General features: G+C 36.1%; 1 protein-coding gene across 2 annotated transcripts; it reads left to right on the forward strand.

The window, feature by feature from the left end:
• The first annotated feature begins 56605 nt into the window (after window positions 1–56605).
• On the forward strand, window positions 56606–118998 carry als2a (alsin Rho guanine nucleotide exchange factor ALS2 a). 2 transcript variants are annotated; one of them, XM_056464733.1, is made up of 34 exons: window positions 56606–56686; window positions 69735–69798; window positions 71573–71715; window positions 74520–75842; window positions 79198–79351; window positions 79449–79545; window positions 83045–83122; window positions 83237–83410; window positions 85070–85241; window positions 85322–85511; window positions 87437–87502; window positions 87962–88124; window positions 88211–88342; window positions 92037–92165; window positions 92265–92288; window positions 94544–94614; window positions 96492–96558; window positions 96637–96836; window positions 100345–100410; window positions 101007–101105; window positions 101199–101366; window positions 101451–101562; window positions 102670–102747; window positions 103619–103746; window positions 106469–106633; window positions 107125–107242; window positions 109442–109599; window positions 109833–109949; window positions 112297–112473; window positions 113963–114008; window positions 114642–114703; window positions 114796–114945; window positions 116497–116593; window positions 116925–118998. In XM_056464733.1, the coding sequence occupies exons 2-34, from the start codon at window positions 69776–69778 to the stop codon at window positions 116961–116963; spliced, it is 4986 nt and encodes a 1661-aa protein (XP_056320708.1). In that variant the 5' UTR covers window positions 56606–56686; window positions 69735–69775; the 3' UTR covers window positions 116964–118998. The 2 variants fall into 2 exon arrangements, with proteins under 2 accessions (XP_056320708.1, XP_056320706.1); XM_056464731.1 differs by lacking the exon at window positions 56606–56686 and adding an exon at window positions 69417–69504.
• Window positions 118999–141998: the final 23000 nt, after the last annotated feature.

The raw sequence follows: 141998 nt of genomic DNA on the forward strand, positions 1-141998 counted from the left end.
CTCAATCACGTTATATTTCTGTGTTACTTGCTGCAACTATACCTCAATGTCGATCAATGTAAAAAAGAAAAAACTATTGGCCCATTGTGGCTATTGCCACAATGTTTCAAAGTGCTAAAAAGTAAATAAATGTCTTAATACATGCACAGTAAAGGAACGATTTTCAGTCGAACAGTGTTTACAGTCATTTCAGTGTTGCTGACCATTCTTTGGAAAACGATTGACGCTAATGTGGACACAAAGTGTTTTTTTTTTCCAGATTAGTTTAGACATAATCAGAGTTCATTATGTATTTCTGAGGAGCTTCATAGATCCAGTAAATAAACAGATAATTTTTGGGAGGATGGTAATAAAGGTAATAGATAATAAATGGTAATAGTTAATAAAGGTATATACATGTTAAAAAGTAATGGCATTTAAAACTAATGATAAAAAACAAGAGTAAACACATGTTATGCACCCTACAAAAACAACCAAGCCTTTGAAAATACCTTATTGACCACCCCTTTAATATTTATTTCATCCACAGAATATTTCTTGAAATGGAATGGGAAAAATGACCGCATTTGCCCTAAATGAGCACACACTGAGTAAGTGTATTTTCATCTTGTTAGAAAGGAAGGAAGATACTAAGGAGTTAAATAGAAAAACAAGACATTCAGGAGGGAAAAACCAAGGGGAAGGAGGACAAAGCTGCATATAAATGTGCTTTAATTGGCGTGAGGAGGGGTTTTACCATTGTCTGATATCAGTTGTACAAGGCTTTTCTGATGTTAACTTGGTCACATGATCATAAACCCGACCACTGATTCCTTCTCTGCAGCACTAATGATCTGTTTAGAAATACTGATAATCCATGTTTTTAGGCTTTCTAGCAGTTCATACTTACACTTTTTGAAGATTTATGTGTGAGGTAAAAAAATCTGCATTTGCTAGCATTGTGAAACACTTGAATCATATTTCACGAGATTCAATTTGTGGCTTTAGCTTTGACTTTATATTTCACTTGGTTAACACACACCCAAATAAATAGTTTATAATCGTATTGATTGCTTAACTGGATTGAAAACAATTCACACCTCAAACTATTCCAGTTAGATGAAATTTAATTTCAGTCAGACTGAAAGGGCCTGAAACAGATATTCTCAAAAGCTTGAATATGACCATTTTCTTAATCTGGTTCAAACATACTTCAATATGAGTATTTTTATTCACAATAGAAACCTTCTTGTTGCCTTTACCTAATTGTTTTTTATTTAGGACTTGTACACTGTAAAACCCAAAATGTTAAGGTAACTCAAACTGTTTGAGGAAACCATTTAAGTTAAAAAATAAACCTAATGAGTACTGTAAACGTAATCCATTAAAGTAAATGAAGCAACTTGAGCACAGTAAAACTCAATAAATGAAGAGAACTCAAACCAACTGACTACTGTAAATCCCAATAAGTTAAGGAAACTCAAACCATTGGAGGAAACCGATTGCAACAAACCATTTGAGTTAAAAAACTAATCTATATGAGTACTGTGAACTTAGTCTATTAGAGTTGACGTAATGAAGTATTTAATTAACTCATTACTTTCAACACTGAGTTCAAAACTCTTTTCAAATGAGTAGAATTAACTTTCAGTAAATTTTGAGTTAACTACACTCATTTCATTTGATTAAGTTGACTGTTGGGTTTTACAGTGTAGTTAAAACATTTTACAAATTGTTTTTGTGTGTCTGTGTAGTTTGTTGCAGTTGCTAAATCCTTTAGTAAGTTAATTCTTTATTAAGTTAATCAGTTATCATTATTTTGTGTATTTGTATGAAACAAGTGTGTTTGAGGAATTTTTGGTTTAAATGTAGACTGTACTTAATTGTTATCAATTCAAGATGTGTATATTTACATTTCATACATTTTAAAGGTGTGTGTCTTTTAATGTTAGACATTTTAATGTCTGTGTATGTGATAAGAATTGCAGTTTGTGCTAACACTTTATTTTGATGGTACGTTTGAGTATTAGAAGACTGTCTGCTTAATATTTGTTGATGACTGAATCAGAATTTCCCTGTCTGCTTGCTTGTTCTTACAATTTTGTGGTCCCGACCTTCAGCCAGGCCACCGATGATTAATGTTGCGGTCATGAAGGGAAAAGGTCCTTTGAAACGTGAATCGCTCATGATGGAATTTACATCCTTGCAAGTTTGTGAAATATGCTTCAGCTGCTTGAGAAACACTGTACAAAGAATGAAGCCACAAAGAACCTCCTAATCAAATAATCAGGCCTACGAGATACGACTAATGTGTGAGCGGTGAAGTCTGTTCCTCGCTTTCTTACATCTTGTCTCCAGAATATAAAATAATTTTTTTTCACAGCTCGCTTATTCACTGTGAATCTGAGCTTTCACCTCTGCTGTTTTTATCTCGTTTCACCTACGCCTTTTCTATCGCGCTCTTTCTTTTTAGCCCGGCTCTCCCAAAGGAGCAGCACTGAACAAGTATTTTCCCATCTTGTTAGAGTGGGGAAAAGATAATAATATGGAGCTAAATAGAATAATAAGGCATTCAGGAATGAAAACCAAAGAGAAAGAGGTCAAAGCTGCTTATAAATGTGCTTTAATTGGCATGTGGAGGGGTTTTAGAGTCGTCTGATTCCTGGTTTCCTTGTATGATTACATGAATCATAAGAATTTTTTGTCCCTTACAATTGCTATATTTGTGAGAATACTGAATCTGAATCTCTTTTTTGACAAAATGGTCTTTGTAATCATAAAGTAAGTTTGTTTGCATCATTATAATTGATCTACATCAGTTATTTTTTGTGTCTTTTTAAGTTTTTAAGTCTCTTTCTGCCAGTGATATTATACTTCACATGACATAATCTTTAATTGAATATTTAACTGATTATATAAAACAGCTTATCACTTTTGTGCATTGTGTAAAAATTGAATGAGTGATCAGTAATGAAGTGCACATCAAATACAGAGAACATGGAAGCCTACATGTGTGTAACATGCTAGAACAGACCTCATTATTTCACAAACCTTACACAGAGACATTTGAGTGTTGCCTTCTCCTTTACTGGCAGTGGACAAACCCCTCTGAAACCACAACCTTCTGTATGTTACCGGCATGGCAGCGGATGTAAAATAATGATCAGGCATAGGAGAGTCGATTGCGACCAGTTACAAAAATGCTTGATCGGTCACAATTCTGATCATATGCTTATTTCATGTGGCCACCATTTTAAAAAACGAAAGCGAGGCTGCTGTGGGAAGAAACCCGAAAGTATAGTATCAGCACTGTAAACATTGCAACAACATGCAGTGGACTACAAACCTCCAGCTGTTGCCACGATTTCAAAGTGCAGATATGGTGTAAACAGGACTTTAATATAATTCAGTTAAGTTTAATTTAAACAATTAAAAGCATATTAGACATCAAACTAAATCCCAATCCTTTTAGGCTTCAGTTCATGGCACCAGGTAAACACTGTGGGGACACTTCCCTGCTTCAGCCTATGTAACCCGGTGAGCGATAAAGCAATGCAGTCCTCTGTAGCACATCCTTGTGTTGTCTGTAATAGTGTTTAAATGTCCAAATGTCCCTGCTAACATGTAAGCGCATTCATTAACACCACTGATTTGAAATTGTGTTCACCAGTTCTCAACAGAAATGACTGTGATTGGCTGTGAAGGTCATCAGTTCACCGTTCTTCACCGAGTGCAAATATAGATACACGGACACTGGAGCATTTTAAAGGCACGAAGATCAGTCGATTCATCAGTGGATCACATGTCTGTGTTTGCACTTAGTAAACATCAGTGAAGTGCAGTGAACTGATGACCTTCTCAGCCAATCACAGTCATTTCTGTTAAGAACGCAGGGCTTAAATGTTAGCAGGAAATGGACGTTTTTTTTATTTCAGCACTAAAATTTAGTATAACGAAAGTCTAATGAAAATAATCAGTTTGTGACTTAAGTTGGATAAATGGCATCTAAAACGTGTGTTTGGGAAAGAAAACCTTACTTACTAGTGCCATTTCCCTTTACTTTCACTTTACTTTAGAAAATGAGGTCTGATATCCCTTTTTATTTTGACTATATATTCAGAACGGTGGTAAAATTATAAATTTGTGTCACTTTCTTTTCGCCGATAAGATATACAGCTAGGTACAAAACAATATGCCATGGCAGATGTCGTTCCTGTGTGACTCCAAGTGATACTTCTGAGTGTTTTCCCCGCTTTCACCTTTAAAATGGCGGCCACGTGAAATCAGCCTAATGAAACTGGCTTAAGACGTCTCTAGCCTACAGAGAATTTAATCCACACAGAATCTCTTATAAAATAAAAACAGACATTTTCTTTTGAGTTATGAACATGTCTTTCATTTACGTGGCTGTCAGGAATGCAATGCATGTACTGTCATGAATAATTAAAATCAGCCGATGTCCGGGTCAAGCGAGAGCACATTTTGTTTAGCTTAGCATAGGTCATTGAATCAGATTAGACCATTAGCATTTCACAAAAAAATGATCAAAGAGTTTTGATAACTTTCCTACTTAAAGCTTGACTTTTCTGTAGTTTCATTTCATTTTATGTCTGTCTTAGTACATTGATATATTAACACTATAAATAAAGGGTAGTTCACTGTAAAAATCTTTCAGGGTTTCTATCACTTGTTTAACAGTAAAAGTCTGGCAACCACAGCTTAAATTTTTTTTTTACTGTAAAGAGTTACAGAGACTCTCTATCCATTTAAAGGTCTATGCTAGCAAGTAATCACAGTACCACCTAAAATTAATTATACTTTTTAATATTACAGACATTCAAAACACATAGGTTAGAGTCTATAATAAACTGATCACTACCAGAATCATTTTAGGTAGGAATTAATGTAAACCTGAATATTAAATACGAGTTATGAATGTAAACAGGTGAGACGAATATTTGTATTTGGTCAGAAGACGATACTTCTAGTGTAAATGCAGCATGGACTGCAGTTGTTTACACACAGAAGTGACCCATGGATAGAGAAACGAAAACAAACGAAGCACAAAATCGTAGTTTGAGCTTTTAATTGGGCAGGCTATGTGTCTCTGCATATTCCTTTGTGAGGCCTGTTATATTTACATTTCTGTCTCCGACTGCCTTTCTTTCCTCAGCAGTCATATCTGTCAGGGTGTGCAGTGTTCCCTTCTCTCCAGGGGGTCGCTTTAATTAAAACTACGGATACAAAAACACGGAGAAAGAGTCCTATTAATCAAACTCAAACAGACCTGTGTTCAAAATCCGGAACTATCCCTCTCCCTCCTCTCAGCCTATTTATTCCTCCATTCTCTTATTCTGTCTTTCTTTCTTTATTTCTTTGCCCTCCATCTCTCTCTGCCTGTAAGCAGTCAGGAGAGCTTTGAAGGCCACACATTATGCTACACACACACACACACACACACACACACACACACACACACACACACACACATAAATATGAACACACATCCATGTACTGTCAAACGCCATGCCATCTGGTTATATTGGGATTTGACTCTGGGCTCCAGCTGTCACTGAACAAACTGAAATGAAAGTGATTTGAATTTCTCTTCCCCAAAGGACAGTCATGATGGAGTTTTGAATGTTAACACAGCATTTCAAACACCAGCAGCATGTTTGTGAGAGTCTCTGCCCTCTGGACATTCAGTTCAGTCAACCAGTCAAGTACTATTGCCGGTACTGAGGTCGTAAGTTTTAAAAGTGCACTATACAGTATATAGAAGATTGTTTTATTCAATGGGAAAATTAAAAATCTAGATCTAATGTTTACACATGGTTCAGTTCCTGAATTCTTAAAAATAAAGGCTCTTTAATTGACAGTTATGGTACTATGAGGACTCTTTAATTGCCATTCAATATTTCCTTAAATGTTTCATTCTTAAAAAGAACATTTCATTTAAATTATGTGTTTTTGAAAATGAACTTCCATGTAGTGTGTAACACAGCTCTAAGTGAAGTGAAATATACAGCAATGGCTTAAATCTAAAAGTGGACAGTGTTTAAAACTATTGATTAATTTATAATTTATTAAACTTATAATTTATAAGTCGACTCATGGTGCTTCAAATAAATCGTCTTGATCACGAGTCTTTAGCCGGTTCGGCGTGACGTCGATACGAAACTTAAGCCCCGCCCAATTGTTGCGCGCATAAACCCGTGAAAATTGAAACCTGCGGCCCCGCCCAATAGCAGAGTAGCAAAAAAACAGGAAGCCAAACAGATTCCAGTTGGATCAAGTCATGAAGACACTGTGCTCAGCTGGATATTATTGGAAGTGTGAGTGAAAGTAAGTGTAATTTTCTCAACCCAAAGATGAAACTGCATGTAAAGAGTCAGTGGTTGAGGTGGTTGGGTGGCTGGAGAGGGGTCTGAAATACGGGAGACTCCCGGGAAAAACAAGAGTGTTGGCAGGTATGCTCACACATACACTATGCACTCTGACTACTTCAATATTGTTGATAAGCCGCGCTGGGCATTTAACCCTGTCTCGCACTGAACGCTGTCGACCAATCGCAACAGGCTGTCATCATAATCATATCAAAATAAATGCATATTATAAGACAATGAAAGTGTTTTTTTTTACCTTGCATGCATATCAGCCTGTTGTTGGAGACACCAAAAATCAAAATATGACCTTTTATAATGCAAAACATGGGCTCTTTAATATAAAGCTTGACCAATGAATAAATAAAATAAGTGTTCCAGAATCTTGATTTTTTTTTTTGTCTTAACTATTCCCTAAAAAATATTCACAGAAAGATGAGCGAGAAATAGCTAGATTTGGTTCAGGTTAAAGACCAACTACATAGATCAGTAAAGTTCCACAGGCTGGTGGTCGGGACAGAGCTCTACTAATGTTTTTTTATAAGACGGCTATTGGATTTATTAGTCTTGGATCAGTGACTGGGTTAACATGAGCTCTGAAAACAAGGTCATTCTTACGAGGTCAAAACCGGACTCTTTTGAAATCCCCATCTGCCAAAAAATACATGCGGTAATTCATAGCTACAGGAGGGGTCAAGATGAAGTAAATGATCGGAAATTTCAAGACCCGAACTTTTTAATAAAGTTTCCATTACCACCCTCTGAGCTCTGGACGTGGGTTCACATCAGACGAGTTTATAAAGTCACAGGCCACTGCTTTCAATGGTATGCGCGAATAGGAGAATTGGGTGAAATTGGGGTGACGTTCGGCTCCCTGCGGAGGCCATGACAGTGAATTTGATGTGGGATTGTAGAGTTGTACTAACTCATTTCCCCTCCGTGTTCCCCGAGCTCGGCTCCTGGAGTCTTAAAGGAGCCCCATTGTGTGAGGTTGGATGTCACTGCACTCAGAGCACGAAATGCCCGGCTGCTTTACAAAGACGCTCCTGTTCGCTCCGACCCCCACTCTTTTCCTCTCTCCCCAGCTTCCCTCACTCTCTCCTTCCCTCTCCATGCGCTCAAAGTCGAAGTCTGCACAAATACAGGCGAAGTGATAGATGTGCTCTGTTACATGATCCACAGCACACTCCATCCCCTCTGATTCCAAAAGTACACCACATTCCCAGAGACAGAGGACTTGGGAAAGCGGAAGTTCATTTACTGTACTTTAACAAGACTATACACACCCAGAGGGAAGTTTTGCTGCAGAGTTTGAGCTTTGGTAATACTTGTGACTGTTCCATTAAAAAAACACTAGAACTGTGTTATATATTTTGCTCACTTATGTTCTTACATTATGCTGAATGTTTAAGAATGTTCAAATCCACATAAATAAACAATTTTAACTAGTCTCATGGTCCGTGTCATTTGTTATCATGCTAGTGACGTCACACAATCTCAGTGTCTAGTTTGGTTTAATAGAAAACAAGGAAACACCAAAGACATTTTAATGTGTTGTGTGTTTTATTAGACACAGAGAGCAGCATTATAAAATAACTTTAAGTGTATTTAATATGATATAGCAGTGCTGCTGATTCTCCATGTGATCATGACTGGAAAAACTGGAGACAGTTGACTGTGGCATAATAAAAGCTCTGCTGTTTTTTTTACCACATCAATCTCATCTCTTATCAGCATTTGCTTCTGTGGTTTTGTTTCGATTTGATGGCTTTCAAAATTACTCTATCATTTACATAAGTATTGAATTGCTCATCCATGTACATGATTTCTGCAGGAGTCCCTTAGGACAGTGGTTCCCCCTGGGGGGTTACGGAACAATGACAGCGGGTCGCGTGATGATTTCTAAAAGTCAAATCAATTTTAGGCCCTGTTTGCACGAATACGATTTAATACACTAAAACAATCCACGTCCACACTGGCGTTTCATCTAACATTTTAAAAAGCTCTCCATCCACACTACACCGCTGAAAACGCACATCACATGATCATACACGCACTGTGGCATGTGCTGAATGCTGCTTCAGTGTATTCTCGAGGCTGAAATCCAGGCAGTCAGTGGGAGCTCTAAGCACATTTGCCCAGCTGAGAGCAGCCGAACGTCGGCCAGTCGTATCTGCCAGTGGATTTCATCTCTCTGTAGTTGTTAAACGTGATTTATATCTCATCTTGTGTAGATCTATAACCAATGAGTCGGTCTTTTAAATCTATTATCCTGCTTGTTCTCAGGTAACATGTTTTGGCTGCGTTATTGCTTTGTACACAGCATTCCACACATTTGACTGATTGCTTGCCTTTATTTTCTATGTTGTATAAACTTACATTATACTTTTATTATTATTAGAATTATAGCTTACTTAAACCAAGAATAGACTTGTGCTAAAAACACTGTGCTCGCCGGACTCGTTAGGTGAGGTTAATATTAAATTAAACAAATGAATAAATGACTATATAAATTATATCCCACGGTTGTTAGACTGTTGCACTTTTTTTATGTTGTCAATATGCTCATGTTTATATAGGCCTATTGTTGTGTGTGAAACATTAGTATATTTATAACCACCTCTGAGGAATGTGGGGGTCGCGAGTCACTGGCATTGTTATTTTGGGGGTCGCAGGCTGAAAAGTTTGGAAACCCCAGCCTTAGGATATAATGAAGATGACAACTTCCATGATTCCACACTCAGTCATTACATCATCAAACTAAGCCTTTGTTTGTTGTGTATATGAGCCCTCTAGTGGCAAAAATTATATTCCATGCACTTAAATATCAATATTTTCTCATATATTTCATTCATTTCCTTTTTGGCTTAGTCCATTTATTAATCTGGCGTCACCACAGCGGAATGAACCGCCAACTTATCCAGCAAATGTTTTACGCAGTGGATGCCCTTCTAGCTGCAACCCATCTCTGGGAAACATCCATACACACTCATTCACTACGGACAATTTAGCCTACCCCACCTGTACCGCATGTATTTGGAGTGTGGGGGAAACCAGAGCACCCAGAGGAAACCCACGCGAACGTGGGGAGAACATGCAAACTCCACACAAACGCCAACTGACCCTGCCAAGGCTCAAACCAGCGACCTTCTTGCTGTGAGGCAACAGCACTACCTACTATGCCACCTGTGTCAACTTCCTAAATATTTCTTCTCATAATAATTAATGTAGAGTTCACCAAAAATTGTAAATTCTGTCATTGTTTACTTTAAATGGGTTATGAAATAGAAAAAGGAAAAAATATATATTTTACACATACTGGATTAGAGGTTATTCTGCAACAAAAACATACTTTTTCATACTTGTTAAAGTTTCACAACTCAAAAGTGACCCTGTTTAGAATATTTTAGAACATACCGGGAACAGAACTATTTTCTGGAGTTTTTTTATTTAATTTTATTGTACTATTACCAATGCTATGATGACTAACTTTTCAAACTGAGCAACAAAATGCTTTAATGTTGTTGTCTTAAGTGCTGTGTCAGCTTGTGCAAACAGTAATCAGTATACAGACATTTGAAAATGCTTTATGTTGGTTTTCCAGATGATTAAATTTGATTACTTTTGTGCAATGTGTTTTTGGGGAAATTCTAACTGTGCTTCCATATTGTAAATCTTTTCAGATTGGATGTAGATGCAGTGTGATAAAATTGCTAATCATGCAGTGGGCATTTTCTTTCATTTCAGCCATTGGACATTCTTGGTGCAAATAAACTTACCATGAGGAGCAAATAAACTAACCATGAGGAACATAATATAAAAAGTTTGAAAATGCATTTCATGACCCCTTTAGGACTCATGCCAAACCTGTGTAAATGCATTTTTATGTTTACTTTTACTTATGCTGTATAAACATATTCCGCTTTGTAACATCATGAGGGTAAGTAAATGATGACACCATTATCATTTTGAAATAATCTGTCATTTTTTTCAATGATTTAATTTTGGTCTTTTTTTGACAGGACAGTATTTAGACAGGAAGCAATGTTGGATGGAGAGAGAGAGGGGAGTATGGTAGGGAAATGTCCTCAAGCCAGGATTCAAACTCAGGACACCCTGACGTGCTACTGCACCATATGTCGATGCACTAACCACTAGGCTATTGTGCCGACAATTTGTCGTTTTAAAGGTAATCTATGTTCATAATGTCAGATCAAATATGGTTTGTTTATTTGACTGAAATATGATTGATTGTTCACACTATCAAAATCAGAATTATGTTTATTGTGCTCCAACATTACATACATTTAAACCAAGACTTAAAACACATCTGTTTAGCTGTGACATTACTGAATGATCACTGTGCTATCCCACAGATCCCACTATTATGTGTTTCTTTTCTTTTTCATCCTTTTATAACATGTTTCAACACATTTTAATTTGTTTTTAATCATTTTTAATTCTCTTAATCATCTTTATTTTCTTGTTTCTTTTATTCTTGTTTATGTAAAGCACTTTGAATTACCATTGTGTATGAAAGGTGCTATATATACGTAAATAAACTTGTCTTGCCTAATTGACAGATACTGTGGGTACTTTATGCATGTACTAGGAATTTAAATTCAATTCTTTCTATTTAAACTGTTGTGTGTCCGTGTTGCTGTGAGTGTCTGCGTTGGTTATCAGAGCAATGGCATTGGTATGTCTAATGGTATTCCCCAAAAAATAACAGCAACAGGTTTGCATGCAGATGTTGTCTTAGGCTCTTTTTCCACCTGGTATTAACATGTGTTTTCAGTGATCCAAGGACAAGTGGTCAGCTGAGACGCATTACTGTTGTCCACCTGGTGTTTGCATGCAATCCTGTTAGTACTTGTGTTTGGATTTCATTGGGACCTACATCATGTGTTTCATCACGCTCTACATCACTTTTGCAGGAGCATGAGAACTATCAACATGTTACAGGGTGCTTGACGGTGCAGGAAAGCAAGTGAATTTAAAGAATGTGAATGACAATTATGATTTCACTTCAGTTTGAATACATTGTTGTGGAGCGCTTCATCATAATATGGACCATAATGTCCACATGTTTGGTCAGTAGGAGAAGAGTAGGTTTTTATTATAACCATTTGAACACTTTCTACCACGAGTGCTCACATGAATCCAATCTGAAAAGGCTAAACATTTTTGACTATTTTGGAAGAGGCCAAAAGAAAATTCCTTTGGGAATTGGTCAATTTTTTTTTACACTTAATCGGTTTGAGATTGACAACGCTGATACTGCTCTTTCAATAGACATTTAACTGACTATAAGAAACTTTGCAAGTACATATGTCAACTTACACTAACCATAACCCTAACCCCAACCCCATTTAAACAGTCTAATTATAATCTAATTAGAATTAGTTGGCATGTAGATGCAATGTAACTTAATTCAATAAACAGACCATCAAAATAATGCATAATATTACACAGTGCAACCCGCACACGCTCCCTGTGCAAGTGATTTTAGCACAGGAAAATTATCAAAATTCTTTGGTCATTGTTGAGTGAGATGCTAATGGTCTAATCCAATTTAATGATCTATGCTAAGCTAAGCTTAAAGTGCTTCCGCTGGACAAAGAGATCAGCTGAATGCATTCAAAAATGACTATTAAAACTAACTGTCACTGTCTAGATGTCTGGTATTATGAGCCTAATTCTACACATTTGAACAACTGTGTAAAGGCAGATCATTTTGAAAACATTTTAATGTAAATGTGATTTTTTTAAATACAACTTTTTATACAAAAGAATAACTTTTCAGGTTTTAGCAACATCATTGTCATGTAAATGTAGCCTAAATCTTGAAAAGTATTGGTAAACAAACTTGATTTTATAATAGGCTGGAAAACTGGGTTGGATATCTTTCATAGATCATAGATCAGATTCTTGGTGTTTTTCTGCAGTCAGATATGAGTTTCAGTAACCATGCCAAGGCAGTAACTAAATCAACATACTCTCAAAAACATTGTGTAACCCAGGTTACTGCAGTCCTCAGTAAGCCCTTTAACCAAATAAATAAATAAATAAAAAACAATTACTGTAGTACATGTAAAATAATTTTATTTGTGTTTTGTAATAGTCACAATGTTATTAAAAAAAAGAAAAAAAAAAGAACATTACATAACCGTAGTATACAGGAAAAAATGATTACATCTGTTAAAATATGAGTGGAAAAATACTAGCTCCGCCACCCGGAATGACGTCATCCGTTGAAACAACCCAATCTCACGGCAATTCGTAACTTTTTGATTTAGTGGCTAATTCGTACAATCTAATTTGTATAATTCAGTACGATTTGCTCATCCCCCAATGACGGTTGGGTTTAGGGGTGGGGTTTGGTGCCACGCCTCCTTTTTAAAATCGTACAATTTCTTTTGACTGAACTCGTATGAATTAGTTCGAATTAGCCACTAAACTGACAAAACATAAAATACTTATGTTTTCTCGTGAGATCAGGCTGGTTGAGAGGAAGGCAGAATCACAACGCGGAAGGAGAATAAAGCGAGAGAAAAGTGAACAGCTGAAGCGAACTTGCGGCCCGTGTCATTTATAACTGTACGATTTGAGAAATTAGAAGTAAGATTAGCAGTTGAAACTTGATTTAGATATTGATTTAGAACTGTCCGTACTCAAACCACCGATCGCGTTTGGATCAAAGACAGCAAACGGCTGAAGCACAGATCTAATTAGGCTGTTTTTTTTTTGTTCATTAGAGATTCCTTTTGACTATAACTACTACTTTTCTTGGTGAGTGAATTTTCTTTTATTGTATTTTACTAAAGCAGGGTTTCCGCGGGGTCTTAAAAAGTCTAAAATTTAAAAATCGAAATTTAAAGCCTTAAAAAGTCTCAAATTCGCTGTTCTAGGTCTTAAAGGGCACCTAGGTTAGCCCTTTTTTCAGATTTAATATGAGTCTTTTGTGTCTCCAGAATGTGTCTGTAAAGTTTCAGCTCAAAACACCCATCAGATTTTTTATTATACCTTTTATTAAATTCTATTTTATAGATTTTTGCACCAGGAGGTGGTTTTGCTGTACTGCTCCTTTAAGGCTAGTCCTCCCCGCCCACCATTTCTACGTGCCTTTCTGCATGCCTTAATCTCCCTCGACAGATTCAAACAACAGACAGACATAAAGGAAGAAGATCTTAAGTAGCGTTTGTGAGAAATACTACAGTAAGAACTTTACCAATTAGCATAATGTTGTAGAGTTGCTACGATGAGTCACACACAATGTCATTACAAAGTTCACGCACACACACAGACACAGTGTGGACACGACACGCACAGACACAGATACACACACACAGACACAGCGCGGACACGGCATGCACACACACAGATACACACACAGACACAGCGCGGACACGAAACGCAGAGACACAGACAGCGCGCGCGTTTAGCTTTAGCTTTGCACTTTTTTTGCACGCAAATGTGAAAGGCTACAGGTTAATCTCCACAGCTGTATGGATATCTGTTAATGTACAAAATAAACCTGATTTAACGTCCACAAAGCGGGATTGAAGCATCTTCCTTTATAATTGTTCTGACACACGGCTGTGCTGATGAAGTAAAGCTGAAGTAAATCGCTGTAATTCATTACACACGTGCTCTGTTTTAAAACATTTTAAACTTGTAAAACTCACTCTTGATCACATTTGATGATGATTAATGATCCTAGCGAACTGAACAGACCTTTTATTCCCGGTTGCTTTGCGCTCGTCCTCTCTTGTAGATATGATTATACACGTGAATACCGGGACATGTTAATATGAGCAGCAGTCAATCAATATTGGTGGGCGGGGGGACCGTACTCCTACGTCAAGTTGTGGCCGGTCTGAAAACCGCTCCAATTGGTCCACTGTTTTTATGTTGTTAAATTGAAAAAAAAGGACTGGGTGTGTTTATATCACCCTAATATGACGGTCTATACACTATACCTATACATATGTCTGTCCAAACAGCTTGAAAAGTAGATTTTTCACCATAAGTTCCCTTTATGTGAGAATTTATTTATGTGAGAAATGATTGTATGCACTGATTTATATAGATTATTGAAAGGTGAATGGAAATTAAGGGTGCCTTTCCACCTTATCTTTTCAAGGTTGGGGCTTTTTTGTGTGTGTGTTTTTTTCTGCTTTTGTTTTTCCATCTTCTCTGTTCGTTGGTCCTGTCACCTGACATTTGGAGTGTGGAGTTCCAAAACGTTCTTGTTTCTGCCATCTTGGAGGACATTCACTGTTGGTGGAAACTGGCGAGCCACCCAGTTTTATGGAACCAAGATTTCTTGTTGCCCAATTCATCTGATTGGTAGGAAATTTGAATGTCAATATTTTCCCTCGTCTATCGGACACAGGAACGACTGAAAGCCAGAGCTATAATTGGTTCTGTTGTTTTTTTTTTGTAACTGAGCTACTAATCAAAGCTACTAAGTCTTAAAGCAAAACACTGCAACAGGTGCATTATAAACATTTGAATTTATTAAACTGAACTGAACTTTAACATTTCACAACTGAACAGGTGAGCCAGTCACATTTTTTTGATGGACTAGTGAATCATTCTACCGAATCACCTTGGTATTTCACAAGAAAAAATTTTGTAGGTTTAATATTTTGACCAAATTTTCTATTCTGAAGTGTTTCAATTATTACTGTTGTATTACTTACCTGAGTAGTGTTGAAGTTGTTATTTTCCTTTTACTTTTTGTTTTTGTGAAGAAAACATTTGATGTAGTGTAAAATCTAATTTTATTTTATTACTTCTTACTTGGGGAAACATACATTTCAAAGTTCAAATTTGAGTATAATTTGTTTGTTATTTTATTTAATATATTTAATTTTTTTTACTAATATTTACAATATAAATCATATTTATTTTGATACAAAAAATCCTGTCTTGTTTGATCACTTCCCATGTCTTGCTGCAAAGTTGGCTCCAGAGCGAACGTGAACTTCTGATAACTTGGTCCAAAGTTGATAGTATATTTTTGTAATCTCCTTGGTTTCTATATCGTGCGGGTTACAGTTGCAAGAGTTAGATGCTTTGTTTCCAGTGAAGACTTTTGCTTTCATCACCCGCAGGGTGGATTACTGTACTCCTCACTGGCCTTCCCAAAAAGACGGTTAGACAGTTGCAGCTCATCCAGAACGCTGCTGCCAGGATTCTGACCAGAAAATCAGAGCACATCACACCTGTCCTCAGGTCTTTAAACTAGTTCCCAGTTCCATTCAGAACAGACTTTAATGTATTACTACTCGTCTATAAATCACTAAATGGCCTAGGACCTCAATACATTACAGATATGCTCACTGAATACAAACCTAACAGATCACTCAGATCTTTAGGATCAAGTAAGCTAGAAATTCCAAGAGTTCAGTCAAAGCAGGATGAATCAGCCTTTAGCTACTACGTCATTACTGAATGAGTACTGTGCGACGTCCGACAGATCATATTATTGTGTCTTTCTTTTCTTTTTTATTCTTTTAAACCCTGTTTAACACATTTTAATCTAAGTTTTTATCTGTCTTTAATCATTTTTATTTGTTTTTATTTTCTTATACTTGTCTCTTTTATTCCTGTTTAAGTGAAGCACTTTGAATTGCCACTGTTTATAAAATGTGCTATACAAATAAACTTGCCTTGTCTTAATTTCATAAAAATGGCTGCAATGGTTAGCATCAATGCTTTGGTTATCAGCATCTTCAGAATTTCTTCTTTTTGTTTAACAGATTAAACTGATAGTCTGAAGAAAGCTCACACGGACACAAATTAGACAATTACTGACATATAGTAACAAAATGTAGTTTTTGATCAATTGAATGTAGTTGAAAAGGCTCAGATCATTTGGTCTCAGAAGAATTTCTTAAGAAAGTTCATGTTGAGATTTCTGATGGTTGATCACAGCATTGGTTCCTTGGAAAAATCAAAGCACAGTTTGAGTTCATTGTTGACATCCCTTCTAAACCTCTAGAGGAGACACTTACCATTTCTTTTGCTACTCGTTGCTTGTATTATTCTCTTTTGTTGGTTTCTTTAAAAAGTCTGCTAACTAAATTAAAGTGGATTTAAAGAGATTTGATTCCTCCTATACATTCAAATCCCAATCCTGAATGAAATGTAATGAAGCCTTTAAATAAAACCACTTTTTTGAGAAGACAGATTCATATTGTTTGGCAGGAATGCCTGTTTAAACCATTTCAGAATATTTTAGAAATAATTAGGCCAGGATAATGGTGAGAATGGCTGAATTGCAGGACGATGACAAACAGCGCAGAGAATATTTGTGCCATTAATCAAGTAAATCCCACCAAACTGTGGTAAACCACAGACACCAAACAAGAGAGAAAAACACCCTCTGTTTGATGCTTCATGGTGAAATTATGCTGCGTATTAGTGAGACAGCAGGAGCTTGGGTTTCTGTAATGTTTCTGTGGTTATCCTCCACTTGAACTTCTGCTTGCTCTTGATTGGCCTGTCTATCGAGGGCTTTGATATTTGTACACAGGCCACTGTTATACTGTACTACACCAATCGATACAATGTCTCAACCTATCAGATGTGCGTGCATTCGGTAGCAGGTCACGTGACGCGATGGCGCCAGTTTTTAAATCCCATACTAACGGCATCATCGAGATCTGTGAAGGTAAGTTAATTTCCACAATATTTGCATGTAAGACTGCTCATTACTTAACATAGGATATTGGTTGTATGTTCATGATGGATCTGTTCAGTACAATTCCCAAATAAGGCATAAATCGTTTGAAACCCTCGTTATGGAGGCCGTTATAAGTGCCGTTAGACCAAAGGAGAGAGTCGCTTTTTTTCCTGTGATCTATTATTATCAATAATAACATAATTATAATGATTATAATAGGCTAAAAATAATATTGAAATGTTTTGTATAATAAAAAGGATTTTAAAAATAGTTGTAAGCCCAGGCCATCTTTCTTTTTATAACTCATTTAATAATAGACAGACATCGCTCGATCACCGTATAATAATAATAATAATAATAATAATAATTCTAAAATATATATAAAATATTATTGTTAGTTTAATAATAATAATAAACAGGAACAATGAACATATTTTACAATAACAAATAATAATTATGATAAATAGGCTAATAATAATAATAATAATAATAATAATAATAATAATAATAAGTCTTGTTATCTCAGGGCCATCAATCATTATAGACCATATATATTAAACCAGCAATAACTGATTATTTCATTACAATAACAAAGATAAGATTAAAAGATAGAAGGACTATTTGCGAGGCCATAGGGCATGACCAAGTACTCAGAGTGGCCAGCAGGGGTGACAAAAAAATCTTCCATTTGTCCCCCTTGCGGATCCAAATTAAATGATAGGCACTGCGAAGATAGAGTTTTCTGAAGATGCGTGCCTCCCTTAACTCCTCCAAAGCCGCAGAAACTAGTGGCAAAGGGTAGACGATCTTCACAGTGGCGGAGATCAGCACTCTATAGTCTAAGCAGGGCCGTAATCCTCCATCTTTCTTGGACACGAAGAAGAAACTTGATACTGCGGGAGATGTGGATGGTCTGATGAACCCCTGATAGAGAGCTTAGTTGATGTACATATTCATCGCCTCGTGCTCAGGACGGGAAAGAGGATAAAATCTTCCATGCTACAACTTGGCGTTGAAATAAACATAATACATTCTATACATATACAAACACATGATACACTCCATACATATGTACTCAAGATGCACTCTATACAAATGCACACATGATACACTCTATACATATGCACACATGATACACTCTATACATATGCACACATGATACACATGCAGACGATACATTCTATACATATACACTCATGATACACTCTATGCATGTGCACACATGATACACTCCATACATATGCACACATGATATATTCTATACATACAGATGATACACTCTATAAATATACACACGATACACACCATACATATGCACACGATAAACTCTACACATATACACTCTATACATATGCACACATGATACAGTCTATACATATGCACACATGATACACATGCAGACGATACATTCTATACATGTACACTCATGATACACTCCATACATATGCACACATGACATATTCTATACATACAGATGATACACTCTATAAATACACACATGATACACTCCATACATATGCACACATGATATATTCTATACATACAGATGATACACTCTATGAATACACTACATTCTATACATATACAAACACATGATACACTCCATACACATGGACACAAGATACACTCTATACATATGCACACATGATACACTCTAAACATATGCACACATGTTACACTCTATTTACAAACGACACGTACACATATGATACACTCCATACATATGCACACATGATACACTCTATGCATATACACGCATGATACACTCAATACATAAGCACACAATACACTCTATACTCTATACGTATGCACACATGATACACTCCAGCCAAATTATACATTCCATACATAAGCATATATTCTAAAAAAAGACATGATACACTCAATACATTTACACACCATACAAATATACATTATACATTCTATACCAACACATGATACACTCCATGCATATACAGACATGATACACTACATACATAAACATGTAACATTCTATAAATATACACACTGATGTCAGGGTGTTGGATAGAACTATACATTAGACAAATACACAAACAATACATTTTATACATATGCACACATTATACACGCTGTACATATACACTCTATACATATGCACACATGATACACTCCATCCAAATTATACATTCTATACAAAGACAAAATACACTCAATACATATACACACATGATACTCTCCTTTCAAAAACATGACACACTCAATACATTCTACACATATGATACACTGACGTCAGGATAGAAACCAGGTCTCCAGTGTGAAAGGTGAGTCACATACCCACTACGCTACTGGGAGTTGTTGAACCAAACAACGCTCTATACATATGCACACATGATACATTCTATACATTCCATACATATGCACCCATGATATACTCTATAGGTATACATGATACATTCTATACATTTGCACACATGATACATTCTAAACATATACACACTACACTCTATACATACATTCTACACATATGATGTGTGTGATATGACAAAACTCTATACATATGCACACCTAATACATTCTATACTTTATATATATGCACACATGATGCACTCTATACATATACACACGATATACTCTATGCATATACACACATGATACATTCTATACAAACACATGATACACTCCATACATATGTTCACAAGATGCTCTATACACATGCACACAATACATTCTATACATATACACACATGATACACATGCACACATGATACATTCTATACATATACACACATTCTATACAAACACATGATACACTCCAAAAATATGCACACAAGATACACTCTATACATATGCACACGATACATTCTACACAATCACATGATACACTCCATACATATGTACACAAGATACACCCTATACATATACACGCATGATACACTCTATACATATGCACACATGATACACATGCACACGATACATTCTTAACATATACACACATGAGACAGTCTATACATATGCACAAAATATGCAACAATATGCACACATGATACATTCTTAACAAATACACACAAGATACACTCTAAACATATACAACAATATGCACACATGATACATTCCATACAAATGCACACATGATATACTCTATACATATACACACACATGATACACTCTATATATATGCACACATGATACACTCTTTACACAAACGACACGTACACACATATGCACACTCTATACATGATACACACTGTACATATACACTCTATACATATGCACACATGATACATTCCATCCAAATTATACATTCTAAACCTATGCACACATTCCCCATTCTATACAAAGACACTCCATTTATGTACACCATCCAATATACCCACTACGCTACTGTATATTCTATACATTCTATACATTAATACTTACATTCTATACATACAGATGGGAGCTGATGAACCCAGACAATACACAATATACACACATGATATACTCTATACATATACACACATGCACACAAGATACATTCTGTACATATACCAAATGCACACAAGATACATTCTATACATATACACGATACACTGTACACACATACATAACATGCATATGCACACATGATACACTCCATACATATACACACACAATACACATACTCTATACATATACACACGATACAGTCTGTACATATACACACATGATACACTCTATACATATACACACTTTATACATATACACACTCTACACACATGATACACACTCCATACATATACACACTATACATTCTATACAAATGCACACAAGATACAATCTATACATATGCACACATGATACACTTCCTACATACACACACACACGATACACTCCATACATATGTACACCAGTCACACTCTATACATATGCACACATGATACACTCTGTACATATAGACACACACACAAGATACGCCCTATACATATGCACTCCATACATATGTACACAAGATACACTCCATACTTTCTATACAAATGCACACATGATACACTCTATATTTATGTACACACACACACACACACACACACACACACATGTCAGTGTCTGAGATAGAACCCAGGTCTCTGACGTGAAAGGTGAGTTACATAACCACTAAGCTACTGGGAGTTGATGAACCCATACATTCTGCTCCCAGAATGGCATCACATGATACATTCTGTACATATGCACACATGATATACGTGCACACATTATATGCTCTATACATATACATACATGATACATTCTACACATGTGCACACATGATACAAATACACTCCATACATATGCACATATGATACACTCTATACATATACACACATGATATAGTCCATACATATACACACATGATACACTCATGTCAGGAATAGAACCAGGGTGTCTGGCGTGAAAGGTGAGTCACGTAACCACTGAGCTACTGGTACATATGTACACATTATACATTCTATACATATACATGATACACTCCATACATATGCACACATGATGCATTCTTTACATATACATGACACAGCATACATATGCACACATGATCCATTCTGTATACACCTTCTGTATCTGTTGACCATGCCTCTGTTTGTTGACTTTTGCGATATAATTTAGCATAATAATTTGTTTAAAGCTGACCAGTTACTATGCTGTTTAAGTTGACAATTCAGTTTAACTGAAGTATAAAAAAGTTAACATTAGCTTTTATTTGCATGAAAATCTACTTAAACTGCTAAAGAACTGTTTTGGAGGGGCGTATGCGCAGAAAGTATGGAGTAGTCGAGTTTTGTTGAGCTGCTCTCTGATAACATGGATTTTCGAATATAACTCCATCTTTCGTGTCTTTATTCTATTTAATAACTATCAGTCATATCTTGCATCTATTCTTAATAGTTGGAAGTAGGATTTCATTTATTTCCATAATTTTTGGGGTGTTTTTGCTGACTTTTCCTGATCCATCGCGTGTTCGATCATGGCATCTAGAAAGCCTTCAAAAACCGTGACTTCTGTCAGGGATGAAGTTGCTACGTGTGACACTCTATCCCAGGCAAATGTGAGTGTTATACTGGCTGCAATAAACTCGCAAGGCAACGATCTGAAGAAATTAATAGACGATGACGGCTTTAAGAGGTCGGCTGGATACACTGGATGCGGCGATGGCTAATTTCAAGTCAGAACAAGCTGGCTTTAATCTAAAATTAGTGGATGGTGAAGATGCACTGAATAAGGTGGAAAAATTGATAAGAAGTACCAGGAGCTGCAAGCCGAGAATAAATCATTATGGACTAAGCTGAATGACCTGGAAGGCCGATCTCGAAGGCTCAACTTAAAATTTGTTGGAATAACTGAAGGGGAGGAACAGGGCCGCACTTCGTGGTTCATCTAGGACGTGATCACTGAGCAATTTTTCCCAAAGCCAGTCAAAATCGATCGGGCACACCATGCCCTACTGCCCAAGCCATCTACAGTCAAAGACCCCACACTATCACTGCAAGAGTTCATGATCAGGACAAAAATTGAATTCTTCGCCTGAGTAGGGAGAATTTCCCACTGAAGTACAAGGGCAGCCAGATATATATTTTTCCTGACTACACTCCCGAGGTCACTTCGTAGCACCAAGTTTTTGGTCTGATCACGCGAGCTTTACGTGCAGCTGGCGTGAAATTGTCACTGCACATTCCAGCAAAATTGATGTTTACTCATAATGGAAACATTATGAACTTGCCAGTCATGCCATTCATCAAATAAGAGCTCAAAATGGTGATTTGGTAACGCATCCTAAAGAAATAAATGACTGCTTTACAGAATTTTATAAGCGTCTTTATTCTTCAACCAGTTCAGTAATGAGCGACATAGCTTTCTCAATAAAGTGAATTTTCCAAAGCTCAGTGATAGTGCTAAAAATCAACTAGAACAACCTTCTGATCTTAGAGAAGTTCTGGGGGCAATTAATTGCTTTCCTAATGGAAAGGCCACAGGTCCAGATGGCTATGGAATTGAATTTTATAAAGCAAATGCATCTGCATTGACTCCTCTCCTGCTTTGTATGTTAAATCATTCAATTGAGCTGAATAAGTTTTCTGATTCTTTATATGAAGCGTATGTGTGTCTTTTGAAAAAAAAAGACAGAGATGATACTGAGCCTGCTAATTATAGACCAATTAGTCTTCCTAACAGTGATCAAAAGGTTATCGCAAAAATTTTGGCTACTCATTCCGACCAAACTGGCTTTATTTTAGGAAGATTATCCATCTGTAACTCACGCTGCCTATTAAACACTTTATACAACAATCAGAAAAAAATCTAAGGCAGCAATCCTCTCCCTGGATGCAGAAAATGCCTTTGACCGAACTGAATGGACTTATATGTTTTCTGTTCTAGAGCGACTCGGCTTTGGAGAAAATTTTATCAGGTTGATTAAAATGCTTTACTTGGCTCCTAAGTCTTCAATTCCCACAAATTCTGATCGATCTGCGTTTTTCCAGCTACAGCAGGGAACACGACAACGGTGTTGTTTAAGTCCACTGCTTTTTGATCTTGCCCTATGTATTTATGTACCCATTCTGAGATTCGAGGTATGCCATGTGGAATGTCCAAGATTAAACTATCTTTGTATGCAGATGATTTCATATTATTTTTAAATGACCCATCCACTGCTTTTCCTCATTTAATGCAAACACTTAATATTTTTTGGTTCCGTTTCCGGTTATTAAGTTAATTGGGGGAAAAGTGTGTTTATGTCTCTGGGAGATGGCTTAGACTCTGGATTATTGAAATCTCTGCCCATTAAAATTGTAGATAATCATTTCACCTATTTGGGATTAATTATCCACAAACATTTTAAGGATTTTTATAAATAACAGTTTTTAGAGGCTATTAGAATATTATAATTATCTACTGAGAAATGGAGGATTCTTCCATTATTATTAATAGGTCGAATTAATGCCATCAAGATGGTTATTTTGCCTTGTTTTCTTTATCTTTTTCAGAATTTACCCATATTTTTTCCAAAATCCTTTTTTAAGTTGTTAGATTCTGTGATTGTTCCTTTCATTTGGGGATATAGGGCATACGGAATTTTAAAACCTCATTTGCAAAAATCTAGGGAATTGGGGGGGCTAGCGCTGCCCACATTCAGTCAATACTATTGGGCAGCTAACATGAGGGCTATGATGTTTTGGCATGAGTGTGATCAGGTTGCTTCCGATCAGTTAGATACATGTCCTAAGTGGCTACATTTTGTGGCTTGTTCAGTTGGTAACAGTTCTTTAGCTGCAATTTTGTGGTCAAAATCTCTATCACTGAAAAAGGTTCAATGCAAAAATATTATTGTTCTTAATTCTATTAAGATTTTTAATCAAGTGAAAATTGCGTTTAGGATTGAATATTCCTCCATTTATTTACCTATCTGCAAAAATCATGATATTGTCCTTGGACAACTTGATAAGAGCTTTACTTTTTGGAGTGACAAAAGATTGTGTTCAGTGAAGGATTTTTATGTAGATGACAAACTGGCCACATTTAAATACACAATCCCATTTTTTTCATTATTTACATGTGCGTCATTTTATCAAACACAGTGTACAGTGTAAGAATTATGCAATGTTTAAAAAATGTTTCTAAAAAATCCAAAATGAGCAAAAAGATTTGCATTAAGTGCTTGGCCCCGTAATCGCTGCTAGCAGCTATATTATTGTTTTTAGAATTATTATTATCATTATACGGTGATCAAGCGTTGTCTGTCTAATATTACATGAGCTATAAAAAAAGATGGGCTGGGCTTACAACAATGTTTTAAATCATTTTATTATACAAAACATTTAATATTATTTTTAGTCTATTATAATCATTATAATTATAATATTATTGATAATAATAGATCACAGGAAAAAAGTGAGTCTTTTCCCCAGTCTGACGGCGCTTATAATGGTCGACACGAGTGCAAACAGATGTATGAAGGCAATCCAGAAAAAGTAACAGGCGATAGGTCAGAAGGCAGGCGGCAGACAGGGATAAACAGATATCAAGGCAGGAATTAAAACACAGAAAAACAAGACAAGGTAAACCCGTTGTAATGTCACTTGAAGTAAACAAGACTCGGGAGCTGGAGTGAGTGTGTGTGCTGCTTAAGTAGTGTGTGTAATCAGTCCTTGACAATCCTCCGGTGGTGTCTGTGCAATCAGTCAATATGAGGAACGTGTGTGAGCGGAGTGCATAAAATGGCTGATTTGTAGTCCGTAAGCTATTGTGTGTGTATTCCAGCGATCTATGGAGTTACGATCGCTGGTGATCATGACAAAAATAAACACTGACATGTCTTTTGCAGAAGCATTCCTAATGCTGTACTGATTGCAGCGGTTGTACTGATTGCAACCAATATCTTATGTTGAGTAATGAATAGTCTTACATGCAAATATTGAGGAAATTAAGGCTTCGTTCACACTGCAGGCAAATGTGGCCTAAATCTGATTTTTGCCCACATGTGATTCAGATCTGTTTTTGTCTTGACAGTGTGAACAGCCCAAACCACATGGAATCTGACCTTTTTAATTCAGATTTGTGCCACTTTGGCCCCGTTTACACTGTTTACACTTAATTGTGACCCATTTCCAATTCATGTGTTTACAGTTGCCAGACAATTTACGATGTCGCGCATGCGTAAAGGTGGGTTCTAGCATCTGCTCCACACTGGCCACGATGGAAGAAATTGTCTTGCTTTTAGCTCTGCGAAATATGCGAAGTTCGCCCAACTTTAAAATAAGTTTGAGGCAGAGGAGGAGGAAAAGGGCTGTCATTGCAGCTTGCACCTATGGTTTATATATGGTGTCCTCCACCATTCAGAGGAATTTGTGGGTACGAGAGAGATCTCAGGTCTGGTGGGAGCAAATTGTAGTGACTGACCACTTTCCTCTGTTGTTGTTGTCAACCGCATCGGCGTATCCACACACACTGTTCACGTCATTAAACCGCAGAGAAGTATCACATTGTCGCAAGTTTGACGTACAAAACGGAATGCCTCAATAAATCCGATCTGCCTGATATGATAGTCGCATTGTCACATATCCGATTTATATCTGATTTATTTCCACATATGAAGGAGACATGAGACCGATCTCTGAATATCTGAATGCATGTGTTTTTTTCCTGTTTACACGGTCATAGAACAGATCCGATCTGTGCCACATATGAGTGAAAATTGGGAATTGGGTCACATTTACTTGCAGTGTAAACGGGGCCTACTATGTGTAGTAAATCAGATACAGATCTGGGGCCTCATGTATCAATGCTGCGTACGCACACCAGATTTCACGTTCACATTTGAATTTACTAACGATGAAATTAACGTCGGAATGTGCGTTGGTCCGCGCCAACTTCATGTCTGGTGTACGTGTATTTCTTGTGTGTGTTTGTTTTATTTCCATTGGCGACTCCTAAAGGCAATTATGTTAAATTGTACACTACAAAGTATCTTTGAGCCGTGTAATGCCAGCTGTATGGGAAGGGATTATCCGCATGTCCAGCAGGTATATGCGGTTTCCCTACCAAAGCCAAACATTAAAACGCAATTTGCAGTGATCACCTGCACGCACATTGCTATAAAGGCACCATCTGAAGACGAATTTGCATACTTGAATCTGAAACATTTCCATTCAATAAATGTGCAAATAATATGTGATGCTCAAATGCGCATATTGTAGCAAGGTGGTCTTGGTCAACCCATGATTAATTCATCCTCACAAACAGCATGGTTGGGATGAGGCTCCAAGGTGGCAGGCACTCGGTCAGTTGTAGAGCAGGCGATTGAGCAGCTGAAATGCCGGTGGAGCTGCCTTGATAAGAGTGGAAGGGTGCTGCTATACCGCCCTAACAAAGTGTTCCTCAAATACATCTGTGTCTCCCACAGACATGGATACTACTCCAGACAGTAAAGTGTCGCCCACAATTGAGGCAACTCTCTCCTCAAAGGGTGTTATTTCAGCATCCCGTTTCCCCGCCTGTTCGGTCCACACTTTGACGGTGCGCCGCTGTTCTCCTCTTAACCTGCACCTTTACATCGGACCATTTCTATTTTTTTATTTGTTCACAGTGCGATGTTCAGACCCCACTGCGTTAACCGCGTCAGCTAAACTCTCCCACTCTATTTTTTCTTCTTTTGTTATTAATTCTGGAGGACAAACTTGCAAATAACACAGTTTTTTCTCCGGTCTACCTCCGAAAGGAGCACCTCCAATTCACATTCTGTGAAGGTTCTCTTTTTGCTTGCTTTTGCCATTGCTGTTTTGCTTGGTTTTGCCAAAGTAGATTCATTACCATATTCATCAGAGGGAGGAGGCAGGGAGGGGTTTTGTGCTCGTGCACGTGCGCTCAGTTTCATGTTAATTCAGATGTACAAAGAGAATTTGCGTGGGATTCAGCGTACGCAGTGTTTCACACATCTGAATTTTTTTACTGTGTACGCACATTTACAGCTTTGTCCGTAAGCAATGTTTTGTGACCGCAGTGTGAACAGTTAGGTAGGATTACAAGTGACTTTTACATAATCTTCTATTAACTTGCGTCATCATTCTCGGCTGCAAACATCATCTGCTTCTCTACAGCATAGTCGAATAGCACACAGGGCTAATACTTTAGAATTTCAAATGCAAAACTGGTGCTTGTTAACCAATCATTAACCATGAACCTTTTAAAAAAATATTGTTCAGTTAGATTTAACAAAAAAAATCCTTAAAAAGTGCGTATATAAGATGAATAAAATACATATACAAAACAGCTATATTTCACTTAAATAATTTATACATCAACAAAATCAATTATGAAAGACTATAATATGAATATGAAAATAAACCAACTCCGCCTTCTCAGTTTAGTCTGCGGCTGCTCATTAACCCTTGATGATTCACCACACCGGTGGTCATCAAGACACACACTGCACTTGTCATAAATTGCAAATGATCTGTGTTTTCAATCACAAGACACTCTTTTTAGGTTTCAAATGCTGAAATACACATTAGTAGTAGCAGAACAACCCTTTACACTTAACGGTTGTCTGTGAAAAGGGCAATAATCATATTAAACCTAATCTGACATCATGCGTACTCACTTCATAGAGTATACATGTTGTATTAGTAATTAGTAATTGTAATTAGACATTTTGTGCTGTCTTTAACTGTACTTTTTGCGCATGTGGGTCAGTTTTGGATCATGATCTGTTCACACTGCGAATCTAATATTGGCCACATTTATAACAACAGTGTGAACGGCTATGCATAAAAATCAGGTCTGAGAAAAAAATCTGATTTGAGCACTAAGCCTTGCAGTGTGAACGTAGCCCAACATACCTTCGCAGATCGCAATGATGCTCAGCTACCGCACACATGCACATCTGATTGGTTGAAACGTTGTATCGTTTGATTGAAACATTATATCATAAGCTCCACCCTAGTTGACCCTGGAACACTTAGAACTCTGTAATATATTAGGACGTGGACACTACACCAGAGAAGTGTTTGTTCTGCATTTTCCCCCCTGTGGATCAGGATATAAAAAAACTGTCTGAGACACATTAGGGATTTGTTTATCGTTTATGGTTAGACATGAAATGGCATTGGCAGGCCATTTTACTTCAGTCATATAATGTATTTCAGTGTGAAATTGGACTAAATGCAGGGTGGGACTTTTGCTGTCATTTTTGTATAAATAGTTGTTGCATTTTAGAGTAATTCTGGTGCCTCAAGGGGGACGGCTATGAAATGCAAGCAAATGAAGACTTCAGCTGAAAGAGCTTTTATATTTGATGTTTGATGGAAGATTATGACTACAGTGTGTGCGTGTGTGTGTGTGTGTGTGTGTGCGTGCGTGCGTGCGTGCGTGTGAATGTTCTCTTGTTTGTTTGTTTGTGATGCAAAAACCTCTAAATGCCGTCCAAAATTTTCCTCTAAATTTAGTATTTTTATATAGCTCCTGTCTGTATGTTCAGTAATATCATTTTTATGGCAAAGAATAAGTCTTTTTCCTGATCTTTAAAGTAAAATTACTCAACATAAACAAAGGAGGCTGAGAAAAATGTCAATTTTCAATAGAAATTTCAGATGGCAGGAGGTTTTTGCATCTGAACTTTTTTGCATGTTGAGTTTTTTTACAGGGTATAAAAAGCACTTTTGCCAGTTTACCCTTGCCCTCAGTTTACCCACACCCTCAAGAGACAACTTAATATGCAGTTATCTAATGCAAATATGTTTTTAAAAAAATATATAGATTTGATGTAAAAAATAAAATGTCTATTTTCATCAATACCAATATCTGTAATTACTAACTTAATTATAACTACTTACAATACACAGCTAATGTGTTTTTATTTTAAGTACAGCTTGCCGTTTGTCTGTAAGTTAAACTCTTAAATTGCTTATGCTATTTCAAGCAGGATGACTTTAGATTGTTTTTGTTTATAGAAACATTGACAAAAACATCACATTTATTTATTTATTTTTCAAAAATACTAATACTAATACTACTGCTACTACTATAATTATCATAATTATTATTATCAATAATAATTATAATAATAATAATAATAATAATAATGGAAAAATGATAATAATAATAATAATAATGGAAAATGATAATAATTATAATAATAATAATGAAAAAAAAAAATAATAATAACAATAATATTGGAAAATAATAAAAATAATAATAATAATGGAAAAATTATGATAATAATATTAATAATAATAATAATAAATAATAATAATGGAAAATTGATAATAATAATAATAAAAACAATAATGGAAAATTGATAATAATAATAATAATTATAATAATAATTGAAAATAATATTATTAACAATATTAATGGAAAATGATAATAGTAATAATAATAATAATAATAATAATAATAATAATAATAATGGAAAAATGATGATAACAATATTAATATTAATTTAAAAATTGAATAAATAATAATAATAAATAAAATCAATGGAAAAATGATAATAACAATAATGAAAAAAATTATAATAGTAATAATAATAATAATAATAATAATTAAAAAAATTATAATAGTAATAATAATAATAATAATAATAATAATAATAATAATAATAAAAAATTATAATAGTAATAATAATAATAATAATAAATATACCAATTATTTTGATCCCCAATACCCCATACTCCTATAAATAAGTTTAAGTGTTGGCATGAACTTGTGTTTTTTGGGTAGCGTAACCCATGTTCCAACAGGTGCTGGAAAAGCATTTCATTTATTATTCAGAAAAGTATTTAGTTTGCTAAATATTTTTCCTGCAGCAACATTTTCCGCCCTCTTCACCACACAAATATTCTCTCATTAATATTCACACACTTGTTCACACATACCATCCAGCCGCATTCACAAACACACATCTAAACACTCGAACAGTCTGTTATTTACACAGTGCCTCAATGTGGGTGAAGTTTTCCACTGAATGTCTAGGCAGTCTTATTTGATGAGAGGTGGTCCGTCTGAACTTAATTCAAATCATATAGGGAATTATATATAGAGAATGACATGGGAGACAGTGAGGGAGAAAGAAAGGCCTTAAAGTGGAAATGACAAGCTGACTTCTTCCAAGTCTACATGAAGCGGATGTTCCTGAGACTTTTATTTCATGATGTTGATGTACTTCCAACTGAAATGGAATATTAAGCATGTGACAAGACTTTCTTTTGCGCATCCTTCCCTCATGGCAAACTTACCGTAAGAGAGAGTATTATTATGCAGTTGCTATGGAAGCCCTCAGGTTGACATCAACAGAATGAGCGCAACTCCAAACACAAAAGACTGGTTTACACAAAAATATAAGTCCATTCTCTGCATTCTTGTCACCAAAGGACAGGGTTTGTCTTAACAAAAAAGCTAATTTGTACAAACCCCTCCCCCAGAGAACTGCATTGCTATAAAGATTGACTATTGTCCTTCGCTGTGGCTGCCATACTGATCATTGCGCTATTTACCTTTCATAGTAATGCGAGTCAACTGTCTTTGTATGTTGATAGTATTTGCTCTTGTGCCCACCCTCCATAACTATAATCAAACTGAGGTCTAATGTTGTTTGTGGATTTTGTGGAAGTTTTGTTGTTCAGATGCACTTATTTGCTTTAACACTGGTTTACAAAAAACATTTGACATATTCTAGACGATTCCTTTAAGTCGTCTCAGACTCAAACATATGTGAACTTGCAGTTGTCTTGGACTCCCTGGTCTCAGTCTTGACTCGACTCAGCCCTTGTGCCCTATTGTCATTTCTCGCATTACTTCAAGTTTTTGTCCTTTCTCATATATGTGCCTCTATCTGGAAATATGCTGTCTTGTCTCGGTCAGCAATCCTATGTTCTTCACCATTGATGGCCATCTCATGAGAAGAGCGTGGTTCCCTAAACATCTCAAAAGCATATGCCAGATCTGCAAAATTTATCCTTAACTACATCTACATGCTTCATTCATTCAGAATTGGTACAGTGACTACCACAGCTCCAATTATACCTGCCACCACCCTAGAAGAATTAGGCCGATGGCCCACCGACATTTGCAACAAAAACTCTCTGAACTCCATTTCAACTCGTACTAATACAACCGAGTCTCATTCTGAAAATGTACCTCTATATAAATTTCTGGAGACCGTGGAATACGTCCTAGGAGCTATGTTTTTTTGCTGTTTTTGTTTTTGTTTTGCGCCACCAGAGGCCACTGTGCCCGCTTTTAGAGATCTCAAATTTATCTTGCGAGTGCCATTCGTGCTTGCTGCACTAATATAAACTGGTCTCAACTACAACACCTGCTATGTTTCCATCCACCTGTTTTTATGCACATTTTGGAATATCGCATAAAAAATGCTTAATATAAATGCCAAGATGAGGATAATCTCTATATATTATGAGACAAAAATGTGCATAAATTATGATGGAAACAAATTTACTAAATAAATTCCAGTATGCACATCAAAAAAGTCATGTGGTTATTGTTACAGCGCAAAAGCCAAAACTGGCTCTATTAATGAAATCAGGATTTGAGCTGAAACATGCAGACGCTTGAATATGAAGTCCCCATCAATATATTTTATCTTATTAAATCAACTTTTCAAAAAGAGACAAAAAATTATTAACAAATAACTGTAGACAGGTAATTCCCTGACTATAGCTGCTCTTCCAGAAGAGATCTTACCTAACTGCCGTGAAAAAAGAATAAAAACAGGTGAGTCTTCCAGGCCATTGCTTTCCTTTCTGAACTAAATTAATAACAAAATGTAACTATGAAAATGATATCCAGCACCTGCTACAAAAATAAACTAAATATCCAAATAAACGAACGAAGCAAAATAGTTAACACATTACGAATGCCAAAGGATCAAAAAGTTAACAAAAACATAACAATAAAAGAGCAATTTGCGGAGCGATCCTGGCATGTGTGGAGCATGGTAAAGTCTAGATCTGATACATGGACGGCTGGAAGTGCAATATAGCAGCATTTTTTATGACACTGCATAACAATAGTTAATATTTTTACAGTACTGTGACGGCTGGGTTTAGGGTTGGGGTGGGGGTAGGCATTAAAAAATACAATTTATTGGGTAATTTAAGAGATAGCATTATTAATACTTGGTACAACTACTGTTTTTACGTTACTGTGATGGTTAGATTTAGGGTTGGGGTGGGGGTAGACGTTAATAAAATACAATAAATGGGAAATTTCATAAATTATGTAAATTATTCTCGTCAACTTCCGGCCACATTCATATCTGATCTAGCAACAACCGTGGAGCACCGCCAGCCAGACAATGTGAGAGCGAGCGAAAGAGAGAGAGAGAGACGCCATTGCAGTCGGACTTATATACAGGGAATTCAAATGACATCACCTGCACCACCATCCAGACAAACCGTTTGCAAGCTCCACCTAAAACTCAGACAAGTGCAGAAACAGCACACAACCATACAAAAAATAAAATAATAATACAGACCCACATTACACGTAAACCATGTGATAGCGAAAATGGATGTGATGGGATGGCATTACTGGACAAAAATCTGAAATGTTGTTTGAGTCGTTCTAAAATCCCTCAGCCAAAGTCTGTCATCCAAGTGCTTCAGTACTTCTTGAGCGGATGCACTCCCAAAGAGCGGTCTCGCACCTCTAAAAGCCACTGCATTGCATTACATCTTTGTCTTCTGAGGCGCAAGAAATTTATAGCTGTATATAAGTAGAAAGGCCCACAGTGGCTTCTCCTGCCACAGCCAGTGTGGTCAACTTAGCAATTTTGTTGCACTTTTTAGCACTTTTTAACATTCATTTGGCTACTTTTAGCATTTTTTAAAAAGTGACTCAAAAGAGCAGTGACTGCAGGCTTGACTCAGTAGAGTAAATTGCTAGCTCAGACGGTTTTTCATAACTGTTAATTTACTGATATTTGTTAACATGTATAATTGTTGGTAATTTAGGTAGCAATAAATTCCAATAGTGCTATAATTGTTGTCACTTTCACAAACGTGTTAACTTCACAAGTTAAAAAGAGTAAGTACACAAATTGTAAATGTTTATTATCAGTGTTATATTTAAAAATGAAAAATTCTTATCAAAAAGTGTTTGTATTACCTCTACAAATAGTCTACTCTATTTTTCCAAAAATTTAAATGGACATATTTCATATAATGTTTTTGCTGAGATGGCCAGTCAATTTGAGGAAACATTAATTATTTTGTATACTACATAAAGATGTAGTTTTGAGTTCTGATTACGCAATGACGTCATCACGCAATATGTAATAAGTTAATAAGAACCTATTTATTGTGCATCTGTATGTAATGTTTTAATATAATATAATACACGGCGCCTCAGAGAGTAAAGACATGATGGGCTTAAGCTTGTCAGATACTACATGATGATGTCACTGATATGCAAATTAACGTGTGACGTCACCTGGCAACATTTAGCTACTTTTTGGGTAGGCTTTAGCTACTTTTTATTGGAAATAGTTGGCAACACTGGCCACAGCATATTCCATTTTTCATCTTGACATCTAGCACCAGTTTATCAGCAGATAACAATTTTCTTTTCTTTTGGTTTATTAGATTGAAACGGTGCTTTATTCACAAATGTTAAATGCTAAATTACAGTTTTGCACATACCTTTAATTCACATCTTTAGATGGAAACACAGCTACTGCCTTTACCCTTGAAAAATCACAGGTTCAGTCTTCTGGATGATGTCCCGAGCGCTCTGTTTGTTTGTCTGAGAGCTGGTTTGTTTGTGTTTGTCAGAGAGGTGTAAGGTTTTCTCCGGCCTCCGCTAAGCTGGACAGGAACCCTGAGGCGTCTGCAGCAGGATTCCACCTGGACATCCCAAACATCCACACACACACGCGTCCCACTTCACCAGTGAAGAAAACATACACTGAGTGTCGAGGATCAAGACCAGACACTGTTTACTACATCTTTATTGTTAAATGTTTGATTACTGAGCCTCTGGACTTAAACCAGACAGTGTGTGTGCATGTGTTTGTGTGTGCAAATGTGTGTGTGTGAGAGCATCAGAGAACGTTTGAACTTTTGTATTCATTGATTTTTCTGATGTAAATCTTCAGGCAACACTTCACACATGTGTGATGAATGGCTTAACCTCTGTAGCTCAAAGAGAGATGGAATGGCTTTCGCAACACAGTTTCAGAGGAATAATTCATCCACAAACAAACCTGAGCTTGTGTTTTGCATACAGCGAAAGTGGATGATGATCTACACCGGCAAGCTCGAAACAGGATCATCGCAAGCAGAGCCAAAGTGTAACACTCAGCAAGCAACAAAGAACAATCAGCAATATTTAATATGCGAAAAAGTTATTCGCTAGTTATTCTTATTTTTTTATTGTAACAATGTCTGAGAATGAAATATTGTTTATCGTAATTATTATTATTAGAGGCCAAGCACCACAGGTGTGAAGGTACCTATTGTTTTTGTTAGCGTTCCTATTCTTCTTCTTCTTCTTTCGTTTCTTCCACCTGATTTGAATAGCAGCCCATAAAACCGTATGCAGGAAAGTTGTGTAATTTGGCACAATGATAGAAGGCAGTCTCAACAAGAACCACAGCAAACCTGAAGTCTCTAACTCTAGCGCCACCACTTGTCCAAACTTATATTTATGTTTATCATTATAACTTTTGAACCGAATTAAAATGCGTAATTTTCCGTTGTGAATTTTTTTTTTTTTTGCTATTTTGAATTTTCGCAAAACCTGTTTCAAGAGTTCACACTTAGATAATGCTCAACTATAATAGCAGGTTTGGCATGCTGTCCTGGGAGAGAACCCTGAGCTCAAGGCTCCCGCCTGGTTAATGAGCATTAGGAGGGACACGAGATCAGGTGTTTCTCGAATGTCCCCCCCGCTTCTGGCTGGTTGGTTAGGCATGTATACGCTGGGTGCTTGTGACTGTATTCTGATTCACTTATATACATGTTTTTGAACTGTGGGAGGAAACCGGAGGACCCGGAGAAAACCTACGCAAACACAGGGAGAACATGTAAACTCCGCGCAGGGAGTGCCAGCTGGTTCAAATGGGCCTTGAACCTGTGGCCCTCTTGCTGCGAGGCAACAGTCCTAATCACTGAGCCACCGTGTTGCCCGATCAAAGAGGAGGAGGGATAATGTAAGGATAGGGGGGGTTGGGAGGGGGGGGTTCCGAAAACAGAGATAGGGAATGAAGTTTTAGCTAGAATATATATAGTAGTTTTGGAGTGCTCCGATAGGCTAGCTAATGATTAGTGATAAGGATCAGCTGAAGTTAATCATATCACGTGTTCCTCTCGAAACTCGTTTATGAAACTTCCCTTAAAGAAAACTTGTCCCAGGCCGTTTATCTGATTTTCACCAAAATTGAATCACATGATTTACAGACTAAAGTCAAAAGTTATAGAATTCAAGTTGATTAGACCAACCGTTTTTATTCAACTTGCTAACCAACTTAAAGTAGAGCTTGCGAAAATGGACTTGAGGTGATATCTCCGTAATGCATTACAGTATTCACACCAAACGTAGTGTGTGTTATGACAACAATGGTCTGAGGGTATCTGCAGCGTTTTGGCACACTGCCCCCTAGTGGTCTGGAGATACAAGAAAATGCTTTTTTGCTTACAACGTTTGAACCCTTCGTCCAAACCTCATAAAACTGGTCTCTTTACATCCGACAGAGCATGAAATCTGAGCATGTGATCAGAGACGGATGATTTCCTATTTTTCCAGATCAGAGTCGAATGATTTCTTATTTTTCCAGGTCAGCCATTTTGGCCATCTGCCATTTAGATTTGTCAAAAATTGTATATTTTGCAAATATTTTCATGTATCATTACAAAACATGGTATACATCTTCCATACCATGCCCTAAAAGTACTCAAAAACATCTGGAGCAGCGCCACTTGTGGTCAAAAGTTATAAGCAATTTTTCTTTAAATGCTAATAACTTTTTCTAAACTTTTCTCATTGACATGACACTTGTCTTGCTATATTCCCTGGATTATGCCGAGACCACTGATACTAAATACGCAAAATGGCTAATAAATGTTGATTGCATAGGTTTCTTGTGGTATAATTGATATCTTCATGCCAAGAACATTGATAACAAATATGCCATATTTGGGCAAACGTCCTGTCTGCCATATTGATTTGGTTAAAAAACCTTCTTTGGCGAACTCCTCCTTGACTGTTAACTCAATTTTCACCAAATTTGACTCTGATCATTTTCAGCCCATGCTGACCAAAATGTATAGAAATCATATCGATCAGCGAAATGGTTTTCATTTGCGGCATCCACAAATGTGCCAGCAGGACATCAAAGTGCATCTGATGCTGTATCTCTGCAATGCTTAAACCTATTGACACTGATCTTTAGGTTTGTCATTGGCAGCTCACAATGACCCAAACACATAAATTTGGTAACATTGCCCCCTAGTGGTCAGCGGTTATAAACCGTTCACTAACCATCAATATTAAATCATAAATTTGCTAATAACCTTAGACTGCATATGTTTATTTGTTGCTTTTGGCCTCTGAACTGCTTTGCTCATTCTGCCTCTGGACTGCTTTGCTCATTCTTCCTTTTAAGTGCTTGGGCCCTTAATTGCTGCTTGCAGCTATATTTATTATTATTATTATTAATATTGTTATTTATTTTTATTACTGATATGTAATCACACAATTCTGAAAACAGCCACAGTAAACCTGGAGCTTTTTAAAACATGTGCATCACGTTTTAAATGTGTCAAATGAGGTTATGTGACAGTTTGCAGTCAAATATTCAGTGAGAAACACTGTAGAGTGTATATTTTAGGACTTTAATCAGCTAAGATTGAATAAAAATAGAAGCAATGATCTTATTACTTGCAATTTTACCTCTCTGTTGCCATCTGTGGTTGACATTTATAACTTTTTTATCATTTGTGATTCAGCACTGCACTTCAGGATGAATGTGAGAGTTTGTGTTGTCTTTATCTGTCTGTGACCACCAGATCAGAGCAGATCTATCATTCAACAGAATGAGACCCATCGCCAGTAAAGAGCTCATGCTGTCTGGGATTATTACAGATGCAAACATGCTATGAATATCACAAACCTGCAATTTTTAGATGAATATTGAATTAATTGATATTTTATTATTATTTTGGTCACACTTTACTATAAGGTTTCATTAGTTAATGTGTTTACTGTACTAACATTAACTAATTATAAACAATACTTGTACCGCATTTATTAATCATAGTTTAACATTTACTAATGTAATATTAACATCCAAATTCATGATTGATAACATTAGTTAATGCACTAAGTTAACATGAACTAACAATAAACAACTGTATTTTATTTAACGAATGTTAACTAACATGAACAAATGCTGTAATAAATATTGTTAATTGTTTGTTCATGTTAGTAAAAGCATTATCTAACATTAAGTAATACAACCTTAAAGTGTTACTATTATTTTATTAGTATTATTTACTCTTGGTGAATATTGAGATTTTGTTTATTTTCTCTCAATGTAGTTTTATTATTATATTTAAATTTAAATACTTTAACAAAAAAAAAAAACAGAAAAATGTAGAAGTACATTTATTTAAAATCATTTTAAAATTATTAAAAATTAAAAGATTACAGTTTTTCTCTGCTTTGGTGCATTTCTCACAACACTATTTACATTTGCACAACAGTTAATGCATTTCTCTAAACAATTAGTATAAACTGCAAAACCTAGTTGATAACCTGCAAAAGTGTGTCACTTGCTCAAAATAGAGAGCTCATTCCTCAAAAGCAAGTATTGATGTCAATGAAAGTGTCAGTGTCATCAAGATGAAAAGTCGTGACCCCATTGTTTATGAACAAGATAGTCAAAAGGCTTTGTCATGTTTTCATCATGTCAGTTTACTCTGTACATTTATTTTCCAATGCAAAAAAGTCAGATTTTGGTGACACTTCCTGAAAATGCTTAAGACAGCACTATTTGCACAGCCATTTCAAGAGTTCCCACTTAGATATGCTTGGCGTATAAAGCAGGTTTGACATGCTGTCCCGGGGGAGAACCCTGAGCTCGGAGATATTTGAGCCCAGGGCTCCCGCCTGGTCGATAAGCATATCAGGAGATCCGAGATCAGGTAGGTCTCGAGAGCTCCCCCTTTTAGAAAAGGGAGGAAAAGGAGGAGAAGGAGTGGAAGGGGGGATTCTTCCAAAGATAAAACATTAGGGAGAAAATGATCCATTTAAAGTAAACTAGGATCACTCTGATTGGATTATTACTGATTACAGATGAGTGGCCAGACGTGCTCAATCATATCACGTGCTCCTCTCGAAATTGGTTTATGAAACTTTACTTAAAAACTACAGTAAAGTTAGACATCACTGCATTTAGTGAGGTATCTGAGTACAAGACCCTGAATATGTATGTTTTACATTTTTAGATGCTCTTTTTTATCACAGCATTGTGCAAAAGAATAAATACACCCTTATTTACAACAAACATAAAGTTCCTCTGAGTAAAGCTGTGCACAACTGTAAACAATATTGCAGTACATATTGGAACTGAACCTACAACACACACAGGTCTGTAAATCATGAAATTGTTCAATTTGGAAGACATTTTCAGGAAAAAAAGATTTAAAAAGTTTTATAAAATTTGCTAGACAGATTTTGACAACTAGTTCAACATTTTTATATGGAATGACTCAAGTAATGAAATTGGACTATTAGTTTTATATGGAATGACTATTCAGCATTCACAAGTTTAGTTAGTTTTGATTGACATGACATGAGCAGATGATTATTTTATAAACAGCAGAGAGTTGTATGAAAGCGATTGATGCATGTCCAAAAGCATTCGCAATTTGTTGGAATGAGAATCTGCTACTATGATGTGCAAAAATGACTAATTGTTTTGTAAAATTCATGAACTGTTGTGCAAATGTAAATAGTGAGGTGAGAAATGCACCAAAGTGACTGAGAAAAACTGTAAAACATAAAATATAATTCAAAATTATTAATTTTAGTTGCATTTTAATGTAGACCTTGTAGTTTTTAGAATAATATGCACTAAATATGATAATATGATAAATCACACACATTATAATATATTTTACATTACATTTCTTTTAAAATCCTGATAAAGATTCTGCAATAACAGTCGCCTGCATGTACTTTATCCCTTACATAGCATGTAATGTACCGATTGACCAATCAGAATCAAATATTCTATAAAGCTATGTAATAATAACATTTACAATGATTTAAAACAAAATACTGTTGTAAATGCTCAATGTAATATACAGTAGTCAACACTTGAACACTTTTCAAAATTGTGCTAAGACAAGAATGAATGTTATTCAAAAGTTTAGGGACAACTTTGATGAAAGGGTTTTGATCCATTTCAAATGTTGACTACTGTATTTAGCATTGCAAAAAGGACCTTTTTAAGTGCAGTTTATTGGCTCTCAGTAACGATGTATTTATATACTGTAAGTCAGAGCACATGTATTTCTGTCCAGCATGCCGTGTGTTTTCTCATCTTGTCATCTCACGATCTTTACATTCCTAGAAACAGCTGGGAGTGAAACAACTTCCTGTCTGTCCTGAACATTTCCTGTCCTCACTGGCTAGACTCAGTGTTCTTTTAATATCACTGAATATTGCTGTTTTCATTAATTGATTTTCTGTTATTTTAATTTTGGTTGTTATTTCTTTTGTTTTTTTCTCTCTCTTTTTTATTTGTTTGTGTGAATGTGTGTGAGTGTGTTTTTATATCCTAGTGGGGACTTAAACCTAAACGCATGTATTGACTCAGGTAAGGACTTGAGTCACCACGTTGTCCTAAATTAGGGTCTTCACAAGAACAAAAACGCATAAATCATTCAGAATGAAGTAATTTGTAAAAAATGTCAAATGCAGGGTTGGGTTTATGGATAGAGTTAAAGTAAGGGGACAGAATATATAATATATAAAGATATAAAGAATAAGGGGATAGAATAAACAATATATAAAGAATCGTTATGTATATGAAAAGTTCCCAGAAGGCTAGCAAACCACAAATGTGTGTATGTTTTCAATATTTTAATATTGTATTTTGTTATTTTAATTGGTAGGTTTGTTTTTATTTTAGTGTTGAAAAATTAAGTTAATTAAATTAATTTGTTAACTATTTTAGTAAATATGAGATTTTTACGATAGATGGATGGATGGATGGATGGATGGATGGATGGATGGATGGATGGATGGATGGAAGGCAACCCTGAGAATCTATATTGATACACATACCATAAAAGTACAAGCACACTCCTCATAACCCCAAACACAAACTGCTAGTTTGTGTTTTTAAAAAACCTTTGAGAAAGTCAAATCACTTTAGTGCATGACTGAACAGATGAGAGGCACATACTCTCACTCATACCTGAGCTATAAAAATAGACTCCTCTGATACTTTCCCCCCAAGACTAGAGAGATTCTTGAGGGAATGACGTTTTGATATCTTAACTAAACAGCGGATGAGCAGAACGCCTAGCATGAAGCTACCTACAGTATAGTGTGTGGCCACATCAGCGTAGCTAAATCAATGTGTTTTTCTTTCCTAAGCTTCTGTGTTTTCAATCAGTTTTAATTTCAGCCCTCCGATTTCCAGTGACGGACTTTGAACGTTTCAGTGTTTGGTTTGTGTTCTGAAGCAGTGTAATTACCAATTGATGAATTTCATTTTCAACAGGATATCATTAAATGTCAAACCCAGTTGCGTTCATCTCTCCTGCACAAAACATCATCTGCTCACTTGGCAATGGTGATGTCACGGTGAAAGAAATGGAAAGCATGTGTAGCGCAGATCAAGCCGGCAATAAGAGAGACAACACTGGGTCAAGATACTGACAGAGAGAGTATATGTGTATGCTGTCAGAGGTTTGCGTGTCAAGGGAGCGCTCTGTGTTTTGTGGTATGTGGAGTCCGTATGCATTTTTACAGGGCAAGCAATTTGAAATGGCGGATGTGTGAACTGGCATGCAGTGAGAATGGAACGCCTGTATAAAATTACACACATGCTTGTGGCCGTGCCAAGATCCTCCGCAGCCATGCCAGGCACCCTAAAGGAGACGGGGCACAGAGAGAGTGTGTGTGTGGGTGTGTGTGTGTGTGTGTGTGTGTGTGTGTGTGTGTGTGTGTGTGTGTGTGTGTGTGTGTGTGTGTGTGCGTGTGTGTGTGTGTGTGTAGGTGTGTGTGCAGATCAAGTTTTAACTTTATTTTGAGGACCAAATGTCCTAGCATGTACACTAAATCTTGAAATTAACTACAAAGCAGCTTCTTGAACACACGGAATTCTGTTACACGGTATACTGTAAAAAGCAATTAGTTTACTTTACTTAAAGGGCCATGTACCCCCCTTCCCCCTTGTATCAACAGGGTGTTTTCACACCTCTAGTATCAGGAAAGTGGATGAGTCCAGCTTTGTTTAGGTGGGAGTGTCGAATAGCGAAAGACGGAGAGTTTGCATTAAAAGGGGGGTTTTAGTTCAAGCACACACTGATTTCCACAGAGGCAAAACAAACACAGACCCAGGGGAGAAAGACAGTGACTACATTTACATGGACATCAGTAATCGAATTATTTGCCAAATTAATAATTTGTCAACTTTAACTGCAGTTTGGCACTAACTGCACGTAGTAACTTAGATGCACTCTGTAAGTAGCGTCAGAAAGCCGTGTGTGTATAGACTATCCCAGGGGTTCTCAACCTTTTGCAAGCTGGGCCCCCCCAAAGCTGGTTCATTGCAGTTGGGGCCCCATATATATAAACTAAATACTACATACGACCTCACATTTTATACGTTTGCAGCCTCTGCAACTCCTCATAAAAATGTATTTGGATTGTTTGATTTTCTGCATTTTTCGTATCCGTAGCATATATTTTGAGGGATATTTTTAACAATTGTGAGCCACCAAATGACGAATATGAAAAAACGTATACGACCGTTTCGGACTCAGTAAGGGTGCAAGGACCTTAAATTTTTGAGCCTTGCGCAGCTTCTCGAAGAGAAATCAAACAAATGAGCGCTGTTTTCTAAAGTCTATGAGCGCAGCACACTCAAATAAACTAAATTGACAGTGCAGTTAAATTTCAAAATGTGGTGTTTTTATATTTATAACATTTGAATACAGTTCAGCAACGTACATCACATGACCTGACGACCAAGAGAGCTTACAATTGACCATCACTTATTTTACCATCACCTCACGATTGAAAATGTGACACTGATTTCATACAGGGTTCATACAGGCACGGCCTAATGAAAATCAAGGTTTTTTAAGCACTTTTTCCAGCACCTATCAACTTCACTCAAAAATGATGTTTGCTGTTAAAAAATTTGCTGAGTCAACACAATTCGACTTAATTGTTTCCGTAAATTAATAAAAACAAATTCCTTCATGTCCCAACACAAATTGATTGTGTGGAACCGAGCATTTCTTTCTAGAAGTGCTAGAAGATAACATGACAATATTTGCTATTATGTGTGTTATCAACACTCTCATAGCACATTTTTATTATTGATATTTTATGCAACTTAGAATTATTCTGAAAACATAGCCCTATATACGTTTCTGGAGACGCGAAATATGAATCCAGAGCTATATATGGCTGCATTTAATATTTAAAATGAACGCTATGGGGCGGTATGATGCCGTTCCTTTTCACGCTTACCAGCTGACCGCTTACCTAAGTATGGATGGCTATCCCGCTGTTAGTTTGTCTGGTAGCTCGCCATGTATGTTGGCAGACTTGAGATGCAGCGAGGAGTTAACCACGACGTTGAGGTTCGGGTCTGGTGAAAAACGATTTCAAAATGCAAGTAAGACAAAAACAGAATTCAAAAAATAAAATAAAGAAGTAAATAAGAGGGTGAGAATGTGGTATAATCTGAAAATGTGGTAAATATAAGGCGAGGGCTTTCCTTTTTCTGGATGGCTTTGGAAAACTGTTGGGAAGTGGGTGGGTTGGTCAATCAATAAAATTGGTTGGGTTTAGGGAGGAGGGTGGGTAAGTCGATTGGTCAGTCAGTTAGTCAGTCATTTAGTAAGTCAAACAGTCAGTTGACAGCAGCCTCTGGTGCATTTAAGTGTGTACAGCAGGCGCAAATGGCACTCGTGAGAGAAATTTGAGATCTCAAAAAGCGTACACAGTGGCCTCTGGTTGATTCGCGAAAACAAAAACTGCAAAAAACAAAACATCTCCTGGAACGTATTTGGCGCTCTCCAGATATGCATATAGAGGTACGTTTTCAGAAGGAGCCTGGATTGATTTTATGCTTCCTCAGAAGTGACAGTTGTATTATTTTGAGCACATCCTTATTCGGAATTGTTTTAAGTGATATTTTATATTAGCACATTGGCTAAATTAACAAATGTTAACTTATTGTATGTCCAGCTTGTTTGTAAGTTACTTAACTTTAAGTGTTACATAAACCCACCCTTGCAGTCTTCTGAAAGACTACACATTCATAAAACATGCTTGTTTTCATCATTTTAACGCCTTATGATTTGAACAACGCAAGATCTATGTCATATTCATGACTTCACATTTGATTCTTGTCATCAAATATTGAGAAAGCTGTGCTCTCGCTGTGTTTTTCTTTTTGTTCTTCTGTAGGTGTTTCATTATATATGGACGTACAGTCGGCTTACACCCATCCTCCTGCGGTTGCAGCAACAGCAAAACACATGACGGAGATCTGGCGAGGGAATACAGTGCAACTAGTCCATATTTTTTCTCTACCATTGAGAAAAACATGGTAAGAGGAGGAATGCAGCAGAAAAAAACTAATCCACCACTTCAGCTTATCAGTGTTGTTGAGGTTTAGTCATCAGCTAGAAATATAAACAGCAGATATGAATACTGTATGATTAATGCGTTTGCTATCAATGAGTGAAAAATCACAGAAAGATAATAAACTAACAGAATCAAACCTAAAACAGTGCTTTGCTATCATCATGCTTTTCTTTCAACAGCGGTTAAATGGACATGCTGATGATCGAGTTGAACTGTAATTTAACCCCTTTTTTGTATTACCTATCATGCAAAAGCTGTGGCCACTGAGTGACTAACAATCCGGGTACACATAAGTAACAGCGCTTGGCCGGGGTTCTTGTGTTAACAGTCTCTGCGGGCACGAAAACAGCAAAGTGAATGCATAACTGGATAGAGCTTAGGGATGTATATGTCTTCTTTCATCAAATATAACTGCTCATGCCGCAGCTGAGTGCTCATAAATAAAAACTGCCAAAAACCTCAGAAGCACGACCTTCAAAAGCAGCCGGGCCAGCTGTGGTGTAATGCGGAACTGTGACTACACACATACACACACAGTGGAAATGAAAATTAGAGAACAACTATTTCCTTAATTATCCGACAAAGCTTATATAACTGGCAGACTGGCTTTCCAATTTTGACTTTGAAGAAGTGCGTGATGTCAATGAAAGATTGAGGTGAAGTGGTGTGGTTTGGGGGATGATTTCTGCAACAGGAAATTGGCCAAAAAGGGATTTTTAAAGCTGAACACATTGAAATGATGATAAGGACAGCTCATTCTCCTGATGTGAGAGACTTTTTGTTTGTGAGATGTCCTGTAAGAAACTAGAGATGAAAATGACAATGACAGATTGTTTATATGGCACAATTAAAAACCAACCAAGTTGACCAATGTGCTTCACACGTAACTAAACACCACTAACAACTATGTCAGTGGGAGACTAGTGGTGTCTGTGAGAGATTAGTGATGCAAGTTATCATTAATTCATTTTCCTTCAGCTTAGTCCCTTATTTATTAGGGGTCTCCACAGCAGAATGAACCGCCAACTATTCCAGCATATATTTTATGCTGTTCCAGCCACAACCTAGATTTGGGAAACACACTCTCACATTCACACACACTCATAGACTACGACCAATTTTGCTTACCCAATTCACTTATAGCGCATGTCTTTGGACTGTGGGGGAGAACATGCAAACTCCACACAGAAATGCTAACTGGCCCCCTGACTCGAACCAGCAACCTTCTTGCTGTGAGGCAACAGTGCTAACCACTGAGCCACCATGTCGCCTGCAAGCCAACTTATATTTCACTGATATACAAACCAAGAGAAAACGGACGATGAAACTTGTCAAAATGTTTTCTTATTGACTTTATTTTGTTCTGTCCTTGTATATTCTGTGGTGTAGTGGTGCAGTGAAGGCTCTGTTTCCAGCAGGGGTCTCAATCACAGCTCCCTCCTCAAACAGACTCCTGCAGCTGCTCAGTTTCTCTAGTGGGCACAAACACTGCCCTCTGCTTGTGATCTACACAACTACTCGCTCAATGTGAATGCTTCACAAACACTTTAGCAGCTACAGTACAATTAATGTTGCATTCAGAGGACAGTATAGAGTGTAAAGAGACACTGGTGCTGCTTCTTCTTCAGACTACCTATTTAAAATGAGCTGAATCAACACAATTCTTCAGTTGTTGTTGTTGTTGTTGTTGTTTTTTGGAGGGGACAACCTGATTGTTTTATGTTAAATCCACCTAAATTTTTAAAAACAATAAAGTTAACTTTCTTGGTTAAAATGCTGGGTTCCACATGCACAATTCCTTCATGTTGTCTCAACACAAATCTAATAAGCTAAATTGATAAGTTATAATAATGTTTTTACAATATTTAAAAAAAACCTACAGCTTGTGTTGTTTCAACTTATTTTAATTAAGTAGTTTGGACAAGCAGCAAAAGTAATTAGTTGAGTGTAATAAAGGATTATGACATGTTCATATTTTGATTTTGAGAGTTCACAAGAACAGGCTGACATGTATGCAAGGTATAATTTTCTTATAATATGAATTTATCTTAACCTTATTTGCTCAAAGGCTCCCAAACGAGTCACTCAACATTTATTTTTTCCTCAACCTCTCCTTGTGTAATGAAAATCTGCTGTGATTTATTCTGATGTATTCTTTAACATGAAATGGCTTGGCCTCCATTTTGAAAACGACTCAATATGCGTTCTTCAGTGGTCTTGCGTCCTCGTGTTCTCGTGTAACATCATCATCAGCTGCCAAAGTTCAGTTCCAAGACTTTCTGTAGCGCGATTTCTGACAGACTGACGTTTATTGTGAGTAGTTGCTGAATGCAAATGTAAACGTTAATAAAAACAAAGGATCAAATTATGTCAGATCCACAAAAAATCTGAAACATCACCTCCAGTAAGTTATAATGACATATTCACAACTCGAAAAAAGTTTTTATCAAATTAGTTTTTTGTAAATCAATCAAATGTATGTGTTGCCAAATGACACATTGTCCAATAGTGGAATGTGCAAAATTGCAATGGGTTAGCTAGCTACCAAGGTCAGCTGTGAACTTTTAAGATGTAACAATTGCAACATGAATGCTTGTAATATAATGTTGATTAGTTGTATGTTAATGGCATTTGCATTATGGATAAAATCTAGTTGAATAGCAGTCCTACTTTTGAATAGATAATACAGGAAACAGTGTATTAGCGAGCACCACCATGTTCTATGGAGAGTAAAAGAAGAAAAGGACAGAACTGGCTCTTCCTGCAGATGAAAGTGAGGATGAGATGGGTTTTAGTGACCATGAGAATGATGCAGACTGGACATTTGATAAGAGCATGAAGAAAATTCAAGTAAGTTCTTGGGCAGATAAGACAGGTGTAATATAGTATATTATGTAAACTTAATTAGCTGGTAGCTACATTATTCTGATGCATCTGGATATACTAGACTTGTTATGTATTTGTTATAATATATACTGGAGGAAATATTTATATTCACTGTATGTTGTATACATGATAATACAATATTGAGTTTGTTTTTAATAATATTCAGCCAAAAAGAATGGAATAAATGAGAGCTGTTTGGATATCAGTTGTTGTAAAGTATGTATAAGGTGTTATTTATAAGTTCTGTGTTAAAGCTTATAATACTGCAACACCAGTTAAATCATTTCAAACAACAAAATTATTTAATATAAGGAAAGTTCTAAATTTGAAATGTCTAAGTTAAATTCACTGTTGGACGTTGTTGCCATATGGCAACATATGATAAAGTACCTTAAAAGAAACTTCAAGTTAAGCCATTTTAAGAAAAGAAAAACAGTCAAAAAAAATTGTATAGATCTACCATAATGCACGTAGTAGAGGGTTAATGCCTGGGAGTTTATACACGGTGTACTTTCATATTTAAAATTTTGCAGGATGTTTTCATTCACTTCAAAAATCCATAATAGTTGCACTTTAAAATCATCTTTTTAACAGCACGCCTGTCTTTTACATGAACAGGTCAAAATATTTGCTTGAGTTGAAAATTACAACCAAAGTAAAATGTAACCACTGAGAATGGAGTGAGTAAACAATGTAACACCTTAAAGTTATAGCCGTAAGCTGTGATGTCCTTTGAAGAACAAGTGTTAAGCTGCAGCTTGTATAGTACTGTGAAACTATACACAGAAAATCAAATAAGTAAAAGCAAGTTTTAAAAGGTTTAGTCAATTGAAAACTTAAGAGTGTGTAAATTTCATAGTTTTTCATTGTTGCTTAGTTGCTGGTGGATGAGACATCCATGTTGAGATTTGTATATCTTACTGTAACCTGTGACTCGATCTCAGTAACTCATTTATTGGTGATCTGTAAGCATTTCATAATAATTTGTAGTTTCATAGTATCGAGTTTTTGTCTTGTTTCGAGTCCAAATATCTCAAAATTCTCAAATGAAGAAGCATTTACTAAACAAGTAAAAACATTGGCTTGTTTTCAGAAGTAATAAGTGAAAATTAATTAAGTTTTTTTCTTAAACCAAGCCAAGTGATCTTGGTTTCGCTTTGAAACGAGATGTTAATGTTGTTATTTAGACTATTTGTTTAGCATATTTGACGTTTATATTTTTGTACAACAAAATAGCAAACTTCAGAAGATTTAAGAAAACGACAGTAAATGACAGTATTTTAATTTGAAACTCATAAAAAAAATATGTCCTGGAAATTTATATAATACAGCAAATATTAACATTTTACTCAAAATAATAGTTAATAAATCCAGAGAAACTGATTTTTTGTTTGTTTTTTATTTCAAAGAGGTAAGAGTAGACATATACATTATTTTTTATTATTATTAATATTATTATTTAATTCATACAGTAGATAATCAGATTCTGTGACATTTTGAGTACCAATAGGTTTGCATTCTAATCATAAGTTTAATTGGTTGCTGCTGTATTGTATTTTGTCTGGTTCAGACATTGTGTAAATAATCGATGTCTGCTTTTTGCAGTATTATTTGACGTCTGCATTGCACTTTTTGCATAATTTTCTCACTGTAATTAAAAATATCTACATATATTCCCAGCAGGCACAGGACATCAACGTGACTTCAGATTGACATTGTACCCCAACGTCATGTGATGTTGCATTTTGCTGGAAAGGCATCCGCTGTGTAAAACATATGCTGGATAAGTTGGAGGTTCATTCCGCTGTGGCGACCCCTGATAAATAAAGGGACTAAGCCAACGGAAAATGAATGTATGAATGACGTTGGTTTAAGATGTTAGCTCGACGATTGATTTTCAACGATGATTTTTCGATGATTTAATTTCCAACACAACCTAAAATCAACAAAATATCAACACTATTTCATGTCTTTATTGGACATCAAAATAACATTGTCCTTAGATACTTTTGACCTAAATCTAACCTAATATTAACATCTTATGATGTTGTGTGTCTGCTGGGTTTGGTTACGTAGTGTATGTTCTGCTACAGAATATATGCAACTTCAGTGCTGCATTGGCAGTGTTCAAACTGCATAAAAAAGTATTATAAGACTATTTGGGCTATCAGCCTCAAGGTAAAAGTTTGTTAAAAAAGAAATTTTTAATGCCAACCCATTGTATCTCAATTGAAGAAAAGCAGTTTTGCTCTGGGCTTTGATCCCGTGCTGGTGTTTTTGAACCATTATGAAAATTAGAAGATAATTCGACGCTGCTGTAAAGCCAACAGTAAAATGCAGTCATTAATGTAGGTTATGAAAGCAATATGCTTTGCTGTTTGGAATATGACTAGAGGTGTTTTCCGATCAGCAAAAGTCTGAATGATTTATGGTGTGTAACTGAGATGCACTTAGTTAACAGTGAAGCTGTCATTAAGCTGGACACTCATAAACACAGTATAGGAGTGCCGGAGGAATGACTTGAATGCATGCCACACATTTGCTTATCTTCATCATTTTTTCTCACGACGCACAGGGATTTTGAAGGGCTCATAAATAGCGGTCGCTGGAGAGGTCATGATACAGCTATCCAAATAAGAGTAATGTGCTTGATGACATTACTGCGATGCTTAGTCCATTAATTTATATGCGTGTGTGAATGTACAGTCTCTGCCAATTTATAGAGGAAAAAGTGTGCCTTTTATCAGCTTCCAGACATGTGTTTTCAATGTACTTGAAAGAAGAGAGTACATGTGTACTTGTGCCAAAAGCAGCCTCTTTATTTGAGCAGCAATGTCTATAACAAAAAATAAAAAAAAACTTTACCTTTAGTTCACGTTTTCTCAGATATGGAAAGGCCACTGCAGGTGAATGGGGTAAAGGAAAAGCAATAAGTATTACCATACTTACCCAATTCATTGATAATATTAAGAACTCATATTCAAATCAAATAAGCAATATTTATGTTTTAATATGCAGATGAGTCATTTTATTAAATATATACATGCATTTCTAGCACAAAAAAAAATCTATTGAATTTAATAATTTCAGGTTCAAAATTCTTGTCTCAGTGTTTTTAATTTTTGGTTTTTACAGAAGGGGTTTTGGGCGTCCTTTTTATCAATCCTTAATGCAGGAAATACTGTGAACAGTCAGAATATTTAGCAAAACAAAGTTGTGTATAGTTAGAATATAATATGTACAAACCTTCAAAATATAGATTAAAATTTAATTCAATTCAATTCACCTTTATTTGTATAGCACTTTTACATTGTAGATTGTGTCAAAGCAGCTTCACATAAAAGGTCATAGTAAATAGGAACAGTGTAGTTCAGTTTGTAGTGTTTAAGTTCAGTTCAGTTTAGCTCAGTTCAGAGTGGTTTAAAAATCACTACTGAGAGTCCAAACACTGAAGAGCAAATCCAACGATGCGCAGCTCTATAGATCCTGAACCATGCAAGCCAGTGGCGACAGCGGAGAGGGAAAAAAAACTTCACTAATTGGCGAAAGTGAAGAAAAAAACCTTGAGAGAAACCAGACTCAGTTGGGCACGACCATTTTAATTTCTCCGCTGGCCAAACGTCTTGTGCAAAGCTGCAGTCTCAGCGTCACAGGAATCAGTCTCATGTTCTCCACTCCTCCATGACCACCACAGTAGCTGCTCAGGATACGGCCCGGTCCAGGATATGGAAACCTTGGGATCATCTCGTCGTCATCTCGTTGGGATCATTTACATTTTGTATTTGTAAGTATTTGCAGTGTCTGTTTGTCTGTCTGTCTGTCTGTCTGTCTGTCTGTCTATACATTTTTATCTTTAAAATGCACCATAGACACACATTGATAAAGTAGAAAATGAATATTTCTTAAATGTTTTCATTTCATTAGACTAAAAAAAAAAACACTTTATGTAAAGCCAAAAAGATGAAAATCTCAAAATTGAAAGGTGCATAAATGTTTTTGTTTTACTCCAGTGTCTTGCCCTATACTAATAAACTGATTGCTTTGATTTTGGTCTTCACTGAATCATTGGGTTTGCTCCCATGCCCCTTTTAAGCCAACTTTGAGTAAGTTATTTCAAGTAATTTGGTATAATCATTATTTTGCTGGGAAACAATGAGAAAATAAGCACTCTTCACTGAAAGATGCAATTTAAAGGCACAATGTGTCAGATTTTTTTTCATTAAAATATCCAAAAACCACTAAGTCTTATCTATTTTGCTGACTTATGTACATAAATTACCCCAATATTGTCTCTCATCAGCAATGCTTCAGTGGCCTCTTTTAGCTTTGATGGCAATTAACTTTACTCTGCTTCATGCTACCATGAATTCATAAGTTTTGAATGCTTACACTCATCCATGATCATGGTTTCTGCAGGAGTCCAGTAAGATCGAATGAAGACGACAACTAATATGATTCCATACTCAGTCACTTCATCAACAAACTGCATCCGCTTCGAATGTTATCACTCGATTGAATGGGTGTTATCAGTGGTTATCAGCTGATAGATATGGGCCAGTAGGGGCCTACTGGTAGGCTCAGAAGGCTGTTATCATCCATCCACATGGTTATCAGCTTTACTAATAGAGAAGACTCCAGATCTGTTTTTACACTACTGTGATGGTTGGGTTTAGGGTTGGGGTAGGGGTAGGGGTTAACTTCCAGCCACAGTTGTATGTGGTCTATAGCTGATTAAGCATGTGGATGGATGATAACACCCTTCCGAGCCTACCAGTAGGCACTGAAAGGCCCCTACTGGTCCATATATACAGGTATTAGCTGATAACCACTGATAACACCCATTCAATCGAGTTTCGAAAACATTCTAATCGGCAGCTTTGTTTGTTGTGAATACATGCCCTCTAATGGTGAAAATTGCATATTGTGCCTTTACGAATCAGAAATAAATGCATTAATGTATTGATTTTTCTATTAGATATTCCTTCATTCACATCTTGGATAAGTTTGTTTGCCTCTGCGTGACTCCTCGCCTGCCCTGTGCTCTGCCTTAGAAAAACCGTTCCATGCTCGATTCAATCACTGTACTGGCATGATCCTGTTCTCACACAGCGCACACACCACCTGACAACCTCGTAAAGGCCCAGAGCTCAGGCAAAAGAGGGTTTGGACTGGAGGTTTACAAGTTTGGATAGAGTTCTTGAGCATTGCGGGTCACTGGAGCATGAGGGAAGTACTGCTCATACCACCTCAGCTTTAATCACGTCTAAATGTCATATCAGCTACAGATGTGCATTCCAAATGTGAAAATAATGAGGTGGACAGAGCAACTCGGTTTTTTTAACTTCTCCAGAGGAAACTGGTTTGCACATGAGCTTTTGTTGCTGAAAATACTTTACTTCTCATTTCAGGAATTTCTTATTACAGTTCAATTACTATATGTAAATTTCACAAAATAAAACATATACAGATCTCATTCTTCACAAAGCAAAGCAAAACATTGCAATATATGACAAATGAAAAGTTTTTTATAATATTCCAAGTCAGTTTCACTATATTTTATAGACCAATTACCATGTTTGTAAACATTCAGGATGCGCGCGCAGGGAGGTGGCAGAAAAAAAATGGGAGCGCTAGCATTTACAGCGAGGGAATGACATCCGATGCGGTACAGAGTTTGTTGTTGTCTTAGAAATAAGATATATCGATTATACATTATATGTATTATTTACATAATGCTTTCATCATTTTATAACAGCTTGTCACCCAGTGATAAGCACCGTGATTCTGCAAAATTAACGTTAAAGTGAACGGCGTTCATCTGACAGGTCCATTTGCGACAGCACCCTCCCATTGGATGTTGGATAAGACAAAATGACCAAGCATCCAGCCTGAAATATACAATCTCATTGAAGCTCCAAGTGATTTTACAAGAGAGAAGTTAAAGCCCTACAAGTCTTTGGATGCAACAGTGTTGTTCTGTGTGGTCATGAGCAAGAAATAATGTTCCATGATTACCAGATTCAACACTATGTAGTGCTAAAAACCGAGGTTCTGCCTAGCCAAAGACAAGGAAAGAAGACTGAACTATACAAGGCCTGGGTAATTAATCATCAACAAACAAAAAGACTGCATTCTGACAGTGAACTGCACCTGTACGGCAGGGTATGTGAACTTACACATAGAGGTATACCACATAGAGGTATCTCTCTGATTTTATGATCCGAATGATGGCAGGTATGACAAACATCAATCCGATATATTTATACCCGATATACATACATACACAGTACCACGGCGGATGCACTCTCTCAGTCACATACACACACAGGATTCACACACTGATCTTACCTTTACAGTACTTGTAAATTATGTCTTCACATGACTTGAATTATTTTGAATGATCGCGTTATCTTCTGATAAAAAAATGTAAAGTCCAATTTTGAGAATTTTTTTTATCTGACATCCACGATTTTTGCCGTCAGTCAGAGCAAAACATAAAATGACAGACTCCTATTAAACTTTACTACGTAGAAGAAGGGCAACCACTGAACAGAAATAACGTGAGCTCACGTGCACCCTCTTTATTGCGGTAGAGCTACTGCCTGCCTCACCTCATGTCTTTTCAGTGCGGCTTTATGTCAGATTCTAACACTAAATAAGTGATAGACATATGTGAAATACATTACCTATTATATGGAAAGTGAGGACATATAATAAAAATGTCTACAATGTATAAAAACATTTGAATTTAAGCATTACATTGGAAGCATGCACTGAGTGAGCAAAAGGCGAGCACTCAAGACAGTTTGCAAGGGATTGTGCAATCTGACATGACGCACAGCTCGGTGCTCCCTCAGCTCACTTCCTACACTAAATGAAACGCTAGTTTGCAGTGATGTGTTTATGTTTCTCTGTGTCGAGTTTCTTCGCTGGTGATTTGTTTTTTCTGAACGATTCCTTAATGTACAAGTGGTTCAAACTCGCTCATTTTAAGGCAGGAATCGGCAGACGTACAACAACATTAACCATAAGGTAAACGCAAAACAAAAATTTTCATCTGGATCTTTTTTACAGGACTAGACACTTGTTAACAGTTGCTCCAACGGACTCACGCGGCCCTCGGTCCCGCCCACACTCATCAGCGCTACCAAGCCGTTGCGACGTGTAGTTCAAGAGTTCACACTTAGCTCACGATTTATACATTGCTTGTTTGGCGTGCTGGCCCGGGAGAGAGCCCTGAGCTCAAGGGATCCTCGAGCCCAGGGCTTCCTCCATTCACAGGGTGAGGGGAGATTGAGCTCAGGTTGATGTGAAACTCCCCCACTGCTGAGGCCAAGGTGAACTTCCTGAGAGTAAGACATTAGAAGAAAGATTTAGGCTTATTTTATCTATAATATAGAGCACATTTAGATGGTGGGTGGAAACCGGGGAACCTGGGGGAAACCCACGTGAACACGGGGAGAACATGCAAACTCCGCACAGAAATACCAGATGTGGACAGAAATACCAGTGAAGACCCAGCGCCATTGGTATTCTTGCTGTGAGGCAACAGTGCTAGTCACTGGGCCACCGTGCCGCCCATTCTGGATGAAGGGGAGGAGGAGGGTTTCTTCCAGACGAAGATAGTTGTAGAGAGGAAATGAAGATATATATAAAGTGACTTGGGATCCTTTGATTGGAGGATCATGATTAGCTAATGTGGACCAGCTGGGTCAATCATGAGCACATGCTCCTCTCGAAATTATTTTCAGATTAAACTTCACTTAAATTTTTTCAAAGGTGCGTGTCAGCGACGCCAACGGCCACGGCAAGGGCTATGTGTCCACGCGTAGGCTGCGCAGTAGCACACACGTGCGCTTGACGCAGAAGTATAAATCTGCCTTATGTGATACAACGGTACTTTGGGATATAAATAGTTATATTAAACTTAGATAAAAGGTCCACAGTTTGTGTGAATTCACATGCACTTTAGAGTATAATATTCCAAATGCATTTTACACTTGTGTAGTACAACTATGTGTTTCATAATTACAGGGTATACCTTTTCATTATATACCTCCAAAAAATGGAAATTAAATGAGGTGCCTTATGGGTGGAGCACACTGTAATGTATGAGGGGCATGTTGTGACATGACTTAAAATGTCATCAAAAATAAGACTAGCTAAAGTAAATAATAATACACAAATGACATTTTTAAGAAGGCAAAACCAGCTAATTTTAGAGTTTGATTGACAGCATACAGCTCAGCACCATTCAAAACAATGTTGCAAACAGATTAAAAAATACATTCAGAAATTCAGGAAGAATAACATAGTTACTAATAATATAATAAAGTTTCCATTTGCACAAAACTGAATTCTGCTAGTTACTGAAGCACTAAAGAACTGTCTAAAGCTTTTAAACAACAGACTCAAGTTTGTCTAAACTAATTGTAAATAAACACAAAATACTAAGATTTTTGATGTTGTTGTTGATATGGCAGCTAGTAAATACCATAAGTTCTGTTAGATAGCATGAGTGAACATGTTTAAACAATTTGTTACAACTAACCCTCTGTTAGTGTGTTATTGTTAGTCTGTGCTTTGCTCACCCCTATAGCCTACAAACATTAGCCATTTTTATTCATTAGAGATAAAATAATGTTACACTGGCATGTGCAAATATTAAAAGTAATTTTATCTTCTCTAAAATTGCTAAAAACATATTAAAAATGTCCGCCTCAGCACGATCAAACTGGCAGTGTTGATATTATCAAATTTCATGTAGTTCTTTTAAAGACCTTTCATAACTCCTACAATCGACAAATGAGATAAGACTTAACATGACTCCAAACTATTCGGTAGGAGACTGGCTTTACAGGAAGTGGTGATTTAGGACGGATCATTTAAACCTAAAGTCCGACTCTGCCTCGAGCAGTCAAAATCATAGCACATATGGCTTGAGTCAAACATATAATATGGCCAACGCAGGTAGAGAAGATAGCAACAGGAGACAGAAAAGTTTTCTCTTGGTAAAAAATCCAATGAAAAAAGACCAATATACAGTATGGGGCAACATTCAATATCCTCAGGTTACATGTCGGCTCAGCAAGAGAGACGTAGTGTGTATGACAGGTGATTTGGCACAGCCGTCTTTCAGAGAGACGTGTGTGTTTGTGAGGGAGTAAGAGTAAAGAGTAAAGGCGAAGCAGGGTCCTCTTTTTTGGGGGGCCCTCTGTAGATTCTCCTCTTTCATCTGTGCACCTGTTTCTCATTTCCTTCTCAGGCATGTGAGGGCTGTACAGTCCGCCGCATTCATCAGGAGACCATCCCTCTGCCTTCCTCCAGCAGCGTCCTCCTTATAATCCTCAAGTGTGTCGGAAAAAAAGAACATCAGCAAATAAGTTTTTCCAAAAGAGTCTTCCATTGTTTGGACAAACAGACAAAAAGGAAACAGGTAATTGCGGCTAACATTAGCTTCCTGTTTATGCCTTGTAACTCTTTAAAATAATGTACCAATGTTTCATATGGCATATTGATCCCAGTGAATGACATAGGGACCAGTTTAGTTCCCATCAACTGGCATTTCTATAACTAAAATAATTCCCAGTTCCCGTAGTGTAAACATGCCAAAAATGTTTTCTATAGTACATTCGCTACACTCAGAAAGGCATACAATAGCAATAAAAACATAACTAGATGACACTGTGAAGAAGAGTCCCAGCTAACAACTCAAAATCATAAAAAGTTCCTGTAATGTTGTTGTTATGTTATAAAAACATTATTTTAAAAATGTTTTTAGAACATTCTAAATTTCCAGTTTTAGGAGATGTAGAGTCTTAACATTATTTTTGATTATGTTATTCAAAACATATTCACAACATTTCAGTGCCATGCTATATTATTTTTCTCAGGATCTCCATTGAAATCCTTATTAGAACATTCTGTTCACATTTTATTCACATTTTAAGAATGTTACTCTAACATTCTCAATAAGTTATAAAAATGTTGTTGTGAAAGACATGCAAAACATACATATTTTAAAGATGTGTTGACATTATTGTTTGGTAATAATAATTTTATTATAATGTTGCCACCGATAGGTTATTGGCCAGTGCGCCAGCATATAGTGTGACAAATTGCACTATGGGTGTCTCGAGGTCGAGTCCTGACTCACAGACCATTCACAATCCCATCCACCCTCTATCTTCAACTTTGCTGCATAGTGTCCTGTCATAATAAAGGCAAAAATACAAAAAATAAATCTAAAAAATTGAAGAATGCTATTTGAAAACAAAATGTAACATTCCAGTCCCATGTTATATTAATGTTCTCAAAAAGTTAATTAAAACTAAACTATGTTCCATGAATTAATTCATATGGCATGCATTCAAATAATCAGCAGTCACTCATGTCACTGTATTGTAGTTCCTATTGTGTGAAGTTAGATCCTCTGAAGTAGCTAATTTAGTTCCCCCAAATGGCATTTATAGAACTAATATCGTCCTTGGTTTGTGTGGTGTGGAGATGCAAAAAAGCTTTCTACTTCTGCTAGTAGCTGTACAAACCAACATAGGCATATTCTGAAAATATAGCCCTATATACATTTCTGGAAATCGCAAATTATGTAGCCAGGCTTATTCTGATTATGTACCCCTATATACAATTATGGAGAGAGCAAAATACATCCCAGGAGCTATGGTTTTTTGCAGTTTTTATTTTCGCGAATCCCCCGGAGGGTGCTGTGTACATTTTTTCAGATCTCAAATTTCTCTTGCGAATACCATTCAACCTACTGTTCTCACGTGAATCCACCAGAGGCTGCTGTCGACTACCTGTCTATTGACTGTATGACTGACTGACTGACCAATCGTCTGACCCACCCTCCCCCTTCCCTTAATCCAGCTAATAGTGTTTTAAAAAGCACAGATTGACCAGCGGCCACCCTCTTCCATCAACGCAACCAACAGTCTTTTAAAAAGCAATCCAGAAAAAGAAAAGCCCTCACCTGATTTTTACCACGTTTTCAGGTTTTACCACATTCTCACCCTGTTATTTATTTGTTTATTTAATTTTTTGGCTTTTGTTTTTGTCTTACCTGCTTTCTGGAATCTTTGTTCACCAGACACAAACCCCATTGCCACGATCAACTCCACTCTGTATCTCACGTCCACCGATGTACATGTCGAGCTACCGGACAACTGGTAACAGTGGAAAAGCCATCCATATGGAGGTAAGCAGTCAGCTGGTAAGTAAGTAAAGAAACATCGTTATACTGCCCTGTAGTGTTCATTTTAAAGATGAAATGCAGCCATACGTTCCTCTGGCTACATAATTCGTGATCTCCAGAATTTTATATAGGGCTACGTTTTCAGAATGAGCCTATGTTGCACAAATTTCTGTGAATTTACACATTGTTTGAAGCATTTGAGATATTCTAAGTACACACATTATCAAAATATATAGAATAATTGAATATAAAAAAATCAGTGCACTATCAACCACCACTGCCCTTCTACTTGACACATGGTAAAGCCATTACTACTGGCCGTCTCCTCACATTTGTCCCCATATTGTTGCACTGAGGCCCCTGCTTTACGCCTATGCTCTCATCTCTCAACCCCCTCTCTGTTCAGGGCCAGACGCGGATCATCATTCACCCCCATCCGCAACATGCAAACCCAGCTCATTTCCCTCTGCCCATCACACCGCTCCACATGTCTGGCTTTGATCAGTGATCCTCCGCTGTGGGACTGTGATGGGTGTAAAGGCCTGAATCTTTCCCCCTGGTTTCCCAAAGAGACCTCTGTGCTCTTCTGAACCCAGCTGCTTCCTCTGCCTGCAGAATGATGGAAACGAGCAGGATCAGAGCATTCAGAGCATCACTCACTTTGCTTAGAGCAGCGTTTGTCGAAATGATGTCTCCCGTGGTTATTGCATCATGCAACTGTTAAATGCGCTGCACACCAGAGATTGTGAACTGGAATCAAGAAAAGTGATAAATACACCATTGTTTCCATTGTTGTGAATAAGCCTTTAATCACTCTTGCATTCAGGTCAAAAATGGCTGCACTGGAAACAAAAGGGAAACATTTTTTTCCTATTTCCTTATTGGATTAGTTCACCCAAAAATGGAAATTCTGTTATACATTTTTTTTTTTCAATTTTATTAACAAAATAATAAATTTTTTATTTACTTTTTTGAAAATAATTTGAAATGAGCAGCACAAAATATTAAACACAAACTAACTATATCAGCTGAATTAATTGAGCAGCTTATTATCTTTCTTTCTTAATGTGTCATAAATGTTACATCAGAATTCTGTTTTAAGGTTAGCAGCCTGATGTGAAATATGTTACCACAATATTAACTTAATTCAATTAAATTCAATTTACTCTTAACTTGTTTTATGTCAATTTGTTCATAATCTATCAATGGTTATTAAAATCGTAGAATTGTTGCATGGGTTGCAACTCAACAAGTTTCCAAGCAGACCACCAAATTGTAAATGTTGCCATGACAACAAGAAATGCACTCAATGTCACATGACTACAATTAAAGACTACGGAATACACTTTGCTACAAAATATGTAACTTAGAGACTTCCTGAGTTGAAAGTGAGGGATAATCATATGCTGCGTCACACCTAGACTTTTGTTTCGGACCCTGGTGCGTTTCCCCAGTTAGCGCGGTTCGTTTGGCTTATGTGAATCCAGCAATTCTGCTCGGATCCACGCCAAAACAATCGGTCCGAGATCGCCTAAATGAGGTGGTCTCAGCTCGATTGAAACTAACTCTGGAGCGGATTGTAGTGAGAAAGCAATACGATCCGAGCCAGGCTATATCACAGTGTATTATGGATATGTAATAGGCATATATGGGTATATGAAGAGGGAATTATGAGTAGGGCGGGATGACATTCCTACCGGTAAATATGCATTTCAGGTCAAATACGAAAGTGAAAGCATGTTAACTATTAACAAGAGCTGTCCGTTAGGAAAATTGACTAAACAGCAGTCTTGGTTTATCTGTTATTTCTCTCTAAAATATATAATGCATTAGCCAACTGCTATGTATGAGAAAGTCTTACCTCTGATTTATATTTGGTGACGATGTCTGTGGGGGTCACCATTAAAATTAAAGTGCAGCTTTCCGCTTATAATGTCTTGTTGTTCATCATCATAAATTAAAATAAGGTCACATGACAGCTGAGCGGGACTCTGCAAAATAAACCCTGAAACTCCTGACCAATGTGAGGAGAGTTTACTCGCACTTGACTTGTTTTAGCTCTTTTGGTCCATTTAGAAACTGCCGTGTGAAAGCGAACCACACCAAGAACAAAGTGCAACAATGTAACAATTTTAATCCCTGTTTCGGAACAAAAGAATCAATCCATATGTGTGAAAGCATCCTTAGAGACTTCCTGAGTTTAATCTGAGGGATAATCATATGCTGCGTCGCAATTCGCATACTGTCCATTCTAAATAGTACTCAAAAATAAAATTAGTACAGTATTTCCCAAACCATAGTAGGTATGTTGAAAAGAGTGTGTCAAAGTTTCCCGAATAGTTTACTATTTCCAGTAAAATTTTCCATCCATACTCTAACCACTGATATTGTCCACAAAACATTGTGCGTTGGATGTGAATTTGATTAGAAAAAGTGTAAATAAACTTTGTAAATAAACATGGTGGACACAAGAGACCAACCGTCAAGTAACATTAGAGAGGCTTCGGTAAAGTTGTTTGAATGGCTATTAATTATTATCTAGCCAACTGGTAAATATTTAAACCGGGTTTTCCATGTTAAATTTCATTTGTAACAATAATGTGAACATTACATCAAGATATGTTTGGACATTAACTTCTGAATGCATAATTATCCAAAGACCTAATGAGATTTCTCTGCATGAAAGACTTGTGAATGGCAGATTATCCTGCTGCTGCTTCTCCAATAATATAGGAAATTAAATATAAAAGAAATGTTAATGATGTGTCAAGATGATTGACAGGGGACATAACTAAGCAACATAATGATCTGTGAAGTAGTACGTCCTAAAGCTTGCGTATTCTTCTCCTACACACTCAAAAGTGTGTACTTTTCCTTCACAAAGGATAAAAGTAGTATAAGTATGTGAATTGGCATGCAGCAGGGGATAATGCATTAATTATAAAGACATTTTCAGACCTGCATCAGTTTCTGTGACACCTGCGTCACAATGGTTACTTATGGGTTAATTACTCATCCTCATTTCATCCAATCTCCTAAGACCTTCATTTGACTTTGTTTGCCAAAGTTTTCTCTTCCTTGACAGAACCAGGGTGCTCATTTACTACAGTAAATACAATGTATTGCCATTAAATTCAGTACTGCAACACACAAGTGTTGTATTTCCTATAGTAAACACAGACTGTAATCTTACGCAGCTGACAAGAGGGCATAGGCAACAAATGTTATGTTTTGTTTTTTTTGGCCGCAAAAGTGGTCTTGAAGCTTTGTACGATCACAGTTAAACTACTGTCACATGGAATATTTTGATGATGGTTTTGGTTCCTTTTCCGGACTTCTCTGACTTATTGCTGTCTATGGCGGATGAGAGAGCTCCAGGATTTCATCTAAAATATCTTAATTTGTTTTCTAGAGATGAATAAGTTGGAACGACATGAGGGTGGGTAATTATAATAACAGAATTTTCATTTTTTTGCTGAACTAACCCTTTAAACTATTAAAACGTGTTATTATAGTGAAGAGTTCTGTATATTGTGTATAATATGAATAAAATTGGCACATACTAAATCCGCCATGTTTTGTCTGTCATGCAACCTAAACATTAGTTGTCCCGCTTCACTCACATAAATCCTCATGGGAAAGTAGGTAATTCGGGTACTGCTTGCCTATATTGTTTTCACGAGATCACACTTACATATAATTAGATAGAACTGCGTGTTTGGCAAGCTGTTGGTTTCTGCGTGTTTGGCAAGTCTGAGGGGAGGCCACCAAGCACAGAATTTTGGCCTGTACCCAAAGCACTAAATGTGATTGTGTTTAGGATAATTATCTGAACGTGCTCCTCCTGAACTTTGTTAACGAAACATCATTTCTGAATACTGTCAATTCAGACATATTCCTTGGCTCACCTACTATATGGTGTGGAATTAGATATATTTGGATACTCAATACTCAGTTTTTTCTAAGAACGAGTTTCTTGGACACTGTTGTCAAGTCCCGGATCGGCTGTCAAAATATAAACCACAGCTGTTTCCTGTTAGAGACAATGTGAAGTTTCTCAAGTGTTGCTCTACTCCTCAGTGGACCATTACATATACTGTAGCTCTCTGAAGCTGGGAATTCAGTGAAAATGAAGTTTCAATAGAGTACCCGTAAATGCACAGAAAACGGTGCAGGTGGGCTTCAGTGCTGGTTAAGTGCTTTATTCTGGCTCAAGCACGGTCATTGGCTCAGGCCTTTGTTAGGTTGGACCACAGTCGGTGCATGAGTTTACTGCAGTTCACAGTCAGCTATTAATGCTGAAGCACATTGAATATATTCTGTTCCCACACAGATGAACCCACAGCTGCAGATAAGCCCTGCTACAGAGGCTGTATTAGAAGCACATGCTGATTAAACGAAGGACAGCAGAGAGTTGTGGGAGAGCATGATGACAGACACTAAGTGACAAAATGATTGATGAACAGAGTCACACCCACTGCATAAGGCATTTAAAGTCAAGGAGGTGTCTACCATTGTCCGCCAGTCTGTAAGATGATGCAACAGTGATTTTAATCAACCCTTTACTTCGTGGAAAACACAGTGATCACAATTAGAGAACAGCAATCATTGTAGCACAAAGAAAAATTATGACCAAAAACTGTAAATGTTAAAGTAGTCAAATAAAATTGTATGTACACTGAAAAAAATTTATTGAATTAATTACATTTTTTAAGGTTGGTTGTAAACAATTTATATGGAATTTAAACAAACAAATTAAATGTAGTAATCTCATCTCTCATTTTCGTGAGCTTATCCGGGGCTGGGTCACGGGGGCATTGCTCTTATGAGAGAACTAAAGAATTCCCTCTCCCCAGACACTTCCTCCAGCTCCTCTGAGGGGATCCCGAGGCGTTCCCTGGCCAGCCAAGAGACATAGTCCCTCCAGCATGTCCTGGGTCTTCCCAGAGGCCTCCTCTCGGTGGGACATGCCTGGAACACCTCCCTAGATAGGCGTCCAGAAGGCATCCGAAAAAGATGCCCGAGCCACCTTAGGTGACTTCTCGCAATGTGGAGGAGCAACGGCTCTACTCCGAGCTCCTCCCGGGTGACAGAACTGCTCATTCTATCTATAAGAGTGCACCCTGCCACCCTGCGAAGGAAACTAATTTCGGCCGACTGTATTCAAGATCTTTCCTTTCGTTCATGACACAAAGCTCATGTCCATAGATGAGAGTAGGAACATGGATTGACCAGTAAATCGAGAGTTTTGCCTTTCGGCTCAGCTCCTTCTTTTGAACATTACTACACTGTAAAAAAATATATGATCAATTTATCCTGACAGCATATGTTTTAAGGTCATTGTAACTTATTAAACTAAGTTAATCATGTTCTAAACTAATTTATAAGTTATGCAAACTGTTTTAAGTCAGTTTAACATCATTTAAGATCAATGGACTCATACAGTAAGGTTAATTTGATTCAGCTTAAAAATGTAAGGCCCCCAGGATTTTTTTACAGTGTACATTTACCACAACAGTAATGCAGTCGATGTACCAGTCCATTGTGGTAAATGTAGTAATGTTTAACTTAATTTGTTTGTATGTAACAACTATATACTTTTTTAAAATCATTTTTAATTTTTTATATTTTTTTGTAACCACTTCCCTTAAAAACATTGAATTAATACCATGGACAATATTCTTATTTAAACATTTTATTTATTTAAACTTTTATTGATATAATTTTATAGTCTTGCTTTTAAAAACTTCAGCACATGACTAGTGTCTCAAAGACATTATTAGTCTCTCACAGCACACTAGTTGACTAATCTTTTTGTTCAATTGTAAAGGTACAATAATCCAGAAATCACATTTGGAATGACCAACTTTTCTTGATACTGTATGACTGACACTGACTGCGGTCTGAGAAGTCACATTACACTCTAAAAAAATTATGTTTGTTATTTATTCAAACTACTTACTTAAAATGAGCAAAACAACACAATTCTTGAGTTTGTTTTGGGACAACTTAGTTGTTTTATATTCAATCCACTTTGTCAATACTAATAAGTGGACATAATTCCTTCATGTTGTCCCAACACAAATCGATTGTGTGGAACCCAACATTTTTCACAGCGTATAACCACTTTCCATCTTGCAAAATAAGGGAAAACTTAAAAGAAAAGTCAAGTTAAAGAGGGTTTGTCAGATAACTTACCACCAGGGACCAGATTCCCAACATTAAGAATAATCTGCAACCGTTATCTAATTTTGATTTAAGTTGTTTATGCTGTGCTTCAGAATATAACTGCCAATAAAAACGGCCATTTTCCTCCTGTTAGGGTAACTTTAAATAGGACTAACCGGTGACCTCAAAATATAGGAATATATTGGCTGATTTTGACCACCTCTACTCACGCGGATTTAGTAATTTGGGGGCAATTCCCTAAGCAATTCCAGCCATGGGGCCCAGCAGTCCTAAAATGCACCCTTTTAATCATTTAAAAAAAAAAAGTTTTTTCTTATTCATTCATTAATTCTTATTCTTGTTGGCTTAAGAGTAAGAATAAAGTCCCTAGAGCATGAGTTTTATGCAGCAGATGCTCTTCCAGCCACAGCCCAGCACTGGGAAACACCCATACACTCTTGCATTCACACACATACACGACGGCCAATTTAGCTTTTTCAAGATTTTTTCTTATATAATCTCCCTTTCTATGTTTTATCTTATTGCAATATCTACATTTTAAATGATTTGTTTTCTTAAAATGAATTCACAACTAAAAATAATAAATAAATAGAATATAATAAAGTTTTTTTTAACTAAATCTTTTCTTGATTTGACTGCTGGACTTCTCCATGATTGATGTGTAAGAAAAAATTGTGTAGATGTAATAATTAAGATACCTTTTTTTTTGTTAGAGCCTCACCATATAAAATATGATAGAAAGCAATATTAACAGTTATAGGTCCAATTTATACTTTTAGGTATTTATCCTGGGGCTCTAAGCGGCTGCTTGCTTATTAATTAAATCCGCCCCTGCCTCTACTGTATATATTCCCTAACCTAATTTAAATTTATTTTGGATAATTCTTTCTGAAAATCTCTACTGGAAAATCATAATAAAACAATTGACTGAAGTATTGAGTCTTTTGTTTATAGTTAAAGAGAAAATCACCCAAAAATGGAAATTCTGTCATTATTTACTAACCCTTTACTTGTTTTATTATATATTTTGAAGAATGCTGGAAACCTGTAACCACTGATATCCATAGTATGGAAGTCAATGGTTACAGGTTTCCAGTTTTCTTCAAAAAACCTTCTTTTGTGTTTAACAAAAGAAAGAAAGCCAAGCTTGTTTTGAACAAGTGGGTGATGAGTAAATAATGGCAGAATTTTCATTTTTGGGAGAACTATCCCTTTAATATTATTAGTATTGCAGCAATGAACTCAGAAAGGTTCTAATTACATTTAAATGAGTTTTATAGAAGACTTGTGTAGTAGAAAGGCTTGGCGGTGGGTGTAAAACATTCCTCAAATTCCCATCCAATGCTTATCTAGTTAAAAGAAAGCTGAATGAACTAATTCTCCACATATCTCTACAGCCTGAGAGAGAACAGATGCAGAGGTCAAACGGGGGCCCGACACATGCTGAGAGTGACAGACGCACTTAACTAATTGCTCCAAACAGACAAGGTGACCATTGCACATGCATGAGTCCACACACGCATTCAGATGTGTTTAAGTTCAACCTCACACACACATACACACCCCTTTCTTCGCCCACCATTTCGTGTTAGTGTTTATGACCACACATACTAAAATGTAGGGCCAAGTTCCACAGGGCAAAGTTGTGCGTTTTATATAGAAAACACTAAAAGTGAAAACAAGCTGAGATCACGAAGGAGTGCTTCGGGGAGGAGATGTGGAGGGTGTGCGTGTGAGAGTCTGGGCTCCTGCGGGTGTCCTGCAGAGATAGCCTATACCTGCCAATCCTTTTTTTTTTACTGCTCGTGGTTTCTCCTCCCCAAACCCAACACCAGCTTTACTGTTTTCTATTTTATGTGTTGTTGACCTTGTTTTTCCCACTCCAGGCCAACTTTTATGCGACATTATGGTTATTCAGAGAGCGGTTGTCTGAGTCTTGTGCTGTGAGAAATCCATTTTTGTTGTTGTTTTGGTTTGAGGTCATTTAGAAGTCATTAAAGTTTTTTTTGAATGATGTGAGAAGTGCTATCTTATCGTTTCTAGTAAGGTTTTATGCCTTGTAACTAACAAAATAGAATTTGTTAGCCATTAGGTCATTATCTTAGAGTCTATGATCAACATTGTGTGAAGGAGATTCCAGGTACAATGAACATTTCCGTAATGTTTTTGTGCCCCCTGTTGGTTAGTGAAGCACAACGCATTTTCCAAATCAAAAATCCCTGCGATTTAAAGGGATAGTTCACCTTAATATGGAAAAATACTCACCATTTACTCTCCCTCAAGAGGTTATATACATTTACCAGTTTTCTTTTGTTGTTGTACACAAAAGAAGATATTTTGAAAAATATTAGAAAACCTGTAACATTGGATTTTCTTAGTAGGGAAAATGGAAGTCGATGGTTACAGGTTTCCAGCATTTTTCAAAATATCCTCTTTTGTGTTCATCAGAAAAATACAGTAAGTACTCCAAATAGGTTTGTGACAATTGAAGGATGAGTAAATGATTACAGAATTTTCAGTTTTTGGTAAACTATTCCATTAAAGGGATCCCGTTATCTGATATAAATTTCTTCGTTCTACTAAACGCAAATGAATATATTTGAAGAAAGTCAGTAGCCAAACAGATCTTGCCACCCATTTGCTACCATAGCTGGGAAAAAATTTATATCCAACAATAGTATTGAAAACAACAATATTCAAGGTATGGACAAATATTATATCCTACAATATGCATTTACTGTATTCAAAAACATAAAAAAGGCCTTGTACCATTGATTAACATCTCTTATCAGGTCATGGTGTACATCCTTCTGCTCTGAAAAATGCGGTTCATTCTGCTGTGGGACCCCTGATTAATTAAGGGACTAAGACAAAAAGAAAATGAATGAATAAATGAATGAATGGAAAAAGCACAAATGTCAGGACATGCCAATACTCTTCAGGTGCTCAAAGACCCTCAGATCCCAGAGGGTTAAAAATGTAATTTATTTACATTACAAGCCATAAGAATTACTCATCTTTTGCTTAAGCCATAAGAATTACTCATCTTTTGTTTATTTTTTGCTTAGTTCATTGAATAATTTTTGAGCTCATATAAAATATTGACACATATGCAAGCATTTTCTCCAGAACTGTCATTAATACTAAGGTTCGACTGTAACAAAAAAGTAAGGATTTTTCTGATTTTCTTCCCACATGGATAGAACTTATATGTGGATATATGTGCATATGTAACCTATATGTAGTATATATGCACATATATGATAGTATTTATGCTGCATATATGCGGATATATGCCATATAAGCAAAATTGAGGTGCATATATGTACATATACAGGCCATATAGGTCTCCTGGATTGCTTATTTATATCTGCGAATAAGCCCAATGTACACACAAGATATGTCTCCTATAGCTCATATCTAACTTTGGCAACTGTCATACATGATGCCTAGCCCATATTTTCTATTATCAAGGCAAAAAGAACTTTAAAAATGCAAAAAAAAAAAAACGTATGCATGTACGAACACTTGAAATTGGCATTCATATAAGGGCTTAGTCCATTTATTAATCCGGAAAGAAACGCCAACTTATCCAACACATGTTTTACACAGCGGATGCTGTATATATACAGTTGAAGTCAGAATTATTAGCCCCCCTTTGATTTATTTCTTTTTTAAATATTTCCCAAATGATGTTTAACAGAGCAAGGAAATTTACACAGTATATCTGATAATATTTTTTCTTCTGGTGAAAGTCTTATGTTTATTAGTATTAGTTTTATAAAAAGCAGTTTTTAATTTTTTGAAAGCCTTTTCAAGGTCAAAATTATTAGCCCCTTTAAGCTAAATGTTTTTCGATTATCTACAGAAAAAAACATCATTGTACAATAACTTGCCTAATAACCCTAACCTGCCTAGTTAACCTAATTAACCTAATTAAACCTTTAAATTTCACTTTAAGCTGAAGGGTCTTGAAAAATATCAAATAAAATATTATTTACTGTCATTATGGCAAAGATAAAATAAATCAGTTATTAGAAATGAGTTATTAAAACTGTTATGTTTAGAAATGTGTTGAAAAAAATCTTCTCGCTGATAAACAGAAATTGGAGGAAAAAATAAGCAGGGGGGCTGGCTAACTTCAACACTATATATATATATATATATATATATATATATATATATATATATATATATATATATATATATATATATATATATATATATATATATATATATATATATATATTCACATATGTCATGTATTCACAAAATATAGGAAAACGGCCAATTTTATATATGCCACATGTATTAAAAACCTATATCATAACCTATATTAAAATATATATGTTTATATCGTTTTTTTCTGTGTGAGTTACATTATTTACAGTCTAATAATACAGAGTTAAATAGGTTAAATAATGAGAATGAATAAGTATTAGGAAGAATAAAAATGTATGAAATGTTGAATGGTTCAATGTATTTATAATTTATGTAGGCTATATATGAAAGGTTTATTATAAAGTAGAAGTACTATCTACATGCAATATAATAAAATTACAGTATAAAAGCTTTATTTTATATGTTTTCCCAAAGTATTAAAAATATTTTTTTTTTTGTAAAGGAACCACCAACGTTAAAGAAATGTTGTTAATACCTTAAAATTATTTTAATCGTAGATTTAACCGGTTTTCAGGAATCTTCCGCGTTACGTAAATATACACATTGTGACTATTTTGGCCCTCTGCGCTCTCCATAGAGCCCAAAACAAACTTCTGAGTGAATCTGATGTCAAGTTGAGTCGCGAGTCTTTACACTTCACAAATATCAAACACAGACAGCGGTTCTTCCCTAAGGTACTGTACTGCAGAATTTCACATTTTACGAAAAAACATCTCGCAAAGTTTCGTAAATAATCTAACAAATAAACTTAATCGAGTCTAACCACTTGATGTCTGTGTGCTCTAATGGGCGGTTTTAATCTTTGACAATCTTGATTTCGCTTGTTTTGTAAATGTGTGTGTCAGGTAACGTACTTTCGCTTCTGAAAGTCGTTTTAACAAGTATTTGATCTCTTTTGCTGTAGTTGCTGGAGTGGCGGTCACACCATCTAAAATGGATTAAATCATGCTGATGGAGGAACAGGGCAGGTGTGACTTACTCTTTTCTGTTTAATGTCACTATTACGTTTGACATTTGCTAAACATGTTTATATACATTAAACAAATGTTATGGTTTAAGCCCAATATACATAAAACTGTCCTTTGCATCGCACAAGCCTTAATTTAAAGGGGGGAAACGATTTTAATCCATGAAATCCTTTAAACTCCAACTCCGTTAAATTTAATCCCACATGGAAAAAATATAGTAGTGTAAAGTAGGCTTAAATACTACTTTTTTACTGCTTTTGAACCATAATGTACTTGATTTGATCTGTTGTGGTAATTCCATAGTTGCAGTGTTAATACCACAACTATAGAAATGTTAGTAGTATAAACAAATTTATCGAGTTTGTTTTATATTCGCACATTCGTTCAGTGACAACTTGTGATATGCTCTCTATATTGTTTACCATGGTACTTTTAATATTCTGTCTGAAATCACAAATAAGTACTTCTTGAAAACAACATAAACACTATTTATTTGACTGAAATTTGCTGTACTTGGATAGCCATTGGCTGCTAATATGATTTTACTATATAGAATTTGCAAACAATACTTATCTGAAATTATATTATTAAGAAGAAAGTGTGAACATGAATATAAAACCAACTTTACCTAAGTAACAAATTACCCAGTACTACACTGTTTTCTGTAACTTATACTATAGGGCTGCTCAATATAATAAAATCGCAATGTGTGAATCTGCAATAGTCGTATCACAGGATCTCAAGAAATTTCAAGTTAATTGAAACAATTTAGACACAAGACATTATAAAGAGTTCTGCTTTAACAATTAGATTACATTAAATTGATTGGGTTAAAATATTTATACAATATAGACACTGTTTACATTTAATTATTTAGGGTCTATACCTCAATACTGTAAAAACCAAACTCCACTGAAAACCATTAAGCGTTAATTTAATTTCTTCTATTTTTTCCTAACAATTATATTGTGAAATTATATTCATATCGCTACATATATTGCAGAAAAACAAGACATCGCAATGTCAGTTTGTTCCAACATCATGCAGTCCTATTATACGACAATACACCACAGTTTACTGTAGTAAAAACTAAAGTAGATTATACAGCATTTTGTGTACAGTTTTTCAGTTCTCTGCTAGTTAATACTATGCTGTAGCATTCATTAATAAAGTGTTGTAAATAATACTATAATATACACTAGTCAACATTTGAACTGGATCAAAACCTTTCATCAAAGTTGTCCTAAAACTATTCAACAACACTCATTGTCATAGAACAATTTTGGAAAAAAAAGTTTGATCCACTTCAAATGTTGTCTAGTGTATACAGTATAATACACTTTACTGTGATATCGTTCACAAGCACAATAGTATTTACTATAAATATGTAATAAATAGTAGTATTTAGTATAGTATTTTTTAAAGACAGTATTTTTTCATGAAAGGGACGTTTTCTCAAGCATTGTAATGTAGTTAAGTTGTTTTATTGATTTACATATTTAAGTTATACACGTATATAAATTAACATTTTAACTTACTTTTGTTAACTGTGCTGTTTTGGGCTCAAACCAGGACATTTTAACTGATATAAAATCGAATGTCTAACAAGAGTGGAACGTGAAACGAACTTTAGGATTTGGCAAAACTGATCTTTCTGTCATTATTGCCCCTTGTGTCATTTCAAAGACATATGCTATTATTTTACAAGTGTAATATAGAATTACGCTTGCCCAGCTTCATGCTAATTTAAAACACACACGTGTATTTGTTGCAGCTCTGAGGATGGCTCTAGAGAGAAAGGTGTGCTCTACAGATGGCAGGGCTATTTCTGCAGTGTGAGCCCAGAGAAGCTGCTCCTGTCCAGGCCAGTGCTCCATGCTGCACTGGGGTCTTTACATGGACTTCTGCTGACAGAAGGTCAGAACTCTATGACAATTCAAGAAAGCTGTAAATGGGGATGAGATGAAATGTAAATGACCTCATAGTTCAGTTAAAGTAATGCTTTGTGATAGTTGTTCACATGTCCCTTGTTTGTCCTCATTAGTTAAACTCCCCACTGTTCTTAGAAAAATCAGTGTTTCCCCCACCATTATATAAGGGAGGCGCACCGCCCCCACCATTGCCCCCCCTCCCAATCTAATTGTATTTTATATGTAGTACCAGATCACAACTTCTTTTAATAAACAAAATAAATATCCGTATGTAATATCTTATTTACACAACGACATGAGATTTCTGTCTCTACATGATCGCGCGATTACATATTTCTGCTCTCTGAATCGCGCACAGTGGAGTTCTAAACTCTCAGCTGTATGGGAATGAGACTGCACACCACATCTGACAGGACCGAAGACACACGTGCACTTCTGTATATTATGCATAGCCTACAGCAGCTAAAACAAAGGTAAATGATGTGCGGGAGCTTAATGCGCTCGGTCACAGCAGCTAAAATATAAACAGATGCGATGGGACCTCTGTTTAGTTTATTGGCGCGACCCGCCAATGTTGCAATGTTTCCAAATTGCATTGTAATTTTTCATAACAATTTTTATATCTGTTTTATTATTTTCTGTGGCAGTTCATTCCGCTGTGGCAACCCTTGATAAATAAGGGACTAAGCCAGAGTAAAATTAATGGATGAATAATTTTTCTGTAAAGATGCTTCTGGCTATAACACGTTTACACCTGGTTATAAGAGACGTGTTTAAGCTATTATATGCAGCATCCTTGATTTATTCTCTTAGGTAAGGCAATATCTTCTCTTAAGATTCATACTTAGAGGAAAAATGTGCTCAATGCATTATAAAACTTGAAGCATTAGAATCGGTGCTCAGAATCAGCCGATCACCATGACAAGGAATCGGTACTCAATATCAGCTGCAAAAATCATAATCGGAACATTTCTAGCTTTGACCCAACTTGGCTGTCAGAGCAGCAATACTCCCTCTGGCTATACAAGACTGATCTTGGTAAGTCAGTAAATGCACCCTTAGAAAAAAGAAGTATTCTTAAGTAAAGGTCAAGTATAATAGTATACTTTATTTAGTAAGTAATTAAGGCCAAGATACACTGCAGTGGCAAAAGCTGCACACTTTGTGGATAAAAAAGATATAAAAATAAATGTTAATTGTTAGCTTGTACGGTTGTGCAGTTCAGATAATTGTTCAGTTTTTTTACTGCTGTCATTAAAAGAAACAAATTAAAACTATGACTCCTTGTGTCAGTGCGCCACGCCATGCCACGCCACATTCTCTAATCTCTGTGTGCTTGGAGGAAGAAAAAAACTGAGACTTGTCATAGTATTCATATACTGCTACTCACTGATGATTTTAAGTTTTTTTTATCCTCACTTGTAAGTCGTGTTGGTTTTAAGGTTCTGTTTAATAAGTAAATGTAAATTATATGTTTTAATATATTTTCATTTAATTTATTGGGTCTTTCATTTATACTGTTGTGGTCAGGTATTTGTTTGAACGTTACAATTTTCCATCATCTCTGTCCCAATTAAAAATAAATACTGTAAATACGAAAATAAAGATGCTTAATGTCTTACGCAACAACTAAACATCAAGATGATAAAACACAATAATGTAATAAATATTAATTAAACAATGTCAAATTTAACAAAGCCTGTGTGTACATACAGTAACTGATTAGAAAAAGACAATGGAAAAACGATTATATGTGAAGTTTAATGCAGAAAAGTCTTGTATTGTCAGACCCATACAGTTAATCGCTATAAATTAGACAGTGATTTTTTCAATGACTATTTTTGAGTATCAAAGCAGTTATAATGAAGGCATTTTCCTCTGTATAAGAGTTTTGGCCTGAGCGCGCCCTCTGGCCTTTGGGTGTAGATTTTCTACTCATCACACAAATGGGCTTCTCCGGACAAGATATGCATGACAATCACAGCTTTTGCTAAAACGGATAGTTCACCCCAAAAAAGTTTAGATTCTGTCAGTAATTACACCTTATGTCTTTCCAAATCTCTGAATTTTTAATTTTTATAGCCTGAATTAAGATATATTGAATGAAATCTTCGATCTCTTTGATCTCCTCGCATTTCAAACACGCATAGCTCATAAATGTGCGCCCTAGTCTTACATTGTGGAGAAGAAGCTGTTAAATAAAGTTTTTTATTCATTCATTCATTTTCTTTTCGGCTTAGTCCCTTTACTAATCTGGGGTCGCCACAGTGGAATGAACCGCCAACCTATCCAGCTCTTGTTCCATGCAGCGGATGCCCTTCCAGCTGCAACCCATCACTGTGAAACATCCATTCACACTCATTCACACACATACACTACGAGTAATTTAGCCTACCCTTGTTTTTATTTAATATGCAAAAAAAAAAAATTCTCAATGCTGTATGATATTCCGATTGAACTATTAAAGCCTTATGGTCTGTTTTGGGGATGTTTTTTTGGGTACTTTTCCGAACTATGAACGCGTTGAGATTGTTGCGGTCTATGGAGGATAAGAGAGCTCTCTGATTTCATCTAAAATGTAAAAGGTCTCAGGGCTTTGGAATAACATGATTGTAATCAACAACACAGTTGTTTTTGGGTTAACTAACCCTAGTGCAGCCCTAGTGGTTTGCCTTGAGTATGTTTCACCTAATTACTGAACAGCTATTTTAAAAGTAAATAAAGAAAACAATTATAATGATATGGCTGATTGGACAGATTATCTAATATTCAAGCTTGTTACTCTCACAGGTGGCCAAGTATATAGTTTCGGTGAGCAGCCGTGGAAGCAAGTCGAACCTCCGCCTGCTGGTCTTGTTTTAGAGAGCACCCTAAGTGGTCAGCATGTGATCTCTGTGTCTGCGGGCAGCTATCACTGCTCTGCTGTAACAGAGGATGGCCTGGTCCTCATGTGGGGCGAGAACTCGTACGGCCAGTGTGGCGTCTCTGGAACAGAGCGGGTCCCCAGTCCCACTCCCGTTACTGTGGTGGATGATGAAACTCGCCCTCCACAACTGGTCCGAGTCCTAAATGTGGCCTGCGGAGCACAGCATACTCTGGCTCTGTCAAACAAGCATGAGGTGTGGGCCTGGGGCAGCGGTTGCCAGCTAGGACTGGTCACCAATGTATTCCCAGTCTGGAAACCCCAAAAGGTGGAGCATCTTTTGGGAAGATATGTAGTTCAGATTGCTTGTGGTGCCTTTCACAGCCTTGCTTTGGTTCAGTTTCTTCCTTCCCCAGATGCCAGCCAGCAAGCTCACGATAAATGTGGGCAGTGTAATCAGATCCGTTACACCATGACTGACAAGGAAGACCATGTTGTTATTTCCGATGAGCATTACTGCCCGCTTGGAGTGGAACTGGCGGAATCTAAAGAAGGTCGAAAGTCAGGACAGAGTTCTCCAGCTCAAACACCACAGAGCAAAAACCCATCACCAATTTACCAAGTATCACCCCTAACCTCGAAGAACATCTTTCCACTTTCTTCTCAGAAAAATACCACAAACCAGGAGACGCAACCAGACCCTGCTCTATCTGAGACTGGATCTGCATGTCTTCAGCGATCCAAAAGCACTCCCTACCCTGATGAGCAGGCTCTGAAAGACTACCTCAAAAAGATTTCAGACCAGACTCTTGCTGAGCAGGCCACATCAGCAGGAGGTTCCCATCCTCCGAGCCGTCAGTCATCACTAACATGTCCTTTCCGATCAGAGCAGAGCGATGAACTTGCACTATGCCCCTCTTCACCAGCACTGAGCAGGACTGACAGCATCACATCTTCTGCCAGAAAACACATGAGTGCATCGGATTCTGTTACAGAGCAGAAAAACTCTGTGCATTTAATACCAACTCTGGACTCCACTTCTGATGATTCTTCACAGCACTCCAGTGTGGATGGAGGCATTTATCTCAGTGACCTCGTGATTAGCAATGGGTGTTTGTTTGAGTCCTGTGAGGAGGGTGGAGATACTGCCGGGATTGACTTCTGTCCAGCTGATCCGCTTCAAAGCAAGAAAAGCATCAGTCTGACGGATGTTACCTTGGAGGACACTGATCGCAATAGCTTCTCTCCAGGTAATGTGAACCTAAAGGCTTACTTTATTACACCATTTTTTTCTGAAATGGGTGTGTTGAATTGAATAACATTCCTCAGTCCTATATTGTGATTATGAGTCAAAATACAAGTTAACCCATTTTATCTGAACCTAGTTAAATGGACAAAATTAGAAAGCATATCAAAGCATTTTCTCATATTTGATGACATTTAGTCGGATTTAAGCATTTATTTGCTTTTTTTATGTGGATGAGAATCCGATTACAGTATTTTAGCTTTACACCAGAGATGCCCAAACTAGGGCTCATGCGCCAAAGTTGGCCCATGGTAACCTTTGATTTGATTTAGCCCGCCATTTTATCTGAGAAGAGAGGGAGAATGATGGGGATAGATTCGAGATTGTCAATTCAAATTTAATGTAACCCTTTGTTTGTTTGTTTTATTGTTAAATGCTAACTGAAATTAAATTTTTCAATTAAATTGTGTAAATGAATCAGATTTTGTTTAAATGCACATACTGTCTCCCAACAATGCATAGGCAGATTCTGCTTGACTAGTATATTCAGCATTGAACTACACTGTTATAAATGTGATTGTTTATGTTTTATTGCAGTAAGTGATCGTTTGAAACATTATACTGCATTAGATAATCCAATTTAGAGTAAGTTTTTGCAAATTATTTTAAAATATTATTAAATAAATGAAGAAATTAGCCATGGTAACTTTAATGTAATATAGTTTGGTATATTTAGCTTCGGCCTACGGCTCTCAATGATATTTAATTTTTGGCCCTTCATACGAAAAAGTTTGGGCACCCCTGCTTTACACAATCCCTCAAAATGTAACTTGGATTGAACCCCGTTGGATAGATTAAGGTGCTTTTTTAAAGAGGCATTTTTTGCTGGATTAAGCTAATACAAATAAACCTGTCGTGATCATGAATTTTGTGCTGATTGCCCAAAAGACAAATTTCTTATGACTCACTTTATTTTTTAGTTAGTCTAAACAAATTGATTAGTATATGTTACTTGGGAAAATAATCAAAATAACTATTTATTATTGCCATAGGGCTAATAACATACATACAACATTATTGGTTGTATGTAAATGTAGCTGTGGCTTTGAATTAATCGGAATTGTTCCATTTTTATTTTCTAATATTTAGTACTTTATATGTTTTACTTACCCAGGCAGGTTTTTTCTCACTAATTATCACAAACAACTAATTAACTTTAATATAAAATCGCATATATTTGTTAGAATTCATTCATTTTTCATTAGATGTTATATTTAAAGTGTTGTTGTTTGTTTATTTTTTCCAATTTTTCATTTGCAAATTAAAAACATAAAACAAAAACTGCTTATATTCTAGCCGAAATAAAACAAGTAAGACTTTCTCCAGAAGAAAAAATATTTTCAGACATACTGTGAAAATTTCTTTGCTCTGTTAAACGTCATTTGGGAAATATTAATTCATTCATTTTCTTTTCGGAAAAGTATTTTTCTTAGTCCCTTTATTAATCCGGGATCGACACAGCTGAATGAACCACCAACTTATCCAGCACATGTTTTCCAGCTGCAACCCATCTCTGGGAAATATGGAAATATTTAAAAAAGAAAAAAAAAAAAAAATCTAAGGGGGGGCTAATAATTCTGACTTCAACTGTGTATATATATATATATATATATATATATATATATATATATATATATATATATATATATATATATATATATATATATATATATATATATATATATATATATATATATATTAGGGGTGGGCGATATGACCTAAAATTAATATCACGGTATTTTTCATCTTTTCAACGGTGACGGTATAATATCATGGTATTACTTTCAATAGCAAAATAATATACATCTCAAGGAAGAACGGACAAAAGAAAGTCTCACTTCTATCGCTCTTTAAAAGTTTTGGTTTGGTTCATTGTAAATGCTCAGTCTCGTTATGAGCTGATCTTCATTTCTCTGTGTTGGTGGAATAAAGCAGGCGAGTCAGCCGCACCAATTTATGAGCAGACAGAGCAGGATTCTCGCGATGACCACCAGCGCAATTCCGCTCTTTGTTATGAGCTGTAGTTTCAGTGTAAACTTAGTAAAGGTGAGTTTCTTTGGCGATGATGTGTACAGTGTTAGATTTTATATTTAGCGGACATTTGAGCTGAACACGCGGTGAATGCAACGCATCAAGATTTGGGCACCTTCTCCAAAAACACTCGATTGATCTCAGCTGGTCGGATCAACATTTACCTCATGTCATGATCGCTGTTATCTGCGACATTAATATTATTATAACTTTAGGTGAGGTTTGCAAACCTGTGCACTTTTCGCTCTTCAGCCGTTTGCATTTCCTGCAGTAACAAAAGCTCCCTATTATCTGACAGCGGGAATAGATTAAATTTCGGGCGCTCATGCGACCAAAATGGTTGCAATTTCAAGCCCTGTAGTATAAGGACATGTATTCATACCACAACTGAACGTTTTAAGAAAATTGAATGCCTTATTATTTAGAAAGAGCTATTATTGATGTAAATGCAGCAGTTCAAGACGCATAATCGATTTATTACGGTATTGACGGTATTAGAAAATCCATGTCGTGGCGCAATGTCACACCGGTGATGACTATGACACCGGTGTACCGCCCACCCCTAATATATATATATATATATATATATATATATATATATATATATATATATATATATATATATATATATATATATATATATATTGCAATAAAATACTTGGATAAAGTAAATGTTCATTTTTTTAAAGACATGGTGTGGAAAAATGTAATTTAATGCTGTGCTTCTTGTACATTCTGAGACCCACTTTATATCGTATATCAATCCGGCAGTGAAGATTGTTGATTTTTGAAGAAAACAGACTTTAAACGCACCGATTTTGTAACTGCATACAGTTCACCAGAAGCATTTGATCCTGGTTACTGAAAATTTAAAAAGTCTCTCTGCATACTTCTGCATTTAACCCAGTAGTTGCTGTCTTAGATTCTATTTGAAACCCAATAATAGTAAAGGATAAACATTCAACTGTTTCTCTTGGTTGACCCATTTTATGTGAAAACACAAAGGGAATATCCACAATAGCACTGGTTACTGAAATATTTATTTTTCATGATGCCCCATATGCATGGATCGAAATATTACAACCACAGACTGGAATATTACAAAATTGTTGTGCTAAAAATTATCATCATTTACTCACCTTCATAATACTCCAAACCTGTTTTCTGCTCAGAACACAAATATATTTTTATCTTGTAGTGTTTTATTTTGCATACGATAAACGAAAATCTCATGAAGGACATTAATAAGCTGTCTTGTTAAATTGCAGTGTCACCTTCTGACCCTCACCGAACCAGCAATTTAAGAGCAGTGCGGGCTTCTACCTCAGAGTCCAGAAATCTCCTTCCTTCCCTCTTCACGGAGGTGTGGAGTTGGGGAAAAGGTCATGAAGGTCAGCTTGGCCATGGAGACTATTTGCCCAGGTACAGCAGAGCCCTCATAAACACCACACTTAAGTATTTGTTGAAATTTAACAGCTGGTGTCCTTGACCACAGAGCATTTGTGTTTTCTGCTAACAGGCTACAGCCTCTCTGCATCAAGAGCTTAAGCAAAAAGGAAGTTGTCAAGATCACAGCTGGAGCAAATCACTCCTTGGCGCTGACAGCTCAATGTCAGGTGGGGAGGGACCCAGTTTTTTAACATTTGATTATAAACTAGTACAAAACATATGATTTATAGCAAAAATATGCATTGAGGACAAATCTTGTGTTGTGTTAATCTATTGTCAGGATTTCCTAAAGGCATTCAGTGAAAGGTTAATGCTGAAAAGGCTTGAGCACAGGGATTATTGCAGCTACCTTATTGCATATGCATTAGTAAAGTTTCTCCTTTAGGTGCAAACTTTTAAGATAGAAGAGTATTTAACACTTTCTCGGCCAAGTTTTTATTGTTGTTATTTTTAGGTTGCCAGCCACCACCAGCATTTTTGATTTTCAAGGAAAGTTCTTCATTTTTACATGCAATATGATCTGCATTTACTCTAATCGTGTTTGTATTTTGTACCTAGAAGATCTAGAAGTCTCATAACTCATTCAGGACATGCACTAGGGCTTCGCTTAGCCAAAATATACTTAAAACAGATTCTTTCCTATCTTTTAATGATGCTAAGAAACTAATTCATGCTTTTATTTTCTCTCAGCTTGATTACTGCAATGCTGTTTATATTGGTTTAACTAAGGGTTCTATAGGGAAGTTGCAACTAATACAAATTGCAGCAGCCAGCGTTTTAATGAAATTGAAGAAACAAGAACATAATACACCAGCATTATAAGAATTACACTGGTTACCAGTGCACCAAAGCATAGATTTTAAGATTCTTTTATTAGTTTATAAGGCACTACATAGCCTGACACCTTCTTACATTTCTGACTGCTTATCGAGATATAGTCCAAACCGTTTGCTACGCTCTTCTAGTACTGGTCTTTTAGAATTTCACTCTGTAAATCAGATGCGATCTGGCGGAAACCTTTTTTAGTCACTGTGCTCCAAAATTTTCGAATCGTCTCCCAAATGAAGTGAAAGAATCCCCCAGCATTCATGTTTTTAAAAAGCATGTTAAGATGCACCTTTTTAAAATTGCATATGAATATAACAGTATGTGAAGTGTATGCATTTTATGTATATATGTACAGTACATCCGGAAATTAGTCAAAGCGCTTCACTTTTCCCAATTTTTTTGTTACAGCCTTATTCTAAATGGATTAAATTCATTTATTTGCTCAAGATTCTTGTGAATGTGAAAAAATATTTTTTTGAAATTGTTGCAAATTTACTAAAAATAAAAAACCTGAAAAATTACATCCTAAGTATTCACAGCCTTTGCGTAATACTTTGTTGATGCAACTTTGGTAGAAATTACAGCCTCAAGTCTTTTTAAATATAATGACACAAGCTTGGCACACCTGTCTTTGGGATTTTTACCAATTTCACTTTGCAGTACCCCTCAAGCTCTATCAGGTTGGATGGAAAGCGGCGGTGTACAGCCATTTTCAGATCTCTCCAGAGATGTTCAATAGGATTTAGGTCTGGGCTCTGGCTGGGCCACTCAAGAACATTCACAGAGTTGTTGTGAAGCCACTCCATTAATATTTTGGCGGTGTGCTTTGGGTAATTGTCCTGCTGGAAGATGGACCTTCACCTAGTCTGAGGTCAAGAGCACTCTGAAGCAAGTTTTCAGTCAGGATGTCTCTGTAGATTGCTGCATCCATCTTTCCCTCTATCCTGACTAGTCTTCCAGTCCCTGCTGCTGAAAAACATCCCCACAGCATGATGCTGCCACCACCATGCTTCACTGTAGGGATGGTATTAGCCTGGTAATGAGCGGTGCCTGGTTTTCTCCAAACAGAACGCCTGGCATTCACTTCAAAGAGTTTAATTTTAGTCTCATTAGACCCGATAATTTTGTTTCTTATGGTCTGAGAGTCCTTCAGATGCCTTGGGGCAAATTCCAGATGGGGAGTGGCTTCTATCTGGCCACTCTACCATACAGGCCTGATTGGTGGATTGCTGCACAGATAATTGTCCTTCTGTAAGGTTCTCTTCTCTCTACAGAAGAACGCTGGAGCTCAGACAGAGTGACCATTGGGTTATTGATCACCTCCCTGACTAAGGCCCTGCTCCCCCCGATCACTCAGCTTAGATGGCCGGCCAGCTGTAGGAAGAGTCCTGGTGGTTTCAAACATCTTCCACTTATGCATGATAGAGGCCACTGTGCTCATTGGAACTTTCAGAGCAGCAGAAATTTTTCTGTAACCTTCTCCAGTCCTGTGCCTCGAGACAATCCTGTCTCAGCGGTCTACAGAAAATTCCTTTGTTTTCATGCTTGGTTTGTGCTTTGACATGCACTGTCAACATTGAGACCTTATATAGACAGGTGTATACCTTTTCAAATCATGTCAAATCAACTGAATTTACCACAGGTAAACTCCAATTAAGCTGCTGAAACATCTCAAGAATGATCAGTGGAAACAGAATGTACCTGACCTCAATTTAGAGCTTCAGAGCAAAGGCTTTGAATACTTATGTAAATGTGATTTTTCAGCTGGAAGGGCATTCCCTATGTAAAACAAATGTTAGATTAGTTAGCAGTTCATTCTGCTGTGGCAACCCCAGATTAATATCATTGTTGTAGTATTTATTAATATTTTAAATCAGCTTTCATAATTATTTTCTGGTATCAGTTAATTTTTTTTTTGTTTTAGTTGTACTGATAGGTGACTTATTTGTACCGATAGGTGACATACTTTTATTTATTTGAAAACACAAGCACAAAATTATTCATGCCCCGAGCAAATTCTGAGTTAAAAGTTTTTGTTCAAATGTAGAAAAAAAAAGTGAAAAATAAATGTTTTTCTACAATGATGCCTCTTGTACACCATCTTTTAGTTTTTTTGGGAGAAGACTGTGTCATTTCTGGTCAAAAAAACAAAAACTTGCTGGTTGAATAAAATAATTTGCCAGTGGTATGAATAATTCCCGGCTTGACTGTATATTTCTGTACACTTTTATAGAATAATGAATAGACCACTTGGAAATGCTCAGTTTCTCTGTATTCATGGGTAAAACATAATTTAGTTTTATCCTGAAATCTACTAATGACATTTCTATTAAGTTTAAAATAAAATGCATTTATGTCTGCATAAATTAACAAAAAAAGGTGGCATGTTTTCTGACATTTAGTTTGTCATGTTTTCAGACTATGTTTATATATTTATTAGGCAACACAATAGCTATACTTCAGAAAAGTTATTGAAACAGTATCTAGTGGAATAATACTGATTTTAATTTACAGCACATGAAAGCTTTAGTTATTCTTGCCAAAGTTCATTTTCAGAAAAACAACTGTGTTATTTGTAAGAAATGTTCAGATCTTTCTATAATAAAGCAAATATAAACATTTTCAAACCCCTATTTGTTTGCTTTTTTCAGTTTTAGTAAAAAATTCTGTTTTAAGTAATTCAGCCTGTAATTTTCCACTAATATTTCCATTGACAAGGTGGCTTTCCAAATCTTTTCATTATATTTTTAAATTAAATTACTAAAACGAATTTTACAACAGTGGTTTAAACAACTAATTAAGTAAAATTTTCTTCTTTCTATTTCTCTCCTCTCTCAGGTTTATTCATGGGGAAGTGATAAATTTGGCCAGCTGGGTCGTATGAATTCTCCCAGCACAGTTCCTAATCTCACCACGGTATCCTCCTATTTTTATGACACGTATTATGACACCTATTCATAAAGTCCCTTTTATAATGGCATGCATTTGCTTGTATAAAAAATTAATGTGCATTTTTTCATGTGCTGATAGGTGTCAGATGGTATTCGTGTGTGGGACGTGGCAGCAGGACAAACGCACACTTTGCTACTGGCTGATGGAGACTGTTATCAGCCCATACTGTACTACAGTGGAGAGCAGGTGCTGGAGGACGTAGACAGCGGGACCTGCACTCAGACACCCACCCTTCTGCCCTTCTGCATGAATGTTCGTAGTGTTTACTCCGATGATACTGATGTTTCTTTTAAAACTTTTAAAAAGATTTATATCAGTTAATTGGAATAAAGCAGAAATAAATTCAAGTTATATATGAAGAGTTCAGATGCAAAACCATCAAAACCTTAAAATAAAAAGCTTATCAGGCGTATAGGTATTATGAAGTAATACAAATAATGTATAGTTTTATACATTATATTTATCTTTTTAAAAAAATAGCTTAAATTAGCTAATAAAACACAAGGTAGGTCTACTGGGCAAACAGAGAATGTCTCTCAGACAATTTTAGAAGCTGTCATTCGTTCATTCTCCCCACACTCAAAGCCTTGATCTGTTTTTTGTCTTTTGTTTATCCTCATAGCTTCCATGTGGGATAAAAGAAAGGCATCTTAACTTCGTCTTTCGTAAAACACAGTTGGTGTTTAATGTATAGTAAATCGGAATCAATCAAAGTAGCGTGGCTGCACAAAAAAAACCCCGTTATGAATGCAATCTACACTTCTAAATGTACAGTGTGTTTTCTTTTTCTTATAATGCAAAGAGTTTTGAGGTAAGGGACGTTTTTATTTGCCATTCACTGACAGTCAGACGGTCTCATCCAGTTCATCAAACCCCGGCCTTTAAAATCGAAAGCGGAATAAAATAGTCTCCTCATGAAAGCCGGCGTATCAGCATGCCGTTACATTGAAAACATATGATTATTAAAAAAGACAGCAATAAATCTCTTAAATTAATTCAGAAATCATGTAAAAAAGGCTAATATTAGCTCTAAATAAAATATTTACAAACTTTTTAACCATATATTTTAAGTTTAGTCGTAAGTCAACAAGAAAAGGAGGAAAAATAAAAGCATAGAAACAAACTTTTTTAGTTTAGTTACATTATATAAGTTGCTTTAAAATAAACTGTGTTTCAGCATGTTTCATATGCTAAATACACTTGACTTACAGTATATTTTGGAAAACACCCTAATTTAATTAAATGCATTTAAAATATATCAATTAAAAACTCTAAAAGTTAAGATTCTTAAAAGTCTTAAATAATACTAAAATAGCATGTTATATGAATTATTTTTGATGCCCTTTAATGTGTACATTATTTTGCACATATGATTGGGTTATATGGAAATATTAAAGTTGGAAAGTTGAAATCAGAATTATTAAACTCCTTTGAATTTTTTTTTCTTTTAAAAATATTTCCCAAATGATGTTTAACAAAGCAAAGAAATTTTCACAGTATGTCTGATAATATTTCTTCTTCTGGAGAAAGTCGTATTTGTTTTATTTCGACTGGAATAAAAGCAGTTTGAAATTTTTATAAAACTATTTAAGGTCAAAATTAACTCGCCTAGTTAACTTAATTAACCTAGTTAAACCTTTAAATGTCACTTTAAGCTGTATAGAAATGTTTTGAAAAATATCTAGTGAAATGTTATTTACTGTCATCATGGCGAAGACAAAATAAATCAATTATTAGAAATGAGTTATTAAACTATTATCTTTAGAAATGTGTTGATAAAATCTTCTCTCCGTTATACAGAAGTTTGGGAAAAAAATAAACAGGGGGCTAATAATTCGGACTTCAACTGTATACTGTATTCTGTAATTTTTTCCAAAGCCACTAATTACTTATTTGTTTATGTCTTTTAAGATTGGCTATGTGAGCCAGGTTTTTGGCGGAGGACTGAATTGTTTGGCCTTGGCCGATCAGAATGCGATGGGTTTTATATCAACAATCCACGAGCTTGCATCAGCAGAGAGGAAATTCTACTGCAGCCTCAGTAAACTGAAGAGCCAGATCCTGAGCCCTCTGTTAGCCCGTGGTAGTTAACACACTTCTTCACTCGTCACACATTTTTGTTTGGATTTGAATATTAATTGAATCTGCTCTGTCATAATGCAGCAAGTCTGGCCTTGTCTCTGGGTGAGTCGTCCATGTTGCTTTTTCAAGAAATGGCTGGTAGTTTCAGCAAGCTTTGCCATCTGACAGGGCAACACTCGGTGTCCCTCACCAACTTCCTGCAGCAGGGCAAAGTGATCGAAACGCTGGTCTTGATCAAACACACAGCCATTTTTATGGACACCTATAAAGAGTAAGGATACCATTCATACTCAAGATTTTTGTTGTCTTTTTGATAAAGGGGCCGAATGGTGGATTTTGAGTGTGTTATGTAGCTGTCTTTATATGATCTGCAAAGTCACAAAGCTTGAAGTTGCCCGCAGAAGCATTTTTTTTTTCTAACTAGAAGAGAAGACCTGCCAAACATGCCTGGCAATGTTTCCCTGTCATATCTGCATCACCATTTGGAAATGTTTGCATAATGCTGCACAAAAATCTAAAAGATACACCTTAAAGTACACTTGAAATAAAAATTGGCTGTTTATTTTGCTAGCAAATATTGTTAGTCTTAAAGCTGCTGTATGTGGGATGAACATCCAGTGGTTGAAATGGGTATTGCAGTCTAAATTCAAAATATTGGATATGGTTGTTTTCACCCAGACCCTCCTCCTCAGACTTGAAGCAAACGCAGGTTGCCACATTGGCAACACTAACATAAACACCATTGTTCCTGACGATCAATACTTGCGTTGTAAGCTGATCAGCTAATGTTTACGTTTGTAATATTTGTATTGTTTGCAAATTTAAAATCACTTAATGTGCATTTTTAGATCTCTGAATCTGCCTCATTTCGGAGGCTGCTACTGTTCTCCGCGCGTCGATTTTTTTACAGCACCCGCATACATTGAGGCAGATTTCAAGATTCAATTGAAATACGCTATGTTTTCCACCAACCCAGGGTGATGAAATATAATTGGGTAAACTGGCAGTGGGCGGAGTTACACAGGCCAAAACAAAGACAGGCATTTTGACAAAGAACACACATTTTCAAAGGTGAATAACTGACTTTAGCCTTGTTTTATATAGATAAACAAAAATGGTAACTTAGCATGTTTCTTAAATATCTGCAAACATATTATGACATTTTTATGTTTAGACAAGTCAGAAATGTATAGCTGTTTTGTTTACCTTAAAGGTGAACAATTAATCCAGTCAAGTTAGTTCACAAAAAAAATAATAAAAATAGTAATAAATAATATTTGGATATTTTTTTTAATATTTAAAGTTTGACCATTTACTTCTGCTCTGAAATGGCAGTCCTTCTCTGATGACATCAGTTTTCTGATGACATCAGCGCCACCCCCACCAAAGAGAATAGAATCACCAAGAGGCGACACTCTAGTGCGATTTGGGAAACAGCCACTTGGCAGCCATTTTGGAATTAAAGTTCCAATAGAACAACAGCATTTTATAAGTCTGTAAAATAAACTATTAAAAGTTCTGATGATTGTGATAGTAAGGGTTGTATTGTCGTCTTTTAGGTTGTATCTCAGCCTTAATGCGCTTTTTAAATAAATAAATAAAAAACAAACAGCTGTTTGCCATTGCAACAACAATAAGATCCAATGGACAGCCAATCACTTTCAATCCAAAATGGCGGAATCCGGGGCTGTTGCTGGGCTCTGCTGTTGCAATGGAACGTTCTAAGAGTGTCGCCTCTTGGTCATTCTAAGCTCTTTGCTCAGTATTCCATTTTGATTAAAAAATATATCATCATACCACAATAAAAGTGCACATCAGCTTCCAGTTTGCGCAAACTTTATGCATAATTTTTTTAATAATTCTGATATTATTAGATAAAAATTTGCTGTGAAAGACAAGCAGATGTTTGTTGTTGTCAGAGTAATTAAGGCATGAGCTTTAAAGTCACCGCCCTCTTCTAGAAAAGGCAAGGGAGCAGCAGCTCATTTGCATTTAAAGACACAAGACAATAACAGCATGCTTTTGCGTCAACCCAAAAAGGGACATTTACAGGATGGTACTATTAATAATTTGTGAAGTAGCTGAAACTTCACAAACACAGTCACACTTGAGAGTTATATTGCATCTTGTTATAAAAGCATAAAATGACTCCTTTAAATTCTTAATAATACCACCAGTGGTTATTTTCTTTCTCAGGTACAGTGGTCCGGTTGGAAACTTTCTTGTTATGGGAGGCTTCCAGTCATTGCTGAAACCCTCACAGTGAGTCTGTGTCCTCAGTATATAACCATAAGATCATTTTCATCAATGGTTTTAACCCTTGTGTGCGGTTAGGTGTATTTTCATCCACTATGGGGTGATTTTTCTGTCTTAATTTGGCCACAACTTTATCGGTTACTCAGCAAATGGAATTATTTTTGGTGGAAAATCTTATTTTATCACATATTTTGGGAAAAGGCTTTGAAAATTTTCAAAACCTCAACAAAACACTCTGGGCGAATTTACTAGGCTTTCATTACATTATGCCTCTTCACAACAGGAAAAGCCACCAACAATCAAGAATACATGATTATATGGTGTCAAGGCTTTGCAATCAAAAAATGTCATTATAATTGAAGTCAGTGGGGTAAAAACAGTCACTAACATAACAAAAGGGTAGTCAATTTAAGCAGTACACAAGGGCTAATACAATCTTTGGTCATGCCTGATTTTCTTCATCAGAGAATGCTTTGGGAAGAAACTGGAGTTGATACAGACTCTACTAGAATCCAAGGAGAAGAACCCATCGCTTTACGATCTGGTAGTGAACTTGTTTTACATGCCCTTGCAGCACTTGAATGGGTATAACAGATTACTTCTGAAGCTAGCCAACTGTTTTGAAGTGGTAAGGAAATTATCCAATTTTCATTATTTGGTTTAATGAAGTGAAAGCACCTAAATAATGCATGGCATAATGTTCTATTTTTTTAGAACACTGAGGAATACCAGCGGATTCAAAATGGCTGCTCCAAATATGAGGTTTTATCTCGCCTTGTCAGCAAGCAGAGAAAAGATGCTGAGGCCACTTTCAATTTCTGGAAGAACTTCAAAGGAAAGAATTTGGTAGGAAACAGATGGCAACTTTTATAGAAGTTACTTTGCTGTGTAGTTACAAAGCAGACAGTTCACTGATTTCTTTCGCACAATAACACCTGTCCAACTTGCCACTCCATTCTTGTGAACGCTTTTAGCATTTTTGCTTTATTTCAGCATTCTTATTTTACATATACGAAGCTCGAAATTAAAACCTTTTTGGTCGCATATGCGCCCGAACGTTTATCTATGCGACCTCAAAATATATTTGGGAGCATTTGTGCGAGTACATAAAATTGCTGCTGTGCGATGGTCACTGCGTGCGCAGATTTAGAAGACATTCTTGCAGAATGCATCTTTGCTCCTAAAACGGTTAACGCAGCTCTCAGGAATAGTTTAAAACAGTCGTCATGTCAATTTACTACAGTAAACAAATCCCGCAATGCTTGCTCCGCCTTCAAGCTCTTCTGATTCAGTAAATATCAGAGCAACAGCTGCGAAAATGTAAGGCGCTGCAGATAAGGGAATGAAAAGCACACTGACAGATTTTGTACACTTTTCGAAGAGTATAAAACTCAGAAAGCCGTTCACTGTAAAGTCTGTATGACGGAGTTTTCAGGTAACAGCATTTGCCACTAAATTGTCACATTTTAAGCATGGGATTCTATTTAATCCTTCATTTAATCGTCAGGATGCTGTCCTGACTATAAGCTATATGTAAAATTTAACACCACGTACACCTTCGCAAAAAGGCTTGCATTCATGTCAAGCAGTGCGTGCAGGGCCGGTGGGTGCATGCCGTTTTTTTTTTTCTGTTAGTGTTGATTTCCAATGCAATAAGTCTGTTAATATAAAACGTATAGTAAAGGTGACCATAATTCTTCATGGGTGCGACTAAATTCTGGTGCGCCTACGTTTTTAAAGTTTAAAGTTAAAGTTTAAAGGTTAATTTCGAGCCCTGATATATGTATTAGTATTGTCTTGATATTGGAGTTCTATACCAATCAGTACTAAAATTTTAAAAACATCCATTTCCCGCTAACATTTGAGCACTGTTGGATGCATTCTTAAAGGGTGGCACCTATGATGAAAATCAAGTTTTGTAAGCTGTTTGGACAGAACTGTGTGTAGGTATAGTGTGTCCACAGTCATACTGTAGTGATATAAACCGCTTTTTTGTAGTGATATACTGTAGTAATATAAGTCGCTTTTTTTTAAATTTCCTGACATTAAAATACAAGCCAAATCCCAGTGATTTTGAGGCCCAACGTAACGTAGGAGTATGGTTTTCCCTGCCCACCGAATTGACTGACAGGTGCCATGTTTCAATAATAACATCTACACATGTCCACAGAACATTTTTTACAAAGATACTGGGATTAAAATGTTTGTTCCAACTCTGTAATTTTTATAAGATTTATGAGTTTAAAACATTTTAAAAATAGAGCATTTTACCGCTATGATCACCACAGCCACATGGTTTCAGTAAACGCTGATATGTGTGTGCGTGTGTGTACTGCAAACAGCATTTGTGTGAGACTCATCATTTCAGAAAGGCTTGAATAAACTCCACAAACACATGAAATAAACTTACTTGGTATTTTTGAATAATGAGCTGTATTTCAGCTTCATCCGAGTCTGTCTCTATCACTGACTGCTGTTTATCTGATGTAACGCATGATGAGAAGCAGACACGCACGTGGGAAAAGTGGGTGGGGAGAAGCAGTTCATTTGCATTTAAAGCCACAGGCTACAAAAACAGCTACACTGTAGTCAGACACCAAAATGGGCAGATTGTGGAGTGTTACGTGTTTAAGATGTTTAAGTGGGATGCTGTAACATTTAGGTGAGACAGGTGTAATGTGTGCAACAGATCAAGGATGAGGCAGGAATCAATTCTCTATTTAAGCTTTTTTTACTCAATAGTTGCAACAATATGTAACAATAATAAATGGAAAAAAGAAATGAGAGTGTAAGCCAAATCAAAGAAATTAGCAAAACAAAACAATCCTTAAATCTAAAGTCTGAACTAGGTGACAAAAAAGAAATGATACAAATAAAAACCGAGATCTTCGGTGTAGACGACACCCGAACTAAACTAATTAAGCTACAAAACTCAAAATACACAGGTAGCAAAACTAACCTAACAAAACGTCAATCTAAACTAAAACAAACCGGATAAGACGGTCAAAGGTTCAGTTTAGAATCACACAACAACCATCACATTATGTTACTTAAAGCAACGAAGTTTAGCAAGCAAACTCGAATTACCACAGTAAACTGAGATAATACATCACTAAACAGCCGAAGCATAGCACAAACAAATTGCGTGGAGCACAAATGGTACACCGAGGCAGAGCGCACGCCACACACTGGTCTGTCAGGGCTTTAAATCCTTGCGGCGTGTCTGGGGATTGGTGGAAGCGACACCGTCATATTGATGATGGACAGATGGTAAACCAATAAGAAACCCAAGGGTTGAGTAAGCGGAGTGGAGGGTGAAAAAAAAATACACAAAGAAAGAAAACATCAAACATAACATGGAGACTATAATAAATTATCTGATGGGTATTTTGAGCTGAAACTTTGCAGACACATTCTGGAGACACCAAATACTTATCTTACATCTTGTAAAAGGGGAAAATAGGTGCCCTTTTAACACAGCTGATTTGCCATTGTGTTCACATGCTTATTAGAAATGAGTGTGATTGACCATGAAGGTCATCAGTTCACAGAACTCACTGCTATTTACTGAGTGTAACTACAGATACAGAGACACTGGAGAGTTTTAAATCCGGGAAACCGATTGGTAAAGAAATTCAGTATTGTAACAACATTAAAATATGTATAATATATATTTTTAAAAATGTACTTCTCAAATAGTATTACACTTTCATCAGATACATGTCAGAGATTGTACATCTGATCATACATTTTTATACAGAAATTAATGTAAACGTATGTGTTATTTTTCTGTGTCTGTGTGTGTGGTTTTTTAAAGATTCAGTTAAGGCTTATGATGGTAATATATTACTTTTAAAAGTAACTCTACCCAACATTCGCTAAAGGTTGTTTATCAATCCCAATCACCTGTGTGAAGTACACTTAGAATTGTGCAGTGTTTTCACAGAAAAAGGTAGTGTTTATAAGTAAGTGTCTGGTGCATATGGAGAGGAAAAGAGTGTGTCTACTACAGGTAATTTGTCAAGACCATGGACCCACTTCAAGTATACTCTGGATTGCACAAAGTTTTCTTGGAAACATGCCAATAAATCAAAGACAAACTGTAAATAAGACGATCTGCTTTAATATATGACCAAATCATTACCACTAAGCAGCATTTCTTGTTAAAGATCAGTCTGGGAATTATTTTCAAAAATGTAAGAATAAAAAAAACTGGTCACACACAGTAATGCCCAATAATCCTCCACAATTGAAATATAGCAGTGTTTGGCTGTTGTTCATTTCTCAGCATTGTACTGCAGTACTGCATATATGACTTCTACTGTATAATGTGGTTACATTGACCTACTTACTTCTTCCTTTAATGAAATTGAATTGCTTGGCATGCTGCTGGGCTAAATGGTGACAGATATGACCACATCAGTTTCAGATATGTTTGGGTTTCATCATGCGCAAACCTGTGGGTGGCTGTGTGGATGCTTGTGCACATGTTATGAGTCTGTCTGGTTGTAATTCTCTTAATTTAACACTCTTTTTTCAGGAAGCCCTACGTAAGCCATCCCGACGTCTGGTTTGTGAGAGCAGTAATAAAGGCCTGACATTACAGAACGCTGGAAGATTTTCAGCCAGCTGGTTCATTCTCTTCAATGACGTGCTGGTTCATGCACAGGTTAATAGTGTTTGACACCAAATTACAGCACATTTTTCATAACAGTCCTTTATTTCATTTCATTCATATGTGTTTTTTTATTTGTCTTCATTAATTCAGGGAAGCATTCCTTCAAAGAAGCTTGTGAGTATTATGTTTAAGAATCAGTTCATATTTTAGTGTTTGGCTTGTACTGTAAATGCATTTTTTGCACTTCATAAAGCCTGAATGAGGAGAAGACAACTTCTTTTTTCTCTTTTGAGTCATCAAATGGCATCTTTAAGTGTTATTACTTCTAACTACAGCACATTATAGTATACATGTTGAGTCATGCTGCTAATGTATGCTATTATCTGAAGTGTTATGACAGCTTGACTTGTTTCAAGTCAATCAGTGTGTTAAGGACATGGCTGGTGAATAGTTTTCTAGCGCCAATGTTTAGCTTGTGCCATTTTCAGAACACTTTCTCACCATCATTGTCATTCCACATTGGTATTTTTAATTAACAGTTATTATTTCTATTAATGGTAAAAGACATATGTAAGAAATAAACTACATTTATTTAACCAAATATAAATAAACCAAAATATAGACTGAAAAGGTAACAAAATGATTTAAGTAATGAAAATTTTTATAAAGAGGCCAAAGTCATGCGCTATAGGTGAATTGAATAAACAAAATTTGGCATAGTGTGTGTGTGTGTCTGTGTGTCTGTGTGTCTGTGTGTCTGTGTGTCTGTGTCTGTGTGTGTGTGTCTGTGTCTGTGTCTGTGTGTTTGTGTCTGTGTCTGTGTCTGTGTGTGTCTGTGCGTGTCTGTGCGTGTGTGTGTTTCCCATTAGTTGATTGTGGCTGGAAGGATATCCACTGTGTAAAACATATGCTGGAATAATTGGTGGTTCATTTCGCTGTGGCGACCTCTGATAAATCAGAGACCAAGCTTTATGGAAAATGAATGATTGATGAAATTTTATTAAGTATAGTAATAGCATATAGTGACTGTGAGTCTAGAGTTATTATTATTTTTTTTATTATTATTGTTTTTTTTTCTTTTTCATCAGACTTTTTTTAAATGTCAGATGTTTGCTTATCAGTTACATATGCTTTGATGACAAGAAAAATAGAATTAGTTCATGTGCAAAATTAAGTGAACCAGCTGCAACATTCATTTTCTTTTCGGCTTAGTCCCTTTATTAATCCGGAGTCGCCACAGCGAAAAGAACCGCCCACAGCTGCAACAAGTGAAGTAAAATGCATTTAAGGTGCTTAATCTGCTGCTCACTTTACCTTGACAATTGGGGGTTCACTTAATTTTAGATTTTAATGTACATTATTCTTTCCTGTAAGAAACACATGCAATTTATAAATGTACCAGGGACATTTATTATATATAAAAAATATCAATGATGGATTTCTTGAGCTAGGGGAACAGAACCCTCTAAAATGCTCAAGGTGTCACAAACATTTAAGCACCACAGTTTTGATCCCATTTTATTTTGGAAACAGTTTAAACCAAACGAACATGTAAGCTTTATTCATTTAACCTTTAAAAAGATATCAGTTATGTTTTGAAATATTTATGTCTGCACTGTAAGAAAGGCTGTGTTCCACACACTCGATTTGTGTTGAGACAGCATAAATGAATTTCAAAGTAACTTATTAGTTTTTACAAATTTAAATGTATTTAACATAAAACAATTAAGTTGCCCCCCCCCCCCCCCCCCAAGAAAACTCAACTTGTTGTTTCTGCTCAGTTTAAATAAGTAGTTTGAACAAACAGCAATTTTCATTTTTTGTGTTTATTTCTAAGTATGCTGGCATATTGCTTCACTTTGGTTTGTGGTCTTAAAAACATGAACTGTGATATACACTGCTGTAACTTTTTCTATTCTTGGTTGGTCTGTATTTCTTCTTGGTTGATGGCGTTTGGAAAATGAAGAACATTCAAACGTTTCAATTCCTTTTTTGTCTGCACAGCCCTTTTGAAACACATTTTACCAATACCAGTACTCCTCTAAATTACATAAACAAAAAGACTGCATACCATCATGTCATAACATGTGTCACTTGCATACATTTTGTTTGCATAAAATGAAATGAGCTTTTGCTTAAGTTATTGTGATATGTGTGGTCGTTGGGTGTGGTTTCCTTGTGCAAGAATATAGTGTGTTATTATTTGAGCTGTGTGGATGTGTGAGAAACAATTACACTTGCATACAACTAATGTGTGTTTTTTGTAGTTCAGGAGAACCTGTTTGATTCACACATTAAATTATTAAATGTTTATTCCTCCAATGCGTCTGTAGCAGCACAGCAAGCCAGAGCTATTATAAAGCACTGTGTACAGTCTGAGGGAGTGGTTTGTTTGTGTATAACTGACTGAACTCTCTTTGTTTTTACAGTTCTCATCTCATTATGTCTATCCACTTGCTACACTCTGGGTGGAGCCCATCTCAGATGAAAGCACGGGACTGTAAGTGTACTTTTTAGCACGTGGCATTTTATTAAATATTGAGTGGCTGAGAATGCGCTTACTAATTGAAGAGTTTACTGTTGTGCCAATACCAACTGAGATAAGATTTCTGCCCCAGTATAGAATCACAGTGAAATGGAAGATTTCTGTGATTTTTCTTTTACTTTCTATTGTATCAAAGAGAATCAGGTTAGCATTCTCATTTGTCACCATTGTACAATACAAACAACAAATTTAATTATTAGACGACAAACATTTACCACACACTAGACGTTTTGAGCAGCACATCATATGGCTGGGCAATGAAAACAAGAAAAACGTCATGTACAATATACAAGTTATACCACCTAGTTAAAAAAAATCTAACAGCAGTTAATAAAATACCTAATAAGTCTCTCTGTAGATTGCAGAAGCATTACTGAATGAACTCTTAAGGGAACACTTTTTTTTCCAAAAACAAAAAGGCTAATTTTATAACTCCCCTAGAGTTAAACATTTGAATTTGACCATTTTCCAATCCATTCAGCCGATCTCTGGGTCTGGCAGGAGGACTGTTAGCTTAGCTTAGCATAGCATAAATCATTGAATTGTATTAGACCATTAGCATCTCGCTCTTAAAAAAAAAAAAAAAAAAGATTCTTATTTAGCTACATCGTGTGCAAAGACCAAAGTCCATACACACAAAACATTCAGTCTGAACATTATGATAGGCTGTGCTATCTGCCTGTCAAAATATTAGGGGTGTCAAAATTGTTTCTTCGGTGCACCGCGATGCAGACATGGACAATTCGGTATCTGCAGTGGGTTTTCTCCTCCGCATCTATCATGGGTCAGCTATGATCGCTGCGTCAGTTTATCAGTGTCACTTATCGGTGAACAGCACTAGAGTGTTAGAGCCAATAGCAACCTTTTCTGTTGAGTGCATGACAAATCATAGGCATTTAACAACTCGCTTGACAGCGATCAGAAAGCAAGCAGGATAATATTTACATCTGTTTATTTGTTATAAATCCTCATGTTGTTGCATGTACTTAAGTTTTGTTTGATGCATTCAAAAAGAGTGTTTTCTTTGAGCAGGTAAAATTAAAGGTAAAATTGATATATCTGACTGCTTGTATTAAAGGACAAGATTGTATTACAAATACACAGAAAATGGATTTAAGAATTATACATTTTAATACAAGAATTCTTGTGCTGTGAAGTAAAATTGTGTATGGAAAGCGTCGTCAGTGTGCCGTGATACACAAAGATATCGAATTGAACCGAATCGATGGCATAATAATCGTAACCGACACAGTATTGTAGGCAACATCAACACCTTACATTTTTGATGTTTTGTTTTTTAAGTTTGGTATTATATTTTCTAACCGTAGTATAAAACTGTAGTATTTCTCTCTGGCCAACGTTATTTAGTTTATAGTAGTGATGTTGTTTAGTGCGTGTTCATGCATTAGGAGGCATGGCTTTGGATATATATTTGCAGGGTGGGACATAGGCTTTTTGTACTATCAGGCTAACATTAGCATTTTCTAGGATCTCCTATTGCACCTTTAGTTTCAGAATCAGAATAAGCTGTATTCGCCAAACACACAAGGAATTTTTAATTGTGGTCAGGGTAAATACCTGTACATGCATATCAACACAAAAGTACAGAACGGACATTTAATTAAGTGGGAAATAAAGTAAACAATAAAATTACATATATATTTCTAGATGATTTATGTCCATTGTTGACTCTTTTAACTGTATAAATAAGAAATAAAAAGTATATATGTACTAAGTGGCTTTTTAGGTTACAGAATCCATAAACACAATAATGGTAATGTATTGTTTATGACTAATAATAAAACGGGTTAACCTATCATTGTCATTGATAGACTTGGCCTTAAGCTGACCACACCTGAAGATAGCTTTGTTGTGCTGGCAACTTCCCCTCTGGAAAAGGTAAATGATTCAGAATTCAGTGTTTTTCACATGTTTTTTTTTCTACTGCGGATTAAGTGCTTTCTGCCTCTCTTTTAGGGCAAGTGGCTGAGAGCCATTAACCAGGCCATTGATGAAGTACTGGTGTCAGGCATGAATGGGAGGACGCGTGTTTCTAGAACCAGCCAGAAAGGTGAACCTCCTGTGTCCCGTACCTCCAACTACAACTTCATCAAAGAGGGCCGACTCAAAGATGCCAAATATGAAGGCCGCTGGCTGTCAGGCAAACCTCACGGCAAGTAAGTGCATGCCCATGTTTGTATTCACACTTACCTTAGAAAAACAATATAGCAAAAAATTAATCACTTAAGGAGAGCTGTCACGTGTTTATTTTGCTGAGAAAACACTAGTATCAGTCCTGGCTTGCTTGCCATTTGTCAATTTTAATTTTATTTATTTATGTTTTTGAGCAATAGCAATATAAGTATATATGTTGTAGCTTGGCAGACCCCCTAGGTTTTCAAGATTTTTTTTTTTTCATTTAAAAATATATGTGTGTGTGTGTGTGTGTGTGTGTGTGTGTGTGCGTGTGTGCGTGTGTGTGTGTGTGTGTATGTATGTATGTACATACCCTATTTGCCATATTAAGTAGCCTACTATGTAAGGTGTGCAATCTGTAACAATGACACAAATGATTCAATTCCTTGGGGATGAGTATCCCCAGGTGGAAATGGATAATAAAGAGAATAATTAGCGCAGCTGCTGTTCGTAGTGTATATAAACAAGATGCAGAAACCTGTGTGGAAACCCGCTAAGTGGTGCACTGAGTGTATGTTTTACTGAACAGATAGGTCTTTAATCTAGTTTTGAATTGGGAGAGTCTGTCTGAGCCTCGGACGTTATCAGGAAGGCTATTCTAGAGTTTAGGAGCTATAAATGAGAAGGCTCGACCTCCTTTACTTGACTTAGCTATTCTGGGTACTACCAGAAGCCCTGAGTTTTGAGATCTTAAAGAGCAAGTTGGATTGTAGCGAGACAGAAGATTGGTTAGATAAACAGGAGCTAGATTATTTAAAGCTTTGTTGGTAAGAAGCAATATTTTAAATTCAATACGAAACTTAAAAGGCAGCCAGTGCGAGGAGGATAAAATTGGGGTGATGTGATCAAATTTTCTAGACCTGGTAAGAACTCTGGCAGCTGCATTTTGTACTAATTGAAGTTTGTTAATAGAGGATGCTGGGCAGCCAGCAAACAGAGCATTACAGTAGTCCAGCCTAGAAGTCATAAAAGCATGGACTAGCTTTTCTGCATCTGAGATGGATAGCATACTTCGTAACTTAGCAATATTTCTCAGATGAAAGAAAGCAGTTTTTGTGACATGGGATATATGATTTTCAAAAGTTAAATTCCTGTCTAATATGACACCCAGATCTTTTATATTAGAGCTAACGCTAACTTTGTATCCCTGTATTTGTAGGTCGAGTTGTGAGATCTGCTGTGTCAGATCAAAATATGATCAAAATAAAACTTCTTTATTTTGGTCTCTTGTCAAGACAAGATCTAAAACAGATCTAAAACTGTAGGGTTTAAGCCAAAAGAAGGTTGTACGACTCTTATTTTTATCCACGATCTTACTTTCTCTTTGTCAGATTTCACTCCCCGGATCATCTTACATCATGTACCTCACTCAGGACATGGGTTAAGGCTTCCCCTACCATAATACACCTAAAACATGAATTGCTGTAAAACTCATCAATGGCAGGGAAGTGTTTTTTCTCGTTAACGACTGGGAAAGAGTTAAGCTAAATCATTTATCGCCGTTAATCTATTCTAAAAGTTGGGTTAGGAGCTTGATATTTTAGGGTGGATGTATACCTGGCCGAATTGCACCGTAGGTGGTAAGAACAAGTCTTCAAACCTGTGTGTATTCCTTCTGTGAAACTACCACATCAAACGTGAGGTGCTAACATAGATGCAGTTCACTAAAGTGAATCTGATAAATGTTAACTCCACATCTAACTATCAGGCACCTGTAGAGTTTATGTGTTTGAATAAAACATACAAATAAAATAGAACGGGTGCTTTTTAAAATGAATGACGGTGAATGAAAGTCAAACCAGTGAGACAAAAAAGTGCCCTTCTGAATACAATCAGCAGGATGCCCTTCTAGATCTTTAACTTACTTTGAAGACACTACTGACTACGTTTACATGGACATCTGTAATCTACTTATTTGTCTTAATAGAGAATAATATAACTAAGGTGTTTACGTGGAGTGCTTTTATGTATTATGTAATGTATTCATTCATGCCCCCGTGACAAACTGGAGTATTAGACGCAAATAAGGAGTAAGGACTGGTGAGAGTGTTATGGAATTTAATAATGCATGCCAAATGGAAAGAAAAAAACGTCTGCATTTCGCGATGTTTGTGTGTGAGTGCGCGTGTGTGCGTGCGCGGTCCTTTACCGACAACCTTGTTTGGATCTTGTCAGAAAATATTCCAAAAAGTCCTACATGACGATAATAGTTTGATTGTGCTGTTTACTTCAATAATGCCTCTAATATATGCATACACCACATGTCTTAATTACATTTGTGCTTAGTTCAGTTATGACTTTAGTCGGATTTAGGTAATAAAAAAAAAATCGCTGTTTCAAGCTGATGTAGGCCTAGAGTTCAAAATTCATGTTCAACTGAATAAACAGTTAGTAAACACAAGTACATCTTATTGAACATCATTTATTTCCATCACCAATTATTATAGTAGAACAGTTTCTCAAGCAGTTTGTGATTCATTTTGGAAACAGGAAATGAGCCACTGGTCTAATGCACCACCTAGCTTGAGAAGCCTGTTCACAAAGACTTACTTTAAGTCATTATTTGGCTAGCACACATATTCTGAATGCCTTCAGCAGAATTCAAATGAGCCATTTTAATCTAGATTAATGTAGATTAATTCCAAGATTACAGTGATATTAATCCAGATTAAAAAATTTATCTATGCCCACCTATAATCTATAGTAATTTTAACAATTTCATAATTAGGCATTGGAATCAGAATGTGAAAACCCATATCCTAAACAAATAAATAATAATTAAATTTAACAAAATAAAGTGCAAGGTAAAGAGTAACATAGGCTGCAATATCTGCTACCAGATCTATTTTCAGTTGTCAGACACCCTCATGAAAACATGCTAAAGTAATTCACAGTAAATACTATAGTGTTTTTTTAACCATACTGACACCTTCAATAGAGATAAAGATGTTTCACAATCCCCTAAAATGTTGCTAGAATTGGTTTTTATGTGTGGGTGATATATATTGCATCACCAAAAAAGATTGTCATGTCTATATGTTGTGCGATAAGTCAATATCCTATATTCTATGTAGTTTGTGGTTTGAATGTAGTTTTACATTTGCCATGTCATTAGTATCTACTATCGTCAGTAAATCACTTTACTACCATTTATAAACCCTGTGCCTTGGCTTAATCAGATTTTTGCATCATACGTGCAGTTCAGAAATGCATATTGCCGTATATAGCAGTCACATTGTTTTGTTTAATTAACTTTCTATCACATGCTTTGTTTCTGAATTAATCTGTTGTGTTAAACAAATCGTTGACTCACTTTATTGAGTGACTCATAAACTAACAAAGGAACCAGCGCAAATGCATTCATGATATTTTTTTGTCAGTGATATCGCATACCCCTTGTTGTAGCTGATTTTACAGAGGCTCATAACTGTAACTGACAATCGTGTGTGAGATGTATCTTCTGTACTTCTTTTTAATTTTTTTTACTAGAGGGAATTTGAAGTGGCCTGATGGGACAATGTACTGTGGCACATTCAAGGGTGGACTGGAAGATGGGTCAGTACACTGTTAAATATGAAAATATTTGTGATCACAGATGTGTTTAGTATGTGGACTACTCTTCAAAAGTTAGGGATCAATAATTTATTTATTAATAGAAATATTTATTAGTGTTAGTTTTAGTATTGGTATTTTAGTATTATTAGTATAATAATAATAAAAATAATTATTATTATTGTTATTGTTGTTGTTGTTATTATTATAGCAAGGATGCATTACAATGATTTTTAATATTATAAAATCTATTTTCAATAAGAAAAATATCTCAATAAAAATATTAAGCAGCACATTATCAACATCGATATTCAGAAATGTTTCTTAATTAGTTAATGATTATATTAGATTGGTTTTTGAAGAATGATGTATAAGAGTTTTGCCATCACAGCAATACATTACAAATTAGAAATTAGAACAGAAATTAGAAATCTCCTGTTTTAAATTGTATCAATATTCCACAATATTAGTGTTTATAACATGCAGTATTGGGAAAAAAAATACACCAAACTTTTTTCAAATTAAGGAAAAAAATTTGCTTACTCTAAACTTTTATACTGTATTGCAAAAATACACTTTAAACTGACTGTTCTGTGTAGATTTGGAGATTTTATGACGCCCAGTACCACCTTCAACAAGTTTGAGCGTTACCAAGGTCACTGGAAGGAAGGAAAAATGCATGGCTTTGGCACCTTCTGGTAATAATAATGAAAATCTGTATGAAAAAACTAATTCTAAAGTCTAAATGATCATTTTTACATATCAATGCTCTAACCATTCTGTGTCTGCAGGTATGCTTCAGGTGAAGTCTATGAGGGCTCTTTCAGAGAGAACATGCGTCATGGTCACGGCATGTTACGCAGTGGGAAAGTGGCCTCTCCCTCGTCCAGTAGTGTGTTTGTGGGCCAGTGGGTTCAAGGGAAGAGAACAGGCTATGGGGTGTGTGATGACTTCAGCAGGTACGTACATGTAGTTGCTGAACTGAAAATCTGAAACAAGCTCCAGTTGTTAACAATTCATAAACTTCTCTCTGTATCTTCTAGAGGAGAGAAGTACATGGGGATATGGCATGATGACCAGCGTCACGGTGATGGGGTTGTTATCACACAATTTGGATTGTACTATGAAGGAATCTTCTGTAATAACAGAATGATGGTCAGTTGAGTTGGAGTCATTCGGATATTATATGCCAACACTAAACAAAAACCAAGTAGTTTGTTGCATTGAATATTTTTTTACACAAATATATATGAAACCATATTTAAAAATCACAAGTAGCAGTGACGGCATAGTTGTGTATATTAAAAAGAAAATCAACACAGAGAGTCTCAAAAATCCTTTAGTATGAGGAACTACTTTCTTCTGCCATTCATTCACATCTGCAGCTGATGTCAGAACAGCAGAAACCATTACTAATTCACCAACGTCACTTTAGAGCTAGTGTTTGAATGATTCTCTAGCGTAATGGCTAAAGTGGTGACAAAACAGTTGATTTTGCTGACATTTTAAGATTATAAGGCTGAACGGCATGAAATTCCATCTCAGTCTAAAGCGATATCTCCCAGTATTTCTCTGTTGCAATCAAGATTAACAATTAATATTTAAGCCCGAAAAAGCCAAAGCAAAGCAAACACTACCAGATCACTATGGTATACAGTAAATAAAGCACTACAAAATACAAAAGAGAGAGATCAATTTAGAGTGTCACTTACCTGTTTTATAATGATTTGATCACCTGTAATTTGAAATTTACGCTGTTTTTCTCCCCTAAGGACTTATTATGCATCTTGTGGCAGAATGTCAATCGTTTTTGTTATGCTCAGTATGACAGCCGAACGTGCTGAATCTCCAAAATTATAATTATTTTAAAAAATTATAATTAAACTGCATATTTTCAATCTAAATAACTACATTTTCGACTAAAAAAGCCTCAAAAGTACATTATGTTGTCCAAGCGCAGCAATAGTTGTCAAACTGTAGTGAGTTTATTGACCTGCTGTTATTCTATGTGGGCGGAGTAATACACAAGGGTGAAGAGGCTGTACGAGGGCTGTTATTACAGGAATATCATTGTTGTGTATATGTATATGTATGTATGTATGTATGTATGTATGTATGTATGTATGTGTGTGTGTGTATGTATGTATATATATATATATATATATATATATATATATATATATATATATATATATATATATATATAATTTATTTTATTATTCATTTCATTTTTATTAACATTTTTTTTTTCATCTGATAAAGGGCAATGGGACTCTTCTTTGTGATGACGACACAGTCTTTGAGGGTGACTTTCAGGATGACTGGACTCTGTGTGGAAAGGTAACACTAGTGTAATGTGACTGTATGCTTTGACAGTGATGGCCAGATTTACCAACAAACAGCTTATGCCAACACAAACCTTCATTTGGCAGATATTCTGAAGACATGTAGTAAAAAATTCCTTTTTTTTTCTACTGAACTTTTTGCATGTGCGTTTGTGTATTGGTGAAGAGAATGTAAATGAGCTAAGAAGGTAATTTATTGAAGTTTGCAGTACACTGTAAAAATGATACGATCAATAAGTCATGATAATGTGTTTTTATGTTAATTATAACTTAAAGCAAGTCAATGATGTTTCCACTTTAAGTTATAGAAGCTGTTTAAGTCAGTTTAATTTAATGTAACCCTTGTGTATTGTTAAAATTTACTATCCTTTCAGTATGTTAGTGGCTATATTTGCCCCATAGACAGTCATTATAATAACATTTTTTAGCCTTGACAATATAATCATGCATTCAAATTAAGACTCAAAATCTGAGTGGATGAAAACATCCTCAACAGCACAAGAGGGTTGAGTTGAAATGATTCATTTCAGGCAACCAAGTAATGTTTTGAAGCATAGTGATTTTTATTACGCATGTGTTAGCCAATATGATGACGTGCGTATAATTTACTGTTTAATTTTTGAATTAATTTGAGCTGCATTATGCATTTCATTGCGCATTAAGAAAATGAACTGCTGCGCTTGTCTTCTTTAATTTGCACAGCATCAGCAGAACATTCCACTTTCGTCTGCTCATTAATGAAATTGCTCTCTAGCAATAATTTGCCCTGTTTATTGAATCTGACCGTAAATCTGTCGAAACCACATTTGCGATTTGTGTATACAGATGCTTCTATTTGAATCTCCTGTTGTTTTATGAATGTGCAGGGAATTCTATTCATGCCGAACGGAGACTCTTTTGATGGTGTCTTTGATGGTCACTGGGGTTCTGGACTGAGAGTCGCTGGAACTTTTACGAAACCCTTTGAAATGGCAAGGAGAGATATCAAGATGCCGTAAGTGTTAATAAATAATGCGTTGGCCTAGTGTATCTTTATGTGTTGTATGATGTTTGTGTGAGGTATGATGTACATCTAAGCAGTTCTTTTACATAATAAAGCCTGTCAGGTTTATAAACTTCACAACATGAAGCAGAAAGCTGTTGTACAAGACTGAAGGGCTTTTTTCTGCCTAGATGTACTTTATCTCACTTATTACATGGCTACTTCCCAAAAAACTGATTTGAAAAACATTGATCTGAGATGTAATAATGTACTAGCTCTTAAATTTAATTTAGTTTTATCAGTTGTTACCTGGGTATAACATACATTGGATTATTGCGATTGACCAATCAGAATCAAGTGTTTCAGAGAGCTGAAAAATAAATGATGAAAATATATGATGTAATGGATCACAGTTGAATGTATACTGTCCATGTCTTACAGTTCAGTAGATTTTAAACAATTCACATGCAAGAAGATATGAAAGACAGCTAAAATGTATACTTAAAGGGCCATGAAACCTCCTATTTCAGTTCAAGTCCACCTCAGAATTTAAAAAAAATGCTCCGAGATGGGCATGGAGCACTGCGAGAAGACAGAGGAGTGGGCATGGCTGGCAGAGCAGGGGAAAAAGAAGGGCTTTAGTCAGTTGGCTCACTAGCTCAAGATTTTAAAAAATCTGATACAAAATGTGAGGAGACCCATGATTTTATAGTTTACAAAGTTAAAATGCAAAGAAATAAACAGTAAGTAATTTAATACTGTGACATCTACGATAGGCTATTTATAATTTCAAATAATATATAACCACAATTTGTTATATCATTATAAAGATAATTATGTTCATATGAACACTATAAATAAGGAGGACTTCTGTTCTCCTGAATCCCTGGGTCTGAATGCAGACACAGTGGATAGTAGTACAGCAAGTCCCCAAAAAATCTAAACTAACCATATGATTTTGTTAGCTCACATTGGCAGTTTTGTGGTGAATAATGCATCTGTGCATGTCATTAAGAGAAAAAAATGTTAATGGGCATAGGTAATGGGCATGGCTAAAGCTGCTCTGTCAGTTTTGACAACAAACAGACATGGTGAGCAGGAGGAGTCTGCTGTAATTACTCCTCTAAAACCCCTTTCCCAATCTTTCTGTATGAAATTCCTACTGTACTACATCCGTTCAGCCGGCAGTAGAAAAAACAAGCCACGCCCACTGTTGTGTCATTTTCCGTTTCTCTGGGAACTGTGTCACATTATGAAAAGAATTAACGATCGCAGCTTCCAGTTCACGGGGACTTTAAACATAGGCAAACACGGCAGCACGGATATAGGCGATGTGTCTGAGTAGTAACAAACTCAACTGATAAAAGACAAACTCCGCAGTTCTCCAATTATCACACATCTCTCCCGACAAAAATGCTTGCTGCACACAAACAGTTTTATTGTATCAGTGGCCTGGACAGCATCGCGGATAAAGCCATGCAACAAACTCTGTGGATCATGGAAACAAACACATACAAGCCTTCATGATTGGCTAAATACCCGGTCTCACGGCTTGGCGGGTCTGTGGTCTGTCATCAGAATGCACCATAGACTGAAAGCACATGCTCTCATGAATAATTAAGAAGCAGTGTCTTTTCATAGGATAAGAAAATTCAGCTCTGAAAAATAATGAGAAACCAATGCATCATCACTCCACTAGCAGTTGCGCGCTACATCACTGATTTTGATCACGCCCCAAAAACGATTTTGAATCCGAAAGATGAAATTAGCTGACAAAAGCTCAAAATTATCCAGATTTCCCCAAAATTAAAGCTAGCAGGTGCTAACATTGTCTTAACTGATGCTCAACACACACAAATCTGTTAAAATCTCAAAAAAAGTCTTGAACATTTAGGAAATGTTTTCTGTGTGTGCACATTATGCTGAGCATGCAATCAAAATACAAATCTTCTGAAGTGTTTTGATGGACAAATGTTATTTTTAAATTGCTTCTTGATAAATCCTGGTGAACATCCTCATAAACATAGTCAGTTATGTCCCTAATGAACCTAAACAGTTGAGAAGGAAAATGCATGTGTATCTTTATATTGGGTCCATGCATCAGCTTTTAGTGACCACAGTTATTAGTCAAACAACAAGACAGTAGATAACTTACTTTTCTGACATAAATGATCTTTTGTAACGTAAATGAAGATTGATCTGAATTAAATGTATGCGGTGTACACTACAGTGTTTTTATTTATATATATATATATATATATATATATATATATATATATATATATATATATATATATATATATATATATATATATAATTTATATATTTTTTTTGATTACTTTATTTGTACCTGTACCCTAGACAAACTTAATTTGTCATTTTTGTGCTATTGCTAATTTGTCTATTTGTTCACATTACTGACTATTAAGTTGTTTTTACTAATGCTAATTTTGTAGTATTATTAAAAAAAAATTAATAGGTAAATAGTTTTTTTCTGTTTTTGTCAATGTTTTCCAATTAATAAATGGTATGCAAAGTTTATTTATTTTATTTAATTATAAAATTTTTTATATTATTATTTTTTTTATTTATGATAGAAAGCAAGCAAGAAAGAAAGAATAAGATCTCTCTTCTCTGACTAATAAACCATAATAGCATCCAAATCATGAGACTTGTGATCTGCTGTACCCCTTGTGCATATGTGCAATGTTTGTAAATATGTGTGTGTATGTAGTGTGGCCGGTCAACATGCAGTTCCTGCAGAAGAAAAGTGGAAAGCTGTGTTTGAGGAGTGCTGGGCTCGACTGGGCTGTGAAACCCCTGCTCAAGGAGCATTAGAGAAAGCCTGGGAGAACATCGCCATCTCCCTCACTGCCAAACGCAGACAACAGAGAGATCGGTATGTGCAGTTTACTCAAATGTCAATGAATGAGTAAAAGTTTACTCTAGGTTATGATGTCTCACTCCAGAGCTTATTTTAATATAAATATGAAGTCCCTGATAATTCAGTAGTTTGGCAAATTTAAACTTTGGTATGCAGAAAACAAATGTTAATGTGCACTTAAATGTAGTTCACCCAAAAATTTCAATTTACTCAACATCCACTTATTCCAGACCTGTTTGAGTTTCTTTTTCTATTGAACACAAAAGACGATACTAAAAAAAATGGAAACCGGTTGCCATTCACTTCCATAGTATTTTTGTCCTGATATGGGTGTCATTGGATACTGGTTTCCAGCGTTCTTTTCAATATTAAGAACTTGTGTTAACCAGAAAAAGAAACTCATAAACCACTTGAGGGTGAGTAAATGTTGAGGAAATTTTGTGAACTATTTCTTGAGTGCATGAAGCAATCATCAGTGACCTGTGTGTGTGTGTGTGTGTGTGTAGTTCAGAAGAGCTGAGCCGATCTCAAACTAAGATGCTGGAGTGTCTTGAGGTGATTCCTCAACATGAGGGCCCTGTTACTGCAAATTCCTACAACAACATCCGACGGTATCTGGTAAAGGTGAGGTGTCCAAAGACATAAACAACAAAGCCTCCATAACTGCGCACAGTCACACTCTTGTCAGTCTTGATTATTAAACAGAGCTAATTGACTAATACTTTTAGATGGCCGCTCCCATGCTTGCTCATTCTAAAGTATTTTTGATTAGTCCCCCTTAGATGTACACCCTTGAGTAAAGACAATATCATTTCTAATCAGAGGTCAAGGCCATTATTATAAATGTAACCAACTACTGTTCTCTATAATAATTTTGGTCTGGCCAAGCCCATGGGTTCCCATGTACACTTAATTTAGAATAATATTACTTTCAAACTAGGGTCGGGTACCCTATCTAGATTAGTCATACAACTCCTTGTTGCCCTAGACGGAATTAACCCCCTTTCCACCTAAGTACACTTGAATCAATATCAAGAGTCAGTCGGATCCCTAAAATACAATTAGTGTGCCCAATGCTCCATCTCAACTGGATTTTAGTGCGTCTACGGACCTGACATCGGAAGTGTGGAAACAAGGACACAATGTAATCTACTAGAATGAATAATTACAGAGTAAGCAAAATCTGTTCAAACATAACAATTTCATAGTCAGGTAAATGTGTATTATGCCAATTATTCAGTCAATTCATAAACAGTCAATACAAGACATCAAATTCTTAACGATAGATCCAAGATCAAAAGATGCATACCTAACTGCAAAATATACATAGTATGGAGCATGAAGCTCCACACTACAGGTTAATCTGGTTACAGTATCGCCCCGAACATTTTGAAGCTGTCCCTTAAGTAGTCAATCCAAGAATCTCCTCGAGGGGGAAACAAAAGGCATTTACATTTAGTGGCATGTTAGATCTAAAGAGTTTCTGCCTATAAGGAAACAAATGGTCTTTGAAAAGAAGCCCCCAGTTAAAGGCACACCCTTAGCAGTGGTTCAAAAGATACCTGAAGTTATGTATCTATTATTTTGATTATGTCTATTTCTGAGGGAATAAGACCATTGTACCAATCGCACTGAGACATTTCAAATGATATCAAACATGATGCAAAAAGTCACTTGCATTGATACAGAACATTCATAGTTTGAGATGACCATTCTGTTAGTTAAGATGACCTTTCTGTGAGTTGGTGAGGGGGAAGAGTAAGGGAAGGAGGTGCGGGAGAGAGCTTTTTATTTTGAATGTAGATATTTGCATTGTCCATGTGGATGCATAAAAATATCTGAGATTTCTCAAATCTTACACAAGCATGTACAACAATAATGACTATTTTTATGTTACTGTGAGGGGTGGATTTAGGGTTGGGGTATGGTTAGGAGATAGCAAAACACAATGAAACTGAATGAGCACAATGAAGCTGAAGACACCAGTGCTCTTCTCAAGATGCAAGCGTTTCTTCAACAATCTGAACATTTAAAGGAATACACACCCCCCCAAAAAAACAAAAAACTTTTTTGCAAATTCTGCATTAATTCATCTGCATTTACTCACCCTTCACTTGTTCCAAACAAGTTAAAACATTTTTTATCTTCTGTTGAACACCAGAGAAAATATTTTGAAGAATGTTGGAAACCTGTAATTGTTAAAGTGATAGTTCACCCAAAAATGCAATTTCTGTTACAATTTACTCAGCCTTAACTCGCTTCAAGTCTTCATGAGTTTCTTTTTTCTGCTAAGCACACACACACACACACAAAAACATTTAGAAAAATGTTGGAAACCTGTAGCCTTTGACTTCCATAGTATTTGTTTTTCCTACTATGAAAGTCAATGGTAAAAGGTTTTCAGCTTTTTTCAAAATATCTTTAGTGTTTAACAGAAGAAAAAAAACGTTTGGTTTTGGTTTGGATCTAACTGAGGGTGAGTAAATACGGAGCATATTTTCATATGTGGGTGGAGCATCCTTTAAACTTCCATAGGTTACAGGTATCCAACATTGTTCAATATGTCTTCTTTTGTGTTCAGTTTATTTGAAACAGCAATATTTGGTGATCATATATATTTTTAATTTTGTGGGTGTCTAATGAGTACTGTAAATAGTGAGTAAATGTTCATTTTTGGGAAGTTTAACTATCCTTTAAACTTCCATAGGTTACAGGTTTCCAACATTGTTTAAAATGGCGTCTTTTTCAATTTATTTGAAATGGCAATATTTTGTATATATTATACTATATTTTTCTTTTTGTGTGTGTAAAATCTGTCTTAAGGCTTGTGATACCCCTCTGCACCCTCTGGGCTGGCTTCTGGAGACCCTTGTCACCGTGTATAGGATGACTTATGTTGGAGTGGGCTCTAGCAGACGCCTCCTGCAGCAAGCAGTGGAGGAGATCCAGTCATACCTAACACGCATTTTCCACATAGTCAGGTAATACACTCAGGCTTTTCACTTATTGCTTCAAGATGAGAAACTCCAGTGCTTTAAATGTTGCAAACTTCATAGGAAAAATTTTGCGTGCTGTGAAGTTTCGGTTCTTCTTTCAGTTTCACTGTTTTACTCCACAGCGAAATTTAACAATGAGGCATAGCATTCATTTCATAATCTCAAAATCCACAGGATTTTAACTTTTGTTTTTCAAGTGTTGCACATGTTTTCCGCAGGTTTCTGTTTCCTGGTCTCCCTGAGGATGGAGGTTTTATTGTGGACTCGTCTTGTTCCTCAGATGAGGGCACAGACTCTCTGAACAGCAGTACTCATTCAGAAGCTCCACAGCAGGGGTGAGACGGCACCATTGTTACTGAGCTACTGTTTTATTAATACTGATTTTTAGTTCAATTAATCATGGTTTCACGGTTATCACATCTAATGTAAATGTATGCTTTATAGTAGGGTAAGTATATTAATGAACAGTTGTTATCATCTGCGTTCATACATACAGAGTCATTTTAATAATTTGTAATAATTTGACTAACGTGTCTTTTGTTTACATTGTACTGAAAGCCACGCACAATTCTCACCACTACGGCTTGAGATGTTTTCTACTCGGTGCGTCTGAAAGGCGCGAGCGCATCGCATCGCTCTGTTTGCGCGTGCATATTGGCATATATTCTTACATTGAAATTAACAAACTCGCACGGAAAAGATGCGATATGTGAATGGCCCGCTGCTATAGTTAATTCAGTGTGCGTGCATTGGTATATAAGCTCGGAACTTTAAACTAGCGCACAGGTGACATAACTTTGTTCAGTTGCTGCAGTTTTGTTCCGTGCAACAGAAACGTGGCATTGAGAAGCCTTTAAGCTTAAAGGCTGATTTCTACTTCTGCATCAAGTGCACACGTATGCTCCGGCACAGCCTGCGCGTGGACGCATAATCCTCGCCGTGGCCGATGCTGACGCACACCTCTCAAAAAATCTGACTACACGTCGCAACAACGCGTAACGCAAGCACTGTGATTGGTAGAGCCGACGAGTGTGGGTGAGACCAGGAGCGAGTGTTTACAAGTGTTTAGTCCCGTTAAGGATGTCCAGATGGAAAGTTTTGTTTTGTGTTTACCTTATGATTAAGATTGTTGCACGTCTCCCAGCTCCCGCCTCAAAATGTGCGAGTTTGGGCTACTTCTACATTAAGGTAGCATTCAGAAAAAACAAAACACCAGTGAAGAAACTCAACACAGAGGACCATAAAAATCTCTCTGCCAGCTAGCGTTTTGGAAGTGTTATTGCAGAGCAACACAAACAGCTTGCAGAAGTATAAATGCACGGCAATGTACAAGGCATGCGCCGTGGGTCACACCGATCACTAGACGCAGAAGTATAAACCAAGTATCCAAATGTTTTCGCCTGCTCGCACCACTCGCACCACTCGCTTAATGTCAGGTGACTCACGCTCTGTGCAGCCTTTAACTGCAGCTCGTGCTGTATTGAACAGACGCACGTCACTTCATAACTATAGCGGCCGTTTTTCGACTGAGCTACATTTATTATTGATGTCTTGGTCACACTATTTGGAGGGCCGGAACAAATTGCCTCACGGAGCAGGTTTTGAAAATGTCTTATAAGATATAGTTAGCGTGCATTTTTTGAGACTGTTTGCTCTATCAGATGCTTTAACATGTGCTGCTAACAAATTGGCAGACTGCTTGATGTATTTGAGATTTGCTGATTTTCACCTGATGTTACTTGCATTTAATGTAAGGTGTTTTTTTTACTTTTGTAAATGTTAGAAATTCATGCAAATATATCTATTTCGCTTGCCAAGGACACGGGCCTTCTGCATGCAGGTTTATGCTAAAATTAAAAAAATACAAGCGATTATTCACCCCAAAATTAAAACTTCCTCACCATTTACTCAAACTAAAGTGATTCTAAATGTTTATGAATAATTTTTTTCTGTTGAATACCAAACAAGAAAAATCTTGGAAAAATGCAGCTATTGACATCCATGTTAGGAACAAAAAATACTATAGAAGTCAGTGGCTGCTTTTTCCCAACGTTCTTAAGCATATCTTCCTTTGTGTTCAACAGAAGAAACTCAAACAGGTTTGGAACAAGTGGAGGATGAGTAAATAATGACAGAATCATTAATGTTTTTATCCCTTTTAATAAATAAGCAACACAATATTCTGACTAAAACACAATATTCAGTTTCTCATTGAAATATGCATGTTTTCTTAGCAATTATTTCTTGTTGCAATTATGCAATTTTTTTTCTTGTTGGACAAAATTTTTTTACTTACAAGTAAGTTTATTTTTATAAAAGCAGCAAGTGTAATGTGAATAATTTAATGGTTTAATCAAAATAGTTTGGTTAATTTAACATCTGCTTTAAAAAACAAACAAACATTATTTTAGCTTTTAGATGTCATTGTTAAAATCTTGGAAAGTGGAGATTTTTTTACCATAACGTGTAGCATAACATTGTTGCTTTCACTATGTTTATGTTCACAGCCTCTGTGTTTCATTGGGCCACATTGGGCAGGAAGAAAAACAATGAACAGATTTTTTCCCATCTAAATATAAAAACATAGGAAATACAAAGATGCTGTATATTATAATTCAGCGAAAAACTACACTATTCTGTCATAAGAGTTAAACGGGCTTGTGTGTGTATTGTGTGCTGCAGTTGGACAGTGAGCAGCTCAAGTCTCCTCCTGCCGGTGCTGCTGCCGAGGCTTTACCCTCCGCTCTTCACCCTCTACACTTTAGAGAAAGAGAGAGAGGAGGATCTGTACTGGAACTGTGTGTTAAGACTCAACAAACAGCCTGATCTCGCCCTTCTAGCATTCCTTGGGGTGCAACAGTAAGTGGCAAAAGCAATGGTACTGTGTTGAATAGCACCGTGTTACAGTGTGTGTGATGCCTTTACGGTGGCCCCAAGAAGTGTTTGCATACTTAAGCCCAATTCAAACTGCACGACAGCCACACAAATATACACCATTTCATTTTGCAGACATTTAACGTCCAGACAAGTGACAATTTAGCATGTTCCATTGGGAAAAAACTAGCTCACACAAACTCCAACAGAAGTAAAACACTGATCTGACAAAAGTGTCATATACCATCGGTTAATGCAGTGCATTTCAATTGGCCCTCATTCACTCCAAAATCAGCTAAGTTTAGCTGTAACGTCACAGTAGAAGAAAATCTGGAATAGCTTATTTTCTGACATCTGTGAATGTATTACATGTAAAATGTCAAATTAACAACAGATTATTTTGACTAAATATAGCAAACGTATTTAGAGTTAGAAGTCATTGCAAAAATGAACTGGAAGAATTATTTCTGTAAAGCCTGTATTTATAATTCATTGTAAACTAGTAAAATATGTTATAAAAGGGTTATAAGACTTTGAACTGAAGTCAAGATTGAAGACCTAACATACATTGTAACTTTGGGAACTATAATGGATCGCTTTCTGAGTTGACATACTACTCGATATAAAGTATTCATTACACTTTTTATTCTATCCATCTGTCAGCTATATTGTCTGATGTAGGTTTGTATATAAAAGCCTAATACTTACTCCCAATGCCGTTTATATCAAAGTTGATATTTAGCCGCAGCATACATTGGTATGTCGTAACATCTAGTTTTTATGAGGTGGGTTGTTCGCCCAACACTCAACCCCCAACCTAGAGGACTAGGACATACACACATACACTACAGACAATTTAGCTTACCCAATTCACCTACCTGTACAGCACATGTCTTTGGACTGTAGGGGAAACCCACGTGAACATGGGGAGAACATGTATACTACACACAGAAATGCCAACTGACCCAGCCAGGGCTCAAACCAGCGACCGTCTTGCTGTAATCTAACTTCGCTACCCACTGCGCCACCGTGTCGCCCGAATAGCCTAATAAATAATATAATAAAGCCTAATTTATAAAAAAAAATATATATATATATATATAAGCTACAAATTATAATTATAATTGATATATAATAATAAATTATATAATATAATAAAATAATAGCCTATATAAAAGTTATCAGCTTCCAAATGTAAAGAGTTATCCATTTATTCTTATCGACCAAAGTTTCTATATCGGTGCATCCCTACAATATGTACAAATATTATATATTAATGCATCATAAATACAGGATTCACAGAAATTGTTATCATTAAATTTAAGAAAACAAACAATCTGAAATATTTTTAATTGGTTTAGTAACACAGTAGGCGTGGCTTATGTATCCAAATAAGTTTTGGGGGTCCTGTGTATAATGACCAGAAAGTAAAGTGGCTATTGTAATTGTTGAATGTTATCATTCTGTTTTCCAGAAAATTTTGGCCGGGTTCTATCTCTGTATTGGGAGAAATAAAGAAGGTGACGTTTTCTGTCAATTCAAAGAAAATTATTTCCAAAAAAAAGTAATATGTATGTTCTGGTAATATGTGTAATATACAGTTGAAGTCAGAATTATTAGCCCTCCTGAATTATTCTGTATAATATTGTCCCTAATTTTTGTTTAGTGGAAAGAAGGTTTTATTTCAGCACATTTCTAAACGGAATAATTTTAATAACTCATTTCTAATAACTGGTTTTATTTTTGCCATGATGACAATGCATAATATTAAACTAGACGTTTTTCAAGACACTTTTATATAGCTTAAAGTTAAATTAAAAGTCTTAACTAGGTTAATTAGGTTAACTAGGCAGGATAGGATAATTAGGCAAGTTATTGTATAATGATGGTTTCTTCTGTAGACTATCGGAAAAAAAAAATTTAGCTTAAAGGGGCTAATAATATTGACCTTTAAAAAAACAGTGTTTATTCTAGCTGAAATAAAACAAATAAGACTTTCTCCAGAAGAAAAAAATATTATAGGAAATACTGTGAAAAATTCCTTGCTCTGTTAAACATCATCTGGGAAATATTTGAAAAAGAAATTCACAGGAGGACAAATAATTTTGACTTCAACTGTATCTCATGTTGCTTCATTTGCATTTAATGGACAGGTTCTGCCTAGTACTAAAGACGCCTGCTTTTCCACTGCTGTTGAAACCCTGCAACAGATCAGGTAAAGACAGCTTGGTGCAACAAAAGTAGAAAAACCACAACAACACTTTATTTTTAACACTACCTTTTGAAATACTCTCCTTGCTTGTACAGCACAGCATTCACTCCTTCAGACAAGTTGCAGGTGATACAGCTGACTTTTGAGGAGGTCACCCTGGACGTGCAGGCTATTCTTGGCCGGGACTTTCTGTGGAGCATGGACGACCTCTTTCCAATCTTCCTCTATGTGGTGCTGCGTGCACGGTACTAACTTTCATTGCATTTTGACCTTAAAGGGATAGTCCACCCAAATATGAACATTTCCTGTTAATTTACTCACCCTCAGGTCATCCAAGACGTATGTGACTTTTTCTTCAGTAGAACATTTAAGAAGATTTTTTAAGCTGTATCATTGGTGATTCTTATAATGACAGTGATTGGCGATAGGTTTTGTGTTTAAAATAAACACATGCAAAGAGTTCTCGTCACATGTGCGAATGTAGTCCAATTGTAGTCTGGACATTTTGATGACAAAAGTGCGAAGGCATGCTTGGACAGGGGGTCAGGTTACGCAGTTTGTTGATGCAGTAGATATAAAGGGACAATTCACCCTAAATTTTTTATTTACTCAAACCCTCAAGTGGTTCTAATATGGAGCCAGATCAGTCTCAAAAATAATACATTTGCAAAAATAAAACTCAAACATGCACAGCACAATTCACATTTACACAATCCAATTTGTAAATTCAAAACACTATTCGTAATTCACAAGTAAAATTCATAAATATTTGCACAAATAAATTGAATGTGTATATTTAAGAATTGTGTTTTGTGTATTTCTGAATTGTATTTTGACTTTACAGATTGTGTTTTGTGGGTTTATGAATGCGTTTTGAATTTACGAATTGTGTTTTGTGTATTTACAAACTGCGTTTTGTATTTTCAAATTCAATTTTGTAAACGTGAACTGTGTATGAATTTTATTTTGTAAATGTATTATTTTTGAGACTGATCTGACTCCATATTCTAAACCTTTATAAGTTTCTTTCTTCTGTGGATGTGCTATATAGGGCTCCACAAGTTACGGAAGGCCACAAAAGCCACGCTTCACTTACCGATCGCATCCATTAACTTAGTGATCACCCCTGCCACCCACCTCCACCTGTTCTTCACTTACTTATCACCTGTCCTAACCCTCAATCCGTTCTACCGAGTGAGACACAGAAAGGGTTTCTAATATGCTTTAAATATTTAGGTCAAACACATCTAGTGTTTGAGGGCAAAAGGAGACATTGTTTGTGCAGGAAGTCAAATTCACACCTTTTTTCTTTTCTGAAACATTATCTTTTTATCCTGCACTTTGATCTCTTTCATATTCTCAAATGGCTACACGCATAATAAGGGGTTATTACAGAATTAGTTAAAGCCAAAGTGAAAATTATGTTATTAATCACTCACTTTCATTCCAATCCCCTGAGACTTTGTTCATCTTTGGAACACTGATTAATGACAAATTCACACTCCATGACTTTCAATGATCAGGGGGGTTGGGGTTGGAACCTATGATTGCATTTTAACCCCTGAAGTCACATGGAATGTTTTTGGTTCCTTTTCTGGATTTTAAACATCTCAGAACCATTGCTAAAATACCTAATCTAAAATACCTTAATTAGTCATTAGTCAAAAAGGGGATTGAAATGACGTGTGAGTGAGTAATTAATAACAAAATGTATGTTTTTTTGGATGAAGAATCTTTTAACGTAGAGTATGTGCAGTTTGTCTGCTCAACTAAAGAACCTGCTTGTGAATGTGCAGGATCAGAAACCTGGGCTCTGAAGTGAGTCTGATAGAGGACCTCACAGACAGCAATCTACAGCTGGGACAACTGGGATTCATGCTGACAACTCTCAAAGTGAGAATTACAGATTTATCCATGCACACTTTTTCACGACTCGAAACTGAGCAGTAAATGTCTGACACGACCCCATTTTTATATATATATATATATATATATATATATATATATATATATATATATATATATATATTATATATATATATATATATATATATATATATATATATATATATACACAGACCAAGGGTTTTATTTAAAAAGCCGAAGTCTTTAAGGATTTGAATGAATTTGAAGGATAATCTCATCATACGCAGTCACTAGTCCCCTTTCATTCTCTTCCATCTTTTACTCTAATCTCTTTCCCTCTGTTTATTTCTGCCCTCAGGCCTGTTACAACCAGATTCAGCTTGAGAAGACTACATAGGAGGGTCGGTTTGTGAGTCCAGCTGCAGCTTTGCCAACTCGCGCACGGTCTTATGGAGCAGGTGCCATTCACAGTAAATAGACACGGATTACAGGTCAAGTCAAGATGTGCTTGTTTATTTCAGGTCTCAACAACCGGCTCACATTCTACTCACCATTACAACATTTGTATACCTTTTCATACTGACCTTTTGACTGAGTGACTACTAATTTACATTTCAACACCCATAACTTGACTTAAAAGACACTTTTATTTCAATAACATCAGTATACAAATAGAATTATTCAAGCACTCAGTATGTGTAAAGTTTTAATATTAACTGACACTTGAGATTATTCACAACCTTTGGGTAAAGTCTGTTACTGGCTCACTGTATGTACTGATGATGGCGCTCTGATTTTAATGTAATCATATTGTAAAAAATCTGCATAAGTGTATCGTAGTAGTAAAAAAATATGAGGGGTCTTCACTATAGGATTTCAGAGTGATTGTAAGCTTGAACAAAAATGCATTTATGTTGTAAACAACTGATAAAACTAAAAAACATTTATTCATATTAAGAAACAAGCAATGAACAGCAGCATTTCAAAAATATTGCTGTAAACAAGCACATTTATAAACGACTGTCAAAAATCTTGGCTTCAGTTAGATTTTCTTTCTGTTTTTGAATTAAGTTCGCTGTGGCCAGCATTTCCACATTAATAATAGTGTGGAATGTTACTGTACTTTGAAGTAAGTGTTTTCTACTTCAATATATTTTACCATGTCATTTATTCTTGTGATGAAAAGATGATTTTTTTAGCATCATTACTCCAGTCTTTAGTCACATGATCAACAGATATTATTCTAACATTATGATGTGCTGCTCAATAAGCATGATTTATTGTTCTCTGTATTTTTGTGGAAACCGTGATACATCTGTTCAAGATTCTTTGATAAACAGTTATAAACAACCGCATTTATTGTAACATTATACATTTATTTAATATATTTAATGCGACTTAAGAAAGGAAGGACAGTGCCATCATATTTGGAAAAAAATATCACTTGTTACTGTAAAATCTTGCTGAAAACAAAGTTTTGCAGATGAAATGCAGATGAGTGATTGGCATTGCTGCATTTAACTTGCTATCAGTCCTCAAAGTTTTTGCGCATTACAGAGGGCTGCAGTGTTTTTTGAATACATTTGAAGTCTGATGATGGACGTATTATAAACTAAAGAGATCTTAATATTTTTGAAGCACCTAAAGTTTGACTTGCAGTGGTGAACAAATAATGTAGTTCGATATTGAAATCAGATTATGTTGTGAGTTATTTTATGTTTATGAGTTTCCATTTCAGCGTGTGACATGATGCTGACATGAAACACTATGAAAATCCATGTAGTTGTTATTAGATCATCTGCTCTCATGAAACTGTATCCAAGTGGATTTTTATTTTAGAGCTAATACACTGGAGACTAAAGTAATCTTTTCTATGCATTTTGCCCATGTCTAGAAACATGGCGTTAAACACTATGCACAAAGGGAATAGGATTTTTAAATGGAAGGGCTCCTTAAGGACCTCAGCGTATTTCCACTGGCAAACCTTAGCAATAAGCTTTACAATTTGATTGTTTCATGAGTGAATTTAGTTGTGCTGTGTGTGTGAGAGAGAGATTTAAATTAATTTAATTTTAAGTTGAACAAACACTGAAAGAGTTTTGCTGATGTCACACAGATTTGTTGTGTTATCTGTAGGGATGGACTGATTTGAGATTTAATGACTGATTTTATAGAGGAAATTTATAGAAAATTAAGAAATTTTTAGAGGATTGTGTGTCAGAAGTATATATAATATTATATAATAAACATTTATTTTATGTACAGTTGAAGTCAGAATTATTAGCCCCCCTTTGAATTTGTTTTTCTTTTTCAAATATTTCCCAAATAATGTTTAAGAGAGCAAGGAAATTTTCACAGTATGTCTGATAATATTTTTTCTTCAGGAGAAAGTCTTATTTGTTTTATTTCGGCTAGAATAAAAGCAGTTTTAATTTTTTCAAAACCATTTTAAAATCAAATGATTAGCCCCTTTAAGCTATATATTTTTTCGATAGTCTACAGAACAAACCATCATTATACAATAACTTACCTAATTACCCTAACCTGCCTAGTTAACCTAATTAACCTAGTTAAGCCTTTAAATGTCACTTTAAGCTGTATAGAAGTGTCTTGAAAATATCTAGTGAAATATTATTTACTGTCATCATGGCAAAGATAAAATAAATCAGTTATTAGAGATGAGTTATTAAAACTGTTATGTTTAGAAATGTGTTGAACAAAATCTTCTCTTCGTTAAACAGAAATTGGGGAAAAAAATAAACAGGGGGGCTAATAATTCAGGTGGGCTAATAATTCTGACTTCAACTGTCTCTATTCAGAATTCTTTAAAAATATTGAAAATCAAAAACTAACCAGTTATTGTCTGGCGTTGTTAATCACAATCTTACTAAATATTGTCTGATTAATCGATTTGCCCAGTATTTTTGTCTGTCACTATCTAGGTTACTGTTATCCACTAGGCTGGATCATATAAAGATGACAGCAGCTTTACTGATCTACAGTACTTAAGGGCTGTTTTGATTTGATCAATTTTATGTATTTTCATTGTTGATCTAATTATTACTATCATATTGAAAATGAATTTGTACAACACATTTGAATTGAGGTCATATATATTTATAAAACCAGCTTTGTTTTAAAACGATGTTCTAGTAGACTACTCACTTTTAATAAACTTGACATAACTGGGAGATGAATCTTTTACTGTGATTTATTGTCACTTTGTTTTATGTCATCAATTCACTGGCCATTTTATTACTCTACTTCATTAACCGCTTGGTAACATAAATCAACCAATCACCCGGCAGTAACTCAATGCATTTGGGCATGTAGACGTGGCCAAAGGGATCAACTGAAGTTCAAACAGAATATCAGAAAGGGGAAGAAAGGTGATTTAAGAAACTTTAAATGTAACAGTTGTTGTTGCCAAACAGGCTGATTTAAAGCCCCCAAATAAAACAATTTCTCCAAATTACTAAATATGTTCATCTAAAGCCATTTCATTGTATATAAACAATAATACGGTCAGTAATATGTTTTATTATTATTATATATGATTATTTACAAAATAGTATACATTAGAAAAAGCTGCAAATAAATTACCAAACAGTTCATCTTATTAAAATCAATAGCTATTATAAAGAAATAGAAGCAAGTTATCAAATCTCATTAACCTTTTCTTCACTGTAAAATTTAAACATTCTGATTAAAGAGTAGCGAATGAATGATTTTTCACTTGATTACATTAAATAACAGAGGTGTCACTTTAAAAATGCACACATCTAATGTTATTATAAAAGCATTTGATTGTTTTCCTAACTTTTTATGCTCATTTAAGACAAAATTAGTTGTGTTTAAAAGAAATCCCACCAATATCGACATCTTTAATAATAACATCTTTAGATGTTATTATTATTAATTATGTGTATACTGTATGTCTTTTCAAACACACACCCAAAACCCAGACTTTCACTGCACTTCAAATCGCATGCACAGAATAAGTTTGTGAGCCAGCGTCTATTTATCACTATGGAGTGCGTCTGACAGTCGTGCAATTGGTCACGCATTGCTACATGAACTGACTGTTTTGAGGATTGTATAGGAGAAGCAACAGTGCCTATAATGGAAAGGAAGAGAATCCTGCCATTTTTATATTTATTTCAAAGTGTTTTCATGTATAAAAAAAACGAAAGCACAGAACAGATTCACATTTAAAAGCAAGATGCGTCCACTGGTGTTTCGTCGGTATGGGTTACATATAGAGAGCATCAGCTCTTTAATGTTTATGTCCACTCTTCATTGAAAGATTGAAAATATGGTAGAAATACGGGATGATAGCAGGATAGAATTGTAAAATACAGGAGAGTCCCAGGAAAAATGGGAGGGTTTGACAGGTATGTTATAATTATGCAGGGCTTGACATTAACTTTTTTGATCACCTGCCAGTGTGGCTAGTAGTTTTCCAACATTACTAGCCACTGACCATTTTCACTAGCCACTATTTTATTGTTGGGAAAATATATTTTATACGCAAAAATATGACTTTGACATGCTAAAATTACTTGATTTAGATTTTGCATTATCTCCACATGCCTCCTCATTCATTTCACTTTTTGTGTGTCGTATATGAGCTTGCTCAATAATCATGAGCAAATGGGTCATGGATTCATATTACAATTACTTTTTATTTCACACAATATTTAGTGCTCAAAATGAAGGATTTACCAAATTTATCTCTGACCACACCAAACATAAACAATTAATTATTTCTTAGTCACAAATTTTAAATGTGTCAAAACAAGCAAAATATATCTGTATACTATACTTGTTATTTAACAAAACATATGCACAGTAATCTCTCCTGGCTAAAGGTCCCAGATCACCAGTTAACTACACATAAATGGGGAGTTGAACCCTAACCCTAATCAGTTGTGTTTCTAGACACAGTTGCTTCACGCAAGGAAACGGGAGCGCGCACACGTTTTAAACAGTCGCGCGCATCACCTCAGCTGAGGGATTATTCTCTCATTCGGTATTCACCTGCTTTCTATTGCTTTTATTGCTTTTTATTTTTGTCAGTCAAGTGCTTCTCTATTATAAGATCACCTTTGCATGCATATTTTGGACCATCCTTATTGTTGAACCCTGCTTTTAATTAATTGTTTTATTCAAAAATTATATTTATTAATTATTATCTGGGAAAATTATTTTCAACCAGCCCAAGTGGCTAGTGGGAGTGTCTGTCTTACCTGTCACCGATGAAATCTACCCGCATTTGGCAGGTGTTAATGTCAAGCCCTGTAAGTATGTTACTTTTAAGTAGCTCTATATTCTACTGTGCACCAAAATAGTGACAAATCAAGACTCAAATATCTTTCCTTATTTCTCGAATATCTTTGGTGCCACTGTGGGATTTTCAATGCATGTCAGCTAAAACAGCAAATCGAGAAAACAGGATATTTTGAAGATACAGTTTGAACCCTTTAAAACCAATTGAGCCACAGATGACCTTGTTCATCTTGTGGCAGCTATATCCAGCAGCACAATACACCATGTCACAAAGCTGATCTCAAACTGGTTTTCTCGAACATGCCATTGAGTTCGGAAATGACTGCACGTTCACCAGATCTCAACACAATTAAGCACATTTGGATTGCGCTGGAACAGGAGATTCACATTATAGACGTGCAGTTGAGAAATCTGCATAAACTGTGGGATACTTTCAGGTCAATACAGGTCAAAAACTCTGAGGAAGGTTTCCAGCACCTTGTTGAATCTCCTCTGAAAAGGATATTGGAACAGGGCTGTCCAATATCTTGAAAATCTGACAGCTCTCCTATATTTCCATAAACAGCAACAATCCTGAGACATTCAGTGATTCCGTGGTCAAGGACTATCACACAAAGTTCCATGAACACTTTTTCATTCATTCATTCATTTTCTTTTCGGCTTATTCCCTTTATTAATCAGGGGTCGCCACAGCGGAATGAACCACCAACTTATCCAGCAATTATTTTACGCAGCGGATGCCCTTCCAGCTGCAACCCATCACTGGGAAACATCCATACACACTCATACTGTACACTACAGCCAATTTAGTCTATCCAATTCACCTATAGCGGATGTCTTTGGACTGTGGGGGAAACCGGACGCCAACCAACGCCAACACAGGCAGAACATGCAAACTCTACACAGAAATGCCAACTGACCCAGCCGAGGCTCGAACCAGCAACCTTCTTGCTGTGAGGCGACATGAAGTTTTTTGCAGCCAAAAAAAGTAAAAACAACTTTTTACATCTATGTCTTGTGGAAAAGTTGCACGATTACTAAGGTCAATACAATGTAACGCCAGTAGTAAACATGGACTCTGACCTAACTTCGAAGACAGAAGAACATCAATTTATTTAACTTTTTCTGCACACAAGTGTGTCCTTGGAGCTACATATGATTACAGTTTAATCACTGAAGTCACTGGTAACACGGTGGCTCAGTGGACTGTCGCCTCACAGCAAGAAGGTTGCTGGTTTGAGTCTGGTTCTCCACCGGTTTCCCCCACAGTCCAAAGACATGCGCTATAGACCATTTCAATGTGGTGATGCCATTAGCCCAAGAACACTTCCTCTTTATTGTCAAACTACTTTATAACTGTATAAATACGTAATCCAATCAGAACTTTATGTTAAAACAGCTATCATAACATTATTTATCAATATGTCAAGCTATTGATAACTATGGAAATTAAAAATGTATAATAGGAAATATGTTAGGACCATTGTTATTGTTTACATCCCTCAAAATGGTCTATAGGTGAATTGAATAAACTAAATTGTCCGTAGTGTATGTGTGTGAATAAGTGTGTATGGATGTTTCCCAATACTGGGTTGCAGCTAGAAGGGCATACGCTTTGTAAAACATATGCTGGATAAGTTGGCGGTTCATTCCGCTGTGGCGACCCCTGATGAATAAAGAGACTAAGCCGAAGGAAAATGAATAAATTAATGAAGTCACGTAATTTTTGGATGATGTTTTTGGTTCTTTCTCTAGACTTTGAGCGTCTCTGACCTTTGCTGTTTTTGGAGGATTCATTTGCGTTCTGAAGATGATTAAAGATTTTAATGGATTGGAATAAGAGAGTCTGTACAAACTGGAAGTTGCTGAGACTTTTATTTCAGTATGATGATAAACTTCTTAATGAAATGGAATATTGAGTATGGGGCGGGGCTTTCTTTTGTGCATCATTTTATCATAGCAAACTAAGAGGGGAGTGGTAAAGAATATTGACACTGAAACTGTCAAACTGACATCATCAGAGAAGGACCACCACTCCAAACGTGGAAGCAAATGGACAGTCTTTGATTGAATATTACCAAAACAATGATTTATTTCCAGTGGATTTACTTTCACGGAGTAGTTGTTTACCTACAGAAAATAGAAAATGGCTTAATTCTTTGCATTTTAACATTCTTCGAAATCTTTGGAAAAATTTAAGTACATACAGTTAAAGTCAGAATTATTAGCCCCCCTGAATTATTAGCCCCCCAGTTTATTTTTCCCATAATTTCTGTTTAACGAAGAGAAGATTTTTTTTCAACACATTTCTAAACAAAATAGTTTTAATGACTCATTTCTCATAACTGATTTATTTTATCTTTGCCATGATAACAGTAAATAATATTTGACTAGATATTTTTCTAAACACTTCTGTACAGCTTAAAGTGACATTTAAAGGCTTAACTAGGTTAATTAGGTTAACTAGGCAGTTTAGGGTAATTAGGCAAGTTATTGTATAGTGATGGTTTGTTCTGTAGACTATCTGAAAAAAAATAGCTTAAAGGGGCTAATAATTTTGACCTTAAAATGGTTTTTAAATAATTAAAACTGCTTTTATTCTAGCTGAAATAAAACAAATAAGGCTTTCTCCTGAAGAAAAAATATTATCAGACATACTGTGAAAATTTCCTTGCTCTCTTAAACATAATTTGGGAAATATTTAAAAAAGACAAAAAATTCAAAGGTGGGCTGATAATTCTGACTTCAACTGTAAGTAAAAATATATTACACTGTACCAGAAGTTTGTGAATATTTAATGATCTTGCAATATTTAAAATTAATGATCTAATGCATGTTAATTTTAGGATGACTATTGTATAAATAACTATATTAATAAGACTGTTGTTTTTTTAAATAAACTGCTAATAAAAATTGCATTTCTCTAGTGAAATATTGCAAGAAATATCATAACCGCAGTGCTAAATTCAATTAAGTAAATATATATTTATTTTGCGCTTTTTACAGTGTAAATTGTGTCAAAGCAGCTTAAGATAGATGGAGAGAATAAAAAGCCAAAACAATATTTCAATTAAAATGTTGAACATTCCAGCAAGTCAGGCAGGCAGGAAAGTAGTTCAAGTTCACTTTAGTTCAGATCAGTGTAATACAAATGTCACTGCTAGAGACGATCCACTGAAGAGCATCTCCACCAGTACCAAACAAGCAAGCCAAACAGCATTGCAAATCCTTCAAGTATCATGCAGCCCTAGAATTTACACCACAATTGATTAAGGCAGTATTAATGAAAAATGCGGTAATAATTTACAATGAAAATTAGGGAATGAAAATAGTAGTTTCCATTTATCATTGCCTTCACCCTTCTAGCTTTAAGCTTTGGCATTAAAAACCAGGACACCCACCATCCCCATCATCAACTGTGTATTTTTATTCGATTACAATTATTCTTAAGTTGTTAAGTCTCTGGCATTGTCAAATGTATTTATCCGGCTCTATTGCGTAACCGTAATGTCGGCAGAAAATCTGGGACCGACTAAGCTTTTTGGATTTATGGGATGTTTCTCGTGTTTCTTCTTTTCCATTTTAGTGATAAAGTTTAGTGATACAGCGGCTGTATTGTGTAAGTGTGTCTCTAAAAGCAGAAGGAGGTAAGAAGCTTTGAGTGCCAGGCGGTCTTATAGAAGTGCTCACAGAGAGAGGACGGCCCCTCGCAGGATTAAGTGGGATAGAAAAGGATTACAATCTGAGTTTCCAGAGACATTTTATAGTAAAATCACATGCATGTTGACGGGCCAGAAGCTAAAGATCACTTTAATATGAAGCTCAGCTGACGGGATGCCACCTAAAGGTTTGGATGTGGGATGTCGATGCGTCGGTGTGGTTTGAGGAAGTCGGTGACAGGAGCGTCTGAAGGTAAGAGTGGCATCATCTAATCTTCACATGACGGCCTTTTGACCTGCTTTCGTAATACTGAGTCACTCCAGTTCACAGATCATAGTTGAAATGTGGCCATTGTTCAAATGGAGTTGATGTGTATTTGTAGATAAAAAAAAAAAAATTAACAAATAACTTGTGCGTGTTTTTAGATAAAAGGTTTTTGTATAACAAGGTTGATTTCATTGTAACATTACTTTTTTATCTTAAATACTGATTTTATTATTACTTTTAACATTTTATATGTTAGTAAGTTTCCCAGTACTGGGGTGTTGCTGGAAGGGCATCCGCTACGTAAAACATATACCGGAATAGTTGGCAGTTCATTCCACTGTGGCACCTCTTGATAAATAACAGACTAAGCTGAAGGAAAATGAATGAATGTAAGTAAGAAACACTTAAAGGATATAGTTTACTCAAAATTTAAAATACTGTCATCGTTTACTCAACCTCTACTTGTCACAAACCTGTTTGAGTTTCTTTTTTCTGTTCCATACAAAAGAAGTTATTTTGAATAATGTTGGAAACCTATAACCATTGACTTCTATAATATTTCTATTCCTACTAATGGTTACAGGTTTCTACCAGTTTTCAGAATAACTTACTTGTGTTCAGCAGAAAAAGAAACACAGGTTTGGAACCACTTGAGGGTAAATGGTGAGTATCTCTTTACTGTAAAACCCAAAAAAGTTAAGGTAAGTCAAACCATTTGAGGAAACCGATTGCAACAAACCATTTAAGTTCAAAAACTAATCCTAATGAGTACTGTGAACTTAATCTATTTGTGTAAAGAAACAATTTGAGCATAGTAAAACCCAATAAATGAAGAGAACTCAAACCAACTGAGTACTGTAGAACCCAATAAGTTAAGGCAACTCAAACCATTTGAGGAAACCGATTGCTACAAATTATTTGAGTTTGAAAACTAATGAGGTATTTAATTAACTCATTACCTTCAACACAAAACTCTTTTCAAATGAGTAGATTTAACTTTCAGTAAATTTTGAGTTAACTGCACTCATTTCATTTAATAAAGTTGACTGTTAGATTTTACAGTCTTTAATATATATTAAGTCATCACAATACAATGACAGTTTAAAGCTGTTGTAATTTGTTCTGTGAACCAACTAAATACTGCTAATTGTGCATTCATAATTAATGTTTAATAACTAACTCTACAGCAGAAAGACCGAAGACAGTGATTTGTTTTATAGCATGTGATTTATTACTCCTAATGTATTGTTGTTGTTTTTTTCTTTAACTGTCAGTCTTTCAGCTGAGGTTATTCTAAATAATTTATAATAATGTATATATTTGAATATATGATTGAGGCAGTGTTAAGAATAAATCAATAAATTGACTCACACAAATAAATGTGTGATGGCTTGCTAGTTTGTACTTATAATTCTACATCAGAAACACAGATTATTTCCACAATGAGTTGCTTTTATTTATTTATTTATTTATTTTGGTAATACATGTGACCCTAGTCCACAAAACTAGTCATCAGTGTAAATTCTTGGAAACTGAGTTTTGGGATAGAGCAATATTTGGCTGAGATACAACTACTTAAAATTCTGGAATCTTAAGAGTTCAAATGATCTAAATACTGAAAAAAAATGCCTTTAAAATTGTCTAAATTATATGCTTAGTCATGTCTATTACTAATTAAAAAATTGTATTTTTTTATATATATATTTACAGGAGGTAAAAAAATAACAATGGGCTATATGCACAGCTAGTGTTTTTCAGCCAACGGTAAACTTCCGGTGAAAGGTTAATGTGACTATTTTCAATTTCACATGGTTCCTTTTACAGCATCGACATCATAATGTAATTAAAACACAATCAGTTAAATAAACTTAAACATTCATTTAGTAGTTAAAGCATAAAACGGGATGATAGACTGTGTAAACTCTAGCGCTGTCTAGCGCAGAATCTGAAAATACTGGGGTAAAATAAATTTCCATATTTTAAAGAGATGGCGAGGAAAATGAAATTTAATGCAGTGCTTCTTGTCCAGTTTGAGACCCTCTTTATATCATATATCTATCAGGCAGTGAAAATTAGAAAAACAGATCTTCAACGTGGCGATTTTGTAATGGAAAGACAGTTCACCGGAAGCTGTTGGGCTGGTTGTCCAAAAATTAAAAGTCTGTGTGCATATAGCCCATTGATACAGAGAAATACAATGGGTTTTTTCTCTACTGTAATAGTGCTAGTGTAATTAGTTGTATTTGTTTAATTGTTTTTTGTCCTCTCTGTGACTTGTCTGAAATCATTCATTTGAGGTTATTCGAATTAATTTATTCTTATATTTTTAATATGTGGGTAATATTTAAGTTGGTATTAGTTGGTGGTTATTCCAGTTTTAAGCTCAAAATTCATAATTCCTCAGCAGAAGTGCGGATTATTCACTTTTTTTCTTGCATTTCTAGGACTTCAGTGATCTGATGAACAGAGAAGCTTGTCATGTGGCAGTCGGTGGAGGAGGAGTCAATGGCACAATCTGCATATGATGAGAATGGTGGGCTATTAACATCACTGTTAATTGTTAAATGACATAAGTGTCTTTGCGCGTCTATAAATTTCACAAAGTTACAGGACCAAATACTACAATATTTTTGTTTTCCTTCAGATGCAGGTCTGGCTCAGGTCCTGGAAGAAGTGTTAGAGGAAGTGAGGCAGTCCATAGACAGAGATATTAATGGTGCTGATCTTCTACACAGTCTTCTCAGTGCTCCTTGGCTCTACTCTCTTCTCAGGGTAAGACTTGCTCACTCTATTTAATACAATTCATATAACAACACCAGTGGTGGATGGTAACCATGTGTTTTTATTTCACTACTGTCCATAAAGGTCTTCACAGGACCTTTGAAATGTGCTTTGTCGTACAATCTGTGATGAAATTTGAAATGAAACATTAAGACAGGCCAGGACCTAGAGTAGCCCCTCCCCCTTAAAAAAACAGCCAGTAGCGTTTCATTTTATCACAGATCTTCCAGTGAGAGTGGTTGAGCTTAAGTGCATATAGCAATAGCGTCTTGATGGGGGCGGGTCTGTCAGATAATAGAGAGCATTTGATTGGTCAGAATATGTGATGAGAAATTTTTGTACAAGATTACATTAAAACAAAGTTTATCAATTTAGGAGGAAGTGGAAAAACTGCACGCTTTGGATGCTTCTATTTTCTAAATGCAAATTTTGTCACTGTTTTGGAGCTGTTATAGTTTTCCTTGAGACTAATATACTGATAACGACATTAAAAATGATTTTGATTTCACATGGAAACTTTATCAGTGTTTTTATTTTAGTTTTGCGTTACATATTTTTATGTTGTATGTTTATATTAGTCAGCAGACAATTACACACATTTAATATTGTCATATGCTAGGGTGTATGATATTCATTCATTCATTCATTTTTTTTTTTCTTCTTAGTCTCTTTATTAATCAGGGGTCGCCTCAGTGGCTTAGCCAGCATATGTTTTACTTAGCGGATGCCCTTTCAGCTGCAACCCAACACTGGGAAACACACATACACTCTTCAGGGTACATACGGTCATGGAAGAACCTGGAAAAAATCATGGAATTTTGACATGGCATGTTCCATGCCTGGAAAAGTAAAAACAGAAAAACCCCACAAGATTTTGCAAAAGTCATGGACATTACATTTACATTTAGTCATTTAGCAGACATTTCTGTCCAAAGCGACTTAAGCTGCGGTCACACTAGAGCTTGTGCTTGCAAAATTCTGTTGTATGGCGCTGCAAAAAGTGGTGGGGTTAAACAATATGATTAGACATTAATAAAAGTGAGCGATTGCTCCATTTTTAAAATTTATTATTTTAAATGATCTTCTATTGGTCTCACACAATCACCTGATGTGATTTCACAGGTACGAATTTACCAAGCTTGAACTTTCGAATGCAGTGAAATGCAAAACTTGTCACACGTGCTTGTGTTTCTGGTCTGCCGCATTCGCATAGTGCAGTGTGATCGCAGCTTTATTATAGAAGTAGTTTTATCTACTATTACTAGTTTAACAAACTATTAAGATCATCTAAAATTGTTTGACAAGTATCTGTATATTGGAATGGAGGTTAGTTGCTTTTACTTCTTATCTTTTCTTGGCCAAAAACATGCTCTCACATTATTAGTGCTGTGTAAGCATCATCTGTTTTACATAGATATAAAAATAAATTGAAACTATTGCGTGTTATGATATGCTGTAATAAATTTAAACGTTTATGATTTACCATGTATTTACCAGATTGTTTTATTTATTAAACACCATTTTAAGGTCAAAATTATTAGCCCCTTTAAAGCTTTTTTTTTTTTTCCAGTTGTCTACAGAACAAACCATCATTATACAATAACTTGCCTAATTACCCTAACCTGCCTAGTTAACCTTATTAACCTAGTTAAGCATTTAAATGTCACTTTAAGCTGTATAGAAGTGTCTTGAAAAATATCTAGTCAAATATTATTTACTGTCATCATGACAAATATAAAATAAATTAGTTATTAGAGATGAGTTATTAAAACTGGTATGTTTAGAAATGTGTTGAAGAAAATCTTCTCTTTTTTGAGGGGAAATTGGGGGAAAAATAAACAGGGGCTAATAATTCAGGGGGGCTAAAACTCGTAGACATTACATGAAACATGAGGTCATGAAAATTGACTTGAAAGTCCTGGAAAAGTCATGGAATTTTAGTAGTAAATATGTGTATGAACCCTGACTCTTGCCTTCACATACCTCCACTATGGCCAATTTAGCTTGTTCAATTCACCTGTAACGCATGTCTTTATAATGTGGGAGAAACCGGAGCACCAGGAGGAAATCCACGGGGAGAACACGCAAAATACCAACTGACCCAGCCGCGGCTCGAACCACGCCCTTCTTGCTGTGAGGCGATCATGCTACCCACCACGCCACAGTGACGCTCTGGGTGTATGATATATTATTTTATTGTCACTGTTTGCATAGTTGAATTATCGTGAATTAAAAGTATTTTGGTGATACATATTTGTGCAAAACAAACATTCATCAGAAAGTGTTTTATAAAAGCATGTACAGCAATCACATTTGAAATGGATCAAAAAGGTTTTTCAGAATTGTTCAAGAGACCAGAATAGGTGCTGTTCAATAGTTTTAGGACGACTTTCATCAAAGGTTTCGATCCACCTCAAATGTTGACTACCATCCAAAGCATAATATGTATTCTTTTAGATTATATTATTATTTTATTAGAATATTTGAACATTTACTCAAGCGTTTGATTTGTGTTCTTCATTGTCCACTAATAGCATCCAGTTTTACACTATACACATTATTGGCAATACACCAAAAATAATACTGTGCTATGTGAGCAATTTGCATGTAAAGCATGTGTTCTTTCCTACAGGTATACGAGTGTCTGGTGCAACACAGTCAAGATGGCTCCAAACCCATACCTGCCTTATTCCTCAAGACTTTCTCAGGAGGTCAGTGTCTGCCTTTATTACTGGCTTTGGCATATCTGAGAAACACTATGACCTTTTAGTCACACTCATGCCATTAAAAAACCTCTATTATTCTTTGTGAAACCATTTGTTTGAGCTACTATACCTTCTAAAAACATGCATGATTGTGAGTAAATGATGATTTAATATTGTTAGTCTTCCAAATCCATACATCACAGTGAGCAAATGATAATTGATATTAAGAGTCTTGCCATGAGGCTATGTTTATGATGATTTGACCACACAGTGAGCTAGGAATCTTTAACATATTTAGCATACACTTTTATCCAAAGCTTACAAATGAGAAGCAAAGCTTATAATGGAAGCAATTATATAAATAAATGGCAACAATATCTAGGTGCTGTGAGGAGTCCTAGTTAGTGTAATTCTGTGCATTGAGCCAGTGCTGAAATGTCAGTTAATGAAAAAGAAATGCCATTCGATTTAGCTGCTCAGGTTGAATTAAGCGAGTCGTTACACCTGCATGGAACAGTAAAGGTTAAAGCAATGGTCTCAAACTACAATTCCTGGAGGGCCGAAAGCTCTGCACAGTTTAGCTCCAAACCACCTCCAACTCACACCTGCTTAATAGTCTCTAGTAGTCTTGAACACCTTGATTAGTTGGATCAGCTGTGTTTGATTAGGGCTGGAGCAAAACTGTGAAGAGCTGCGGCCCTCCAGGAATCCAGTTTGAGACCTATGCGTTAAAGGCTTGCACCTATGGGTTAAAGTGATGCACGGTAGCCTAGCAGATCTCACCGCATGGTGGAGTCCCCAAAAAAGTTGGGGTTGTTAATTTCAGTAATTGAACGACAACTCATTAACTGATCAATAACTGAAACAGGGTATCTGCAGGTCTTAAGTCTTAAAATGTCTTAAATTTCAAAAAACCAAATTTTAGGCTTTTTAAAAGTCTTAAATCCTCTGAAATGGTGTGTTGTAGGTCTTAATCATTTTAAACGGGTCTTTATTTGCCTATGTCCATGTAAGCTGTACCCAATTGGTCAAACCACCCATCCAGTAACTAACAATATAGTTCCATAAAAGTTTTAAGAACCATTTATTTATTCCACTCTGGTTGCTTATTAATAGGGTTTATTCCTTATAATAATCTTCCTAATGTTTTTAAGGTTTTAACTTGGCCATTAAAAATCATTAGGTTTAGCCTTCTGTAGTATGAAATTTCTTCATTATGGTCTTAAAATGGTATTCAAAAGGTATTAAAAAGTCTTAAATTTGACCTGATGATCCTGTAGAAATCCTGTGAAAAAAGATAGCTCAATTTGATTAAATAACCAATAACGTTACTATATAATACTGTAATACTATAAGAATAAATAATACTATAATCCATAAAATCCCATACAACAAGAGGTGTTCACTTAATTATTCAAACATTAAAGGGCACATAGGTTACCCCTTTTTCATATTTAATATAAGTCTTTTGTGTCCCCAGAATGTGTCTGTAAAGTTTGCAGCTCAAAACACCCATCGATTATTTATTATAGCTGTTTGAAGTGTCTGTATTATAGCTGGGAAAAGGTTGTTTGCTGTTTTTTGTACTGGCCCTTTAAGGCTTGTCCTCCCCGCCCACCGTTCCACGTGTCTGTCAGAGCAACATGCCTCAGTCGCCGCCATCCGGCTGCCTCAGGAAGCAGATCTCACATAACGTTTGTGAGAATACTACGTAGAACTTTAACAAACAGTATTTGATGCATTTTTGTGGAGTTGCAACAATGAGTCACACACAATGTCGTTACAAAGTAGTGCTCACACCACAGCTAGGACACACACACACACACACAGCGCAGACACATACACACATACACACACACATAGCGCAGGGGGGGATCGCACTCCTATGTCCAGTTGGGGTCGATCTGAAAACCGCTCCAATTGGTCCACCGTTTTTATGTTGTTAAATTAAAAAAGAAGGACTGTGTGTGTTATATCATATGACAGTCTATACCTATACCTACACATGTCTGTCCAAACAGCTTTAAACGTAGACTTTTCACCATAGGTGCCCCTTTAACAAAAACAAATTTAAAATAAGAACCATGTAACAAGTTCAAGTCCTTCAATTGGCATGACATTTAATACAGTAATTGCCAAAGCATTTTAAAATGTGTAATATATTAACATCGTCAATAAATAAAATAAATAAATAGAAAATAATAATACAGTAGACAAGAAATAAATTACAAAAAATTAAATATCAGATCATACATTTGATAATAATAATAATACTAATAATAATACAAATAAAAGTTTAGATTATTTAAATTAAATACATGAATTTACATTAACCATTTCTTATGGTGTGTAGGGTGTATACATATTTTGCAGCTAGTCTAAATGTCAATTCATCCTCTGCGAGTATATGGGTAAAGTTTTTCTGAGTCATTTAAATTAAAAAATGAATTAATCTGTGTTTAATTGGGGGAAAATATTTCTCTAGTTGTGGTGTATTTGGGCAGAACGAGGAAGTGTGTTTTCATCCTTATTTGATTTGTGTCACACTGTTTACATGTTCTCTGTTCTTTAGTCCAGGATTTTTTATGTCCGCCCTTTTCTATTTCTAGGGTCATGATCACAGAGGCGATATTTAGAAAGAGTGTGTTTTTCGTTCAATTGTTTAATGATAATATAATTTGGCAACTGTGTGGTTCTGTTTAGGATCGAATACATTGAAGTTTAGTTTGGAGGTTGAATTCAGTTTTTAGTTTTCATCATAATTATATTTAATGTTTTGTCAATGTGTTTGTGAAGGTTTTGTTTGGGGACTGGGTCGGTTTGAGATTTCTTCAGTTGTTCAGATACGAGTGTGGGTTAGAGGAATGAGACACTGTAGGTTGGTCGTTGGCCAGAAGGGCTTTATATTGGACAGACTGGGGGTCAGACTGATGCAGGTGCAGCCAGAACTGAACAACTTGTTCTGTATCTCCAAGTTTAGCGGATATAAACCAAGTTCAGCAGGCAATGTTAAGAGGTGTTTCTGTGGATATGTAATATGTTTTCAGCAATTTCTAATTGTGTTCGTATCAATCAAACTTTTATTCCAGTTTATCAAATTTTAATACTGGTCCCAAATTTCACCCCTATATAGTAAGATTGGTTTGGTAATAGCGAGATGTAATTTAATCCATGTTTTAGGTTGGTAACTGTAATTTGCCAAAGCGTGACTTTATGGCATAGAATGCTCTGCGAGCCCCTCTTGCTTAGGGTCTTGACAGCGTGACTGAAGCCCCCAGAGGCGGAGATCGGGAGGCCCAGGTAAGACTAACTGCTACAATGGTCTAGATCTTCTCCTCTGTATGTGAACTAATATTTATCTCCCTGAGAGTCTGGCCTTCTTCTGGAACACCATGACTTTGGTCTGTCCAGGTTGACCGGTAGTGCCCATTCCTCACAGTACTGCTCACGCAGAGTCAGGCTGTGTGGGGAGACCCTCTGCTGTGGAGATAGCAGCACCAGGTCATCCGCATAGAGCAGGCACTTTACTTTAGAGTCGAGCAGAGTGAGCTGGGGACGCAGTCGAGCCTTCTGAATGTCTGCCAGATCATTAATGTAGATGTTAAACAGTGTTAGCTCAGCTGCAGCCGCGTCGCACCCCTCGACTCTGGTGGACAAACTCTGTTCTCATATTTCCAACTTTTACAGAGCATTTACTTTTCTTATACATGGCTTCTGTAATACTATATACTTTTCCAACAATGCCAAGTTGCAAACAATTATATAATAGTCCGTCATGCCAAATAGAATCCAAAGCTTTTTTAAATCAATAAAACAAGAGAAAATCTTTCTTTGTTTGTCTTTTATGTTTTTATTTATTAAAGTATGAATGGAGTAAATATGGTCAGATGTCCTTTGTTTTGGTAAGAAGCCGATTGTGATTGTTTAGAATGCTCTGTTTTGTGATGAATGTCTCTATCCGGCTGTTAATAATATTGCAAAAGAGTTCTGCCAAGCTGTTGCCAACACAAATGCCACGGTAATTATTGGGGTTGAATTTATCTCCGTTTTTATATATAGGTGTAATCAGTCCTTCAGACCATGTCTCAGGGATGTCACCAGAGGATACGATCAGGGTTGAATAGTTTGACTAAAGCCTGAATTATTTCAGGGCTGCTGAGTTTCAGCATTTCATTACTGATGTTGTCCTGTCCACAAGCCTTCTTCAGTTTCAGATGTTTAATGTGTTCTTGATATTTCTGTTGTTGATATAAATGCATCTAGTGGGCTTTGGTAATCTTTAATTGTCTTCTTTAAATCATCTAGTCTTCTCTTGGTTTTAGTTGGGGCTGGTTGAGTACTGGCTGTTGGTATAAATTAGTAAAATATTTCTTCCAGACCGTGCCACATTGCAGTGATGTTCCAATTGGGGTCTTTCAAATTTTTTAAAGAGTTTCCAAAAGTGGTTTTGGTCTATTGACTGGTTCATTTCATCAGTTTTATCTTCATAATATTGATTTATTTTGTTGCAAATCAACTTTTTATAATTGTTCAGACATTGTGAATATGCAAGTCTTAGGGTTTAATCAGCTGGTTCTTTATGCTTTTGTTAGCAATCTGTCGAAGGGCTTTTCTGAGATTTTTGCGTTCATTATCAAACCAAAAGTACTTTATCATTTTTTGCTAGTTTTTTCCAAATTTGAGTTGTTGTTTGAATGTTAGTTTATAATAGCCAAAGTTTGAAATATGTTATTAAGATTAAATGTTGCAGAGTTTAATTCCTTAGTACCTGGAGTGAAATTTGTGGACATAAAGAGATTATCATTTTGTGTACTGTTGAGCTGCACAAGTTTTCTCTAATGTTTCTGCATCAGACTGACTCCAGCTGAGTTTGGGCTTTAAAAGGAACAGTTTTCCTTGATTAAGGGTAGGACCATTGGAGCTGGTTACATGACTGCTTCAGGTTCCCTCTCTCTCTCTCTCTCATCTCTCTCGCTCTCTCTCTCTCTCCTCTCTCTCTCTCTCTCTCTCTCCTATCTCCTCTCTCCTCTCCTCTCTCTCCTCTCTCTCTCCTCTCTCTCTCTCTCTCTCTCCTCTCTCCTCTCTCCTCTCTCTCCCATCCTCTCCTCTCTCTCCTCTCTTCCTCTCATCCTCTCTCCTCCTTCCTCCCTCCTCCCCCTCTCCCTCTCCTCTCTCCTCATCTCTCCCTCTCTCCTCTCCTCTCTCTCTCTCTCTCTCTATCTCCTCCTCTCTCTCTCTTCTCCCCTCTCTCTCCTCTCCTCCTCCCCTCCCTCCGCCTCCTCCCCCTCCTCTCTCCTCCTCTCTCCTCTCTCTCTCTCCTCTCCGTCTCTCTCATCTCTCTCTCTCTTTCCCTCTCTCCTCTCTCTCATAATAAGGCAAACTGTTTTGTGAAGTAAAGGTGAATATTCTGTTTTGAGTAATGTCTTGTTTTTATTTGTATAAACAGAAATAAAAAGTAACCTATTTTAAACTGTTTTACTGTTAATGATAAAATGATTCATTGTACTAGTACTTTTCATTTCATTGTGTCCCACAATGAACCAGGACAGGCTTTCCATCTTGCTAGTCCAGTGCACATGTCAGATGGGAATTTCAGACATTGTGAACTTTATGCAGTAAAATGCTTGAGAAAGGGACATATGGACTTTTTTAAAGGTCAAATGGTTATTGAATTCTTTTACAAGTTTTATGGGTTGTATAAATGTTTTTTTTTAAAAGTATAATTTCACTGTTTTTTTTATTTGTAAAAAAAAAAAAAAAACATAACAGTCAACAATTAAATGCAAAATAAACTTAAGTAGGCTGAATGACATGCCAGTTGGACCCCTGTTTTGATTAGGCAGTCAGGGGCCTGCTTTCACTCTTATGGGGGTGCTATGCAGTTTTAGCTACACCGCTGTTTTTGCATCTTGAAGATGGCACTACAGTGTGCCGTTCACCTGCAGAATGCAACTCAATCTGATGTAATGAATTTAGGTTAAAGGGTGCAGAGCTAGTCATTGTTTTACAGAATAGGCAAACAAAAGTGCTTTAAATTTGATGTGAGCAGCTATTGGCTGCCAGTTCAGATTGACAATAGAGATGTGACACGTTGTCATTAAAATCTTTAAAGTCGTGTAGTCACATAGTTTCAGTTGCAAATGTTTGATAGTACTGGCTGGAAGGCCTAAAATAAATATACATTTAAAGCCTGATTGGGTGATGTTCTTATCTGGATGGAAAATTTGAGATGGGATGTCTGAGCTTACATGTTGTGGTCCTTCATCTAGAAAGAAATGTCTCAGCAACAACTGTCAAATCATCAGATTAGAACTAGAGTAGGTGTCATGTACATGAAGAAGAGAAGTGGTCGAAGAATTGAGCCTTGAGGCACCCCACTAGCTGTAGTTGTGAATTGGACACATCACTCCTCAAAGAGCCCTTTCTGGTCGGTTGCAAGGAAGATCTGCTTTGTAATTTTGTGAAAATCAGCCACATATCCAGCAAGAAGTGTTTTAAAGCCATACACGAGTGCGAGTATAGGATGATTTGAGCACTATGGCAAATGGTATGGTCGTTTTTTTTAAAGCTTCACTATGGTAGTAGGGAATAATAAATATTTGAGCACAGCAGTCTTTATATTATGAGTCTTCTTCTGCGATGAATGATGAAATTAATTCCATTTCCAGGTGAAGTAATCCTGTCATCCTCTGTTCTCTTTCCATTATCTGTCTTCTCCTGTCCCACAGATTACAACCAGTGTGCGAGGACTGCCTGCTCCCTCCTCTGATGCACAAGAGCTGTATATTTTGCTGAAAAGCCCTCATATGCAGGTTAGAGTCGAATTTGGGTTCCATTTATCAGCAATATGTTAATAAATGTACGCCAGTCTTTTTGGTCAGACTTTATTTTGATGGTCTGTTTGTTGAATTTACATTGCATCTACGTGCCAACTAATTCTCATTAGATTATAAGTAGACTGTTAGGTTGGGGTTAGTGTTAGTAATGTTGACATGTACTTGCAAAGTTTCTTATAGTCAGTTAAATGTTTGTTGAAGGAGCAGTATCAGCAGATATTAAGCAGACAGTCTACTAATACACAAATGGACCATTAAAATAAAGTGTTACCATATTTTTGACTGTTTCTTGTGTTTTTCTCCACAGGCTTTGCTCTCTGCCCATGATTCTGTGGCACAGAGAGATTATGGGCCAGTGCTTCCGCCCCTTCCTGACAATCTGTCTGACAATGAGGAGGCTGTGAGGATTGTTTGCCTTGTAAAGAACAAACAGCCTCTGGTGAGGATCAGATCATAAACAGCACTGCAATTTCAGATACGTTAGCGAACAGCTTAGGTGTAATTCCCCTTAAATGTCCCTTGTTGCACTATAGTGTGAAATCATGTAAAGTGTTTGTGGCATTAAATGTATTTGTCTCATCTATGGTAAGTGCTGTATTGTTACGTAATAATGGGTTTTTGTAACCTATTGAACTGAGTCTTATTATAGTACATAAATACAAATCCTGTCCAACATGGACTTCATTGTGTGTATTATTATAGCCACAGTTATGTGTTTGGCCTAAAATGCTGCTTAAATCTTAATGCTGAAGATTTACTTATGTGGTATATAGCTGCATAATAAATGGGACAATGTACATCTGGCAGGACACTATTGAAAAATAAACCTATTCAAGCTGATACAAGGATTTTAGCTTTAACATCTCGTTGCATCGCCATTCTCTGTTATTATAGCTTTTTCATTTTTACGTTTTATTATTTTTAGCATTTTTAATTAGTTTTTATTTGTATACTCATTGTAAATTTGCTGTAAATTTCTGTTTCGTTAATGGATTTGTAAGTTTTAGCTTGGTTTTTATTTTATGAGCACATTTCTATTTAGATTTATGTTTATTTTCAGTTTTAGTTTGAGTAATTGTAGTTTAGCAGAGTTAACAGAACATGCCTAGTGTCATCCAAAGCAAGTTTAGTGTTTGCTCAGTTTATATAAAGTCTTGTGCAAACCTCCTAGTAACAAGTGAAGTTTCACAAATTAATTTTGAGAGGAGCATGTGATAAGATTGACCGCAGCTGGTCCCTATCGCTAATCATTAGTTAGCCAATCGGATCATTCCAAATTTAACATAAATATCCAGCCTAACTTCATTCCTTATCTTCAGACATAGTTTGAACAGACATTGTACCAAACATACAAATGCGACTTGAACGTATAAAAGTAAAATGATAAAGAATTCAGACAAACTTCTTCATATTAAAGTGTGTGTATGTAGTTAAACATGTCTAGTTGACATTTTTTGGCAAATGTTTTTTTTCTACTGTTTGATAAAAGCGTATCTCCAGGTTTTTCTCTAAACAGTCGCATGTCAGATTCCCATGACAGAATGAGTGCTTATTAATTCTCAAAACGATTATTATTATTATTTTTTTTGTTTTGTTTTCAGTTAAAGAAAATGTGTTTTTACCAATGGTTTTAGTCTTAGTTTTTGTTTACTAAAATATCCATATCCACATCCAATTCTATTTCAGCAAAGATAGCAATCATTTTATCATTGCAACAAAAACATATGAAGTTAATGGTTTCCATTGCTCTCCATTGCTCTACTGTAGGGGTGTCAAACTCAGTTCCTGTAGGGCCGCAGCCCTTCACAGTTTAGTTCCAACTCTGCTTCAACACACTAAAGCCACGGTCACACTGGACTTTTCTCCCCATAGACTTCCATTCATACTCGCGCAAATGCGTCAGACCGGAAACGCAAGCTCATGCGACTAGTTTCGCAGTTTGCTGCATTGCAAGCTTGGTGAACTCTCACCTGAGAAATCTCATCACGTGACTGCGTGAGACCAATCAAAGATCACAACATGACCTCTTGGACAGAAATTTAAAATATAGACCTATCGCTCACTTTTTTTTAAATGTGTAATCATCTTGTTTAATCCCACCCTTTTTCCCAGCACTGTACAACAGAATTTCGCACGCTCAAACTCTAGGGTGACTGTGACATTACTAAACTGTGGAACTAAACTGGTCAGAGCTGCGACCCTTCAGGAACTGAGTTTGAAACCTGTGCTCTGCTGGACAATCCAAAACATAGTCTAAACTTTAGTTATTAACACATATCCTGTTCTTTTATGTATAAGTGTGTTGGAGAAGGAAAGCCCAGTTACTGGAACAGTCTTAGGCGGTTTACAATGGAGAAACTGGCTTTTGCTAGGCAATTTGGCTCAGAAGAACAGAGTCCCCTACAGTCCGCAGACAGTCTATCCAATATACCCTTTAAACAGGCACACAAACTGCCTAGGTATCAGTCCACCGGGAGCTGCAACCTGTGCTGCCAAACTGCCCATCTCTCTGGAGGAGGTCTAAACCTGTCAGCTCCTGCTGTTTATAATTCTGTGATTGTGGGTAAGGATCATCAAGTCCCAGATATATCTACAGTACTACTGGCCTTTTACTGTCTTTATATTTTGATTTAACTCTATCCTGTTTTGTCCTTCACAACTTTAAGAGAACTGTGGAAATGATGTAGTCGAAGGTCAATGGCACCCGTGCACAGCTTGCCCCACCTCATCTCAAGTGTACCCACGCTCATGCTGTCCACCTGGATGTAGTCTTTATTCCCAGACTGCCCCCTCCAGCCCTATGCTTCAACGGCACCACTCCATAGACGTCACGTGTTCTTCTCATCCAGCTCTGAGGTTCAAGAGGCAACACAGCTTGGATGAGCTGAGGTCCACTGTTCATACTGTTGCCAACATCATGGACACAAGCACTAGCGATGCGCGAGATCTCAGGCAGAAAATGGTGGCCGTGACTGAGAAGATGACTGACAACATGGAGGAAAACGCTCAGGCATTGAGTCTGTTAGTGGAAGTGGTGGACAAACTGCAGGGTCTTATTATTGCCAACAAGTCTCCAGAAGTTTCTCATGCTCCAAGACCCCAACATGATAGTGTTTCGAACTGGCCTGGACAGCCAATAGTACCAACCAGGAGGTCTTGCAGCAATGCTCCTTGCGTCTCCTCCTCATTCTCGTCGTCTTCATCCTCATCCATGTCATCGTTTTCCTCCTCCTTTCAGATGTGTAATGCTGAAGGTCCTTGCGAAGCACCACAATGCAAGTCTTTATCCAATCAGACAAGAAACAAATTTGGAAATAAAACCAAACAGACCCCCTTGTCAAATGGTTTGACAGCCTCCAGTCCCAATGATGAATGTGATACAATACTTTGCCTCTCTAGCAAGAAAAAAAAGTCAAAGATGAGGGAATAACAGTGGCAGTGTTTCCACTTCTCACTCCTCACATCACTCTTCGCTTACTGAACACACAATGCCAATGTTCACCACAGTGGAACTACTTGACAAACAGGCAACTATTTTCTTAACTGAGTTTCTTTTTCATCTCATCCAAATTCAAGACTCATTAAACCATTCATTCATTGGTGCTTGGTAAAATTGTTCAAAAGTAACATTATTCTCTATTCATTCTTGATCCGAAGCTCTTTCATCAACTCATTCATCAGTCATATATGTCCTTCCCGAAATTGTGAAAAGTTCTTTCTTGACCATGAAATGACCGTATTCTGCAACCTCATTACTGCAGTGTCTGTCCTCCTAATATTTCATCATGACGTGATCTCCATTGAACCTGTAACATCTGTGGGAACCACCATGTGATGCAAGTCATCACTGACAACCAGTTGACTGACTCTTTTTGTCTTTTTCCCCTTTTTTAG

This window comes from Danio aesculapii, chromosome 9 (assembly GCF_903798145.1).
Source record: "Danio aesculapii chromosome 9, fDanAes4.1, whole genome shotgun sequence".
Classification (NCBI taxonomy): domain Eukaryota; kingdom Metazoa; phylum Chordata; class Actinopteri; order Cypriniformes; family Danionidae; genus Danio; species Danio aesculapii.

Excerpts from the sequence above, each read along its gene's own strand:
- als2a (XM_056464733.1), top strand. The coding sequence starts at position 69,776 with ATGCTGATGGAGGAACAGGGCAG. Across the intron at positions 103,747-106,468 it reads AGGAGAGATATCAAGATGCC|TGTGGCCGGTCAACATGCAG; the intron begins GTAAGTGTTAAT and ends GTGTGTATGTAG. Across the intron at positions 116,594-116,924 it reads TCATGCTGACAACTCTCAAA|GCCTGTTACAACCAGATTCA; the intron begins GTGAGAATTACA and ends TTCTGCCCTCAG.